This window comes from Podarcis liolepis (assembly GCF_965112155.1).
Source record: "Podarcis liolepis genome assembly, chromosome: 15".
Lineage (NCBI taxonomy): Eukaryota > Metazoa > Chordata > Lepidosauria > Squamata > Lacertidae > Podarcis > Podarcis liolepis.
Genome location: NC_139566.1, coordinates 19,720,760 through 19,862,169, shown reverse-complemented (window position 1 = coordinate 19,862,169; position 141,410 = coordinate 19,720,760). Strand labels below are relative to the sequence as shown.

General features: G+C 47.9%; 5 protein-coding genes across 7 annotated transcripts in view; 3 read left to right on the top strand and 2 right to left on the bottom strand.

The window, feature by feature from the left end:
• Positions 1-11,348, top strand: part of NCSTN (nicastrin) — a 26,522-nt gene extending 15,174 nt beyond the window's left edge. Inside the window, exons 10-17 of the mRNA XM_083478286.1 lie at positions 1-34; positions 1,105-1,280; positions 6,245-6,347; positions 6,600-6,695; positions 7,720-7,807; positions 8,388-8,533; positions 8,994-9,209; positions 10,622-11,348. The exon at positions 1-34 is cut by the window's left edge and continues 38 nt beyond it. Of these exons, the coding sequence (XP_083334412.1) occupies positions 1-34; positions 1,105-1,280; positions 6,245-6,347; positions 6,600-6,695; positions 7,720-7,807; positions 8,388-8,533; positions 8,994-9,209; positions 10,622-10,744 (982 nt within the window). The 3' untranslated portion in view covers positions 10,745-11,348. The remainder of the gene's footprint in view (positions 35-1,104; positions 1,281-6,244; positions 6,348-6,599; positions 6,696-7,719; positions 7,808-8,387; positions 8,534-8,993; positions 9,210-10,621) is intronic.
• A 30,285-nt stretch (positions 11,349-41,633) lies between these two features.
• On the top strand, positions 41,634-43,054 carry NHLH1 (nescient helix-loop-helix 1). Its single transcript, XM_083478390.1, has one exon. The coding sequence runs from the start codon at positions 41,645-41,647 to the stop codon at positions 42,050-42,052; it is 408 nt and encodes a 135-aa protein (XP_083334516.1). The 5' UTR covers positions 41,634-41,644; the 3' UTR covers positions 42,053-43,054.
• A 15,480-nt stretch (positions 43,055-58,534) lies between these two features.
• On the bottom strand, positions 58,535-67,112 carry LOC310694791 (Golgi-associated RAB2 interactor protein 4-like). The gene is made up of 7 exons (XM_083478364.1): positions 66,983-67,112; positions 66,234-66,395; positions 64,920-65,122; positions 63,379-63,625; positions 60,449-60,732; positions 59,484-59,542; positions 58,535-58,748 (listed from the first exon to the last, which is right to left on the bottom strand). The coding sequence occupies exons 2-7, from the start codon at positions 66,390-66,392 to the stop codon at positions 58,636-58,638; spliced, it is 1,065 nt and encodes a 354-aa protein (XP_083334490.1). The 5' UTR covers positions 66,393-66,395; positions 66,983-67,112; the 3' UTR covers positions 58,535-58,635.
• A 10,383-nt stretch (positions 67,113-77,495) lies between these two features.
• On the top strand, positions 77,496-121,100 carry VANGL2 (VANGL planar cell polarity protein 2). 3 transcript variants are annotated; one of them, XM_083478312.1, is made up of 9 exons: positions 77,496-77,955; positions 94,579-94,786; positions 107,721-107,996; positions 108,997-109,117; positions 111,002-111,609; positions 112,169-112,305; positions 113,584-113,719; positions 114,155-114,386; positions 116,629-121,100. In XM_083478312.1, the coding sequence occupies exons 3-9, from the start codon at positions 107,926-107,928 to the stop codon at positions 116,887-116,889; spliced, it is 1,566 nt and encodes a 521-aa protein (XP_083334438.1). In that variant the 5' UTR covers positions 77,496-77,955; positions 94,579-94,786; positions 107,721-107,925; the 3' UTR covers positions 116,890-121,100. The 3 variants fall into 3 exon arrangements, with proteins under 3 accessions (XP_083334438.1, XP_083334439.1, XP_083334440.1); XM_083478313.1 differs by lacking the exon at positions 77,496-77,955 and adding an exon at positions 86,352-86,563; XM_083478314.1 differs by lacking the exons at positions 77,496-77,955; positions 94,579-94,786 and adding an exon at positions 105,398-106,149.
• A 4,342-nt stretch (positions 121,101-125,442) lies between these two features.
• LOC310694798 (uncharacterized protein) lies at positions 125,443-134,756 on the bottom strand. Its single transcript, XM_083478380.1, has 7 exons — positions 134,566-134,756; positions 130,634-130,840; positions 129,463-129,723; positions 127,712-127,834; positions 126,580-126,618; positions 126,155-126,201; positions 125,443-125,829 (listed from the first exon to the last, which is right to left on the bottom strand). The coding sequence occupies exons 1-7, from the start codon at positions 134,615-134,617 to the stop codon at positions 125,704-125,706; spliced, it is 855 nt and encodes a 284-aa protein (XP_083334506.1). The 5' UTR covers positions 134,618-134,756; the 3' UTR covers positions 125,443-125,703.
• Between the last annotated feature and the right edge of the window lie 6,654 nt (positions 134,757-141,410).

Below are 141,410 nucleotides of genomic sequence, written 5' to 3'. Positions count from 1 at the left end.
AGATCCTGTATCGCAGAAGAACCACTCCACAGAGGTAAGGGTGCAATATGCTCTTTTTTTGGTTCTCAGGTGGCGCTGAGGGGCAATTAGGCTGTGCAGGGTGGGGTGGGGACCTGCTTTGTTCTCCTGCCAGGCCACTGCCTTCCGCAATCATCCCCAAAGCATTGCCTGCTTTGCTCTTGACGTCTGTGTCGCCATGTTGGGCAAAGGGCAAAGCTCTGCCTCATGCTCTGGTTGTCTTTCCCCTCAGCTGCAGCCGTCTCCTTTTGTCTGGCCTTCCTCTGTCTTTCCTTCATCCCCCTCATGCCTGTCCATTGGTTCACTCCTCTCCAAACACCAGTCATGCAACACCCCTCCTTTTGGCTTCCTGCCTGCGCCTGGACCCCGCACAAGCGCCTTGGTCCTTGTCTTCGGAGCCCGCTGTGGCCTTGCCCTGTCTGGCCTTTTACCCTTGGCACCCTGGATGTCCCCTGTGCCTTCAAAAGACTCCACCCTTGTTCCCATGCCTCTGAGAACAGTTGCATGGTGCCAATTCTCCCATTTCCTTGTAATCCCTTTCCCCCCTGAAGCCTTAGATTTGGTCCTCACCACGTACTGAAACAAAGTCTGTGTAATGGAACTGAATTGTGTCCCGTGTCCAAAGTTTGCATTGTAAGCCCATGCGGCAGGGACTCATCCTTTTAGACCTGCGGGACCTCCAGTCATGCTGTATAAATGACAGTTCCTGAGAGAGTGGCAGGCGAGTAGCACAAGGCCTTTAACTTTGAGTGCTTTCCGTGGGTGGGTGGGTGTGGTTCTTGGGAAGTTTCTGTGATGTTCCTGAACACCACTGGATGATGTGGCTACAGCCTGCCCCCAGCATCACGTCAACGTGTCTGGTTTTGCAGTTGCTAAATTGGGTGAGCGGAGGCCGTTCTCTAGTTCTAAGCTGCAGCAGACTGCTCGTGTTTGCTTTGCTGCTGCTGTTGTTAAGTCGGGTTTATTTATATAGCCTTTTCCCTGCAAATGCTGCACCTCAAGTGGGGTTTGCAACAAATGCATCTTCATAACCATAAGGTGGTCTCAAAAAGGAATGTCGTCACCGGCCTCCTCCTTACTTCTTAGGAAAGCGTTCAGAACATGGTGCAGACCTTGAAAAACAGCAGTGGAGATACCAGCATCACCATGCAAGTGATTGGCGCCTCCCAGCCCCTCCCTCCGTCCTCCTTCCAGCGATTCCTGCGGGCCAGGCAGATCCCTGGCGTGGTGCTGGCCGATCACCGCTCCACCTTCAGGAACCGGTAAGTGGCCCAATGAGCCCTGCCCTTCACGTTGGCTGCAAACTGTTCATGTTGGGAGGGTTGGCTAGGGGATGTCTTAAAGAGAGTTGCGGCAGTTGCTGTGCGCGAGAGCTGCTTTCCTAAAGCTCTTCCTCCTCCCACCCTGCTGCATTCCCAATAATAATAATAATAATAATAATAATAATAAATTATTATTTATACCCCGCCCATCTGGCTGGGTTTCCCCAGCCACTCTGGGCGGCTTCCAAAAGAATATTAAAATACTATGATACATCAAACATTAAAAGCTTCCCTAAACAGGGCTGCCTTCAGATGTCTTCTAAAAGTCTGGTAGTTGTTGTTCTCTTTGACATCTGGTGGGAGGGCGTTCCACAGGGAGGGCGCCACTACCAAGAAGGCCCTCTGCCTGGTTCCCTGTAACTTGGCTTCTCGCAGTGAGGGAACCGCCAGAAGGCCCTCGGTGCTGGACCTCAGTGTCCGGGTAGAACGATGGAGGTGGAGACGCTCCTTCAGGTATACTGGACCGAGGCCGTTTAGGGCTTTAAAGGTCAGCACCAACACTTTGAATTGTGCTCGGAAATGTACTGGGAGCCAATGTAGGTCTTTCAAGACCGGTGTTATATGGTCTCGGCGGCCGTTCCCAGTCACCAGTCTGGCTGCTGCATTCTGGATTAGTTGTAGTTTCCGGGTCACCTTCAAAGGTAGCCCCACGTAGAGCGCGTTGCAGTATTCCAAGCGGGAGATAACCAGAGCATGCACCACTCTGGCGAGGCAGTCCGCGGGCAGGTAGGGTCTCAGCCTACGTACAATGAGTTTTGCAGCACTTCAGTTAGAATTCTGTTCGTCCAATTCAGTTTCCAGCCCTCCAGAAACCTTTGCTGCCTACTTCCCTTCACAGGCTGCCTTGCTGAAAATCCTCGGCAGCCTGGGAAACCTTCATTTCTTAATTCGGAGGCAGGGCCGTACCTTGGCAGCACCAAGGATGTAGGCACCTCTCCACTCTGGTTCGGAGTGGCTAGGAGCCTGGCCTGCCCATCCATGTGTTCAGGTAGGTGGACCATGTGTAAGAGAAGGAAGGGAGGCAAAGCAGAACACACCCAACCCCATGGCTGCGAAGTCATCGCTGACAGAGCGCAAAAGGCAACAAAAAGCAAACTTTCTGAGTTTCCAGTCCATGGCCTCTCCGAGCTTCAGAGGCACCAACACATCTTCTTTCCAGGGGTACAAGGGACGGGGGGCACCAATACAGCTGCTTGCCAAGGGTGCAAGGGAGCCTGAATACACCTCTGTCCAGAGGCCCTGGTCATGATGCTTCACACAGACTCCTAATTCTTCCTGCAAGCCATTCGCTTTTTCCAAAGAGTGGCCCATGGGCAGCCCAAAGGGCATTTTGCCATGCACACAGAATATGAGTGTCTGTTTCTAGCTCGGGCTTGTTAGCCAGCTGCCACCTTTCATGACTTTAGCCTTGCCGCAGGAGTATATCCTCTGGCAACCTCATGCTTGCAATGTGCTCTACTTGGGGCTGCCCCTGACAGTCCTGAGGCTGCCTCTGGTGCGGAATGTGGCTGCCAGACTGTTGGCTGGTGCTGCAGAATGGGATCTTGTTCCATGGGAAGGGATGGTGCATCTCCGTGGATACCTGTGCTCTGCATGCAGAAGGCCGCAGGTTGAACCTGTGGCATCTCCATGCTGCGAATATCCTCTGAAGAGTCTGTGTCAGCTGCCAATCAGGGTGAATAACACTGAGCTAGTGGACCAGTGGTCTGTTTCAGTATAAAGCAGCTTCCTAGTTCCCAACGTTAATCACTAATACAAGCTGTACTGCTTGCCTGTTCACTACCAAACTCATTGTAAGGTGTTCACCATAGTGTATAAGACCCTAAAGGGCTTGTGAGCCAAGTGTTTGAAAAAAAAGCCTCTCCCATTCCCTGTCAACCTTGGGCCTTAAGATCAGTGTGGGAAGCCCAGCTTGTAGTTCCATTGACTGCTCTGGTTTGTGATGCAGCAACACAAGAGCAGGGCCTTTTCTGTCACAACTCCCTCAGTTCATTTCCCCCACCTCCCAATTACAAGGCTTCTAACATCACATGAAGGCATGTGCTCCCCCCCCCCCCTTCAGGCCTTGGGAGACAACTGAGCTATTGAACGGATCTTTTAAAGCCAGATTAGTTATTGGTTTTATGTTATGTTGATATGTAGCCTATAGGACCGTATGATATCTGTTTTTCAGCATCGCAATATATCACTTGTTAAACATCATGATAAATATATCACAATGTCTGATATAAGAATGAAGCTATGTAGAGGCATTGGCTGGCTTCACGGTTTCCCCTACATTGCGATTTTTGCATAGCACACACACACATGCATAATGATTCACAATATATTGCCAGATCAATAATTATAAAGCCAATATTGTGAGATGGAAATCAAACCGGTTTGGGACGATATATTGCTATATCGCTCAGCCCTCATAGCCTACTAATATCCTGTTGTGCATTGCTGTGAGAACCTTTGAGTTATAAATACAGTAAATAATAACCCACCCAGTATAAAGCGGTGGACGAACTCCAGAATAAAGTTAAAGTTATTTAGCAGGTTCTCAGGCAGAGTTGGGCCATGGTGTTCAGGATCCAAAAGAGAGATGTGATGTTAAACTGAGAGTCTCTCCTTCCCTTTCTCTCTCTTGAAACACCTCTTTTTCCCTACTAGTGAAAGTTGCAGACTTCTTTTTTAAAAAAATCCTGTGCCATAGGGCTGCATGGAAATGGGGCGAGATCTGGCCTGTTGGTCAGCTCTGTTCTGCATAGCGGACTCACCTACTGGGAAGCTGCACAGCTTCCAAACAGGTTGAAGAAGAGTCTTTGCAAAACCCTTTTCTGACAGTAGCCAGTAGAGGGGGTTATGGCCACCCCTTTGCACGAGGAGTGAGAGGGCTGGGGGTGGGCGAGGATGCTGGGAAGAGCATAGCAGTTGTGTTTTGGGGGAGGCAGAGGGAGCAGACGTGTGCTATGTAATTAAAGAGGCGCAGCGTAATTGTTCTGACAGCCACGAGAAATCCAGTTTTGTACCGCAATGTTTTCCTGCAGCTGGCTGGCAGCCAGAGGTTAGCAAACAGCAATTGAGCGTTCAGGGAGGGCCTCATCTGTTCTTCAAGGACTGCTTTAAAACAAAAACAAACATGGGAAGGAGTGTGTTTGCGGTGGCCTGGGGAAATCCAGCTGTTGCAGGCACCGGGCTCTACCCTGGGCCCTTCAGCCTGTGCCGTGCGCACCCAAACGTATGGCTGCCATGTTCTTAACCAGAGACCCCTGGGAAGGGAGGCAAAACCCTCCCCATTCGTCACAAGAATGTAAGAAGAGCCTGCTGGATCAGGCCAACTGTCCATCTAGTCCGGCATCCTGTTCTCACAGTGGCCAACTAGATGCCTGTAGGAAACGTGCAAGCAGGACCTGAGCACCAGAGCCCTCTCCCCTCCTGTGGCTTCCAGTAGCTGGTATTCAGAAGCATTGCTGCTTCCAGTGGTGGAGGCAGAGCACAGCCATTGTGGCTAGTTGTCCTCCATGAATTTGCCCAATTCTCTTTTGATGCCATCCAAGTGGGCGGCCATTGCTGCCTCCTGTGGCAGGGAGTTCCATAGCTTAACTGTGTGCTGCATGAAGTAGGACTTCCCTTTATCGGTCGTGGATCTGGCAGGCTGGTCAGCAGCTTCTGCCCAGCTGTGTGTTGAACCCGCATGCAGTTTCTGCTGTCTCCTTGCCTTCGCTTTGCCTTGACGCCCTCCCTGAATCATCCATCCACTTTGCTCTTAAAGCCATGGAAGGTTGGCTGCATCCCCATGCCCAGAACCTGCCTTTCAGCGGGCCTGGTGCCATGGCGAAGGGACAAGGCGGGCAGTCCCCTAGCTGGGAATTTGCTCACTGAGCAGAAACCACTCTCTCACAGCCTCCTTCAAAATGGGCAGAATGGTTGCAGAGAGGTGGTTCAAGGGCTTAGGCAATATGATGTGGCCTGGAGTGCTTTTGCAAGGCTTCAGTTGCTGAGCCCGTTTCTGGGGAGGCAGCAGATCTGGTCATTGTATTTCAGATTAGAATTGCAGAGATACAGAGGGGTGGGCGGGTTATTTTTTGCAGTGTGTGTGTGTGTGTGTGTGTGTGTCCCCATGAGCACCCATAGCATGCCTCTTGCTTCTCCTTTTGCCAGCTTCAGGGATCTAAGTCAAGCCAAGATCATGGACTCCTTCTCCCATCTTTTCTTTACCTCTGCTAAAGCTCATTATTTATATATTATTTGTGGCCCTCCAGCACAACCACAACCAGCTTCCTTTGCCCCACTCAGAAAGCGCCAGCCTTTCTGTTAGAACAGAGTTTCCCAAACTTGGGTCACCATCTGCTTTTGGACTACAATTCCCATCATCCCTGACCACTGCTCCTGCTAGCTAAGGATGATGGGAGTCCAAAAACAGGCCCAAGTTTGGGAAACCCTGTGCTAGAGCGTTCTGCCAGTGGCCCTGTGCCTCTTCTAGTCGGCAGCTGACTGCCCGCGTCCAGGTCTGGCCTCTTGAATTCATGCGATTTTGGGAGTGGGGATGGGTCAGAACTGTTCCTTTTGCCCCACCCCCTGTGTTTTGGCCTTCGCCCTCTCAAGGTTTGCCGGCATCCTTAAGCAGGTTGGCGGAACCTCTTCAGAAGCGTGTTCCCGGTGCGAGTTGCGTGGACTTCTCTTCTCCCTCCCACCCCTGACAATAAATGGCCTTGAGCTCATCAAACAGGCAAAGCTGCAGAAGGGCCAAGTTAATTACAAAGCCTCATTAAATGCTTTGAGGAGGAAGGGGGCAGGAGGAGGCTGGATTCCCCCCCTCTCCTCCCCCAGGAGAAGCCTCCTGGCACCTGCTCCAGACACCGCCTGCTCTCGAGGGCCCCATTGTGCCCTCGCCAACCTGCCTTCTCCTCTTCTTCCAGCTACTACCAAAGCATCTATGACACATCGGAGAACATTCAGATGAACTACCCGGAGGGACTGAGCCCAGAGGAAATGCTGAATTATGTGACGGACACGGCTAAGGTTCAGTGTGCTGTGACGTGGCTGCGGGGGGTGGGGTGGGGGGAGCGGCTTCCATCTGTCCTTCCAAAGACTTGAGAAGGGGGAGGGAGGAGAGAGTCATCGTAACTTCGTATTGTCTTGAGCTCTCGGTGGTTGTCATAGAGACATGCCAACAGCGCACAGGCAGGAGGGTGGCTGGCCTGCGCTCCATGCACTCGCCAAACTTGCCAGTCTCGTATTAACCTGGAGCCCCTTTTCTTCCCTTTCCTACAGTCCCTGGCGGATGTGGCCACTGTGGTTGCCCGCACACTCTACCAACTTGCAGGAGGAAGTGGCAACACCTCAACTGTTCGGGCAGATCCGGCAACGGTACGAGCAGACAAGGGTCCCGGGCCCTGGCACCAGGCCTGAGATCTGGCCTTTTCCCCTTCTGTCTATGTGTGTGCGCATGTGCGTGGTGCATGAGTTTTCCTCTCCTTGTTGCATCAACAGAACATGCCTTGCTTCATCTCCCTGAACCAGCCACCTTCACCACCACAATCACTTTTTTCTTTTGCGGGTGGGGGTTGTGGCCCTTTCCCCTCATCCAGATTGAAGCCGTACGCACAAATGAGTCTCATTTGGATGGAATGTGTGCTTTGTGGAATTTATGATGATGATTATTTGTACCCTGCCCATCTGACTGAGTTGCTCCAGCCACTATGGGCAGCTTCCAACGTATATAAAAATAATAATAAAACAATAGACATTAAAAGGCTATCTTCACATGTCTTCTAAAGGTTATATAGTTACTCATCTCCTTGCCATCTGACGGGAGGGTGTTCCGCAGGGCAGGTGCCACTACCGAGAAGGCCCTCTGCCTGGTTCCCTGTAGCTTCACTTCTCACAGTGAGGGAACCGCCTGCAGCCCCTCTGTGCTGGACCTCAGCGTCCGGGCTGAACAATGGGGATGGAGACGCTCCTTCAGTTAGTTAGGCAGGAAGGAAGGGGTCAGGTGCCTACATCTCCCCCTATCAATAAAGTTTCCCATCTCCATAATTTCTGAGCAGCCCCACCCTGCTGTTAGTCCATCAGGCAAGCATTGCCTTTCAAGCCTGCCTCTGCAGCCATTGGGACAGGTTGGAAACATCCCTTTTGCTTTTTTCATGGGTGGGCTTACTAAATTCCTCACTCTCTTCACCATTCTCCTCTACAAATGTGGAGTCCTGTAAGGCAGCCTCCTCCCAGTTCTGGTTAGGCAAAAGGGCAGGTCCCCAATGACCACAGGGTGAGCTTCCTGGCTGAACCCAGGTCCCCCAGTGAGCCAGCCCAGCCTTTTCTGCCTGCTTCTGAGTGGCCCCAACTCAATGTTCTGCTCTTGAGGCCCTGACTCAATGCTTTGCCCTCTTTCCAGGTCACACGCATGCTGTACGGCTTCCTGATCCAAGCAAACAACCCCTGGTTCCAGGCGATCATGAAGGCAGAGCTCAAAGCCGTTCTGGGTAAAGTTGGTCTGGGTTGCACATGAAGTGAAGAGAAAAGTTTTTCCTCCCTCGTAATACCAAAACTCGGCAGCACCCAATGAAGCTGCATGTTGGGAGGTTTAGGGTAAAATAAAGTAGTACTTCCACACAATGCGGAGTTAAAAGTGTCGCTGGTTTAGCAATGGGCTCAAAAGGGATGTAGATGTATTCTTGGAGGGTGAGGCTATCAGGGGCTGCTAGCCATGAGAACTGCGTCCTGCCCTCAGGATCTGAATACCAGCCGCTGGGAATCACAGGTTATGAGAGTACTGTCATACTCAGGTCCTACGTGCAGGCTTTCTATAGGCATGTTGGATAGTTCTGTTGGTAGAGCATGCATCTCGGTTGTGGGTTTGAGCCCCACGTTGAGCAAAAGATTCCTGAGTTGCAAGGGGTTGGGCTAGATGGCCCTTGTGGTCCCTTCCAACAGCCACAAGAATGGGATGCTGTGCTAGGTGGGCCTTTGGGGTGGGCAATGCTGACTTCAGGGCCTGGTGCCTCTACCTGCCCAGCCCCTCTTGAAACCTTTCTCTCCTCTCCTGCCCCAATTTCCTCCCAGGAAACGGACCCCTCCAGTACTACATTGCTGTGAATAACCCCGTGAACTCCACCTACATTGTCCAGTACGTCTTGGCCAACCTCACAGGCACCCGGCAGGAGAACGCGACCAAGGAGCAGTGCCAGGAGCTCAACAAGAACTCCAAGGTGAGTTTGCTCATCCCACTCTTTTTCGAGATGCAGCGAATTATTCTGCCGCCTGCAGCACTTTTGATTATATTACTTTTGCATTTGTGTCTCACCCTTGTGGTTCAAGTTAACTGTATTGTTGATCTGCCTTGGGCTCTACTAGGAGAAGTGGAATAAGAGCAATAAACACGCACATAGCAATAAACACAGGCTGCCATCCCAAATCAGTAGGTTTGTAAGAACTCCTGTAAGCGACAAGCCCAGACATCAGGTTTCAGTGAGAGCACATTTTGACCATTCCAACAACATCAAAAACCCACCTTGGGTCATAGCGAAGATGAAGTGTAGGAGGAGCTTCTTCAGAAAGTCCCAGACCCCCAGCTTCGCAGCAACACTCTTTGACAGTTTTAGGAGTCCACCTTTGGCTGGAACTTGCACCTGAGTCTCTGCTTCCATTACCCCTGTGTTCTCTCCACAGCTGTACGACTACTCTTGGGTGCAGGGTGCCCCGTACCCAAATGCCACATCCCCCCGACAGCCGTACTGTGTCATGTCAACGGTCCGCTTCAGCCAGGCTTCCTCCCCGGCATTTGAGCTCCAGCAGTGGGGCTCTACTGAGTACTCCACGTGGACAGAGAGCCGCTGGAAGGAGCTCCACGCCCGGATCTTCCTCGTGGCCAGCAAGCAGCTTGAGGTGAGTCTCTGGGCCCAGCTGAAGGGCCTGGAAGCAAAGTGGTTCTTTGCTGAAGGTGCAGAAAGCAGAGCTTGGTTCCAGACCTCTCTGGACATCTCAACAGTTTGGGGGCTCATGAGGCTTGAGCCCAGGTCCCATATCTGTGCAGAGGAGGTGGTGGCAGAGCATGCACTTCATATGCAGAACGTCAGGCTATGACTTCTCATATTAAAGGGATCTCTCAGCCAGGGAAGAGGAACTGCCAGTTAAGTAGGATGGATGGACCAAAGTGTCGTGAGTCCCAAAGAGGCAATGTGGAACGGCTGGTCAAATCAGGATGGGGTGGGCGGTGGGAGCAGCCTGTTGAAGAGGCAACTAAGGCGGTTAAGGAGTAAACCCTACACAAATCCTAAGATGGTTAGATAGCGCCTTGTACGCCTCCTTCCAGCAACTCCTGCAGCCATGCTGATGCCAAACGCATCACTCTGCTTTCCTTTGGACTACAAGAGTGAGACCTCCATACACACTCCCCAGGTTTGCACCCCAGAGAGGGCATTTCAGAACTGCAAATGCAGCAATTTGACTTCACCCCCAGAGATGCAATCCATTGGCTCTCAAGAGAGATGGATGCCCACATAAATTCCCATCTAACGGGATCCAAAGGTGTGTGCTACTTGTTGGATCATCTTTGCATTTGAACCCTTTTTACCTGTGTCCTTATTTGAGCATTAAAGTTTCCAGCAGAAACCGTACACCAAGACAGACAGCCCTTAATCCACCGGTGAGAGCCAGGACACACATGGAAGACAGTTTGCTGCAAAATCTGGAATTTTGGGTAGCAGTAGCCACCCCTATTTTGCATGCAGAAGGAGCAGGGGTCCATCCCTGGGATTTCCAGTTGGAAGCATCTGGGGCAGCATTGCTGGGCGAGGCTTCTACTTTGGAGAGCTGGTCAAGGCAGACTGAATAAGGCAGCCCAGCAGAGGTCAGAGGTCATATCTCTAGGGAGGCCAATGGACAGGGCAAGCTGGATTTCTGCCATCTGTAAAAAAATGTGCTAATAGGCAAAAGCAGGGAAAATTGTGCAGAATTCATTCTGGACTCTGCTGATGGTGGAACTGTTGTCCTGCTGCCCCTCTGGCTGCTAAGATTTCAGCAGGCATGTCCTCCTTTCAAGCCATGAAGACTAGCTCCTTCACTTTAAAAAAAATCACATCTGAGTCTTTTGGGGAATAAAATTCTGCTCCCCTGTGGAATTCCCTCTGTGAGTCCCCTCCCAATAGATTTACTCTCCTCATGTCCCAAGAGATGCACCCCCGATTTCAAAGATGCTCCACCCCCTCCAAAAATAAATAAATTCCAAGAGTTACTTTTGGGCCACAGCATTCTTTCTTCTAACAGTCGTTTGTTCTGCCTTCTCATTCTCTCCGCAGATCATCACGCTTATCGTGGGCATCGCTATTCTGATTGTTTCGTTCGTCGTCACCTACTTCATCAACGCCAAAGCAGATGTGCTTTTCACCAACCCAGGAGACTCGGGAGCCGTGGCGTATTGAACTCCTAGCACTCAAAGCCGGGCGAGACAGAGAACGAACTTTGGGCTTGCTGGTAGAACAACACTGGAGCCTTTTCTTCCCTGATTGATGTGGATTGTGGCACTGAAAGGAATCTCACTTCTCTCCCCTCCCCACCGCCACCTCCCCTAAAACAATCTTGTACTGAAAGAAGATGCTGGCGATACAGAGATAATTTTTCTTCTTCTTCCTGCAAGGGAGATATTTGGCCAGATGTCTTTAAACTTCAGAGAAGATACCTTTCCTGCGAGGGCACCTGCTACACACTTCTGTGAGAATAGGTGGTCAGATACAGGGGGAAATCTTCTCCAGGGGTCTGTGCAGACGAGAGGGTGTTCCTCAGTCTCTTTTGTTCTCCCTTTCCCTTTTTTATTATTTTAAAGATCCAGGTTACCTAAAAAGATATTCTCAAATCATTTGGTCTGTATGTGTATCAAGATGCAAATAAAAGAGGGAGATCAGGAGGCTGGAAAGGGGGAATTGGGTGTAAAATATTTCTTTTTTTTAAAAAAAAAGGATTGGAATTTTTTTGTACATATTCTATAAATAGCTTGGTTTAATTAAAAAAAAATACTTGCGAATTAAATCCATTGATCCCACTGGCTTTAATATCTTCCTTCCCTGGATAACCAAGGGAATCAAAGAGTTCGTGCAGAGCAGGGAAAACGGTGGTCATCTATTTTGTGTGGTGTCTATAGAGATCTGTTGAACTGGAGGGTGTGTGACTTATGCATAGCCACCAAGGGATATTCTGAGATGACGACACTGCCTTGCGTAGGGGAAGGAAGGCTTGACCCGGGGCTGTGTGAAAGTGAAGTGAAGAAGAAAGGAAGCTTTGGCTTCCAGAATAACTCTGGTTGGATACTCACTTCTGGCTTAAATGAGAGCCATGTCACCCAAGGTCCAGGTACATAATCTGGTTGTAGTGACATGACCATCAATGAAAATGCAAGAGTGGTTCATCATCTGCCAGAACAAATCCGTGTAAACTTGGCATTGCGCATGGATCAGCTCTGATGTCCCAAAGTTTCCCATGGTGCATGGTTGAACTTCAGGATCCTACGGATGGGAAGGGTTGCGGGGTGGGGGTTGTTTGCTTCAAAGTTGTATCTTCCACTCTGGCATGGTGATGCATCCCTGGAGTCAGTCCTGGGGTCAGGCCTTCGGCACCTGCAGCATGTAGACGGCACCTTGACATGAGAAGCAGCCACAGGGGACAAAAAGAGGTGGCTTCACTCACCTACCTGCTAGGCAGAAGCAATTATGCAGCATTTCCTGGTAGCAGGGCACGCTGGATTGTCTGGAAGTGAGGTGAGAAAGTTAAATGGCGCGACACTGCTATTCCAATAGGGAAACCGGAGCAAAAGGTGGGATGCATGGTTCTCCCTACAGCAACCCTGTGATGTAGGCTAGGCTGAGAGTGAGTGACGGGACCACTCTAACCACTACACCACGCTGGCTCTCACACCATCTCAGCGAGTGGCCCTCTCCACATGCTCTGGCAGCAGATTCAGTAAGTGACTCCTGTGCTGCAACCTTTTGGTCTTTCCTGATTCTGATGTCAGATCAGTTTCCTTGGACTGATGAAGCTCTGTTTCAAGTTTTATTGCAGTGCCATGGAGATCTCACACTCTGTTCCTCTCAGTCACTTTCTCCCCACATCCCCAACTAAGAAGCCCATTGGAAAATGCTCCAGGCCCCTGATGAATTTTGGCCATTTTTCCTCTCTGTTCTGTTGGACGAGGGGTGGAGGGAATTTTCCTCTTCTCCCCTTCTGTAATTTTCCCCTTTTGGAATGAGAGCAGCAGATCAGCTCTCCCTCCTCTCTCCCACAGCCCTTGGATCCGACGGCTGGCAAAGCGAAGGTGCAGCTGCCACGGTTGTCTCTGCCTCCCAACGCTCCACGGGTAGCCAATGGGCCTTCCTGCAGAGGACGCAAGAAGTCCTCACCCTGATGCTCTGGCTGCCGAAACCACGGCAACAGAGGGGCAAGCGGGAACCCAGCGTCAGCCAGACCTTGAAAAGGCCGAGACCCATTCCTGCAATTCCCTTGGCAAAACATCTTCTGACCGTCTTTGAAACTGAGGAAGGGCTGCAGCTCAGTAATAGAGCATCTGCTTTACATTTAGAAGGTCCTGGAACATCTCTCAGCACCCTTAACAGACTGCAGCTTCCCAAACCATTGCTATTTAGACTGGCATCATATCTCTTTAAGTGTGAATGTGGCCTACTTCCAAAGAACCACTGTTGCCAGGGGGTACCACTTGTATTTCCAGCACTAGAGATGATGCTCCTGGGGTGTCAGATGCTAGCCTTGCCTTCTCTCTGAAGGAGAGGGCTCTTGTGCTCAGCTTCTGCTTTTGGGTTTTCCTTTGGGGCATCTGGTTGGCCAATGTGAAAACAGGATGATGGAGTAGATGGGCCATTGGCTGGATCCAGCAGGCATTAGGACTCCACCTGAAGCACCAGGCGCAGCCAGGCTCTGCCCCCCACCTCTCACGCACCAGACACACCATCTCTGGCTTTGTTACCCAAACCCTTAGTTCGGGACCTCTGGCCCATCATCAAGGTCCACCAGGCCACCCATTTTGTCCCATGCAGCCACCATTGTTTAGCCATGACTTACCATGGCTCTGGTGGTTGATAAGGGCTACGGCTACAGAATTGTTAAAACTATTAATTAACATAATTAAATTAATATATTTATCTGCTGCCCTGGGCTCCTTTGGAAGGATGGAATACAGATATGATGATGATGATGTAATAAGAATAAGAAGAATATACGGCTTGTGTTTTGATGTTCATCAGGTATATAAGCTTGCTACAATTATAACAACCATGCAAAATCCAATGCCATTCCTTCTTTTGGATTTAGCTTTCAGTCGATGTCCTCAAAGACCAACATACTTTTGTGCATGTCAGGCAACCATCAAACACACAAGTGCACACACACACACACACACACAAATGCGCTCCATCCAATTTAGCTTGCTTTCTGCACAAAGCTTCTCTACCCGTCTCGCCATCTCTTACAATTCTGTGACCCGGCATTTGGACTCATGGGAGAATTCCCTTCACTGAAGCTTGCTTTGCTTTGGTAATTAGTGGTGGCAGCAGGGGAAATCACACAAAACCCGGCAGAAAGTCAACAATTTTCTTTGCGGTGGGGCTGCAGCCTCGGAAGCTGCCCTTGCAGCTTTAAAAATATGAGCCTGCTATGGTTTGGGGAGAAGAAAGAGCCAGCACCCTGCCTCCCCACGCCTCTCCTTTTCATACCGGTGGGTTTTTTTGGCAGGTGTAGTCTGCAACATGTTCTTGATGCAATCACAGTGCCTTAGTGATGGGCTGTTTGCATACACCTGTTTTATTAGTCATTCTGTGATGCTTCTCTGATGTTTCTGCAATCTGGAGGAGCTATTGCGCCAGACACCCCTACCCCTAAAAAATGTTGGTTGTATGGAAAGTTGCAGGCTTTCAACAGGAAGTTATAAGACATGCACTGATTGGAAACGAAGTGGTATGACCACCCCGGCAGAAGAGCAGTACTGAAAGCGTGATTGCGTATGACTGCCCCCACAGCATCATGAGCACAAATTGTGAACAATCCACAATAAAATGGACCTCTACGAGGGGACCCTGAAGTCATGCTGAAGTTACGCACTGCCACCACATCAGTGAAAACACCACATGATTTCCCACAAATTTTAAACTGGGGAGAGGGCCCAGTTTTTGAAAAACAGTCCTCCCCTGCTTAGATTTGCATTTCAAGGCGTTGGACCCACACACGCTTGCAAACTTTGGGAGGGGGGAGTGTTGTTTGGAATGTGTCCACAATTTTGTATCTTGTGTCTGTGTTCACTGTGTTCCATTGTGACACCACAGAAGCAACCCATGTGAGGAAAATGGTCCCAATTTTTTGGGAGGGTGTTAGCTTCCCTCGATAATTTTTTTTAAAATTTACAAACATACCATGCTTATTTGGAAGAGAATTTAGTGAACGAAATCTTTCTCTTCCATAAGAAAGCAGTGGTTTTTATGAATCATGATGGGGATGTAAAGAAAATAAATCAGCTCTTGTATGTTTAAAAAAACTCAAATTGTTTTCAGTTTAACTTTTTTTTATTTTAGACTATAACTTTGCAGAAGATGTTCCTCCTCAGCTTTATAGAATTGCAATAAATATTCCATGTAAAATACTTAACGCAGTCCATTTTCCTTCCCAGTTCAACTAAAATTCAAAGTTGCTCAATTTCTACCATTTGAAACATCTTGATCAGCTCTGTCATTGGCAGAGTTGATGCTGATCGCTAAGGCTTGGAACAATATAATCTCAATGATTTAAACCAAGTAATCTACAAATACCTTGCCTATCCTTTATCCAAATAAATCAGCAAGGTCACAAGTGCCTCTAATTTCAGCCTAACACATTAGCTGAAAGTTTAACATCTACTTTTGGAGACCAAGTCAAGAAACAATGATGTGAAACTCGAGGAGAAATTAGTGGAAAGAGGGATGGGAGAGGTGGGGACAAACCCCCCTGAGATGCTGTCTCCACAAACCTCCACCAAAGGGCATTTGGCTATGATGCAACCTTTGGCAAATGTTACCTGAAAATAAACAAGGTATGTGCTCACCTGTGGGGTCTAGGGAGAGGAGGAGGGGCTGCCTGGCCCCGAGGGGGCTATGACTATCAGGTGGCATTCCCTCCAACATGTTCTGGACAAAAATAGGGTCATGTGTTGTGCTTATTCTCAGATCACAGCCTGAGGTTGCATGGCTCCCCCCCGCCCCAGTACATTGCCCACTGCACATTGACCATTTATTTGCTATTTTAAAAGCACAGAGTGGAGACAGACATAGGAGGAACAGCAGAAATGGTGTGAACCCAATTTGGCTGCCCTGAAAATACAGCACAGTGTTCAAGCCACTTCCTGTCCGCCTGCCCCCCAAATATTAACTTGGTCTTCATGCTTTAAGAATGTTGACTGGGATGTTTAGTCTTGCTATGGATCGGATTGCAGTGAATGGTACAATATCTGCCAGACAAACACATCAAGCAACATTAAGACTCATCTCCTGAGTCTGAGCACAGGGGCAGTTTGGTAAGGGAGAAAGCATTCTTGCAGATATTTGGGTCCCAAGCCAATCGAGACCACCCTAGACCTGCAGGGCCAAAGTCAGGAACCTCACGGGCACTTCCCCCCGGGCAGCCAAATGCCTTGCCAGGAGCTGAGTAGACCAGTGACAGCTGCAAGTGCACCAGGTAGGAGGAATCTAGGGATCAGAGTGCCTGTATTCAACACGGAGGTTTGTCCCTTGTAAGGATCTACAGTTAGGTCACATGCCCAACATGCATTTAAAGCACTGTGGCACCACTTTAAAAGTTATGGCTCCCCCCCAAAGGATCTTGGGAACAGTGGTTTGTTGAAGGTGCTGAGAACTGGTAGGAGAGCTGTCACAGAGCTACAGTCCCCAGCACCGTAAACAAACTACAGTTCTCAGGATGAGGCTGTTAAAGCGGTATAAAGGTAAAGGGACCCCTGACCATTAGGTCCAGTTGTGACCGACTCTGGGGTTGCGGCGCTCATCTCGCTTTATTGGCCGAGGGAGCCGGCGTACAGCTTCCGGGTCATGTGGCCAGCATGACTAAGCCGCTTCTGGCAAACCAGAGCAGCGCACGGAAACGCCGGTTACCTTCCTGCCAGAGCGGTACCTATTTATCTATTTGCACTTTGACATGCTTTCGAACTGCTAGGTTGGCAGGAGCAGGGAGCGAGCAACGGGAGCTCACCCTGTCGCAGGGATTCGAACCGCCGACCTTCTGATCAGCAACTCCTAGGCTCTGTGGTTTAACCCACAGCACCACCCATGTCTGTTAAAGCGGTATAAGAGTGCTTTAAATGTATGTTGCACCAGCCATGACCTTACTCATAAGGGTGTGAAACCTGAGAGCAGTAGCTGTGATAGGGCTCAGTTGCTTTAAAACTTGGTCGGAGGGGGGCTGCTTGCTTGGAGCTTTCCATGGTGCTGGAACCTCTGACCAGCCTCACATCCTTCTCTGTGGGGTCCAACATCATTGCGTGGCGAGTTCCCGCCCCCCACCAAGATAAATAAACACACGAGACACCATAATTAAGGTTAATTGGGCGAATTAGGCCACAACTTTATTGAATTCAGGAATGAGAGGCATTGGCTTAGGCATTGGTCCTAACGACTATCCGGCTCCAGCCCATTTGCTGGAGACACGGTGAAGGGTTAACACTGATCGAGGGAGTCTCCCGCTGAGGCACGTCGGCTAGGAGCTCCCCCGGGTCACCGCTCTGGGGCGTGCCTTTGGCCCGCACCTCCATAGGCTTTGGACAGGGCCACGCCCCCCGGAGTCCTTTAACGGACCACCCTTCGTTCACTGGGGGGAGGTGATGGCGTTCCTCCCCCCCCCACACATCCTCTTAACCCCTTCTTCCAATGCCTACCGCCAATGCCGAAGAGTTGTGACGAGTTGCTACGAGGTAGGCGAAAAACCAAAAGGCTGGAAATTGCCGATTGGGAAAAATTCCTACCATGCCCCTTGCGGCGACAGGCCGAAGCCCATAGCAAAGTCAGACCTGCCTAAAGCCCCAACTAAAGGGAGGGAGGGTGGGGAAACGTGGATCCAGCCGGGGAAGAGAGGGCGAGCCCCCCTCCGCCCCGGCCCTAAATAGGGCAAGCCACGCCCCCTCCAGCCAGCCGATTGGCTGGCCGGGAGGCGTGGCCGGGCGGGATTCCCTAGCTCTCGCGGGGGCTGAGACCAGCCCCCGCACATGTGGGGAAGGGCGTGATGCCCGCAACCCCACCTCCTGGGGCAGGCCCGGAAGTGGCTTTGCGTGGCGAGTTCCCGCCCCCCACCAAGATAAATAAACACACGAGACACCATAATTAAGGTTAATTGGGCGAATTAGGCCACAACTTTATTGAATTCAGGAATGAGAGGCATTGGCTTAGGCATTGGTCCTAACGACTATCCGGCTCCAGCCCATTTGCTGGAGACACGGTGAAGGGTTAACACTGATCGAGGGAGTCTCCCGCTGAGGCACGTCGGCTAGGAGCTCCCCCGGGTCACCGCTCTGGGGCGTGCCTTTGGCCCGCACCTCCATAGGCTTTGGACAGGGCCACGCCCCCCGGAGTCCTTTAACGGACCACCCTTCGTTCACTGGGGGGAGGTGATGGCGTTCCTCCCCCCCACACACATCCTCTTAACCCCTTCTTCCAATGCCTACCGCCACCGAGCAGTCGCTCGCCGCCAATCCTCTCATGCCTGAATCCACCCCCTTATCCCCTTAGCAATATCCATTAGCCAAACATCGTTACCAGCATCCGAAAGATGCACGCCATCATACCGGTAGAGGGCCTCAAGGTTGAAACGAATGCCCGGGTGGCCTATGACCAACCCCCCCAGGGCCGCCACTCTACGCACCACCGCCCGATCCAAGGCTTTCCTAGCCCTATTCAAAGCTATCGGGCACCTACAATCTCTCCAAACCCGCCTCTCCATCAGCGAGGCCCAAATAATTGTGACATTCGGGTAAGCTGCCTTCAGCTCCTCGAAGTCGCTAAAAATGTGCCACTGCAAAACAACTGCCTTCCTGTAGGCTAGGTCGTTTTCCCCTAGTTGTATAAGTAAAGCGTCTGGGGGGCCCTCCACTGCTGCTCTGGCCTTGAATGCCGGAAGCATCTCGGCCCAGCGCATTCCCCTCCGGGAGACCCAGGAGATGGTGATGTTGGGTGGAAAGCCCAGGCATGGCCCGAGACCGGAATTAATGGCGCGGACCCTGGCCCAATGCACAATACTGTGCCCGATAATCCAGACGCGCGCCCCCATGTCACCTGTAGGAAATTGAGAGAAAAGGCCATTGTCAATCACCATCACAGATTCTTTCTCAAATAACGTTTGTACGCATCAGACTTCCAGCGACCCAAGTCCCTAATCCTTTCTGTTGTAAGACCCAGGTGCATTGCCGTGGTGGCTGCTCCAATCCTGAAGGAGTGTGCTGCAAAATCTGCTGCGGGGATGCCGCATGCTGCTAACGCTAGGCGCATGACCCGCGTGAACTGGTGACGCGTCAAAGGTAAACCATCTGCGTGGATCAATAGAGGCCCTGCCGAGTTGACCCTCAGGGATAAGAAGCGCCTCGTGTCTTTTACTGGACATGGGCCAGGCCTGCCAGTGGCCATCAGCTGAACCAGAGCCCCCCTCCCGTGCTGGTCTGTTTTGGAGCTGCGTATTCGTATTACCAGGTCTTCCCGTGATAGGGTAACATCACTTAAAAGCAAGCCCCGGGAGGAACCGTGCCAACCCGCTTCATAAACTACCTCACCCACGCGCAGAGCTCCAAAAAAGGCAATGGAATACGCCGCAGAAAATAGGCGGGCCTCGTACTTTGACCAGCATACTGCACGCAATTTTGTATGGATTTGGGAAAGGATGTCGAATGATATCGGCCTTCTTGTATCACAGATTGGTGGCTGTAGCCTGCGCCAACCCTCTAACGTCCTTCGTATAACAAAATCGTCACAAGGGTCAGTGGAAAATACCGCCTTGCAAAAGAATGAAATTGCTGCGGCTTGCAGGTTGAGGGTTCTGGGGGCGCGGCCCAAGCGTCTTAGGTAAACCAGGTAAGATAGCACCTCAGGCTTGACGGGAGGGGCGTTGCTCCTGACGGGTCGGGTTTTGTCACGGAATTTTAAAAAATCTGACCAAGCCTTTTTATACGATCTCAAAGTGGAAGGTGCCAATGAGGCCATTACTCCCTGAATCACTTCTGGCTCCCAGGCCTCTGGTCCCCATGCCTCCGGTCCCCGAGACTCCACAGATGTTCCGGGAACGGCTGCGGCAGAAGCTGTGCATCCGGTGCTAACGAGCGGAAGCGGTCCATCTGAAAGCGAGATAGGGCGTCCGCAATGTCATTATTTACACCAGGCACAAATTTTGCAGAGAAGTGGATGTTGAGCTCTAAACACCGGAGAACGAAGGAACGCAGGAGGACGCCTACCCTTGGTGACCGTGCGGTCTGCCTGGAAAGTACTGCCACCACGGCCTGATTGTCGGTGTGGAAGCACACCCTATGGTTACTAAAGGTTTCAGGCCACAGGTGTACCGCCACTACAATTGGAAAGAATTCCAGGAATGTTAAATCTCTGGTAATGGGGCCCCCTTGCCAGTCGGCGGGCCAGCGCTGAGCACACCATTGGCCCCTAAAGTAAACGCCAAACCCCTGAGAGCCCGACGCATCCGAATGGACCTGGAAGTCAACCTGCAGCGACAAGTTGTCCTGCCATAAAGAAATGCCGTTGTAGTTCTGCAAGAACTTCAACCAGACTTCTAGGTCGGATTTCACTTCCTTGGATAGCCGTACCCTATGGTGAGGGGAACGCAGCCCTGCTGACAACTTCGCGAGGCGGCCGCAAAATGGGCGGCCAGGGGAAACCACACGGCAAGCAAAATTTAAGTGACCTAACAGTGACTGGATTTGCCTGAGTGTAACTTTCCTTAGGGGGAGCAGCTGTCGAATCAAGTCGCCAAGCGCGATGAGTTTTTCCCTGGGAAGTTTTGAGGTCTGAGCGACAGTGTCCAGCTCGATACCTAAGTAAACCATTGTCGTAGCCGGACCCTCAGTTTTGTCGGCGGCTAAGGGAACCCCCAATTCCTCTGCTAGTGATATGAAGGCTTCAAGGAGCTCTGAGCACTTAACCCTGCTATTGGCCACGAGGATAAAGTCGTCCAGGTAGTGCGACACGCCCTCGGCGCCGGTTCTAAAGCGAAGCGCCCAGTCTAGGAAGGTGCTGAATGCCTCAAAGGCTGCGCAGGCCACAGAGCAGCCCATGGGCATTGCCTTGTCTACAAAATACGCCCCCTCAAATTTGAAGCCGAGCCACCGGAAGTCTTCCGGATGAACTGGCAGGAGTCTAAAGGCCGACTCAATGTCACATTTAGCCAGCAGCGCCCCTTTTCCGAACTTGCGTATGAGCTGTACCGCTTGGTCAAAAGTGGCATATCTAACTGTGCATAGTTCCTGTGGTATCGCATCATTGACGGACCCCCCCTTTGGGTAGGAGAGGTTGTGGATCATGCGATACTCACCGGGCGCTTTCTTGGGGACTATGCCTAACGGGGATATATGGAGGCCTTCAATTGGGGGGACTAGGAAGGGGCCGGCTACCCTTCCTGCTCTAATTTCCTTACTAATCTTCTTTTGGGCGACCTCGGGCATCTCCCTCACCGATTTTTGGTTTGGAGGATCACTTGAATTGGGGGGATAGGCTACTGGGATCCTGAAACCGATACTAAAGCCCTCCCATAGGTATTGTGCTGCTGTCTTGTTAGGGTAAAGGTCTAAGAGGTTTTTTAGCGGGGACAACTTGATGGGGGACCAGGCTAAGCCCAGGCTGAAATTATTGTCTGCCACCTTGGGGTCCAAATGGTGCCCCATGGCCACCTCTCGGTCCCTGGTTATAGGCGCCTCTCCCACCCCGAAAGGGCTGCCTCCCTTTGGTGCAGGCAGTGGCAGGGTGGTTACCGAGGCATTTTTCGCACTCGTGGCTGTACTTACAGACAGCCCGTGCACAAACCCCCTTGTTGTACTCCCAGCACAGCCGCCTCTGCTTTGGAGCGGTCTTCCAAGCTCTTGACGAATCCTGGGGCTTCTTTTCAACGAAGGGACCCACGTGTTCTGACCAGTAATTCTGGTCCCTCAGGTCCCAGCGCGTGGAAGACAACTGTGATGCATTTCTGCGGAAATCTTCATCATAATTTAGGGCAGCAACATCTCCCGCTAAATCCCTCGCCCTCCTGACATGAGCCAAGTACGAGACCAAATGCATCGCCCGCTTTGGATAAGCCGCGCTGACGACGCCCATGAACACCTGGAACCCATCCAACCAGTTGTCAAAAGTACGTTCGGGTCTGGGCGTCCTGTACCTGCGATTACCATACTTGCGTTTCTTCTCCCCTCTACCCATAAGCTTAGCTGGTGGTATCAGTCTGAAAATATCTATATATTCCCCACTGAGGATCTTATTCCTCTTTCTCGGAGATAAATGAGAGCCTACGATAAAATCAGTAGAGAGATTAGTGGACGTTTTAACATCCTGCAGCAATGCACCATCCTTCCACTCGAGGGTCCCGTTAAAGGATTTCCTGTAGGAATTGGCCCTCCTCTCATTGACCCATAAAGGAAGACCCACAACGTCCTCCCCGTGGCCCCAGTACTCCACCCTAGGAGCATCGCTGTCTGAATCGGAAGAAGAAGAGGTACCTGAATCATCTTCTGAATCCGAATGCCTGCACTTCTTCTTCTTCTTTGAGGTGTGCTTCCTCTTCTCTTTCCTCTTCCCCGAGTGGCTCTCAGGAATGGCTTGATCCGGAACGGCTACCGCCTGCGCTGCTTGCGTCCCCTGGGCTTCCTCGTCGGAAGAGGAACTCGAGGCAACTTCGGTTGGTGCTGTCTGCAGAGGTGGGTTCTGAAAGAGACTTGGAACACCTGGATCCTTTTGCAGATTAGTAGCCCCAGGACAATGAACGCAAGCCTTACCCTTTCTGCCTCCCCTCGGGGCCCCTTTTGCCTTGCCCGGGCCGGTCGATTGTGCCCGGGTATTCCTTTTGGGCCGTGGTGTTGACTCCTTGGCTGCTTTCAGCGCTGCCACCGCGGCTGCGGAAGTGCCGGGAACTTGCACCTCGTTAGGTTGTGTGTCTGGGATGAAATCCTGAGTGAACGCTCTTGGTGCCTCCATCGCAGATACCGCCACCACCGGTGCCGCTGTCAATGGTGCCCCTGGAGCCAGCCCTGGTGCCGCTGTCACTTGCGCTGCCGGTGTCGCTGCCCCTTGTCCTGAGGATCTATGCCTATAGAAATCTTGAAACGCTGTGAAAAATTCTGCTAAGGCTTGAGGGTTGCTTGGGATTACAAAAGGTTGGGGCTCCTCCTGATTCCCCTGAGGCCCCCCAGCTGCGGTGGAGTTTACTTGGTTACCTTGACCGGCCATGATGAGATCTAGATTCTTGCTTATCTTGATCAATGAAACACCAACAATGTAATATGGCTAAATGTGCGTAGCTCAGTATCGTCTGCACTGGCAAACTTTAATGGAATGATAGTTAACACACCCAGCTGCTGCTGTTCAATACTTTGCCCACCAGTAGAACAGCAGACAATCACTTTAGCTCAGTATTGTCCGCACTCAACCCAGTCGCCTAGAATTGTCCTTCCCTGGATACCCACCAAAGAGCACTTTATATACGTATATGTATTATTACTATTCCTACCGCTGTAAACTATATATTTATTTGCTTATCTATCGATTGAATTGAATGATTGCAACTATATCACTATTAAAATTGTTAAGAGCAGGTAAAGCAATGAAATGCAATGACCAATAAATGAGTTGGCCAAATGAACCAACTTCCAATTAACTTAAACGGAATAAAGCCACTTAATTAACGTGCAATTCTAATGGAGAGGAAATTAGTGAATGCGTGAGCTATCCCCAGCCTTCCCTTATATACTATAGAATGTTTCCCGGCAGTCTATAGCCAAAGGCAATAAAGTAATATCAGACAACGTAATAAAAAACAATAATGCCGTCAGCCAGATGGCTGAATTGCCCTATGCTGAACCTTGCCGTTTATCTTAGTCCCTTTTAATTTTCTATGAACCAAATTATAATTTGTTTAACTGCAACAGAGAGGCAAGGTCACTTGAAAAATAATTGCAGACAAGGAGTTTTATCAAGCAAAGCAAGGCACCCTAGGAGCCCTCTACGCTCCTGCAAATAAACCCAATGAATTTAATTGCCAGATAAACGGTCTATTTTACCTTGTATAGAAACGTCTTATTGAATTGTTTTGGCAAAGCGAGACTCCCAGGGGCACCTAAGATCTTAAGCTAAGCAGCCAATTGAAATGTTTTATCGGTTAGTATAAGTTCTATAACTAATTAGAAATCAGCCCTATAAACTATAAATTCTTCAAGCACCCTGTAAATATTCCCTGCCACCCGAGGCAGCCCCTTCCTGTGCTGCCGGTATTGTGTGAGCCGCGCTGCTAGCTAGCTCTTTAAAACCCCCCTTTCACAATGAATGAATAGGTATTACTCTATACCTCCTATATTTACTTATGGAAGGAGTGAGGTAGACAGTCTAGCCACAGGCTTAGATCCCACCCGGTCTGCCTAGCCTAAGATGGCCGCCGCCGCCAGGCCACGTGGGCAAACAAAGATGGCGGCCGAAAGCTATCCGTTGCCTAGCAACGGAGGAAACCCCCAGGCAAAGTTGTGCTACAGACAAAGACTCCCGGACAAGACGGACGTAAGCGATAGACACTAGAAGCACGTGCAAGAGAAACAAACCGCAATAGCAGGAAAGCGACCACACAGTGAGCAAAGAATCAACGCGCTCCAAGGATCAGTGCCTTAAACCACCCGCCAAATTCAATTGCATAACAAGATACAACCTGATCCGAATCTCTGCAGAGCCACGTGGGTGGAGCGAAGGTGGGAGGCTGCCGGAGGGAGGTAGTCAGCTGGCTGGCGGGACGCGCGCTGCCTTGGAGGGCTGAGAGATATCTCCCGAGCCGCTGGAAACCTACGAGCATAAGCCCCCCCAAGGAACAGAAACCAACCCCCAGCGATCTCAGCTCTTTCTGACCTCGCGGTGCAACGGAGCACGCCAAGCCGTTAAGGAGAGAAGGACTCCCCGACAGTGATTTCAGCTCAAAAGTAACGCAGCGGCAGCCACTGCGCCAAGGCTAATGGCTGCTGAAGCAAACGGTTCTCCGGTTGGTGAGCGAAGGAGCGCTGGGCGCTAAACCGATACGGTGAAAGAACTCTCCGCCAGTGAATTCAGCTCAAAAAAAAAAAAAATAAAATAAAAAATAAAAAATAAAAATAAAAGGCAAGCCGCGGTAGCCACTCCGCCAAGGCTAATTGCTGCTGAGATGGTTCTCCTGCGGTGGGCGAAGGAGCGCTCCGAAGCGCTTATGTCGATGCAGCTCCACGCGGCAGCAAGAGGACGAGTGGATTTCCGACGCGATCAGCTGGATCACCTGAAACGTGGATCCAGCCGGGGAAGAGAGGGCGAGCCCCCCTCCGCCCCGGCCCTAAATAGGGCAAGCCACGCCCCCTCCAGCCAGCCGATTGGCTGGCCGGGAGGCGTGGCCGGGCGGGATTCCCTAGCTCTCGCGGGGGCTGAGACCAGCCCCCGCACATGTGGGGAAGGGCGTGATGCCCGCAACCCCACCTCCTGGGGCAGGCCCGGAAGTGGCTTTGGACCAGAGCAGGCAGGGGTCTGTGGTGGGGAGCAAGAATAAAGGAGCGGGGGGACAACTTTGCAGCTATGCAATTTTGCAGCAGGCTGACTCAATATCTAGCAGCTTTCCATGCTCCTGTTCAAGATGCAGGCAGGAATCCTGAACTCGACTGCAGGGGTGGGCAGATTCTGGTTGGTGGATCTCAGCGATCTAGTAAAGAAACAGAACAGGGCCCTGCAAGCCTGCCCAGAAGGGCCTTTCACACCTGGCTCCCATCTTTTCAATTCTTCCTTTCTTCCCCCCCCCCCCCCACCCTGACTGGGCACAGCATGGGGCCAGGAGCACAATGGGGCTGCATCTCCCAACCTTTGAACTCGGCTGTTTCCCCTGAGTCAGAGGAAAGGTGGGGCGGGACAGAGGGGTGCGGTGGGGAGAACTGCAGCTGCCCCACCACCACCGCCCTGAGGGGAAACATATGGGAGTGAGCCGGGAAGGCAGAAATGGGAGCAGTTAATAAATGGAGCATCTTCGTATCCTGGCTTCGCAGACTGGGAACTTTCTGGCTTTGGAAGAGCTGGGAGGGAGTCAACTGAGGCTCAGCACAACGCCAGGGCTGCAGCCTCCCTTTGCGGCTGGAAGTGGCAGCGTTTTACACACACACACACACACACACACACACACACACTGCCCTCCCAAATCCAGCACGCCATCAAATTCATTATTTGCTTATTAAATTTTAAAAGCTGCTAAGCGGGAGAAGCGGGGAGACGAAGCGCCAAGCTGGGGAGCGAGTCTGGCGACAGAGCTCGGCATCAGAGCTGTCATCACCCAGTTTGGAGCTGGCTGCCTCCCATGGCATCCTTGGCTTCCGGGGAGGTGCAAAGGGCCTTCCTGGGGAGTGGGCCAGGCAAGCTAAGCTTCTGGTGGTGCCGTTCCAAAAGCTGGGGAGAAGCAAGGGAAGATCTGCTCCTTGGGGCCAAGCAAAGATCTGCTTCTTGCATGCAAACCTTTGCACACGAAAGGTTCCAGGTTCAAACCGCAATGGCATCTCTTCTGTCTGAAACCTCAGAGAGCTGCTGCCAGTCAGTGCAGTAGACCAGGGGTCTGCAAACTTTTTCGGCAGGGGGCCGGTCCCCTGTCCCTCAGACCTTGTGGGGAGCCGGACTATATTTTGGGGAAAAATAATGAACTAATTCCTATGCTCCACAAATAACCCAGAGATGCATTTTAAATAAAAGGACATATTCTGATTCCCAGAATGTCCATGGGCCAGATTGAGAAGGCAATTGGGCCTCATCCAGCCCCCGGGCCTTAGTTTGCCTACCCATGCAGTAGACAGTACTGAGCTTGATAGACCAGTGGTCTGACTTGGTATTCCTTTCCTTGTAAGTCTTTTTGGTGGAATGTCAATCTGGAAGATTGGGACTCTTCCAAACATTTTTTTTAAAAAAAGTTTTACAGAGACTTCTCATAATACAATAAAAAATTCATCTAAACAAAAATAAACACATGAAAAAGAAAAATGCAAAGTCCTCTCTCGTAGGTAGATCTTAACTCTTACCCCACCCAGAGAGAGGTGAACACCCCCAGCTCTCACCTGGGAGCTTCCCTTCCCTTTCCCAGCCTCCCACCCGGGGAGATCTTCACTTTCCTGCCTCTCACACAGGTTCCTTGGCCAACCATCCATCACCTTCACCTGCGGTTAGTTTGTTTGCTAACCCAGAGTAGGGGATTAAAAGCATAAGCAAAGCAGAAAGAGAAAAAGAAAAAGAAATCAAAAAGATAGACATAAGAGAGGGATGAAAGAGTGAAAAAAGAAAGGAAAGAGAAAGAGGGAAAGAAAACAATTTAAAGAAAAACATTAGCAGAAAATGCAAAGAGGAATTTCTGTTTTTCCGCCTGTTTACATAAAAAAAAAATTACTTTTATAAAAATTAAAGATTTTCTTGGGTTACATAAGTACGTGCATTGTCTCTATTTTCAGGTCATGGAGTCTTTTCTACAAATCAGTTATGTTCAAGGTGAGACACTGATGTTGTAGGCAGTTTAAGATTTACAGCTTTCAATCCATGTGAGCAGCCGTCTTCTCCACTTTCTGCTAAACAATCTCTCTTTTAGGCCAAACCTGTGATCCTGTATATCTGAGGCTAGAATCTGTCGGAGGGAATGCGATGAACCCGTCAGACTGGCCAGGTTAAGTGTTTCTCAAGGAGTGAGCTGTGAGGATAAAGTGGGGTGGAGAAATATGTAGGACAACACCTTGGGCTCCTTGGAGGGAAGGGGGGAAGGGGGGAAATGAATGACTACTGAGTTAGATGGGGCCCAATGGCCTGGGCTCCATGGGAGGCAGCTTCCGATACTGAGCACGGATCCCTGGAACTGTGCTGAGCAATTTACCTGTGCTTAGTTGGAGGGCTTGCACCTGGGCTTTGGGCTGCTGTGGGGCTGGGGCTGGGGCAGGTCTATCACGCCCTAGCAGCATTGCAGGGGTGAGAATCCAGTGGATGCAGGCAAAAGGAGGTGAAAAGGTGCTATGCCACCGGCCTCCCCAATGGCTTCTTGCTCCTCCGCCTCCGACCTCTCGTCTCTTCCCCCCTTCTCCGCTGGCTAGCATGGAGGCAGCTTTAACCAGAGCTGCTGGCTCTAATCAAGATGGATAGAGAGCGAGAGAAGAGAAAGAAGAGGGGCCTCCCCAAGAGGAGAGGGCCAGGGAAAAGAGGAGCAGATGGACAGGGGAGGTGGAGAGCCACGCGGCAGCAGCTAAGTGGATTGATGGAGAGGCCTTGGAGAGAGAGAAAGATGGAGCCACTGCAGGCCAATGAGAGGGAAAAAGCAGAGCTGCTGCCGGGAAGGGACCCAGGCAAAGGTGGTGGCGAAGGCCTGCAGCTGACAGATGGACGGACACAAAGGCGCGAATGGCAGAGGGTGCAGTTTAGAGGAGGGGGGGACAGATGGACAGGCAATAGAGCCCGCCGAAGAGAAGGGATCGGAGCATAATTAGCTTGGATCCGATTATGACAGACTCGATTAGGGCCATATTATGATCGGCAGCTTCTGCTACACTTTGGCTTTCGAGGGAACAAAGCCACAGAGGAGCCGGGAGCAAACGGGGACAGGAACAAGACCGTGTGTTTGTGTGTGTCCTTTTTACACAGATCTGACAGCAGGAGCAGCAACAGATTGTGGTGATATTGAGTAGCGAGGCCTTCTGTCAGGGGCTGCACGCAAACCCCAGGGAAATAAGGTGAACCAGGCAGAAGGCCTAGTGAAGGGAGCAGAGCGGGCCGGGCCAGGCAGTGGGCAGAGAGGTCTTGCTCAGGCGGCCTGGCAAGGGAGGCACAGACGGTGAGCGTGCCAGGGTGAGCCAACGCTGCGCACACAGAATAAATTGCCATGCTGCACGGAGTCAGAGGCATACACCTCTCCCTGCATGTGTGACTTTGCAGAGGCGGAGAGCACTCTCCTTGTGTTTTTGAGCCCACATGTTCCAACCCTGCATTTCGTTGTCCCCGAGAGGGGGCAATGACAATAAAGATATTATTATTATTATTATTATTATTATTATTATTATTATTATTATTATTATTATTATTATTTACTCTGCAGCATAGCTGTCAACTTTCAGATTTGAAAATAAGGGATCAGCAGCCTCGAAAATAAGGGATCAGCAGCCTCACCTGTCCCAGGGACAGTCTACGGGATATCTAACAATCCGGGATAGCAGCGGGAAACGGTGCTAGAATAAGGGAATTTCCTGCAAAAAAAGGGAAGGTTGACAGCTATGCTCTGCAGTGCACTCCCCTCTGCTCACTGCCTAGGAGTGAGTGTCTCTTGAGTGTTTGGGGAAGGGCTGTAGCTCAGCAGTAGGGCATGCACACGTTTCCTGTTTCCCCCAGTGGCATCTCCAGGTAAGGGTGAGGATGTACCCGATCTGGAATCCCAGAGAGCTGGGGCCAGGCTGTGTAGACAACACTAAGGTAGATGGATCAAACTTCTGGCCCCTTCCTAATGCTCCTGAATGGGGCACTAATGCTTCTGGAAAAGAGTCCTGCTGATCAAGCCATCAAACACAGTGAGCAACATTAACTTTCTAGACAGGCAACTGGGAGCATGAGAACATGAGAAGAGTCCTGCTGGATCAGGCCAATGACCCATCTAGTTCAGCATCCTGTTCTCACTGTGGCCACCCAGATGCCTGCAAGAAGCCCATAAGCAGGACCCCAGCACAAGAACAACTCTCCCCACTTGTGATTCCCAACAATGGGCATTCGAGGGTGCGCCATTTCATAGCATTATCCTCCACGAACATTTATGGGCAGGAGGTGCTTCCTGTGATCAGGTGCAAGTGGCAGAGTTTCCAATAGGCTCTGGGACATAGCCTAGCAAATGCTAGGCATTTCCTGGGCAGACTTCAATGGTTCGTTAGGAATTTTGACAGTTCGCTTCATCGCTCCTACATTTGAGGTGGCTTCCCAATCACCAACCATAGTGAGGATCAAATCCAGTTTTAAATACATAAATGTTCAAAGTTCTGAACTGGTTGCCAATTTGTTACTGGCCGAAGTTCAAGTTGTTACTATTAGTAAATAAAGCCCTGGACAACTTAGGACCAGTTTACTTGCAGATCGCCTGATGTGATACACGTCCACTTGACCGCTTAAATTTGCTTAAATTTGCAAAACTGACCATGTTATAGATGCCACATGATATTTGTCCTGCGTTTGTTAAGAAATTGAACTTCTAGTGTGGCAGCACCTACACTTTGGTACTCCCTGCCTATTGGCGTCAGGCAGGAGCCTTCGCTGTACAATTTCCGGTGCCTGATAAAAACGTTTTGTTCAGGCAAGGCTGTCCAGGTATGCAGAATACTGATGTATGTTTTCATATGTTAATATCACCAATTTTATTATTATTATTTGAATGTTTTAAACAGCTGTTTCTAACTTTACTGATCATTCCGCTGTTTTATTCCTTTGTAAACCGCTTTGAGGCTTGTTTACAATCAAGTAGTGTATAAATCGTAGGACGTAAACCTAAAATAGTGTTCAGATGAGCTCCCCCTCTGCCTTTTCACCCACATAATTAATGAAGATGTTGGACGGTGCTGGAACCACGACAGGCTGCTGTCAGACCCTACAGCAGGACACTGATTTATAATTCCATTTGGGGTCCTGCCTTCTAAGTCAGGGCGGATTTCTCCTATGGCAGCATCTATGGCCTCTAGCCCATGGCAGTCCTTTTACCCACCTCTTTCATTGAAGGCGTGTGTGGTGGTTTGGTTCCTAGCAATGGCTTTGCAGCAGTTGGGGATCGCCCTCGTTTCTTGTAGACAATTCCAAGCCATTTCTGTTTTCAAAGAAATTCCCAGGAGTTGAAGTTAAACCAAGAAGCCTATCAAGTTGTTGTTATTATTATTTTAATGGGAAGGAGTCCCTTCCCAGTTGCTGAAGATTTGGTGTGGGGTTTTTTTTAATATGATAGCGATAATGGCCACTATGGTTTATCTCTCAGCTGCTGATCTTCCTTCTGCTCCTCACTTTAAAATAAAGCATAGAGGGAGTCAGCAGCAGCACTCCGCCGGCCCTTCAAGGGTTAAGTCCGTCTGCTCTGCCTGACAAGAACAGGCCAGCCAAGGTCCCCCATGGGATTGTACAATATGTCGCCTTGCCTCTTGCCAAATGTTGCCTCTCTGGTGTTTTCATGGCTCCCATTTGCCTTCCCGCTCAACTCCCCCCCCCCCCGTAAAATACACACTCACAGCAGCCTCCGCTGTGCCCATAGCAACTCAGTCCAGAGCTAGGCCTGGGAACAGTCGGCCTGGATTTGCTCGGATTCTGCAAAAGGAGGTCTCTTCTTCCGGAAAGGGAACATCCGAGGAACAAAAGGGGTGTTTGCTAGGGGTTTCAGGTACAATTAATTTGCTGATGGCTGCGCCGTTTGTGCACTTGTTGGCATTTGTCGCAGAGGTGCGGCGGAGAAGCTAAAAGAAGGAAGGTCCCTGCTCCAAGGGCCTTACAATCTGAATGGAACACAAACACACCCCAGCAATGTTTGAAATGAGAGTACTCAAAAGAGGACTGTGCTGCAATTGGTGGGATTCACTCCTAGGCGGAATGTACCTTGAAGGTGGTTTTCAGCATCAGATATGAAGCGATTTTAACAGCAACCCTAACGGACGTAGACGTTTTGGACCACAACTCCTCTTAGCCCCAGCCAACATGGTCATAATGGCTGGGTCTGATGGGAGTTGGGAGTCCAAGACAGCTGACGGGCACCAGAGAAAGGGGCGGAGGAAGGGGGTGCAGTGGGGGCGGGCTGCCCTGGGTGTCACCACTGAGGGGGGGGTTGACAAAATGCTGGGCAGCACTCACTGCGGGGCCTGCAGCGTGTCAGAGCCACACGTCCCTCCTGGGAATAATGCAGTGTATTGGCTCTGCGCTGCCCCAAACGGTCCGTCCACCGCCTCCCCCTCAGCTGTAGGGCGGCTGAGTGGGAGGAGGCAGGCAGACTCCTCGGAGGCCCCACAGAGCGTCCTGCCCCGGCTCGCTCTGCCCCCGTGGGCAGCTGGTCCCGCTCCTGGGAGCAGGGCACACGCCCTACCCCAGGCGCCTGATCGACTTGCTCTGCTGCTGACCACTTGAACCTGCCCAGTCATCAAGTGGAGCTGGAAGGATGACCAGGGCTGGTTCAGATGTTTATTGACTTTATGGGTTACTTGTCATTTCTTTTTGTTTACTACCTTTATAGCCTACATTTTTCTCTAAGGAGCTCTAGGTGGCATCCATGTTTCTCCCCCTCCTCATTTAACCCCCCACAACAACCCTGAGAGGTGGGTTTGGCTGAGAGGCAGTGATCGGCCCGAGATCACCCAGTGAGGGAATCTGAGCCTTGGCCTCCCAGGTCCTAGACCCTCTAACCATGATGGATGGCTTCCTTTCCAGAACCTAATTCTAGCAGTGTGATCACACCCAGAGAGGACACTGGGGCTTGTGTGCCTTTTACAGGGAGGAACACTGTGCGGACAAGCAGGGCATTTCCCTTTCCCCTGGAGGACGAGCTGCAACTGGTCAAGCTTCCCTCTTTTATGCAACTGGCAGAGCATCCAGGCTAAAACAAGAAACTACAAATCAGGAAGTCTATGGCTCCAATTAAATGGAGGGGCAGCGGAGGAAAACCCAATTATAAAGTTGTTTTGAAAATTACATTTCCCACCCCCCACCCCTCCGAACAGAGAGAAAACATACTTAAATTGAGCTGCTGGTGGGGGAAAGGGGGGGGGATGAAAACTATACATTAAAAGAAGCAAGAAACAAAATCCACAACAGGTGTGGCAAAATCTGTGCTGTTAACGACATGCTCCATATCCCGGGGGCCGTCATCAAGATTTCTGGCATTGCTCAGTGCCTGGACCCAAGTTAAGCAGAAAGGAGTCTGGTTGTTTTTGCTCTGCCCACCACACAGACTCACACTGAACTAAACATTTTACCCATGTGCTTATTTGATGTTTGTATCTCACCACAGCTAGTATTTGGATTATTGTTGGTTTTGTATTTTATGGTTATATTACATGTGATTGTACCCAGGTTTTAATCTGCTAATCATTTGTAGCGTTAGTATTATTTCCTCTGCCATAATCTTACTCCCATTGCTACCCTCTAGTTCCTCATCCCTGCATTTTATTTAACATCTTCCTCCTTTTGTCAACCCTTTTCAGGTTGAGGAGTAAAGAAATGTTTCGGCAAATGAGGAACATGTGTATTCACTTAAATCTTTTTTTTGTTAAGTAAGGCTGGCTTCTTTGTATGGAACTGATGTGATGCTTATGCCGTGACCTGCCCGGCAACCGTTTATAGGGTGAAAGGTGAGATATAAATCCACAAAATAAAAATTAATAAATGTTCTCAGGACAGCTTACATAGTATTACAATTATACTGTAAAAACAGATGTAGAACAAAGCATTAAAATGGCAAAGGGTTGTATCCAGGTAAGCCTTACTTAGAGTAAGACACTAAACTTCATAGCCATGATTAACAGATCCATTTATTTCAATGGATCTGCCCTGAACATAAGAACTCCTATCAGCCATGGGAAGCATGGCCAATGGCCAGGAATTATGGGAGATGTAGTTCAGCAGAACCAGGTGGGCCAAAGTTTCCCCAAGTGGCAATCTGTATCTTTTCTGGATAAAGTATAAAAGCAGTAACCTGCCGCAGGTGATATAAAAGCAACTTTGCAGGGGGTTATAAGGACAAGCACAAGAGAATGCCAACAAAGCATTTTGAACACACAAAAGTATTATAAGTGGTACCTTGGGTTACAGATGCTTCAGGTTACAGACTCCGCTAACCCAGAAATAATACCTCGGGTTAAGAACTTTACTTCAGGATGAGAACAGAAATTGCGTGGCAGCGCAGCGGCAGTGGGAGGCCCCATTAGCTAAAGTGGTACCTCAGGTTAAGAACAGTTTCAGGTTAAGAACGGACCTCCGGAAAGAATTAAGTTCTTAACCTGAGGTACCACTGTATAAACTGGAAGAATCAAATACTTTAAAGCAGCTCACCCTATAAGTGTGTGCTTGCTTCATGTTGCAAGACAGGTGCCAGGAGCTGGCAGTGGCACTACCAGACGGTGGCTGAGGGCCGTCAGCGACCCAAGAACCCTCCTGTCTTTGCTACAGCTTTTTAGTTTAGAAAAAAGGCGAATATGGGGGCATATGCTAATGATTCTTTTGCACGGTGTGTGGAAAGTGGATAGAGAATAGCTTTTTCTCACAACATTAGAACTTAAGGACATCTAACGAAGCTGAATGTTGGAAGATTCAGGACAGGCAAAATAAGGTACAGTACTTCTCCACGCAGCTTTTTGTTAAAACTCTGTGGTTCGCTCCAAAACGGTGTAGAGCAAGGGCCACCAAATTGGACAGCTTAAAAAGAGAATCACGCTAATTCACGGAAGATAAGGTTATCCGTGGCTACATATAAATATGTTCTCAAACCATTGCCAGGAGCAGTGCGCCTTGGAATAGCAGTTGTTTGGGAACCACAAGAGCGCTGCTGCACTCAAGTTTCTACTCCCCAGTTTCCTGCAGGCGTCTGGTTGGCCGGCCTAATCCTGCAGCCAGCCTCTTCTGACATCTTGACGCTGCCTGCCGCACCTTCTGCTCAAACTGCATGCAAGCAGCCAGAGGAGTTGGGAGAAGGAGCTGTCACCTCCTCACGCCTCATCCTCTGGAGGTGCTGACTGGGCCCAGGGGCTAGCGAGTGGGGGGGGGTGAAGGAGGGGGACTCAGGGAGAGGCCCCCCCACTCAAAACATCTTGACCACTGGCTGCTGGCCCTTGCAAATCCACCTTTGCCCACGCAGCCTCCCATTCCACACACAGCCTAAGTGGAAAGTCCGCTGCACCAACTGTCAGAATTCAGGGTGATGCCAAGGCTGTCTTGGGGGGGGGGGATTTGTCTCTGTTAAATCAGCTTTAATGATTCCCCTCCTATGTGAAGGCGACGCGTGCCGGCTTCTGTCTCCCTTTTTCATTCTGCCTCTCCCCTTCCCTCTCTCTCTATTTCTTCTTTATGAAATATGCATGCTGAACAGATGTCTCCAACTCCCTGAGGGCCCACACCCCATTCCCCCCTCCCCCTGCCTCCCTCTCCTTTCCTCCAGGCCCCCCCTCTCCTCCTGTCCCAGGGGCTTGCCCTTCTTTTCCCAGCCAATGGCATCCTTGCTCCTGGCTTTTAATATTTATGAGGGGGGGCACTGGAGCGGCCAATGGGAAGCCCGATGATGGACACAGCATGCGGCCAGGCTGGGTATATATAGTGGTTGGGGCAGGCATCCCCAGGTGCGCCCATGGTGTCAGTGCAGAGCACCTGGGCGTGTGGCGGATCAGGGGGCCCCCATGTGGCAGCCGCACCCCTGCCAGAAGGAGGCAGGTGCTGGGAGCACAAGGATGCAAACTTTCTTGCCTGCAGATGATGGGATGCATGAGTGGATCAAGGGATGAATGGAGTGGCCCGCTCTACCTGGATTCCCACTTGGATATTGCCTCTGAAGCGGAAAAAGCGCTCCAGGAAGAAGTGGTTTGGGAAGGAAAGGGTCTCCTTTGCTCAGGGGTAAGACTTCTCATGTGTCTTGGCCTGTGTGTGTGTGTTTTTTTTTACTGTGTGCGGTTTTTTGGAAATTAAAAAAGAAGGCCTGTTTGGAAGTTGGTTTTGCACATTTGTGGTACCCGGCTGAATGCTGTTGCCACAATCAGTAGGCAGAGAAAGAAAGAAAGAAAGAAAGAAAGAAAGAAAGAAAGAAAGAAAGAAAGAAAGAAAGGAAGGACACCTGGGGAAAACTGAAGGAAGTGGGGAAGAAAGGGAACCTTCTAGAGAGGAAAGGGGTTTTTTTGTTTTATTTTAACTGAAACTATAATCCCAAATATATATCTATCTTATCTAGCTATCTATTTATCTATCTATCTGTCCAACCTCACAAAATAATAGTGTGTGAAAAATAGTCTCCATTTAACAAAACAGGAGAAGAGATCCCATGGCTTATATGAACTACATCTGTTTGCTGACCCATTTCTATCATATCAAGAGCCTTGGTCAGTCATTCATTTATAGACCATGGTTCTTCTGCCTGTTACTTCCAATATCTAGGTCAGACAGGTGGATGGATGGACGGAAGCAAACCACTTTTATATAATAAATAATAATAATAATAATAATAATAATAATAATAATAATAATAATTTATTCATACCCCGCCGATCTGGCTGGGTTTCCCCAGCTACTCTGGGCAGCGCCCAACCGAATATTAAAACACAATACATAATTAAACATTAAAAACTTCCCTAAACTTCCCTATTACTGTCTTGATTCACGAACATTTCCCTCTCCGCATTTCGTGCTGTGAAGCAAATGAATTACATCCTGTTTTGTTTCTTTCTGGAACAGGATTGCCAAGTGACCAGCCTGGTCTGGTCTTGTTATGTTTTAGAGCAACATGTTCTGTAGACATCATTCATGTTCAACTGTTCACAACACAGGAGATAAACCTTGTTACCTGCTCGTGTCAGCAGATCAGGCAAAGGAGCTGAGGCTGGTGTTTTTCTTTTTTTAAAAAAAAGTTGGCAAACCTGCCAGAAGGGCGAGGCAAGTTTGTGTCTAAGAGTGGGTTGTCTTCATTTCCATGATATCCGTAAAGAATTGCAAGCCAAAGTTTTGTTAGAGGCAGATTCAGAGGAGCCATTGGATCTGGGTGGAGCACAAATAGTAATAGTAATGCCTCCCGTTTGACTGGGTTGCAGGGTGATATCCAAGGACAGAGGGGGTGGGGATGGGAGAGGGATGGGGCTGCCGGTCCCTTTCCTTCATCCCATGGATAAAGCAGAAAGGGCACTCAGACGGAGATTACCTGTCCACTTAATTCTAACTCCTGAAAGGCAGCCCAGATAGAGACGTCTTGCAATATTTCCCAAAGATGCACAGGCACAGACTTTGACTAGCCTTCAACTGGAGGACGGGGCTTCAGCATCAAATGAAAAAGCGCTCCGTGAGAATGAGCCTCTTCGCTCCCTTGCAGCCTGAGCCCACGGCATTTCCCAACATTAACGTGGGCAGAGAAGGACCTTTCCTATCTCTTCCTTCCATCCGAGATCCTTTTAAAACTGCACATGTGGGGGATTAAATCCAGCCTCTGCATGTGCTCTGAATGATGGGCTTTCTCCAGGAAGTTTGGAAGAACCCAGTGTGGCGCAAGGCAGCCCCTAAGGTACGCCAGTCTTCCTGAGGGTGTCCCCGCAAATTCTGCTCCTGCGCTTTCCATTTTTGAAGGGTAGCGGCTCAGTGGCAGAGCATCAAATCTGTACATAAGTTCACTTCCTGGCATCTCCAGGTAAGGCTGGGGGAAAACCCTATCTAAAACCCTGGAGAGTTGCTGCTAGTCAGTGCAGACAGTACTGAGCTGGAGGGAGTAATGGGCTAAGCTCAGCAGAAGGCAGTTTCCTATGGTCCTCTGAGGTGGGAAATGCCTGGTGCCCATCTATGTTTGAGCCTTGCCCTCCAGATGTGTGAGGATCTTGCGCTGGTGTTCTCCCACCTGACTCCAACTCTGTGAGAAGTTTGGCAAAGTTTTAAGTGTTGAATTCATGTGGTTTTGGCTTAACATCATTGTACATTTTAGATGTTGTTTCTTTAAATGAAGTGTCCCTTGCTAATGTTGGTTTTATTTTCATTTTTTTAATGCTAAACGTACGATCACACACCTTAGCAATCCTGAGAATTAATAACTAGATTCATTTAAACCAGCTTGGAGAATTTATCTCCGTCTTGAATCTTCCATAAGCAGAGCAAATGCCCTTCTCCCAAAAGCTGCCATGAGAACAGGACACAGTGAGAGTCGGGGCAAATCTCACAATATTTGGCTTTGATTGCACTTAGCCCAAAAACCTTGCATATACTTCCAGGTGCCACTCAGAGGAGCAGGCAGTAATAAAAAGGGCATTTGGTGCCTCTGAGCATATGTAGAGTGCCTTTCCTCCTTCCACACCCCCAGAAGACGGGTCCTTCAGTGTCATTTGCAGGGCAGTATCTGTGCCTCAGGGTGCTGTGTATCAGAAATTAAGCATGAGACTGTTCCTTTAGCTGCATTTGCTCCCCAAATACTGTGGCATTTTTTATCCATGTTCCCTCCAGCTTCCCCTTGTTTGACAACTTCACAGGGGCTTAATTTAGCCCTGGCTCAGCCTTGAAAGCTCGGTCCTGGGAGCTTTTCATGCCACGAAGGAGACATCTCTGAACTTGTGCAGTGTGATTCTGTAACCAAACCACCGACACACAGATCTGGGATTGGGGAGGCAACATCTGCCCCACAACATTCACTGATGAAATGAGGGGTCGGCTTGCCACACTCCAGTGCCCTGCTTCCCATCATCTCACACTGAAGGCTTCTCCCTTGCACTGTCCACTGATTTTGCAACAAACGATTGGTTTTTAAAGTCAGGGATGTGTCTTGTCAGAAGCTAAAAAGGAGCCTCACTCCAGCATGTGAAATAGCAGCACCTTGTGGCACCATCATGTTCACGATGGGTGTGCAACAGAGGGAAGGCATATCTCTCTCCCTTCTAGGGGTGAGCCCTGAAGACGAGTTGCGTACTAACAAGCTATTAGGAGCTCAGCCACCCCCAGAGGAACTCAAAAACCCGTTTTCCTTTCCTTATTCAAAACATGTTTTCATACACTGGTTCAGAACTCTGCTGTAGCTTCTGATAACTGGACGAAGTTTGGATAACCCAAAGTCACTAGCAAAACAACGGTGTATTGATACCCGGGGGGTTAGGCCAGGGGGAGGCAGGGAGTGGAACAAGAATGTTTTGCGCCACATGATGCTGTGTTGAAAAGTGCCCCTTTGTCAACTTTCAAAAATCAAGAGCCCTGCCGTGCTGGATCAGTGCAGGATCGATCCAGCATCTTGTTTCCAGCAGGTTAGTCAAAATGCTTCTTCTTGGGAACCCCACAAGCAGGACATGCCTGCCTTCCCATGCTATTTGCCCCCAGCACCTGACATCAAGAAGGTAGACTGCCTCAGAACTGAAGGTTCTGCCTCTGTATCATTATGATTGATAGATAGGCTTCTTTTCCTCTGTAAGTGTACCTTTGTTTTTGTTTTTTGTTTTGTTTTTAAAAAAGCATTGAATCCTATGACTATCACCCCATCCTGTAGCAGCAAATGCATCTTGGATTAATTGTGCATAGTATGGAGAAGTAATGTTTCAAAGAAAGTTGAGCCGTTTATTTTCCTCAATCCAAAAAATGTGGATTCATTACTGCTTAGGGTCTTGCTTCTCCTCTTGATCATGCAAAGTGTCATTTGAGCACAGACAGAGTGCCATTTTCTCCTCAAAGTAACCAACCAGATGCCTCAGCAAAGAGGGCCTTAAATGCAAGAGCACTCTTCTCACCTGGAGTCCCCAGCAACTGGGATTCAGAAATATTACTGTCTCCGACTGTGAAGGAAGAGCATAGCCATCATTGCTGGCAGCCACTGAGGGCCTTATCATCCACGAGGGTGCCTTTCCCTCCTTCCTAAGGAGGCTCCCAGGATGTGTCTTCAGGCAGACTTGAGGGCTGCCAGTTCCTCCCATTTTTTAAAAATTAAGCACTGAGGACTAGCAGGCTGATGAGCCCTACTTCCTTCCCGGCCATTGGGATAAGCTGGCTTTCGCATGCCCCAGGCACCAGATTTCTGCAACAGAAGGGCTCTTTTCCAGAGACAGGCGGGCTCTTCTCCTCCCTCCCGACCCTGCAGGCCTGTCTTCCCTCCTCTCCCATTCGCCACCTGTCACCTCTCAGGAGGGAACAGAGCAGGCAAGGGGCTTCCAAAGTCTGCCCCCCTCCCCCTCCCTCGGGGTCTTGGGATGGAGAGCACGCTGGCCTTCCTTCCCCCACAGGCAGCATGTAGGAGCATCTGCCAGAGAATTCCCTCTTTTCAGACTGAAGCCGTCTGTCACTCGCAGATATTCCCCCAACCTACCACATTCAGTCGCTCTCCCCGTTTTTCCATTCCCTCCCCCCCACTTTCTCTTTCACACTGCACTTTCTTTAATCCTCCCACCTGTTTCCTTTCATTCGCAACCTTTCCCCACACTCCTGGTTTCATGTTCACCTCTTCGATTGGTTTTACACAGAACTTACTTCGTTTTCTTTTAAAAACACAAACCTGGATCTCTCCCCCCCCCCCAATGTTCCCTCTCCTTTCTTGCTTTCTTTCCTTTGCAAATGATTCTGGACCAACCCCACCCCCGTTTCCTTCAGGTATCTATTGTGGGCGGAGGGACACCTTGCTCGGTTTAGCCTGCCTTCTAGAAGCATGTCCAGCTAATACTTTACGGGTGACAGGCTGCCACAGACTCTTTATAGACTCACACTATGAAATACTTGACAAACTCAGCTAGAGTGATTAGTTTAAATGAATGTATTTATTACAACTCCCACCTTTCCTCCGAGGAACTCAAGGTGGTTTACATATTTCTCCTCCTCCCCAATTTATCCTAACAACTACCCTGTGAGGTAAGTTAAACTAAGGAGTGGCTGGCCCAAAGGCGCTCAGTGAATTTCATTGCTGAGTGGGAATATTTATTATTATTAATATTATCATCATTATTATTATAATATATGGCAAAAGCTGCTCAACAGCGGAACAGATTCCCACAAGAAGTGGTGGAATCTCTTTCCTTGGATTTGGACTCTAACCACTACACCACACTAGGCTTGCCTGACTCCTTTTGCAGCCTCTTTTTCTACAGAATCCCATCTGAATAGCAATAAAAACCACAGGCTGTCTAAGCTACTGTCCCTGCAACCGTGTTGGCCTCCATCTGTGTCAGGACACAGTGAAGCGGCATGCACTTTTGTGGGTAAAGTCAAACGGTTGGAAAGTTGCAGCGCCTTCTGTCACTGTAGAGACCGATATGGGAGAGACATGATTTGTTGCAACTAGAGAGGATGAAGGCATCCAGTTGCGCTGCAGCATGTCGTTTCTTTTCTCTGCGCTCCTCCCAGCGGTCATTCCTCCTCTGGTCAGTGCTGTGGATGCACAATTTGACTGTCTCTAGGTGCTGTACCCCTAACTTCACATTATCCACTTTTTTGGTGGGAATTTGCAGGAAAGGTCTGAAGGATTCATTGCTGCTGCTGTTATTAGCAGTTGCTATTTTGCAATTTGCTATGAATTTGACGAAACTCCGGGAGGCAGTAGAAGACAGGAGTGCTTGGTGTGCTCTGGTCCATGGGGTCACGAAGAGTCGGATACGACTAATCAACTAAACAACAACTGCACAGTTATTTTATGGCTTGCACTTTTTGAAATAATAATAATTTTTAATTGCTTTTTTAAAAAAGTACAACAAAATCAATTGCAAATCCATATATAGAGATTACTCTGAATCTCAATACTTCCTCCCATCCCTTCCATGGGTCCTAATATCAACATTTACAACTGCATATCAATCCGTTATCTACTTTTTTTATCCATCTGAGTTATCCATAGTTTTTGTTACCTTACAAATGAGGTTAAAATCCCGCTAATGTTTTTATCTGCTTACAATGGTCTTCTAAGTAAGTTATAAAATTTCTCCGTTCTTTTTTAAAGTTCTTGTCTTCACGGCTTGTGCTATTTTATGGGTTCTTTGCATCTTCATTTGACTTCCTCGCAACCCGCCCTGTGGCCTGCGCAAACGCGGAGGTGCCCTGAACGCTCCTATTGTATTTTTAAAAACTTTTAGATATATTCATTTGCTCCATTTGCCTCCTTTCAACAGGTTAAGGACTCTTCTTTCTCGCTCTCCCTCCCTCGTCGGAAATCCCTTCTCGTCGGATGACTGGCTCTCTCCACAACTCAGCCCTGGCACAGATCCAGAGGGAAGACCAGCAACCTTTCTTTCTCTCATGGCCTAAGCGGGGGCCATCGCCCTGGAGCGCCCGCCACCCAAGTGTGCCATTTTGAGGTGGCCTCCTCAGCCGGGACCCTAAGCCCCACCCGTCCACCCCTTTGCCCCCCGACCCGCTCTAATTCGCCCTCCTTTCTCCCCCTTCCCTTGCCCCGCCTTGCCTTGGGCCATGATGCTCAATTCGGACCAGACCGAGCTGGACCTCCAGCCGACGCACTCCGAGACGGAGTCGGTCTTCAGCGACTGCGGAGGCCGAGGCCTCGCGGGAGAAGAAGCCGGCGGCGGCGGCCTGGGCTTGTGCAGCCAGTCCCGGGTAGCTGAGCCTGGCGACCCTCTGAAGAAAGACCTGCAGCACCTGAGCCGCGAGGAACGGCGGCGGCGGCGGCGCGCCACGGCCAAGTACCGGACGGCCCATGCCACGCGAGAGCGCATCCGCGTGGAGGCCTTCAACATGGCCTTCGCCGAGCTCCGCAAGCTGCTGCCCACGCTGCCCCCGGACAAGAAGCTCTCCAAGATCGAGATCCTGCGGCTCGCCATCTGCTACATCTCCTACCTGAACCACGTGCTGGACGTCTGAGAAGGGCCTGGCCTGGCCGGAGGAGCCCACACTCCTCCTCCTCCTCCTCTCCAACCTGCCTCTGCTTTCCTGCTTCACCTCCTCAGGGGAAAATATATGTATAGCTCGATCTCGATCCACTGCAGATATAGATAGGGGGGCAGCTGGTGGAGCCAGTCGGATGGACCTGCTCCTCCAGCTCTCTGCCTACAGATGCTAAAATTCTCCATCCTTAAATTCTCCAGGAATCCCACACCGGGGTGGCTGACATGGTGGTTAAACTGCCTTCCAGCTGCAGGCAAGGAAATGTGGGGTGCCTCAATACTTTGTGCCTGGAACATCTCCTTGCCCAGGTCTAAACCACCCTGGGGTATTGTTTGTTTACACACTCACTCTCACTCTCTCTCTACTCTTCTCTTTACACACAAGTGGGCCCACTAGAAAAATGTTATTATCATCATCATTATTTACATTTCCATCACCCTAAGGTCCCAGGAAAGCTCACAATATTAAAACACGTTTTAAAACAATCATAGTCACAGATAAATATATAAACCATAGTAGCGTTATTAGGCCAATCAAGCAAAATGTTACAAAACAGCGTGCAAACTTTGCCAGGACTCTTCATCAGGCTAAATGTCAACAGGGCAAAGGGGGCACAGGGAGAGAGCAAAAGTTTGCTGGTGATGAAGAGCTCTGGAGAACTCAAGCTTGCACACCTTTTTACAACATTTTTATATTGGGTTGCGGTCAATTTAGTTACACCTAGAGTAGACCCATAAAAATGAATGGGCAAGTCTGAGTGGGACTAACTTTGGATTCAACCCCAACACCCTAGTATGGATTTGGATTTCATAACTCATTTGTTTGTTTAAACGCAGTCTCAGTGGGCACATGTTCACTCAGTTGGCATGCTCACATACATGTGGAAAGGGGGCAATATTCTATCCGACTTTGGAGCATTCTTCACCACCACCCTCCAGGTTGTCACAGAGGTCTGAACACAGAAGCAAACTCAGAAATACAGATCCTTCTATGGTGCCAGCTTCATCAACAGTGTGTCGATAATAGCAGAAATCTGCACCTTTTCATCTGTGTGGTGCCTTCCCCACACATCCCCTCTCCCTAGGACAAAAAAAAACCACGTAAAGAATGTTCCTTTTTGGTTTATAGTGCCACATCCCTAAAAACTGGCATGGCGGACTATGCTGCAATAGGATTGGTTGAGGGCATCCCCACCACTACAGGACTGGGCTGGATTTATTTGTTTATTACATTACCTTTCCACCAAGGAGCTCAGGGCTATGAACAAAGCACATTCTTCTCAAAGAATTCTGGATATTGTAGTTTATTAAGGGTTGCTAGGAGTTGTAACTCCTTGAGGGATAAACTACAGTGCCCAGAATTCTTTGAGGGAGAGAATGTGCTTTAAAAGTATAGTGTGTACACACTTAGGGCAGTACACACTGTTCCCCACATTTTATCCTCGCAGCAACCCTCTGAGGTAGGTTAGGCTGAGACACAGTGATTAGGCCACCCAGGGGGCTTCGTGGCTGAGTCTGAATTAGAACCCAAGTCTCTATGGTCCTAGTTGGACATTCTAACCATTCCACTCCACTGCCTCTGAATGGAAATCATGTATTTATTTATTTCTATCCTAGCCTCCCTCCCAAAGGAACCCAGAGCAGGAACAAAGCAGGAACATATACCAAACTACATTTTCCAAGGCAGCCGCTCACCACCACAGAGTGCAGATCTGATGGATTGCTTTGTATGTCATTTGTTTGTCTTTCTCAACTTCATCCTCCACCCCTGCTATGTTTTAGACTATGACTCCCATCTGCACCCACCAGATGCTGCTGGACTACAAGTCCCATAGGCCCCAGCCAATCACAACTGTAATCCAAAACATTTGGAGGTTAAGGAAAGTTGGTTTGTGGTCATCCTGCCAGAGCAAGAAGAATGTTACCACTGGGGTTGCTAGGTCAGGAGCATCCCAGGCCCTGAGACTCCAGGGGCAACCTCTGGAGACGGAGGTTAATTGGGAGCAACTGTCTTGGTGCTGGATGGATGACCTAGGAGGACCCATTCCTGATATCCAGAGTAAGGACTCATTTATACTTTTCACAATCTACTCTCCTTTTCCTACTTTTACTCTCTTTAGGGCATCCAGATGCTATAGAGGGTCAGGCTTCTATATTATTAATAATTTCATAACAGGGTTTTGTTTGTTTGTTTGTTTGTTTGTTTGTTCATCAGAGCTGCAGCTTGTCAGTCACATCTGAGAAGAGCTGAGCTTCCTATGCACCGACGAACAGCAAAGATCCCTGTTCTCCTTTGTATCAGGTCACTGCCCCTCTTTTGTTTTCCAAATCACAAGACACAACATAGTGGTACCGCTGGCGTAAGTCTAGCCCGTCCAGCTCAGAATACTGTCTTAACTAGCCTTCTCAAAACTAGTGCCCTTCCAGAGGTTTTGGACTTCTGTCTCCCATCAGTCCTGGCTGGCATGGCCAACGCCCAGGAATGATGGGCGTTGGAGTTTTGAGGCCACTACTAGGTTGGGGAAGGCTGGTTCCAAATAGTCCAACAGCAGCTTTCCAGGGTTTCAGATGAGGGTCTTTCATACCCTCCAACATTTCTCCGGTGAAAATAGGGACGTCCCATTCCATAATGATAATTTTTGCTATTTATAAATACACATATTTATATCTTACACATCTTACTAGGTCACCCCAGCCATTCTGGGCAGCTTCCAACATATATAAAAACATAATAAAACATTAAACATTTTTTAAAAAAACTTCCCTATACAGGATTGCCTTCAGGTGGCTTGGGGGTCGGAAAACTCCATACCCTCCAACATTTCTCCAATGAAAATAGGGACATCCCAAGGAAAAGCGGGACGTTCTGGGGTCAAATCAGAAACCAGGACAGTTTAAATCAAGGAAGTACCTGGGAAAATAGGGACACTTGGAGGGTCTGGTCTTTTCCTTCCCTGTGCTTGAGGGAAGGAGATGCTGGAGATTGATGCCGAGATTGTGCTTGACTCCTGAGCAGCAGCCCTTCCTCTTTGGGTGCTGCATGACCCACTTGTGTTTCTCGAACCATCACCAGAAGACCAATGATCCAGACCAGCATTGTTTCTAAGAAGGACCTGCAAATGGTCCTTCCACCACCCCACACACCAGGAAGCTTAGATGCTGGACACAGAGGTGATGGACTTCCCCTGCATCTGGTGTGACCCGGGCCCAGTCTACTGCCTCTAGAAATGGGATGTTCTGTTGAGCTGTTGTAGCCCACCCTAGTCCCTTTGCACAATACTCAGAAAAGCTTGGGAGCTTCTGACTTTTCTCAGAACGTGATTTGGCTCCTGGTTCGGAAGGAGACACGGACAAGTGCCAGGGCTGGAGAGGATGGAAGCCCCTTCTCATGTCTTGAACAACGTCTGCGTGCCACAACCAGCATTCCTTTATTATTTATTTATTTGATGTATTTATTTTTTAAGATGTTATTTATTTGCAGTGTTTATGCACTTTTTTGGAAGGGAAAGAACTTGGGAGGAGGAGGGGGGCTGGGGAAACCTTGTTTATGGTGTGTCTTTATATAAGTGTGTGTGTGTATTTATATGTGTGTCTGTTATTTGGTTTAGAACAGACAAGAGATGATGATTATTAATTATCATTATTATTGGTTTTGTAAGCAGAAGGGAAGATATTAAATTCTTCCATTCAGATAAGAATGATCTGGTGGAGAAAGGAGGGGGAAATTAATGATGTGTCCATTTCTTTCTTTAAATAAATTAAAATAAAAATCCCCGCCTCATGTGGCCTTGGGTGGCAGCTGGGTAATTTCACGAGCGGTAATTGATGGTCACGGACTCCGCCTGTTAGGATCAGCCTAATCAAATCTTACGCTCCAAAGCATGAAATGATCACAGTGGGGTGGAAGGCTGGAGGATTACTGCTGGAGGGGCCTCCCCCTTCTTAAGCCCCCCCCCCAGTCAGTGGGAAGGCTGAATGTTTGGTTCACTGCCCCAGTACATCATAGGCATTGGGTGGGCCAGTCCTACCATTAGGTGGACACACAGGTGACAGACATGGGTGGGGTGGGGGGCATAAAAAGGGCATTATTATGAACTGAGTCAGCCAGATTTTTTACTAAAGCCACAAAATGTTTGGCCATCTCAGGGATGGGTGTTCAAATTATCCCAACACACAGTGATGCACAGAAGGATCAAAGGTTGGGTCTCAGCCTCAGGCCTGTCACCAGGATGTGCATCTCAAGCAGCAAGACTGAAGCTACATCCACACCATACAATTAAAGCACTCAGATACCACTTTGAACAGTCATAGGGAGCTGTAGTTTGTTAAGGGTGCTGAGAGTTGTTAGAAGATACTGTCAGGTGTGGGTGCCAGGAGCAGGTTAGCATAACTCACATGGCATTAGTGAACTCCTTCTTCAAAGAAACAAGACTGCTCAGGAGGCCAAGCCTGGAGAGCACATCTCTTTCTGGTAGATCTTGCCCCAATGAGGCAGATGCCACCTTCCCACAGCTCCCTAAGTCTCCTCCTCCCCCGGTTCCTTCCCAAGCAATCTGAAGCTCCTGTTGTCTTGCTTGTCTTTGCTCCACACTCTTCACACCTCTTTGGGTTCTGGGAGACCAGCAGGTAGGGCACCCTCTGGCGGCTTCAGCAGCCTGCCTCCTCTCCAGCCTCCACTTCTGCCTCTGATTCTGGACTGCTCTCAGCCAGACTCTTCCTGCTCACCAAACCCTGTTACCTCTTCAGCTCCTGACACCTCTTCCCAGTCTGCTGCCTCTTCTTCCTCATCGTCATCCCACCACCAATGGTGGGATATATTTAGCTGAGGGTTGTGCTGCAAAATCCAGAGGGGCACATGACCTCAAGGATATCTGTTCCAATTCATACAGTGGTGCCCCGCAAGACGAATGCCTCGCAAGACGAAAAACTCGCTAGACGAAAGAGTTTTCCGTTTTTTGAGTCGTTCCGCAAGACGAATTTCCCTATGGGCTTGCTTCGCAAGACGAAATGTCTTGCGAGTTCTTGTGAGTTTGTTTCCTTTTTCTTAAAGCCGCTAAGCCATTAATAGCTGCTAAGCCGTTAATAGCCACTAAGCCGCTAATAGCTGCTAAGCCGCTAAGCCGCTAATAGCCGTGCTTCGCAAGACGAAAAAACCGCAAGACGAAGAGACTTGCGGAACGGATTAATTTCGTCTTGCGAGGCACCACTGTACATTAGTCTGTTGGGAAGGTGGAAATTAGGACCGTTTAAAAATGCAGATCAAATCGCCAGGCTTGCTTTCCTAAGGTGGCGCTTCTAAATTCTGGGTGCCTTCCTTAAAAATACGCCCTGCCTGTACTTCTGACAACTGGGAAACTCAGAAAGCCAGAAAAACGAAGAGGGTCTCAGGCAAATTCATATAGAAAGAGGCAATTCTTGAGATACTCTGACCTCAGGCCTTTCAAGACTGTAACAGGACAAAACTGCAGCCTTGACTTGATCCTGTAAACGATTGCCAACCGATGGTGATGGCAATATTGAAGTATTATGTTCTGTCCTGCATGCTCCAGTTTAAACCCTGGCCGTTGCATTTTGAATCAACCTGATGTTTCTGAGCTGTCTTCAAGGCCACTCCCATTTAAAGTGCACTACGGTAATCAAACCACAAAGTAAATAAGGCGTCAGCGATTGAGGCCTGGTCCCAATGCTTGAAGAAGTGCCACAGGAAAAAGATGTGGCCTGATTCCTTCCCACATAGAACACTAGGTCGTGACAACCTAGAGATGGGGTTATCTCACAACCCTGGAATCAGCCAAAGCAAGAGGGAATTAATTCCCCTTTGAGGGAAATTTACTAGACCCTGGACCTGGGACTGGCAGCTTGGGACTTTCGTAAGAGGGTTCTGAATTGCCTCACCCACTACAGTTGGTTCTCCATCCTTTGCTGGAGAAGGCAGAAGCGCACAACCCCATGCTATGGTACAGTATGGTTTCCAAGATAAAGTACCACCCCTTTAAATTCCCTGCCACTCTGCTAGGGAGTGAGACTCTGGCAGTCCTCCTCAGACCCTGCTTCTTTTAGAGGGGGTGGACGGGTAAGAAGGCTCAGTAGAGGTTAAAATTTTGCCAGGTCAGTATTTCTTATTTGTCCTGGGACTTTCCTGACCTGCAGTTGCTCAGTGGCAGAGCAGAAGGTCCTAGGCTACATCCCCCAGTAGCAACTCCAGTGTCAGGGCTGACAAAATCCCTCTGCCTATGACAGGCCTTGGATTGCTGTGGCAATTTGTCCAGAACTGGGCTGTGCAAACCAGTGGCACGACACAGTATAAATTAGATCAGACCCCTGACTTGGAAACCCTCACCCACAACCATAGAACTGTTTCCTGCTTCATACATGATCAACATTAATGTAGGTTCTCATCCTGGCCAGACCTTTATTGACACCACCATGTTAGTATGGAAAGGAGCCCCGTCATTGACCACTCTCCTCCTGGACGTTGCTGTTTAACATTTCAATTGTGCGGTAAATCAAAGCCTACAATATCCAAGTTGTCATTAATATCCCTCTTTTGCAGGGTATCTTCTTCTTTGGCGATCACTCGTAGCCGAGTAAGATTTTCTTCCATAAACACAGTTTTAAAAGTAACTGTGGAGGCCAATTCTGGATCCACACGTCCTTTCACAGTGGGGACATAGGTTTCTGGGCGGGAGTTGATCATGGTGAGGGTTTGCCAAGCGTGCCTTCCTCTTAGAGCGTTTTCCCCTTTTCTCCTGAGTTCGAGCATCTTCAAAACCCATGACACCTTTGATAAAGGCTCTTCTCCAATTGGAGCGCTCACAGGCCAGTGTTTTCCAGTTGTTGGTGTTCATACTACATTTTTTTAGATTTGCCTTGAGAGAGTCTTTAAACCTCTTTTGTTGACCACCAGCATTACGCTTGCCATTTTTAAGTTTGCAGGTTATGGGGCAGACTTAACTCAAGTCTTGCTTCCTGTTTTCAGTCTCTCTCTCTCTCTCTCTCTCTCTCTCTCCCCCCCCCCCCCCGCCTCATGTCTTCCCAAGAAAGCAGACACAGAGCCTGGCAGCAAATTCTGTTTTCCTTTCTGCCTCAGAACATGTGGGGTTCCCCAAGGAGAGGATGGGAGGCCGGTTGCAGGTGTTCACAAGTTGCTCCAAATTTCTTCGGATAATCGATTGGATTCGGCTGAATCTCTGCCCGCTGGGGACACATTTGTGGGGGGAATGGACATGCAAAGGCAACGGCAGGAGCGTGACAGTTCCATCCCTGCTGAGTCCTAATTCAGAGTAGTCTTTGACTCTTTCTTCTTCCTCAGGGTGAAGAAAATGGAGAGGCTTCGTGACTGCTTGGCCCAGGCCCCAAACGATGGAGCAAGATGCAGAATGCTGAAAGGGAGCAAATATAGGGGAGCAATTTGATTCAGTTCACATTATTATTATTATTATTATTATTATTATTATTACTTATTAATCATCTTCCAAACAACAGTCTTAAGGCGATTTATGCATAAGGTAGTTTAAAACACTGAAAAGCACAAAAACAGCAAATAGATTTAAAACAACACGAAAAACATACAAAGTAGACACTCGTGCTATTTATCCTGCAAGGAAAGCCTGTAGGAACAGAAATGTCTTCAACTGTTTCCTGAAAGTAAATATATTATTATTATTATTATTATTATTATTATTATTATTATTATTATCAATTTATATAGCTCCTTTTATCAAGAAATTTCAGGGCGGTGTACAACATTAGAAAGTGGGCGTTCATTTCTCAATTGGAATACTGTTCCACATGGGCAGCTGCACTAAAACCCTTCTCTGACTTACTGCCGAGGGGGATTTGATATCTTAGGAACTTGCAGGAGTCAGGAGAAACCTTTCCACAGATCACAGCAATGCAGTAGGTGTATAAGGGATAAGGCGGTCTCTCAAGTAACCTGGTCCTGAGCTGCTTAGGGTCTTGTATGTTAGGACTAGCACCTTAACTTGGCCCAGCAGGAAACATTTAAAGGTGAATCTAGTAAATTTGTATTTTCTGAAACATTATGAGAACTGAAACACAGCCATATTTTGCGATATACGGTAGTTATCCGACCAGCGTTTACAAAAATGCATTCTATTAGGGGAAACTGTGCATGAAAATTAATATAATAGTGAAAATAACAAGCAAAAATTTGTTACGTTGCGGGAAATTGCTTGCAAAACTGTGGCCGTTGGTCAAAAATGTGCTGTGCCAAAGACTTGAGGGAAAACGTGCATTGTGAGAAGGGATCTGAAAGAAGTGGGGAAGGTGGACCACAGAGGTATACTAGGAGGCAGTTCTGGGTCTTCTGAAGGTGTAGGAGGGCTTTAGATGAAGGATGAGGCTGTCTGGACCAATAGATAGATGGATAGATGATAGATATTTATTCTGTCCAACTGCCTGCATTTTTGGACTTCCCTTTGGATGTGGCTATGAGGACTGGTATGACAAGCTCCTCCTCCTCATAACTGATCACTACAGCCCTGCTTCTGAGCACCTTCACTCTGCGAAGATTTAGAATTAAGGATCCGGGGTCTCTCTTCCTGGCAGATGGTGGGCACTCATCTGAGCCCCAGCACCTCCTCCTGCATCACAACTAAAAATGGTGTTCTACCACTGACTAGTTCTCCCTCCCACCGCACAGTAGCACCATCTTGTTGCACCCCACCACCCCCCAACAGCCCTGACCCAGCTCCTGCCTCCGTAGGCTAAAGAGCTGTGAGGGCTTCTGATTTACGGCCGTGGAAACAGCTGCTCCCCTGTTTATTATGGATTCGTGCGCTTTTCCCCAGTGAGACCAGAGGAGAACTGAGCGAGGCTCGAGAGGACATGCCTGGACATGCTTTAATGAAGAGGAAGTGGGGGGGGGCAGCTTGTGGTTGTGGGTCACACGTGGGCAGGCAACTCTTGAGTCAGGAGGGCAAGCTTTGGAGCAGTTGGTGTCATCAACTCGTTGCGTTTTTTTTTTATTTGAAAATGGTGCTTCCCACCTTTTTTGCAGTTTTAGAGTTCATTGAGAAAGAACAAAGCATACAAGAAAAGCAACACAAAAAGAAGCAGAGCATCACGCCCTCTAAGTCACTAAGGGCTCTGCTGCACCAGGAGATTTTACAACCACATGGGAGCCTTTTTTGACCTGTATGAACACTCACATGATGAATTGCCTTGTTTTCTTTGGCCCTTTGTCTCCTTCTGGTGCCCTTCCATTTTTTTCCTCCCTTTTTTATTAGCATTAGTTGCTGGTACCCTTATAGTAGTTTTGCTTCCTAATGGTTTTGTATTATATGAGTTCATATGGGTTTGTGTGTTTTTTTGCGCTTTTTATATGTAATGTACATGTTATATGATTCTTTTTTTAAAAAAATCCCTTAAAAACTAGATAAAAGGGGGCACAGCAGGTTCATAGTGTCAGATCGATTATATCACAACGTTTTAAGATAACTAAATTTTACAGCACAGATCAGATAAAGAATTTCACACACCTGAATTGGAAATATACAAAATGAAGTCCCACCAGACTGCACCTTTGGAAACACGTAGCTTGTGTGTTATTTTTTTTCTGTGGTAGCCAAGTCTAAATGTTTTTGTACCACAAGGAAAGCTGTAGGCATACCACCTGATGTTAATTGATCACAAGACAAGTTGACACTTGCATAAAAATGCAAAGGGGAGGAAAAGCCACAATAAATTGTCAGAATACAGAGTTCAGTTAAAATCAGTCAACGTAATTCAGAGACGGAATACATGCTAGGCGCTAGGAATGCGGGAGACAACTTCAGAACGGAGGGAGAAATTTGCTTCGCTTCACATTTTGACACAACTCTACCTTATTTGCACGTCCAAAAACAATATGCAGATTAAAATGCAGCTCTCCTTTCAAATCTGCACAAATCTGATTTTCCCCAATGTGTATAACGTGCACCACAGTACACATATCTGGGGAAACTGAGCATAAAATATGAATGTCAGTGCATGATATTAGGAGAAATGGTTTGCGACATTTTTCTTTTAGGCAAAAATTTGTACAAACGTGTGTTTCGAAGAACTGCACACTAAAATATTGGTGAATTTTTGTATGGACTTCAAGAAAAATTGCAAACAGATGTAGAAATGAATTTAAGATGGGGGGGGGATTAGAAACAAACCACATTCACACCATATATTTAGAGCACAATAATACCCCTTTAAATGAGTCATAGCTTCCCTCGAAGGTTTATGGGAACTGTGGTTTGTTAAGGGTGCTGAGAGTTGTTTGGCGAAACTCGTTCCCCTGACAGAGCTACAATTCCCAGAGTTTCCTGTGAGAGTTTGACTGTTAATCCCGAGGGGAATAGGGGTCTCCTAACAACTCTCAGCACCCTGTACAAACTACAGCTCCCAGAATTCTTTGGGGGAAGCCTTGACTGTTTAAAGGGGTTTCACAGTGCTTTAAATGTAATGTGTGAATGTAGCCTGACATTATCCTCGAAGGCCAAGCCTCTCTCACACTAGGAGGACAGAAGTTTGGATCTCCAGAAGGGGGGCAAACAGGACAGGCTAAACTGCCACTGGCTCCCCTTCTTCGCTTGGGCCATGCAGCTCATGCCTGACTCATACGTCAATCAACACAAGATACTATCACCAAAGCAACTATCTGTAAACAAACACTTAAAGTCCATAAAAATGGCAAAGGTAGTTTGTTTCCCAAATAGGTTTTATCTTAAACAATAGCAAACACAGTAAATAAAGAGTCCACTTGTGATATACCAGTGGTTCAGTGCTCACACTTCGTTCTGGTAATCCGACATTTCGTTGCTAAAGAGCTTAGTCATCGAGCTTTGTAGTAAATAATATACAGTCGTACCTTGGTTGACGAATGTCTTGCGAGTCAAACGTTTTGGCTCCCAAACACCGCAAACCCAAAAGTGAGTGTTCCGGTTTGCTGACATTCTTTGGAACCCGAACGTCCGGCGCGGCTTCCGATTGGCTGCAGGAGCTTCCCGCAGCCAATCGGAAGCCACACCTTGATTTCCGAATGTTTTGCAAGTTGAACGGACTCCTGGAACAGATTTTGTTCGACTTTCAAGGAACAACTGTACAAGAGAAGACAGTATGTAAACGACTGAAAGCAGGGGTATATCTGTCCCCGTCTGCGTGTTTCCATCGGGAGGAGCATAGAAAGAGGATGATGCCCTTCAGTTTGTGAAGCAGGTTCCTAAAAACCATATTAGGGCAATATCTTTATGAGCCCAACTGAAGTGTCCTCACAAAACATTCTGGGTGACCTAATAAAAACCTTGCCCTCATACAGATTTTGATTTCTGCCCCATATAGATGTACACCATTACCTTTTATTTAAAAGCCCACTGAAATAAATAGTGTCTACTGCCCACAAAAAGGGGAGCTGTGATCAGGGCTGGGTGTAGGGATGAATCAGTCCATTTCCAGTCACACATGCCCCAAATTAGCCCATACCGTCGGCCAGGGCTCAGAGGCCTGCCTGCAGCCCCAAAGTCAAGTACAACTTAATGTCCCAAGTGCTGTTGCATTTGAACAGCAACAATCATCATCATTAATAATAATTAAATAGTTCAGTCACAGGGCCCTTTTGGAAGGCCTCAAGAGACTCGGCAGAAGGCTTAGATGAGGCTGGCCTTGTCACTATGGCCTCCTCTGCTCCCCTTGCCGCCTCTTGCGTGTGTATTTTGGGGGGTGGAGGTTGCCGAGGCAGCCTGACGGGAGCCCAGACAAATTAATCACGTTATGAAAGTGTGAACATTCTGTCGCTTTCTCCAGCCCGTCTGCAGCGCCCATTGTTACACGCCTGCCAGCCAATCCCACGACATATGGACCCCATTGTTGCCTCACACGAGGCAACAACCCGCACCGGCCTTGTGGTCCCCCTTGACAGATTGGACTTCCTTCTCCTCCTCCTCCTTTAATCTCTCTCTCACTCCTTTGTGCTCAGCTTCAGGTAGACTTAACAGACCAAGTCAGCTTCCGTAGCTTGCAAGGCCTTCTTCACAACATTTTTTTTTTTATTTTCATCACCAGAGTCCTGTCAGGAGGAGTATCCTTTTGACACAAGTGCATGTTGTTTTCTGTCTAGAAAGCAGGCCGTAATGCACGCAAGGACCCCACATGCATGCACATGTTAGGTTACTGTGACTCCTGGCAAGTTCTGAGCACATGTACAGGCGATAATAATCATCACATGCATATAGACAGGAAACAATAGCCACACAGGATTGAGGCCCTTTCTTCAAAGCACACACGGAATGGCTAACAAAGTGGCTGTAGCATCAGTTTTCAGCTTCTGTCACAATTAACCTACTAGTGCTTTAGGTGTTTCTGCACACTGGAATCTGTCTTACAGGAAGCAGATGTGGGATTTTTTTTTTAATGCATTAACAGAACCCCCAAATGAGCCTTCCTTAGTAGTATTTTGGGGAGATTGGATATTCTGGCTATACCCCCTCTTGGTAGACTGAGCCCCCTAACTGGGGCATTTCCATCATTGCATTTCTATTTCAGCCTTCCTACAGTGAACACAGGGTCCTGTCCCTCCCTCACCCATTTTATCTAGTGATGCAGCCCGAGAAAGAGAATGACTGGCTTAATATCACCCACTGAACTTGGCTTAGTGGGATCCCCACCCCCTACACTACCCTGTTCCGGTTATATTTTCTCACCTTCTTAAGAGTGCTGCCCTCACAGTATGACATTTGGGATGTGCTATGTCAATATGAAGTGATGGCCACCAACTTGCATGCCTTTAAAAGAGGACTAGACAAAATTCATGGAAAATAAGGCTAGCAACTGCCTTGCCGGGAATCACAAGTGGGGAGAATTGCTGTCGCACACAGGTCCTGCTTGCGGCCTTCCCAGAGGCATCTGTTTAACCACAGTGTGCTGGACTATATGGGCCTTTGGCCTGATCCAGCAGTGTTCTTCTTATGTTCTTCACTGCTTACCTTAATATTTTCCAAAGAAAGCCTCCATTTATTTCTGCCAGTAGCAAAATCTTGCACCCAGGGCCATGCGACCCAGTAAAGTCTATGTTCTTGCACCAACTGGTCTGTTTCTTTCTGTCTAGTGGCACTGTTCCTCTTTGGATTTTTAAAATAAGCAATTCCACCAACTTCAACGGGAGTTACTCCAGAGTAAGCTTGCATAAGTTTACAGCCACCGTAGCACTATTCTGGAGTGAAAGGGAGGCGTAAGAGATGGCACCTCCCATTTTGACCAAAGGCTGCAATTGTGTACACGCTTACCCCTGAGCAAACATGCATCTGATCAAACTGTGTGCGTTGGTTCGATTAACCGTGCTTAGGTTTTAAATGACATGGCGATGGGCAGTTTCCAAACACCCTCTTGTTTCTGAAGCCAGCAGAGGCAAGGCATCAAGGAGCTGATGAATGCAGGAAACAGGAAACAGAAAAGCACCTTCTGTGGTGGTTAAGGGGTGCTGGTGTTTAGCAGTGAGCCTCAGTGTGAGGCCAGGAATGCGAGGGGGACACCAGTGCCCTGGTTTTCATCTTAAGAATGGAACTAAGGAAGCTGACTCATACCCAGTCTGTCCATTGGTCTATCTAGCTCGGTATTATCTACACAGACTGGTAGCAGCTCACCAGGATTTCAGGCGTGAATGTGTAGGGACTCTCTGCATGCAAAGCACTTAACAATGTCCCTTCCCCTAATAGGTGACGATCATCTCCCACACTCCACTTTCGGGGGTCAGCTTTCTTTTCAGCACACCCAGGAATATATATATATATTACGATCCAGCCCTTTTCTTGATTGTGTATTGAGGTCCCATGTCCCCCCCACCCCCTTCCCTAAGGTGTAAATAACTAGACACAACACAAGATATTGGTTTGGGATCAAATAAGGCCACAACTTTATTGGTTACAGATGTGAGGTTTGACCATAGGCATTGGGGTAAGCAACTGTGCATGTCCCTCCTGCCTGCCCGCTGGGAGTGTTTCTAAGGGTGAAGCCGGTGGGGGTAGGGGTGGGGGTGATGCCCTATGACCTAAGTCAAATTGGGGTGTCCCCCAAGTGGTTCCCTTAGGAGGAGTGGTATGGACCTAGCCCCCGTCTGGCCATCGGACACGAGCCACTCCTGGATCGCTTTAACAGGATACCCTTACCTGTGGAGGGGCAGGCAGAGGTTACCACCTCCTCTCAAACAAGACTAGGCTTACCCAATGCCTATCCACCTTACAAAGTTGTGATTGTGACGAGGTAGGCGAAAACCCAAATGGCGGTGCCAATTAGCCAAGTGGGGAAAATTCCTACCCTGCCTCTGAAAATTAGGTGCCTGACATTGTCCAATAGCAAAGTCAAACAGCACCTGAACTGTTAAGTTGTGGGTGACCATATCTGACAACACAGCGATTCTTCCAAAGCAGCTCTTTATTTGTAAGCTGGAACAGAACTGAACTGAACTGAACTGAACTGAAGGGTTCAGCCAGCCTGCTTATATAGAGCTCCAGTACAACATAACTGTAACAACTTTCTGTAACTATCCAATCACTGAACGTCACTTTCAATCCCTTATTTGCATATGTGGACCTGAACTATCTACAGTATCCCCCTGCTAGCCCAGGGTGAGAACTTCAGTACATAACATGAACAAAAACCAATCCAAGAGGGGGAGGGTAGGAGAACAGGCAAGAGAAAAGCCAAAAGGCCCTGCTGGCCCGGCATTTAAACTTTCCCTGGGCGCAGGTGCCAAGGGCTGCTATTGGTCGGTTGGTCCCGTGCCCAGGGGAACGCCCATTAACTTCTGCCGCCATTGGCCAATTTGGCAGCAGGGACACGATCCGGACTCCAGTAGGATGGATTTCCAGGGAGGAAAGGAGCCGAATGGACTTAACATCCAGTGTGAGGAAGAGTTCTGGGGAACTTAAAAGCTTGCTTCTTCCTTTGTGGGGTTTGTTGATCACTTTTACAGCCCCGCTTCCTTCCACGAAGGCACACAAAGGTACCTTCAAAACGGGTCAGCCTCTCAAGCAAAGCATCGTGCGCTTTCAGACCAGGCTGTAGCTACACGGTCAAATGGCATCCTCTCCTCCATTCCCAGTCTTTTCTAGAACCATCCCAATGGATTCCATCTCAGGGGGAATCTGCTGCGATTTTCCAAGGTCCTTGCCTAACAGCTGCGGCCAGGGGCAGCTGCTCTTCCTTCTCTCCCTCCTCATCGTAGCCATGCCAGCCGAATTCATACTGCCCTCTGCCTGTTGCTCACATGACTGCAGCCTCTTGATGGGGAGATGGAAGTGGTCTTTGGTGGGGTCCAACCTTTGCAGGCTAAACCACATCCATTTAAGCCAGGTTGGGGAGAAACGAGGCTGGACATTGCTCCAGAGAGCATCTTTGGGTTCAGACTCTGAACTGCCCTGGGCATGTCCAAACCCAGCCTTCCCAGGAATAAATAAGCTTGTAATGTGAGCAGGAACTACAGTGATTTAGAAACTGTGGGATGAGTTCTGGCTGACACCAGCTAGGAAAAGAAGCTGAGAAAACCTGGCTAGTTTCTATTTTGTAAATAGTTTGGTAGCTTGTTTCTTCTAATCCAGTCGCTGCAGTCCATTCGAAACCTTGCAGATACTACAAAGTGCTCCCTTACATGAATAAACTTAGCAGAGTTATTGTAAACAGGCCTGGCCCTAGGGATAGGCATGGCCAAGAATCTGCTCAGAGCCCTGCAGCTCAGAAAGGCCTATTGTCAACTGGTCCTAGTCACTCGCTGCACCCTTACCTTGGGTATGATATACTGCTTTTAAATGGGACCTAAGCCATTTTAGGGGGGACGCAGGTGGCGCTGCGGGTAAAACCACAGAGCCTAGGGCTTGCCGATCAGAAGGTCTGCAGTTTGAATCCCTACGACAGGGTGAGCTCCCGTTGCTCGGTCCCAGCTCCTGCCAACCTAGCAGTTTGAAAGCACGTCAAAGTGCAAGTAGATAAATAGGTACCGCTCTGGTGGGAAGGTAAATGGTGTTTTCGTGTGCTGCTCTGGTTCGCCAGAAGTGGCTTAGTCATGCTGGCCACATGACCTGGAAGCTGTACGCTGGCTCCCTCAGCCAATAAAGCGAGATGAGCGCCGCAACCTCAGAGTCGGTCACGACTGGACCTAATGGTCAGCGGTCCCTTTACCTTTACCTTTAAGCCATTTTATGGCTCCAATCAAATGTCTCCATAGTACAAAGAGTTCTAGTGTTGTAAAAGAGTGAGAAAAGCTTTTTTCTCTCCATGCCAGACATACATTGATAAACTTTGATAATGTCACCTCTTACTCGCCTTTTCTCCAAACTAAGAAGTCCCAAACGCTGCAAACTTTCCTCATGGGGTGTCATGCCTTCCCCTTGGCCAGACCCCTCTTAACCCACCCCTCTCCTGCCCCCACCAGCCTCCCCTCTCCCCTGTGCCTCTTGGCCCAAGACTCACAACGGTGTGGTTTTTCTAGCCATTGTTTTTATTAAAGTCAGAGATGGTTGGAAAAGAGGGGAAAGCATCTCTGTCCCTTTGGGGCTTCTTCTGCTTCTTGGGCCACTCTCAATGCCTCCTCTCTCTGCCCTCCTTTCTGCTTCCTTTGTGGTGTTTGTGGCTGGTGCTGGAGAAGGAACCCATGAGAATAGAGGAGATCTTGCTGGGGCTCCGGCTGGCAGCTGGAGGAAAAGGAGGAGAGACCCCGAGAGGAGTCAGCGGAGCTGCTCCCACCACCTTCACCTGCTGCCCCTCCCCTCCATGAGCACAGGCATGCAGCACTGCCCCTACCCATCTTTGGCTGTGCCAGGGGTAGACAAACGTGCCCACCCCTGCTGTTGCTGGACTACAGCTCCAACATCCCCCTGACTATTGGTCATGCTGGCTGGGGATCATGAGAGTTGGGAGTCTAACCAACGTCTGGAGCCTTTGACCATTGAAGCATGCAATAACTTTATTCCTGCACTGCGGAGGGTTGGACTGGATGACCCTCAGGGTGCCTTCCTATTTGACAGTTCAATTATTCCATTGCCTTATTTTCAGATGCCAATTCTCAAATCCATTTGATTTTGGAAATGTTGATCCAATATGGCATCCCTGGATTAATGGGTGGACGGAGATTCATGGTTAAGGGCTTCTGCTTGCCCGTGCCTAGAAAGCACAGCTCCAATAGGTTTTCTGCTTGTCCAATGCTTTCTAGGCGTAGTCTGAGTAGTTTCCATTTGCGCCACCGCTTTCCTTGGCAAACCCGTCCTTTGCTGCTGAACCGCAGCAAATGCCAATCTGCAGAAAACCCAATTGATGTTTGCTGTGATTCAGTGGAGGGACAGGCAGAAGCATGGCAGATCCCTGAGATGCATGGATCTTCCGGTGTGTTTGGGGATGGGCTCTGAGAAGCTGGCCGGAGCAGCTCTTACCTCTCTTTGATGAATGGCTTCGGCGTGACTTGCTTGACCTTTTCCTTCTGCTGCTTTTTCTGAAACAGGAAGAGCACCTGTGAGAATGGCTGCCATGTCCACGTGAAACCTCCTCCATTCGCCATTCACCATGAGGACAATCAGAAAGTGGGTGTGGTTCCCCCCATCTCACAATTAGGGCTTGTCCACACTGGAGTTTACTGTGGGTTTGCCGCTTTTTGCAGCCCATTTAATTAGCACAATCCACATAATATTACCCACTAACAGCACCAATCTCAATGCTTTTCTCCTGAAAATTTGGGTTTACCAGATACAGGATGTACTTTGACAGGGGGGCACTGTTGACTCCGCCCTCCCTGAGCCTGCCCAGGCCTTTCTGCTGAACAACATCAGCCCCAAGCTGCTTTGCAAGGCTGCAATGATCCCAGCCTCACAAAGCAACACAAGGCTCATGCTACCCTCTCTGAGCAGCTTTGCAAGGCTGGAATCTGATTAAATCCCAGCCTCACGAAGCAGCACAGGGCTGGCTTGGGGAGGGCAGCATGAGCAACATCCCCTAAAAAATGTGCCTGGGACGATCGTCCTGGCAGCCCCCCACCCTACACCCCTGCCACTGTGAGAACAGAATTCTGGACAAGATGGGCCTTGGGTCTGATCCAGCAGCCAGGCTGTTCTTATACTATAGGATATTGGGAACTAGTTGTCCAAATGACCATATGGGTAGCCAACATTGGCAGAATACAACTCCCATCATCCCTGACCATTGGATATGTTGCCTGGGAGTAATGGGAGCTGGAGTTCAAAAACATCTGGTGTATGTGTGCACCACCTAGCTTGCCATAATGTCCAACTGGAGCTTTCTGTCAGCGTATGTTTGTCTGGGGTGGTATGGGTTGAACCCTTTCGCCGTCAGCCTCAAATCCCAGATCCCCGCTCTGGCTGCCAGCACAAAATTTCCCTGGTACCTGCTTCCAGACGAGCGGTCCTTATGCCTCCTGTCCTTCTTGTCGCCCTTGGAGGACCTTTGAAGGAGCTCTTTGGAACTTGGACCCTCTGAAGGTGGGAGGCTCTCTGATTCTGCTGGTATCCCTTGGCTGGGAGTTGGAGATGGGCTGCTGCTGGGTTCAAGGATGCTATACTGATTCGTCAAGGGCTCAGCTGGGTTCCTCTTGTCCTCTTCTTCTTGCAAAGTGCTTAGGACTTCTGCAAGGGTATACTCTCTGTCCGCAGGGAGCTGGGGCGCAGGATTCTGGGTGGATGGGGAACAAGGTATTTGAAACAATGGGCATAGACCTAATTTTCTTTCCTGGGGACAGAGGCAGATTTAGGGCAGCGCGACCAGTTTCCCCACATTGGGTGCCAAGCCTAGGGGGTGCTGTAAGGCGTCACAACTATGACATAGTGAATTGAGCAGAACAGAAGGTGAGATGTGGGAGGGCGCCAAATTTTCGGCTCACACAGGGTGCCACTGAAGTTTCTACAACTATTTGGCTGTAACATTATTTGTTTGAAGAAAGTTCTATTAATAAAGCTTTGGAACCATATTTTGGGTCCGGACAATATTTATTCCAAGAGGAGTCAGTTTTTATCCACCTGATTGCTTCAAGCTGTGTAGTAGTAATACCTGCAATATGTTGTAGGGATGGACAGACTTGGAGGCTTGTCAGACTGACTTTGCTTGTTGTTTGCTAGAACCGTCAGGTCACCCAACCAAAGCCAGGTGCAAAAGATAGAAATAAATAATGCATTTTGAGCACAGGCTGAGGCTAGGAAGATGTTTTCAGAACCTGAAATGAGTGGCGCTCACAGTCCTCTCACATACACACTCATGGTTACTCCAAACTTACTTTATTTTCATAGAATCATAGAATCATAGAGTTGGAAGAGACCACAAGGGCCATCGAGTCCAACCCCCTGCCAAGCAGGAAACACCATCAGAGCACTCCTGACATATGGTTGTCAAGCCTCTGCTTAAAGACCTCCAAAGAAGGACTCCACCACACTCCTTGGTAGCAAATTCCACTGTCGAACAGCTCTTACTGTCAGGAAGTTCTTCCTAATGTTTAGGTGGATCTTCTTTCTTGTAGTTTGGATCCATTGCTCCGTGTCCGCTTCTCTGGAGCAGCAGAAAACAACCTTTCTCCCTCCTCTATGTGACACATCCTTTTATATATTTGAACATGGCTATCATATCACCCCTTAACCTCCTCTTCTCCAGGCTAAACAACCTTATTTAAATGGAGAGGAAACAATGTGAACAACTACTATTCAGAAACCTTTACTAATCTACTTCAGAACACACAGAGCTCTACCAAGCACTTCTCAGTCTAACAGCACTCCACCCCAGCTCTGCTAAGTAAATTCCCTTAAAAGCTTTTTCAGCTGGGGTTCCCCAGATGCTGTTGGGCTGGGACTCCCATCATTCATCATTCATCCCAGACTAACTGCTATGCTGGATGAATTATAGTCCAACAGCATCTGAGACTCCAAGGTTGAAGTACACTGCTTTTTAAACAGCTAAGACCAGTTCAATGTACTGTTATAGATTTGAGGGGTCTAAACCATACCTGTGGGTATAATCTAGACCAGTGATCCTGTGTATGGGAGGCTAGAATCTATAGGACAAAGCTGACTGAACCAATCAGGCCAGTTCATTTGTCAAGGTAATGGCCTCAGCTGCTCAGTTAAATAAATACCTGTCATTCACATCTTAAAAGAGTGAGCTCTGTTCCCATAGAGACATGTGGGTGAGTTTATCCCCATCTGTTCTGGTTATATGCCACATCATCCGAGGATGGAGAATAATAGGCCAAGACTGTGTATGTGAAAGTTGTGAGAGAATTTTTGCTAATGCTGGCAGCTGGAGACTCAGAGGCATGTTTTGCTCAGTGCTGGACTCCAAAGCTGAGGCTTTGGGTTTCCCTGGAACTCTAACAGGGAGGCAATATCCGTTGTGGTGTTAATGCTGTGTGCCCCTCCATCCTATGCTCAGGTTGAATATATGTGTCAAGAAATCCATATATCATAAAGACGCCACAGTCTCTGTTGACCTTCATTCCAAGGAAACTGAACCCTGGGAAAAAGCAAGCACGCCTGGAGTCTCTCACCACTCAGAGATTGGGATGTGTGCAACACTGGTGTCAGAAGTGCTGGAGAAGAGCAAAGTGGGGTGTCTGTGAAGGGATGGCAGAATGCACCTCAAACAGTAGTCCTTGGTGCAAGAGCAGGGATGGTGGAAGTCTTCAAGGATTATCCTACTTCCATCTCCAAAATGGTAGAGATCATCCATCTGTGAGAATGGAGAGGGCTGGGGTCTTCTGAAGTAATCTTTGGTGTGAGAGGAGTGTGTGTTAACTATAGGTGTGTCCCTATTTTCTGTTGGGAATCTGAATATGTGCAGCTATGCACATAGAGTCAATTAAGGTTTAGCAGACAGCCAAGGCAATGTGAAGGAGTAAGTTTGCCTGGTGATACAGAGGCATGGAGACAGCTCCATGATTGGTCAAGCTCTCTCACAGGAATATTGATTAATGGCCTTCTAACTGGAATGTACAAGTGTCAGTGTAGGAGTTGTGAGTCGTATGAGAGAGCAAGTTAAAGATCCGTGTTCTGTTCTGCTCCTGTAAATAGGGACTGTATATAATAAACACCTAACCACAAGTTACTGGTTCCTGCTTCATCCATCCTGTCTGCAGCCAAGTTGCCAATTGCTTTCGTGAACTCTGTGTGTGCTCTGCTAGGTCTGGCTAAGGTCCTGCAACTAGTCAGAAAGTTGTGAAACACCAATAGGTTTTGCCAATATTTTCACCTTCTTTCCCACATCCCCCCTGCATTCCCAAGGTTCCGGGTGTCCTACTTTTAGGGGCTTCACTTCCATCACCCCAAAGGAACTCACAGCTGTAGCGTTGAGAGCAGGCTGGCCTGGCTTCCATAGGTCTTCAACAGGCTCCTTCTTCAGGCTAACGTCCGAGGGGGGTCGCAGCAGGTGGACAACCTTGACCCATGACTCAAACTCACTTTCCTGTGTATCTGGTAGTGGGCAGAGCTGGAGGTAGAAAGTGCGGCCGGTGGACATTTTGAATCGGAGCTGTTGCTTATCAAAGTCATGGATGGAGATCTTGACGAAGCACAAGGGAAGGAGCCTGCAGGGAGACGGGGAGAGAAAGGAGGAAGATCTGTATGTGTGTTTGTTGTTGGAGTGCAAAATGGGGTCTATGAACTGACTTGCCCTCACACCACAATCTGCACCCCCTTTGTTTATTAAGACTTTTTAATGCCATGCACAAGATTTAGGAACTTTCACTGAAATAGCCCAGCCATTCTTAAAAATTACTTCTGAAAGCAGCAAGAGAATTTAGAATGAAACAAAGTGAGGTCTGCTACACTCACGTCCTGCTTGTGGGCTTCCCATTGGGGTTGCCAACATTTGGGAGCCAGTGCCTACAGTTCCCAGAGCTCCCTGTAAGGTGGGATCGACTGTTAAGCCATCCTGGAAATTAGGGTCGGCCCAATATATTTTTGGTACCTGAGGTAAACCACAAAATGGCGCCCCCTTCCCCCCAGGTAAGAAGGGGTGAGTGAAAATCTACATCAGGAACAAGGGAATAAAGACCTATACAGTGGTACCTCGGGTTACATACGCTTCAGGTTACAGACTCTGTTAACCCAAAAATATTACCTCGGGTTAAGACCTTTGCTTCAGGATGAGAACTGAAATTGCGCAGTGGTGGCGCAGCGGCAGCAGGAGGCCCCATTAGCTAAAGTGGTGCTTCAGGTTAAGAACAGTTTCAGGTTAAGAACAGACCTCCAGAAAGAATTAAGTTCTTAATGAGAGGTACCACTGTATTAGGATCTGCTGTCCCTGTGGATCCTGCCACCTGAGGCAGTCACCTCACTTTGCCCCATAGGTGGGCTGGGCCTGCTGGAAATTGTTTCTCTATGGGGATAATAGGGGTCTCCTAACCACTCTCAGGGACGCGGGTGGCGCTCTGTGGGTTAAACCTCAGCGCCTAGGACTTGCTGATCGCATGGTCGGCGGTTTGAATCCCTGCGGTGGGGTGCGCTCTCGTTGCTCGGTCCCAGCGCCTGCCAACCTAGCAGTTTGAAAGCACCCCCGGGTGCAAGTAGATAAATAGGGACCGCTTACTAGCGGGAAGGTAAACGGCATTTCCGTGTGCGGCTCTGGCTCGCCAGAGCAGCTTCGTCATGCTGGCCACGTGACCCGGAAGTGACAACCCCAGAGTCTGTCAAGACTGGCCCGTACGGGCAGGGGTACCTTTACCTTTAACCACTCTCAGCACCCTTAACAAACTACAGCTCCCAGAATTCTTTGTGAGGAAGTCTTGACTGTTGTGCCATAGTGCTCTAAATCATGCAAATGTGGCCTTTTTAAGCAGGGTGCTGCCTTGGTGTGAAAATGGGCAACCTGGGCCTCACCTGGTCAGCTCAAACCTCGTATTCATCGAAGTGCGGTGTAACCGGGCGGCCTGGAGGCTTTGAGGCTGCTGTCGGGAAGGGAATATTGGCCGGGCCAGCAACAGCACGTTGGGGACCTGAAGGCCTGGGCTGGTGGCCGCAATGGCAACCCGCACCATCTGGACTTGATTGTGGACGTCCAGGGTGCCACCTCGCTTGCTGACCTGCAATGCAAAGAGAAGTTACCATGTGATGACTGTTGGATCAATCCATCAACCTCTGATGGATGATTTAGAAGGATTGGGTCCAGCATCATTTTCACTACGCGTGTGTGTGCCAGTATCCATACTCTGCAGAGTGACATCTCAAGGCAGCTCCTTCCTTGGAAGTGTCTTCAGGGTTGAAGGTACACACAGCAGCCAATGAACACTCATGGGCGCCATAAAGATTCAATCAAGTGTAGAAGCTTACTTGACAGGCATAAAAGCATATTGGTAGCAAATATATACAGACATCCACCACTGCTGTGGTCAAGGCATGCTTAGAGTCCAACAAGAGTCCAAGACTCACTCTCCCTGCTTTTCACCTCCCTTTGCGCCGGGGAGAAAAAGCTGACACTGCCTTTAGGAGATAGAGATGAACTCCTCTAACAAACCAGCCTAAGAAGATAGCTCCCCAGAAGGGGTCTGCTTCCAATGACACAGACTGAGCAAAGTCCCCCTGACAAACATCACCTCACTTCTCTGCAAACAACAGACCTCACTCCCTATGTTCCTGGAGATTTAACAGCTACGTATGTACTGAACTGTACTCAAAACTTGACAGCACAGCCTGCAATTCCATACTGCTCCAGTAGGGATAGGAAAACACTCCTGCTTTTAACTCCACAGAAAACTAACTTCAGGCTTACCAGACTTACTAGACTGCAGATGTAGGTTACCAGCTAACATCCTCACTGCATCCGTGAAACTCACTGCCACTAGAACAGAAAAACAGCAGCCTAAAGTGTTTGCTTTAGGCCCTAGACATGGCGGCATGTCTCGTATCAGCACCCCAGACTATTTGTAGGGGTGGTTACAGCAGGGAGAATTCTGCCAGGGCCAAATTTTCCAAACATGTTTCTGCAGCGACGGAGAAAGGGGAACACTCTTCGGCTGAGTATTGCCCAGTTCTTGAGAAACTCTGGATGTGAGTTGGGGAAGGATATTGACTCAGTGCTCTCTCTCTCTCTCTCTCTCCCCCCCCCCCCCACGTCTTGCATGCAAAAGGGTGTTGAGTTCAACACCCGGCATTTCCAGAGTCCCAGGAAGCAAACTGAGGAGCAGGTTCCCGTACCTGGACAAAGTCGCTTTCAAACATGGTGGCACACTTGAACAGGTTGTACTCCCCGGAGCGTAGTTGGCGCTGGAGGGGCCCCATAGCTGTATTGAAGAGGCCTTTGGTGGCGATGTGACTGGGTGGTTTAGGCGCCTCCATCGTCTTCCCTTGCTCCATGGCCTACATGGGGTGTGAGAGACTAGTGGTTAGAACAAGAGCAGAGAGGGGCGAGAGGCAGGCAAGAATTAAGGGCTGCAGCAGATAAGTATATGTGTGCATGTGTCAGGCTACTGTTATAAAGGCACAGGAGCAAAGCTGAGAGGAAAAGGTGGCAACCTTCCCTGAGTGCCTTGGTTTGTGAGTTGTTTTTGCAGGCAGGATTGCCAGGTTTCCCATTGACTGCTGCTCCTGTGCCTTTAAGGCCTCTTGATTTGCAGACCTTTTCAGGTTAGAAAGCTGTAGGTAGCTGTAGGTCAGGCATAGGCAAACTCGGCCCTCCAGATGTTTTGGGGCTACAACTCCCACCATCCCTGACCACTGGTTCTGTTAGAGAGGGATGGTGGGAGTTGTAATCCCAAAACATCGGGAGGGCTGAGTTTGCTGTAGATCTTGACCTTGTAGGTTTGGCTTCTGCAAAAGCAGATCAAGCTCTCCCCTCATCAGTTGGCAACCCAACTCATGGGGTAATGGGGCTAAGGACATGCTCTGGTGCCTGTGCTCATCGCTTGCTTCTACCACAGCTTGTTTAAAGGGTGTCAGCAACTGACCTGTGGTCTTTTTCCGGCCCCTCCTGCCAGCCCTGCTCAGTCCCTGTTTTTCCTAGGCCCCTTGGATGTCGCTCTCTGCGGGAGCAATCTTGTGATGTCATCCTTCCCTCTATGACCTCTCACTCCATTGCCATGGATCTGCCTGCAGAATCTTGAGCCAAGGCTCAAGGGTCCCTGGGACTGCCACCTTTTTGTGTTTCACAAGAGGGTTCTTGTGGATGCAACAGCCGCAATGTGGACAGCAGAAATGCAACAGATACAGAGGTTGCCGCACGGCGGTTATAAAGGCACAATAACTCCATCTAGTGGAAGAAACAAAAACACACTTTTCTGAAGTGCAAACTTTTGACCAAACGCTAATGTTTTCTCCCACACTATTGTTTATCCTTGTTAATAGACTGCCAAATCAAGTGGGCTTTTAGCAATCATGGCCATTTAATTTCAGGCCTAACTGATATTGCAGAATTAAAATGTTTAAAAAATAAATAAGAATGGCACACCTGAATAGCTCCTTTGATTAGAACACGGTGCTGATAATGCCAAGGTTGCAGGTTCAATCCCCTTATGGGACAGCTGCATATTCTGGCACTGCAAATAAGGTTAACAGATTTTTTTCAATGAATCCGGGGACACTTTTCAACTTCAATGGATTTTGTATGGGGACAGATTTGTAAATCCGGGGGCTGTTCCCGGGAAACGGGGACGTCTGGTAACCTTGACTGCAAGGGGTTGGACTACATGATCCTTAGTGTCCCTTCCAACTTTACAATGCTATGATTCTAAGAGCCTGTTGGATCAGGCCGATGGCCCATCTAGTCCAACTGGGAAACCAGCAAGCAGAACCCAAGCAGAAGAGCCGTCTTCCTTCCTGGTACAATAGTCAGAAGCATTTCTGTTTCCAACCAGAGAGGCAGAGCATTGCCACTGTAGTTCATAGCCATGGACAGCCTTATCCTTCATGAATTTATCTAATCTTTTTAAAAAGCCAACTAAGTTGGTGCCAATCACTGCCTCCTGTGGCAGCGAGTTCCATAGTTTAACTGCACTGTGTGAAGAAGTCCTTTCCTTTATCTTTAAGGTCCATATATAGCAACACCCTAGAGGTCCCGGGCCCTAAGGAAGTTAGATTAGCCTCAACCAGAGCCAGGGCCTTTTCAACACTGGCTCTGGCCTGGTGGAATGCTCTATCTCATGAGACCAGGGCCCTGTGGGATCTGATCTCTTTCGGCAGGGCCTGTAAGACAGAGTTGTTCCACCTGGCCTTTGGCTCAGAATCAGTTTGATTCCTCCCCCTCTTTCTTTTTCCTTTCTCCTCCTATGAAGAGATTGCTCCCTAATTGTTTTAATGTTGTACAGTATCTTAATCTTTTAAATTGTATTTTAATCAACTTGTTTTTATTATTGGTTGTTAGCCGCCCTGAGCCCGGTCTTGGCTGGGGAGGCCGGGGTATAAATAAATTATTATTATTATTATTATTATTATTATTATTATTATTATTATTATTATTATCTGTCCTGAATCTTCCAGCGTTCAGCTTCATTGGACGTCCACAAGTTCTGGTGTTATGAGAGAGGGAGGAACAACACCAACAACAAAATCTCTATTCACTTTATCTAGGCTGCACATACTTTGATAAACTTCTATCATGTCACCTCTTACTTGGCTTATTGCAAGTTTTCTTTCTTTCTTTTTTTAAAATGATATTTATTGAGAATTTAAAATTACAGAGAAAAAAAGAAAAAGAAAAGAAAAAAAGAAAGAAAAAAATTTAAACAATACAAGCCAATAAAAAGAAAAAAGAGAACAAAACACACAATACATCAAAACCAAAAACAAGAGCAAACAAAAAATTAAAAACAAATCCAATATTCCCAAATCTTTATCTTTCATTATCTTGTTTCATCAACCTCCTCACACCTCCCTTTTTTGTATTCTAGTTATTAATTACCTCAAGTTTTCATCACAGAGGAGCCATAAACTGAAACTGACATGGGGACAAATAGAAGAAGACGCATTTACCCCAGTATGGTTCCCCCAGCCCAACAAAACAACAACAATAATCCACCGACAGCATATGAATCAATCTGGCTAACCTGATCCAAAAACACACACATACCCCACTCACACACAAAAACAAATCTCATTACAGTGGTACCTCGGGTTACAGACGCTTCAGGTTACAGACGCTTCAGGTTACAGACTCCGCTAATCCAGAAATAGTACCTCGGGTTAAGAACTTTGCCTCAGGATGAGAACAGAAATTGCACGACGGTGGCACAGTAGCAGCTGGAGGCCCCATTAGCTAATGTGGTACCTCAGGTTAAGAACAGTTTCAGGTTTAGAACGGACCTCCAGAACGAATTAAGTTCTTAACCCGAGGTACCACTGTACAGCCAACCAAAGACAACCAACCACACCCTAGGCTGCCCCCAACCTCTCTCACCACCAAGGAAATACAAGCAAATAGTAATAGAACCCACACAAATGACGCTAACACAAAACCCCACACATACACTAAGTCGAAGAATAGAAGCATTGCCACCCAACCCCAACCCCCTCACCATGCCCCCTCCTCCTCTCTCCCCCTCTTTTCTTCTTAACCTAACACTGTATGCAACTCTAATGTCTCACAACAAATGAAACTGATCTGTAGAAAACGCAGCTTGAAAAAAGAGACAATGGACGTATTTGTAAAATCTTTAGCAAAAATATATCATAGAGGAGCCGCCCCATCCCCTTGGTGGCTGTAGCCAGAATGTTGAAAGTGCTGAAAGTGGTATAAGCAGTGCCGGATTTACGTATAAGCTAAACAAGCTATATAGCTTAGGGCCCCACTCTCTTGGGGCCCCCAAAAATTTTTAAAGGAAAAACAAATCTGGGTGTACATTTCCAAAATATGAGATAAAAAACCAAATAAAATAAAACCTACACACAGAAGCAGTGTTTTGTGTTGTGTAGTCTCCTATTTGTTATGTGCAAATGGCTTTAGATACCTATCAGGTCCATAAATTATGTTATGTGGCTGGTTGTTGGGAAGCTGTTTTAAGTGGTGGGGCACTGTTCAAATAATGGACTGCCCTCTGTAAACTAGGACATATAGCCATTCTGCTAAGTGTGCCTAGCTCAGTCTGCTCCAGCCAGGTTCTTAGGCAGGTATGAACTTTGGAAGAGACAGGTGAGAACACCGTAAGGAGGGACCCCTCTTCCAAATGGCTTCCAACACCCTGAGAAAGGAAACAAATGATTAAAGAACTAGAAGGAGTGTTGCATAGCGGTTAGTGTCGGAGCTGGGAGACTAGGGTTCAAATCACCATTTAGCTATGAATCTCACTGAGTGATGTGGGGCCAGTCACTGCCTCAACCCACTCTGCCCCACAGAGTTGCTGTGGGGATGGGGAACCATGAGGGGGTGGGGGAACCATGTGACCACCTTAAGCTCCTTGGAGAAAAAGGCAGGAGGGTAATAATAATAATAATAATAATAATAATAATAGTAATAATAATACTATTTATACCATGCCCTTCTGGCTGGATTTCCACAGCCACTCTGGGTAGCTTCCAGCACATATACAAACATAATAAAATGTCAAACATTAAAAACTTTCCAATACAGGGCTGCCTTCAGATGTCTTCTAAAAGTTGTGTACAGTAGTTCTTTATCTCCTTGATATTTGATGGGGGGGGCATTCCACAGGGCAGGTGCCACTGTAGACAAAGCCCTCTGCCTGGTTCCCAGTAACTTGCAAACTCAATAAGTGAGTTTCATTTTTTAAAAAGCTAAAACAGATGGAGCACTTGGGCAAATCCTGCCTCCTTAAAAGCACCAGATTCACCTTAAATTATCTTTCCCCAAACCTAGGACCTTCCAGAAACTTTTGACTATGCCATCGCAATAAACCATGCTGGCGGGTGCTGATGGGAGTTGTAGTCCAAAACATCTGGGTTTGGGGCAGGGAAAGCCGCCTTAGGGCAGGCATGGGCAATCTCGGCCCTCCAGATGTTTTGGGACTACAATTCCCATCATCCCTGATCACTGGTCCTGTTAGCTAGGGGTCGTGGGAGTTGTAGTCCCAAAACATCTGGAGGGCCGAGTTTCTCTATGCCTGCCTTAGGGTCTCTTAGGCTTGCAAGCCGCGCTGGCAGCGAGAAAAGAAGGGAAGCAGTAACTTATCCCCGCACCTCCCCAGTTCCCCAAATGTGCGTGACTGGCGGGACTGCGCCTCTCAGAAACCAGCAGAGGAAGCCACAGGCAAGAACCGCCTGGAGATGCAACAATGCGAATTAACTTGCTCAAGTCGGAACGAACGTTAAGCTTGGAGGCGGCGGCGACGGACGAACCCCAACAATCAGGAGGAGGCTGGCATTCCCTTCCTTGAAGCTGACAGCCCTTTGCGTCGCTCATTGGCTCTATCCACCCTCTCCGACGCCTCCTCCCCTTTAAGAAAAGAAGAAGAGACTCGCTTTGGGAAACGCCATCAATGGAGCCTGCGGAGCAGCTGGATTGGCTCGTTTGGAAAGGCTGGCTCCGCCCCCTCGCCTGGGCTGCCTTTTGAATGGAGAGGGTGAGAAGGGAGCGGAGGGCTCGCTCTAATTCAGGCTGAAGGATGAATAGGGAAGCGGGAGGAGAGCGGGGGGGGGGGGAGTCTGTTGGAAAGGGGCTCTTTTGTCAGGCCGTCTTCCCACTGAGGCTGCAAGCTGAGGCCGGGGGAACAAAGGTCTTCTAGCATCAGCCTCGGTCCCCTGCCTGCTCCCACCCCGGTCCCTCTGATGCAGTCCTTTGCCATCCCCCCACCCCCACCCCAGACAGAGCACCCGATAGATCCCCTCCGAAGGCCGGCCAGGATTAGCCTGGCTGCGCAAACCCACTGGATTCAGAGAAGTGACTTCCCCACCCCGGATGAATAAACTTTTAAAAACAAAACAAAAAAAGAAGTGACTTACCCTGACTGAATAGTTTCTAATATTATTAATTCATTCAATATTTTCATTTTGAAATCTCTTTCTGTGAAGTATCTCGAAATGATCAGATCATGCCTCGTGGCAGCTTAGTTTCTCAGGACCAAACTCCACGTGGCATTACCTGCGTGTTTGAGGCGCCATGCGCACTGTGTACAGTGGTATCTTGGTTTACAAACTTAATCCGGAAGTCCGTTCTTAAACCAAAGCGTTCTTAAACCGAGACGTGCTTTCACATAGCAGCAGGGGACTCAATTTACAAATGGAACACACTCAACATGAAGCAAAACATGTTCTTATTCCAAGGCAAAGTTCACAAACCAAAACACCTACTTCTGTGTTTGTTGTTCATAAACTAAGCTGTTCTTAAACCAACATACAGTGGTACCTCGGGTTAAGAACTTAATTCATTCTGGAGGTCCGTTCTTAACCTGAAACTGTTCTTAACCTGAAGCACCACTTTAGCTAATGGGGCCTCCTGCTTGCGCTGTGCCACTGCTGCACGATTTCTCTTCTCATCCTGAAGCAAAGTTCTTAACCTGAGGTACTATTTCTGGGTTAGCGGAGTCTGTAACGTGAAGCGTCTGTAACCTGAAGTGTCTGTAACCCGAGGTACCACTGTACCACTGTATTTTAACCAGTATCTACAGTATATATTTTAACCAGTATCATACCAAGCCAACAGTTGTGGCCAAAGAACCCTGGGAAGTGTAGGTGCTGAGAGCTGCAATTGACAACTGTTTGTTACGGTTGTTTTCATTTACTGAATTTGCCCCCAGAAAGGCTAAATACAGCCTGGCATTCTGATGCAAGCAATACAATGGGGTGGGTTCTTGTAAACTTTTGCATGCATGACATCAGCCTGAAATTGATGCTGAGAGGCAGGCCGACAGAATCAAAGTGCTGGAGCATTTTCCAGGGCATTGTTGCAGGGTGTGTTTGTGTGCGTTCTGGGTCTTTTGCACTGACCCTCTTGCCTCTTCCTCAAAAACTTGCATTCTTTTCCACTTTGTTTACAGAGGGGCTTTCCCTTTGAAAGCAGGCCTAAATTTGCATGTATAGTTTTGCAGATTTGTTTCATGGGCCCGTGGGGAGTTCAGTGAAGGACCTAGCAATGCCTCTCTCTATCAGGAAAAGTGCTTGGGTCTTCTTTGAGTATTTTGGGGTGGGATTCAGTCACATGCTGGCAAATTCAAGTGGCGCAATTGCGGCTGATTGGGAGGACTTGCGCAAGGAACCCAATTCCCCAACAGATCAGACTTGGGTGGGATAGCACTTCTTTGAAGCAATGTTATCTAACTAAAGCAAACAAATTGAAATGAATGCTCAATAAATAGCAGGCAGTCATCTCCTCTCCTTGCAAACAAAGGTTGAATGTTCAGTAAAAAAGTTGTCTTGAAGTGGCCTTGGGTTAGAAAGAAGATGGCTAAAGCAATGGAAATGTGTGAGAGGTCTGTTAAAATTCTCTGTGGTACACAAGGGAAAGTGGATTGCTTGATTCCATTCCTCACCCCTGCTCCTCAAATCAGAGTACTACGAATCAGGGTCACTGGATGAAATGGATTCACAAACAAACCAGTACAGGACAGTCCAAAGAAATACTTCACACATGAATATTACTTGTGGAACTCACTGCTGGAAGATGTAGCTTAAATGGCCCTAAAGCAGATTAATCAAAAGAAGTCTATCAATGGGTTCCTCTAGCCATGATGGCTAAATGGATCCTCCAGGCCTAGGAATTAGAAAATGGCAGCTTCCCTGGTAGGGACCGAAAAGGGTGAGCCTCCCATGCTTTTAAGGTCACACTTCACTTCGTGCTTCAAGAAATAGAATACTGTAATTTGAAGTGTACAGGTTCCTGTGTGCCTAAAAGTACCCACACAGGAGATGTATTATATCTCTGAATGAGGTGTGGCAAGATATCAGGGTGCTTTCTCCAGGACTCCCCCCCCCCTTCCAGGCCACCATGAGATCAAGGCCAGCAAAGATGTCTTCCTTGGGGTCTCTCAGACCTCCTTTTCCTTCCTCAGTTCAAGGTTCTCATTTGCTACATTTCACCCACCGTTTCCGCTCTCTTTCTGCCTAATCTCCTCGGATCCTCCCTCCTGCCCTGGCCCCTGAACAGAGTGAGGGGGTGAATGATCCGCAGGGCTCAGGGCAGGAGGGTAGGTAATGAGAGGTGGCAGTTCTAGGCCGCCCACTTGACCAGGGATGCTGTAATGACCACAAACCTGAACCTGGCAATTATCTCATTGCCCTGGTGGGTGGCATTTGTGGAACGCCAGGCGCAAAATTCAACCTCAATTAGAATAATGGGGCAAATTGCAGAGGGAGGGGGCAGGGTAAGGCAAATTCCAAACATATATAATGACTCTGTCTCGGAGATAGCTTGGGTGGTCCACTGGACAGTGGGGTGGGTTGAGGGAAAGAGCTGTGTTGCAATCCAGCATTTCACAGACCAGGAGAGGGTCATGCTCACAACACACCAATTTTCTTACCAAGAACCACTTGGGAAATGTGAACTTCCCTCAATTCCACACATTGTTGATGGCTCATTGTCACCTGTCGGCTGATGCAAAATCCAAGAGAGCTTTCAATTAAAAAAAAAAAAAATGCATTTGGAAAAGTATCATTGCCTGACAGTTCCAAATGTGAACAGTTCCAGCATCTGTGGTGCTGTGCAAAAATTGCAGGACGCACATTGCAGGAGGCTTAGTGTTCATGTGCATGCATGGCTATTATTTATCTTACTTGTTAAATTTATTTCTATACTGTCCTTCCTCAGAAGACAATAAGGCGGTTTACAACAGACAACGCAAATGCCGCAACGTAATATCTATGCAACGTTAAAAAATTAAAACAATTCTATAATGACAATACTCAGAATTACATAATAAAATGCAGGTTCTTGGAACAACATGAAAGATAATGGAGGAGAAAATCAGCAGCCGGATATCAGAACCACAAATGGACCTTGCATGGCACTGAAAGGATAGTAATGAAGGCCATCAGGTAACTGCATTTTATTTATTTAGGATTTATATTTATACTCCGCCCACTAACCAAAGTTCTCAGAGCAGCTTACAGTATATTTAAAACACAATAAAACAACCACAATAGTACCACCACCTGGTTCTCTGGTGTTCCACCAAGTGCTATTCTGCAGCTGATCCAGTCCAGGATGCCCTTGCTGGGTGGCTGCTGCTGTGTATCACACAGTCCTGGCCCTGGTGGCTGATGCAGGAGGTGCTGGGTGGATCAGAGATGTCACATGCCTTCCTAGGCTCTTAGAACTCCAAAAACCAAGCATAGGCAAACTCGGCCCGCCAGATGTTTTGGGACTACAACTCCTATGATCCCCAGCTAACAGGACCAGTGGTCAGGGATGGTGGGAATTGTTGTCCCAAAACATCTGGAGGGCCGAGTTTGCCTATGCCTGCCATAAACTGTTAGTCTGTTTAATTTACTTCTGAGTAAACATTTCTAGGCCCCGGCTACACAGCTGAACTGTAAGTCACGGGCTTGACATAGTTTAGCTTGCAGTGTGATCCTCTGCATGTTTACCCAGAAGAAAATCCCACTGTGCTCAATAGGGCTTCCTCCTGGAGAAACTGTGCATAGGATTGGCTTTCAAAGCCATCAAATTCCTGGAGGTCAGGGCTGCCCATGGCTATTAGCCATGAGAACCCAGGGGCGGACTTTGGCAATCTTTTGCAATAAAGTGCGCCATGCAAGCCCAAAAATTGGTGCCCCCAAATGGATCTTCTCGATTATGGATATTCTCAATTTAGCACTTTCTTGATTCGGCACCCTGCGTGGGGAGGGGGGACTGCCGCTCCACCCTAAATCTGGTGCTTTCTGTGGACCCCCCTTGTCAATGGCAAACAGCAGGGGAGGGCAACTGCATTCTGTGGGCTTTCTGGAGGCATCTGGTTGGTCACTGGGAAACAGGATTAGGCCCTCACTCTGATTCAGGAGAGGTGTTCCTATAGCTGTATTTATTTGGCAGTTATGTAGGTCCCACTGAACCCTGTGGGATTTACTTCTGCACAAATGACCTTTTTGGATCACATTGTTAGACTGAATTGTGATCAGGTACTAAACATTATTTCAGAGGCTTTAAAAATAATAATGATAATAAAATTAAATCTCTTTCTGCTTGTCCTCCTCTAGTGTCACCTTTCAGAAGCAAAATTGTGTGTGTGTGTGGGGGAGAGATTCTAAGAATAAAAGTTTGGATTCCCAAGCCTGCCCCCTTCAGATTCCACCCCTCACAATCCCATTCTACTCCCCCAGGAAAAACAAAACAAAACAGGTGCTGTAAAACTAGGTTAGCTAGTTATAAATTGCCAGAAAAGAGAACACGGTTCTGCATAAAAGTTGCATGTGATAAAGAGATACAGTACACATTTGGAAATCAAATATACTGTTGATGAGATTCAGCTGGGTCCTACTCGCAGTAGACCCACTGAAATGAATGAACCTGGTTGTTGTTGATTAATTCAATGTGTTTCTCTGTTAGGAAAAGAACACAAATAACAGCTTGCTGGATCAGGCCCATGGCCCATCTGGTCCAGCATCCTGTTCTCAGAGTGGCCAACCAGATGCTCCAAGGCTAAACCCACAAGCAGGATCTGAGCACCAGAGCACTCTCCTCTCCAGTGGCTTCCAGTATTCACACAAATCCTGTTGGCATATCACTGCCATTGTGGTCAATTGCCCATTGATAGCAATGGCACAGGGCACAGCCTGACTCCCTCCTTCAGCAATCTTCGCGGAGCTCTGGCACAATGGTTGCCATTGGTTTGATTTGAATTAATTTTATAATGAATGATTTTAGAGTGTTGTGTTGTGTTGTACTGTTGTACTGTTTTATTGTTGTTAGCCGCCCTGAGCCCGGCTTCGGCTGGGGAGGGTGGGATATAAATAATAATAATAATAATAATAATAATAATAATAATAATAATAATAATAACAATAACAATAATAATTCTGCACCATGAATATTTCCATCCTCTTTTTAACCAGTCCAAGTTGGTGGCCATCATTACATCTCTCTAGTGGGCTTGAGTTCCATATTTTAAATAGATGTAGAGTACAATCCATTGACACCAGGCGACAGGGGCACCTGCTCACGCTGCTGAGCAAATGCTACCAACTATTGATAGGTAATTTCAAGGCTCCTGTTCCTCTTTTAATGGTAATTTACCTTGAAGCCAGACTTGGACCCAACAGCCCCTCTGTACTAAAGGAATATATATGTGGAGCTGCCCTATGTAAAATTAAACAGGGTACAGGAGCAATTCCCTGGGTGCTTTTTAAGTTTGGCTCCTGCCTTGGTCGTCTCCAGTTTATTTCCTAGACATCTCTCTCTCTCTCTCTCTTATTTTTATTTTAAAAGCGTTTGGAAAGGGTCAAAAGTCTGGAGAAGGCGAAGTTTCGCCCCCGCCCACCCTGCTTTCTGTCTTCCTTTCCCTTTAACAGTAAACCATAAAACTAATTGGGGCGGGAGGGAGCGTGGAGGCAGTGGGAACTTCGCGGCGGAGACAATGGAAGCGCCGGAGGGAGGCGCGCGCGGGCCTGGGAACAGCCGCGGAGCGTCCACAGGTTCGAATCCTCTCCTGTTCACACGCCGGGAGACGCCGGAGAGGAGTGGATCCGGAGCTGCCAGTGTGGGCGGTGCGGCTGTTTGCAACGACTTCTCGCCTTTTCCCAAGGCGAGGGACCTCAGGCTTGTTGAATCCTTGTGCTCCCCTCTCCCCTTTCTATCTTACACATTTTCGAATTGGATTTCCTCCCCCTCTTCCTTTTTTGTAATTGCATGGAAAACGGAAGGAGACGCCCGAGAGAGAGAGAAAATTGGAATTTTGCAGGCAGTTTGGGTGGCTGGAGAGAAAGGGCCGGGAACGAACAAAAGCCGCCGAAGCAGGGAAGGAAAGGAAGCTGCTACGTCTGCCTTTGTCATACGCAAGCCGGAGAGCAGCAGGATCGGGGCCGCTGCTGGCTGGATGCAATGGTAATTCGGATCGAAAGAGCGGCTGGGTCTTCCTTTTGTTTCCTCTACCCCCACCCCCTCGAAATCAGAGTTTTGCAAGGATGGCAAAGGAAGGGGCCGTTCCGTGTCTGCGCTCTCCCCCACCCCCCGGCTTTCAGTTGTGGATGTGCGGGAGGGGACTTGAGAGGAGGGGGCACTTGGAGGGGGGTGCTGGGGAGGGCGTCTGGTACGACTGCTGAATCCTCCTGCTCCGATGGGCCTCTGTAGAGCCTGGGATTTGCCTGGGTAACCTGTCCAGGGGAAACGGGGGCATCGATCGCTTTGCAAAGGGGGTGTGGGGTGGTGGTGGGAAGCCTGGGAAATCTTTGCAATGGGGAGGAGCGCGTGGGGGAGGGAAACGGGTCTCGTACAGCGCTGGAGGGGGGTGGGCGGGTGCGAAATAGGCGTGGATGGTGGTTGCAGGATTGATTTGGCATTTCCCCCACTTCTCTCCCCCCCCCCACTCCCGCCCCAATCTCTACTAAATTGCATCCAGCACGTATCTTTAAAACTGGAGGAAGTGGCGCGCCCGGGGAGTGGGGGCGGGTTTGCTCCCCTGCGTGGGCTGGTCAGGTGAAATTTTGCAGGGCTTCCAAACAGCTGGGAGCTGTTGATTTTCCTGTATCCCCCCCCCCGCTTTTTTAATCTGAATGATTAGAGTCTTAAACACACATGGGCGTGGGGAAACGGACGTTGGGAGCCCGCGGTTGCTCCGCCAGGGCCACGCTTGGAATGGTTTCGTGTACAGCATTGTGCCTAAGGAGGGGTGTTTGGTGCAAATCGCTTGTGCAAACGGGCCCTGTTTGGCCAGGTAGCTGGAACAGTAACTGACCCAAACGCCAGAGAGCCGGCGGAGTGATCGGCTGGGCAGCTGAAGCGCAAGTCCGGCTTGTTTCTGTGCCTGCCTCCTAAGGCGTCATGGGAATGCAAGGCGGCTTCTTTGGCTTGTTGCCTGGCCGTGGCCGTTGGAGCGGCGGTGGCCTCCGAAGCCAAAGGTGTGCCTGGTTGGGAACCCGGATAGAGCGCACAAATGGACTTGGGAGACTGTAGCCAGGGTGGAACGACTGTTTTATTTAGACCCCGAAAAGCTTCTCACGTGTGTGTCTGTGTATGTTGGGTAGTTGCAAGAAAGACCCCCAAAATGGAGGAATTGCCACCTTCTGTTGGATGGAAAGATGCTACGCCCTCGCCAGGGGCATCTTCCGTTCCTCCAAACAGGCGTAAATACCCAGAAGGGAAGGTAGGGGAATTATGGGCTGTTCCAGCACCTTTTCCAAAGCTACTTGGGGGTGGGCCTGTTTAGCACGGTAGCTTGTTTGCAGTTTTGCTGGCCTTCCAGGAGTTTCACAAACAGGGTGAGAAGGTGATCTCCATCGCTGTTTGTTTTGCTATTGTAGTTAGTTGAGGCAGTTTTCTTACCGTCACCCCCACCCCCCAGTATATTTATCAAGACTCCTTTAAATAGCCATTTGTGGCAACATCCTGTGGCAATGAGTTCCAAAGATAGGCAGTGGGCCAGGAGGTACTTCCTCTTTTTGCATATATAAACATGGGAGCCTTGGAGGCCACTCCAGGCAGGATGCTTGATGAAAACTTAGTCTCCCTTTAGACCAAGACAGAGAAACTCCTGACTGCAGCCAGATACTACTAAGTCCAGGGCCACCTAGTGACCAGACTAAATAATGGCACTATCCACATATCTTTATCTCTTTGTTTTAAAGGACCAATAATGGAATAAGTCAGCATTGTTGAAACAGCAGGTCATTGATTGATGTTAGTCATTCATCACTAAAACTTAAACATTTCCAAATAACTTGACCCAAGAGAGTGATTGTCTGCAAAGTATCATTGCTGGGAGCCTTGCAAGATGGCTTGGTAGTGTCTCAGAAAAAGTGAGCTTGCATTTGGCCAATTGCATTCTCAGGGATAGATAAAAACACCAGTTTTTGTATTCCATATTCAATTTGAACATGTTGTGGGTGCTCAATTGCTCCTTGGGTAAAAGCTGGAGCCTAGCCTTGGTCTGTTCACTGAGTTTGATATAAACTCTAAATATAGTTCTTGTACCAAATTGAATCGGCCCTAGAAATACAGTTGTAACTTCTGTTAGCTTGGAAAACTGAAGAAGCAACTTTTCCCAAGGTTGGAATGGGTGTTCCGATTTGTCTTCCCGTTTGCAATATATCTGAGCGAAATCCAGTGGCATATCCAAAACCCAAGTTCTGTAGCTAAAAAGGGCAATGTTTGGGTCATGTTAAGGTTTCCTATCCTGTGTGCCAATTCTCTCTGCTTTTTCATTTCCTTGAAGGTAGCGAGGGCGGATGGTAATATGGCAAAATATATGGTAATATATCCAGCATGCCTGGAATTCTGCTGCTGTAAAATGCTTTTACTATCAGTCATCAGTTCACCTGGTAGGCCAAAAGCGAACTGGGGTGTTGTTCAGTTGTGCAACAATGTCAGAGCAACGTCAGACAAGGAGAGTATCTCGCTGTACCTGGGGTAGTGCCCCCCACAAACCAAATAGTGTCAACCTCCCAGTTCACCTAGATCAGCTGTGGACCTTTTCCAAGGTCTATCTAAAATCAGGGTGTAGAGACAAAAGGTTCCTTTCATGATGTTGATCTGTTTACAGTGGTACCTCAGGTTACATACGCTTCAGGTTACAGACTCCGCTAACCCAGAAATAGTGCTTTAGGTTAAGAACTTTGCTTCTGGATGAGAACAGAAATCTGGCTCCGGCAGCGGGAGGCCCCATTAGCTAAAGTGGTGCTTCAGGTTAAGAACAGTTTCAGGTTAAGTGCGGACCTCCGGAACGAATTAAGTGCTTAACCTGAGGTACCACTGTATTCTGTAATAGCCACAGGATAAGATTCTATTATTTCTCATGTCCTGCCCAGCTCCAGCCCTTTTCTTTCCTCATAGACAACATTATTAGCCTTATTCCCTTATTAGACTTGCCAATTCACTTGGTGGCCCATTCTCAGCAAAGTACTTAACAGTCATCTCTGAAGAATTACCAGGATATTTAGGCTGTCCTGATCTGAAATATTATTAAAAGGTTGTGGATTTCCATAAGTAGTTGTTTGGATTCACTGAAACCTGCATTTAGATGCTGCTAGGGAAGGGTTCTGGGAGAACGTAGTACCTTAGCAATCTTCTCTAACTTGTAACTCTCTGCTTGTGTTTGGGGGGGGGGTTGGCAGGTGTTGGCTATGGTATGGCCAACTTCTTTCTGTGATGTATTCAGCTACTGGGTTGAATCTTATCATTCTTGCGAGAAGACATTGGTGTCGTCATGGTCTAATTATTTTCCTTTTAATCAAGGTCACCAAGGGTTTATGGTCTGTGAGGAGCCTGGAACGAGCATCTGCAAAAGGGTTTCAGTGTTAAAATACTAGCTAGGCACTTCAGGTTTTTTTGGTTTGCTTTTTTGTAATGTTTCTCTGCTTTGAAAAGAGTTCTGGAGTAGAATGTTGCTAGCATCCATTCTGAATCATGTATTCTACCTAGCTTGCGGTTGTTTGCACAAGTGCCGTGTATGTTGGCATCATAGAACTGCAAACGTGGGGCAGTGGAGATCATGTCCTTTATCTTTGTAAAGGCAGCCTGCTAATCTGATCTCCCAAACGAAGACATGATGGATTTCAGTAATAGGTTTAGAGGATGTGCTTCTGCGGGGTCGTCTTGCACATATCAAGCAAGATAATTCACATTTCCAAAAAAAAGTGTGGTAGTTCTGCTTTTGAGCCTCTGATAGCATTTATCTTCACCTGGCATGTCTTAATTGTTGCAAGAACTTTGCCTCCGTGAAAAACGCATTTCTCCTTGTCTACCTTGAGTCCAGATTCATGGATCTAAGTCAAGACTGTCCCCTGTGTCCCCAATCTGTCTTCCAATAATGTACCTGATTGATGTCATCCATGAAGACCTCCTTTTATGCCTTGGACAAGTTCTGTCATCTTCCTTTGAAAAATCTCAGAAGCTGTTGCGATTCCAAATGGCAAGCATTGCAGAGTGTGATAGATGGCGTCGGTGTATAACTCTGGTATTTGGTGCTTGCCAGAAACTGCTTGAGGCATCCAATTTAGTAAATACTTTGGTTCCTGTCTCTTTTGGGAGAAAGTCCTCAAGTGATGGTAGCACATATTTCTCACGGGCTACAACTTCATTAAGTTTCTTCAGATATATACGGATTCATATCCTCCCCCTCCCATTATTGAAACCATCGATTCACACTATGGACCATACATAAACAATGTCCCTTCATCTTTCATTGCTCCATTTCCACCTTGTTGAGTAAGGGATGGGGAGTCTAAGGGCTGTCTTGTATGGTTTGATGTCTAAACAAAGCTGTGTGTACAGAATCTCCTCCTGTTAGCAGGCCAGTTTCTCCAGCCATACACTGTTTTCAGCAGTCCCATTCCAGCAGCTACTCTGCGACTGAGGAGGTTATGTAGTTATGATCCCATATCACATACATGGCAAACATATAACTGTTCTTCTTTGGTATCATTGTGCTTTAAATATATAGTGTGAATGTGAACCTCCCAAGGATTCCAGAACCTCCCTGCACTGGATAAGGCAGAAACCCTTTTACACATCCAAGGGGAAACCTAGACTCTTGGTTGCTCTGTTGCACAAGCAAGGACAAGGTGTGTGTCTTTAGCGAATGTGGAGCCAAAATAAAAATGGCGCTCTCCTGCTGTGGTCACTTTTTGCTTCATCTGTGTGCAATAGGAAAATGGTCTGTTTTGTGTGCACTTCCTACATGGCGCTCTTAGAACTGGACAACTCTTATTTTTCCACCCCTTACCTTTTTCTTATTGCTGTAGAGTGTTTTTTAAGAATATACTAGCCCAGTTGTTGGATCACACCAAAGGTCTATCTAGGCTAGCATTCTGTTCTCCCAGTGGTCAAGCAGATGGGAAGCCCACAAGCAGGACCTGAGTGCACTAGTGACCCCTGGCGCTGCAACTTCCCAGGGAGGAGATTGCCATCGCCTTTTCATATCCTTCTGCAAGGTTTCTTCTTGGCTGATAGTTTGCCTGGAGAAGACAATCCATGAGCCCAGCTATGGATAACACGCTAAGTCCAAACCATGGCTTAGCTTGCAGCAACACAGCAGGAACCAAGGAGGAGCAAAGTTTGCAATCTCCTTTCCGGGAGCTTGTGGGTTTGCCTGAAGCCATGGTTTGGCTTGGTGTTCCATGCGAATGGAACCATAAATCACTTGTGTTTACGTATCTCCTTCCTTTTTCCTCCCGGAGAAATATTGAATTGCTAATGGGTCCTCACACCTGGGTTGCATTTTGTTGCCCTTCTGGGTTTTTTGTTCTTCTCTGTATTCAAAGATCAGCCTTGGCTCTTTCTGCGATGGGAAAATGCTCTCCCGAGTGCACATTGGAGCTTTTTATTTGGTTCCCCCTTCAGGCGTGAACATAGTAATTGCTGAGAAGGTGCACAGGGAGAACTGCTTAATCAAGGAGCCCTGGCTGATTGCGCTGGGACTCTTTTATTTGGCTCTGGGGCTGATCCTGCTCTCGCCTGACTTGGCACCTGTGCCTGCATTGAGGATGTGTGTCAGTGTGCAGGATCCTGCTCTCTTGAGTTTTTTAATTAAGCCGTGACTTAGCTTCAGGCAGAAGACTTGCTTGAAACCCATCTGGATTTTTTAATTTAGGTGGCGATTGGGGGAGCTGTGGCTTCTCTGCCCCCTGCTGTCTGGAGTGGTGTCTTTAAGCAGGGAGAGATGTGGGGTCTCTACTTTGCCTGAAATCCCCATTTCCCAGCCCTGGAAGCGCAAAGTGGGGGCGGGGGCTCTGCTTGCTTATAGGGGATGGAATGTTGATTGAATATTCTACATGCTGCTGATCAGAATCTTGAAATTCTGAATGCTACATGAATCCACCCTGTTGGGGATTGAGCCTTGGACCTTCTGCATGCAAGGCAGGTGTACCGATCTATGGCTCTTCTCCTCTATCTAGATCAGGGTGGCCAACTCCCAAGAGACTGTGATCTGGGGAGTTCAGGTCAAAGTTGTTGAGTTTTTTTAGGGGTGTAGGGCAAACATGTTGAGCTTCTTTGGGGGGAGCCAGTGATCTACCACAGATACCCAGTGATCTACTGGTAGATCATGATCTACCTGTTGGACATGCCTGAAATAATGACTGTGGTCTCTTGGAGAGCTGGGCTGCAGAGGTGAAACTGAAGCTCCGTCATGATAAAGGCCCAGTCCCAAGGCAGCTGGCATTTCAGTGCTTCGTAGCTGAGGCTCATGAAAGATGTTGCCCATGGTAGGCACCCTGCTATAGGAGAAGGCAGCATGGCTCCCCTCCAGATGTTGTTGCACACCAAGTGCCATCAGCCCCTGCCAGCGCAGGCAAAGGCACCATGGGAGCTAATAGTTTCAGCAAGAATTGGAGGGCACCTCATTGAGCTCTTCTGTGCAGGAGCGGCACTGCAGCAGCAGCCTCGGAGAGGGAGTGTTGCCACTGCTGTGTACTGGGAAGAGGCAGGGGGGGTGAGATGAGGTCAAGGGTCGGGGTGGTGCAGGGGCCCTGCCGGTGCCCCTGCCAGCCCCAATCTTACTGCCATGGGAAGTAGCAGCAACTTCTCCCCTCAATAAGAAGATGGTTGAGTTGGAAACAGTGCAGAAAAGTGTGAACAAAATTCCAAAGAGGATGGAGCGCTACTTCCCTGTGAAGAAAGCTTGCAACGTTTGGGACTTTATAGTTTAGGGGGAAAGGCAGGTAAAAGGCAACATGATAGAAATTTATATAATTTGCATGGCACAGAGAAAGCGAATAGAGAGAAGTTTTTCCCCCCGTATCGTAACACTAGAATTTGTGGACGTTGAATGGAGCTGAATGTTGGAGGTGAACGTCAGGACAGATGAAATACTTTTCACACAGCGCATAGTTAAAACTATGGAACTCCCTCACCCAGGAGGCAATGATGGCCACCAACTTGGATAGCTTTAAAAGAGTATTGGACAGATTCATGAGGGAGAAGGCTATTGATGACTACTAGCCGTGATCACTATACTTCTGAATACCAGTTGGTGGGAATCTTGGGACCTGTGTGTGGCCTTCCTGTTGCGGCTTCTGGTTGTCCATTCTGAGAAGAGGATTCGTGACTAGAAGGGCCATGGGCATGATCCAGCAGGCTCATCTTATGCCTTCTGGGCCAGCCATACTTAGTAGGCTACAGGCTGTTTATATTTGCTCTCTAGAATACTCCGTGCTGCTTTATTGGTAAGAGTTGCCATAAGAGTGTCTAAAAGAGTCTGGGTGTTGGCTCAAGCCAACGGCCCACCGTGTCCAGCATCCTGTTCTCACAGTAGCCTGCCCCATATGTCTTTGGGGCAGTGTTTGAAATTCGGCAGGTGCATTTTGCACCTGGCTATTGGCCACTTGCGACCAAGTGAAGATGCCCAGGTGTCAGGATTGCACCTGATGTCTCCCCCTTCTGGAGGTGCGTGTCTTAGATCTTACCTGTTTTCACACAGCAACAACACATCCTGTAGAATTCTGACTGTGATATTTTATCTTCACAATCGGAATAAATTTCAAGGACCAAAAAGCTGTATCCAAAAATCTGGCCCCAAAATGGCAACTAGACATTCTGTTTTGGCAATTGTAACCCTGGTTTTAAGGAGCCATTTGGCACCTAGCTTATATATGAGTTTCTAACACTGCTTTGTGGGGAGCCCAAATGCAGGATCTGAGCACCACAGCACATTTATGCGTGACACTGTAATTTATGAGGAAATAGCAGCCACTTTGGCCTGGTTTTCATTGAGGTGGTTGACTTTTGTCTGGGCTGTACCACTAAGCTGAGGCCTCACCTCATGGAATGCCTTCCTCCCCAGGTTTGTTTTTAAAATCCCACGTGAAAGATGTCAGGGAGAAAGCTAGGCAATAACCTTCCTTCTTGATCTGCTAGTTTCCTGTGGTCAATGTTTTGTTTTTTTTAAAAAAAATAAAAAACCCAGAGTGTTGGAATTTTCATTTTATTGCAGGAAAGAACGTTCCATCATGTGAGCTGGTCCCCTTCAGTCATGAAGTGAGGCAACCACCTCTTGTGGGAGAAATGGCCCTTTGGTTTGCAGATGTTCTGTTTTCCTGCACTGGTTTCTGTGGCAGGCATTTTAGGGTGATGATATCGGTGTGAATGCAGTCTCTGTTGTCTAGCAGGGAGCCTGCCATGCCACATTTCAGGCCTTCCATTTTAAGGGTTTTGTGTGGGGTTTTTGATCTGGAGATAATGAGGTGGTTGCCGGCAGCCCCTCAGTCAAGTGTTTTCATTTGCTAGGACGGCCTGTTGGAATGAGGGCGGTTGGGGGGGGGCTGGCTCTGTGTGGGAGACCTCAGAGCTGCAGATGGTGTGTCCTGTTGTGGTGATCAGCCTGCAAATGACCGTGAGGCAGGGGAGGGGGGCAACTGATCCCCCTCGCTGCTGCTGCTGCACTGGCAAAAACTGGTCTTGTGTTTTCCTCTTGGAAATGGAGATAATGGTCGTTGGGGAGTATGGAATTCTGCCTGCGATAGGGGAGGAGGAGGAATTCCAGGACTTGACATTTCTGAATGTAAGGTACTAGCTTTTATCGCTGGATGCTGTGATGTCTGTTTTCTGGAAAACTTTTAGCTGTAATGTCCAATGCCCCCCCCCCCCCAAGAGCAATCCTGCTTAGCCTGTTTATTTTATTACACATTTAGTAAAGCTAAAAACTTTGCAGCTGCCATGCCTGCCTGATATTTTTGCAATGCGTCGTTACAGAGAAACAAAAGTAGTAGGAAATTTTCGGTCCCATGACGCCAGCTTGCTAATCTGTACGATTCTCCGTTTTAATCGCAAAACAAGAGTCTTGCGGCGCCGTTTTAAAAGACAGACAGTTTTTATTGTGGCAGAAAAACACTGGAACCAACTTGGTCACATATGCCTCCATAAAAGCTGAGGCACTGTTGAATCCCTTGGGCGTTTAGGTTCCACAATACTATTTTTCTCCCCCTGCTGCAGCAAGGCTACCCTTCTAGAACTGGCTGTAATTATAAAATTGCGGCCTTTACCTCCCCGTTGGTGTACCTGTGGGACTCGGGCCGTATCCCTCTCACCAGCCCTGCTCTGCTCTCGTGTCCAGGAGTTCTTGCTTTGGTTTTAATGCATCTTTCAGCTGTGTTTTTTGGCTGGACGGAGGACAGAGAGATGAGTGGGTTGGGGATGTATGGGGAAACTGCCTTTTGTGTGGCTGGTATGTAACTTTCTGTACAAAGGGGAAGCTCTTGCCTCTTGGTCTGGCTGTTCCCAATTTTGTCTTTCGGCCTGCCCACCAGTGGCATGTGGCCAGTGTTAGAAACTGGGATATATGTTAGGAAACAAATGCCACCTTAAACCAAGGTTACAGTCGCTAAAATGGAATGTCTAGTTGCCAATTCGGGGGCAAGACGCCGCTAAAGTCTTATTTTTCAAACGATGGACTGACTGTGATTGGTTCTCAGTTACACATCTGGCTAGTTCAGATGACTACCTTGAGCTAGGTTAAGAGCTTTGAGAGAGCTTTAAGAAGACACGTCACTTGAACCAGGGACAATCCACAAATATATTGGCCAATTCCAACCTCTTTTTCTTAACGGCGGCTGCTCCTGCTCAGGCTGCACAGAAAAAGCAATTTGGTTCCTGAACTTCATTCCGATTGTGCAGATAAAATATAACTGAGAGAATCCTACAGCGTGGGTTATTAGTCTGTGAAAACAGTCCAGACCCTCCCGGCAAGCAGTTTCTGGTCTAATTAATTTAGTTTCTAATGGAAAATTGACACCTTTCTCTCTAAAGGCTCCCATGTTGTGAGTAATACTTGAACAGAGTTGTGCCTCGCTGCACACTTGTAGGGGCAAGAAAAAGGTGAGACATTTATATGGAGAGATATTTATACACTTAAAAACATGTGGTGTCATCCTAAGGAAGAGACAAGAGGTGGCCTGTCCTTTTGGAATAACTTTGTTGTGGTTTGTGAATGTGCTGCAGAGAGACACATAGGGGAGCAGTTTGCTTTCGCCTTATCTGCAGAGGCCTGGGAGTCCTCAGACTTTCTCCTTCTCTTCCCCATCTCTCCCCCCCCCCTACTGTTCTAACAACATCTTTGCCCCTGTGGTTGGTGGCAAGGAGGGCCGGCCTGGTGTTGCACGTTCTCCACAGGGGGTGGGGCTGGTTGCAAAGTGATGGACGGGAGGCAAAGATGACCCTATTGTGCAAACCCAGCTAGGCATGATCATTTCCTTTAAGCCAGAGAAAATCCTGCTTGGGAGCGCTGTTTAGCACTCCTCCCTGATGGCTACAGATGGCGGCAAGCAGAGGATGGAGGGTGTGTGCGCATGTTTGGGGTGTAGCCATGAGCACCTCAGCTGCGGAGGCAGGTGCAGAGCTCCTGCGTTACTGCAGATTTTGTAAACGGCTCCCACCTGTTTCTCCCATCAGCAGGTGCACAGTGGACTGCCTCTCTTCTTAATGCTACAATAGACTTTTTTTAAAAAACAACAACAAACTCTTTTGCTTAACAAATAAGAACACAAAGAGACAGCTGGATCAGTCCAATGGGCCCATCCAGTCTAGTTCTTAAGTTATGTATTTTTGTATTGTAAACCGCCCTGTAGTCCTTGGGTGAATTTAATAATAATAATATAGCATCCAGTTCTCACAGAGGCCAACTCCATGTTTGTGGGAAACTAACAGGCAGGACCCCAGCACAGAAGCAACTCTTCCCCTCCTGCTGTTTCCAGCAACTGGCATTCAGAAGCATTGCTGCTTCCGGCCATGGAGGGCAGAACATAGCCATTGTGGCTAGTTAGCCCAGAAAGTCTTATAGGACCATCATGGCACCTGGCTGGGGCTGATGGGAGTCGTAGTCTAGGGTGCCTGGTGGGAGCCAGGTTGTCTAATGCTGCCCTAGAGGAATGCCTTTGTTTCACAAGGATGCAAGGAGAGGCCTTCTCAGTCATGTCTGTCTAGTCCAGCAGTGGCCTAGCAGATGCTGTCAACCAAGGCAGGCTGTGAGGGCCGCCATCTTCCCTCCTTGTTTGCCCTCTGTACCTTGTACTCAGAGCTCCCTCCAAGCATTCTGTTTAGTTAGTACACCTAATTTTCCTGGGTGGGTTCATCCTCTTTCCATGAGTTCGTCCACTCCTTTAAAAGAAAGAAATGATCAGACTTGTCGCTATATCGCGCGGTGTTGAATTCCATGAAAATTTATGCCCCAACTGTGCAATGCATACAGTCGTACCTCAAAAGTCGAATGGAATCCATTCCCAAAGTCCTTTCAACTTCCAAAACGTTCAGAAACTACGGTGTGGCTTCCGATTGGCTGCAGGCACCACAACACTCACTTCTGGGTTTGCGGCGTTCGGGAGCCAAAACGTTCGACTCGCAAGGTGTTTGACTTCCGAGGTACGACTGTACCATGGTTCCTTCTTTTGCACCTTCAGAGAAACCTCTTTCCACTGCTGAACCTAGAAAACTCCCTGATCCTTGGATGAACAGCCCACCTGCCTTGCCACTATCTACTCCCAGCAGTGTTCAAAATCCACCAGGCGCATTTTGCAACCAAGTGAAGATGCCCAGGTGCCAGGATAGCGCCAGATGTCTCCACCACCTGAAGGTGTATGCCTTGGATCTTGCCTGTTTTCACACACTAGCAACACATCCTGTAGAATTCTTTCCATTGTATTTTATTGGCGCAAGCAGAACAAATTTCAGGAACCAAAAAGCTGCCCCCCAAATGGCAACTAGGTACAGTGGTACCTCGGGTTAAGTACTTAATTCGTTCCGGAGGTCCATTCTTAACCTGAAACTGTTCTTAACCTGAAGCACCACTTTAGCTAATGGGGCCTCCTGCTGCCGCTGCGCTGCCGGAGCACGATTTCTGTTCTCATCCTGAAGCAAAGTTATTAACCTGAGGTACTATTTCTGGGTTAGCGGAGTCTGTAACCTGAAGCGTATGTAACCTGAGGTACCACTGTATTCCATTTTGGCGACTGTGTAACCCTGGTTTTAGGAGCCATTTGGTGCCTAGCTTTGATATCTGAGTTTCTAACACTGATCAACCGCTCACCTGTATTCACCATTATCTATTCCTAGCTAGCCAGGTCTTGAGCAGGAAGAAATCTTTCCCATCACTGGAGATGCTTGGGGTTGAACCTGAGGCCTTCTGCAGTCAGAGCAGACACTCTGCCACAGAGCCAAATCCTTTTGCTGGAGGACCTGCTCCCTCTGTATTGCCTTCGCAAGGCTGAATTGGTCTTGCTCAATGGGAGAAGTTGCTCAGTAGTAGTAATCCTATCCCGCTGGGGCCCACCCTCTCTCTCCCTTCTTCTGCAAAATGGGGGTTTTCAAGTGGGTTTCCTGCATTAAACCCCAAACATTTAATCAATTGCTCACATGCTGGCTCAGCTTCGGCCCTGTGGGGTTCTGAATGCAGAGGAAAGACCCCCGCAGGGGCAGCTCCTGTGTCAATACGCCCTGCTGATGTGGTTGCATTCAGGCGAGAGCCCCTGGAGCGCAGAATATCTGAAATTGTTCCCAAGAGTTGCCCTGTGTGTGCATATGCAGGAAGGGTTTGGTTCATCTGTCGTATTAATGTGGGTTTCCTAACCCGCCCACTCCCAGGAATTCTCACCCGGGGAGCTCCTCTTTGCCTTGGCTGGATCTGCACTGATTCTCGCCTTCCTGGAAGATTTGGAAGTGGGCGGAAAGGGAAGCTGTTCTGATCCGCTTCGCTTCGTAAGCTGGGGAAGAGCCCACCCGCTTCTCTCACCCCCGCCCCCAGATCTACGATAATTACGCCTCTTTGGGTAACTGTTGCACCAATAACTGTCAGCTCTTTAAATCGACGAATTAGTAGAACGGTGACGAGGCGGCTGCTAATTGCAACCAAGAAAACCCCCAAGTTAGTTAGTCTACCATTATAAAACCATGTAATTAAATTCCAAACTATTGCTTGCAATCAATTATTTACAGCCAGCCGTGTTCTGCAGACACAAACAGACGGCAACCAAGGGCGAGGGACCAGATGCTTCGTCTGAGCTTCCTGGTTCTGGAGCACCAGAGAAGAGCCCCAAAACAGTGGCAAATTACTGCTTTAAATTGAAGCAAGGAGACAAGCTCAGTGACTAAAAAACAAAACAAAAAATGGATGATTCTTAGTTTTTGAAATGCAGTCGTGGTGCCGCTACCCAGAACACCGGAAGATGCTTTGTATTCGGTTCAGCATCTCATTCATTCAGCGGAAGACTATCCGTTTCATTTGGGAGGGTCTTGGGCAGAAGGAAGTCTCCTCTGTCAACTGGCAACCTGATCCTTTAATTAGATTTAATTAGAGATTCTGGGGCTTGAACCTGGGACCTTTTGCATGCAAATCATGTATGTGCTGTGCTGCTGAGCAACAGTCTTCTTAAATGGACAGACTCCTACAGGACCAGAGAGTACCTCTCCAGCTACTGTTTGTTTTTAGATGGCACTTGAGGTGCCAATTTGAGCACTGGCAGGGAAGGGGCTGCGGCTCAGTGGCATCTCCCGATAAAGCTGGGAATGCCCCCTGCCTGAAACCCTGGAGAAACCACTGCTGGTCAGTTTAGTCAATGGTCAGACTTGGTATTTCTGGAATTCCTGTGTTCCTTAATGTCATTACCATGTTGGATCAGGTAAATGGTTTTGTTCATGGCTAGTCTGGCCCCTCTGGGATGAAGCTCCCAAGCAGGACATGGAAGATGATGGACCTTACCTGAGTGTTTGTCCTCAGCATTAGACCTTCAGGTGTACAGTACCACTGTACAAGGAGGTTCCATTTTAGTGAACTTGGGACATAGTGGTTGGATATCTTAAGCCAAGTGGCCGCCAGCTTATTGTAACGGCATAGCTGTGCAACCCCAGCAGGACATTTGCTGCCTGCCAGACGTGTGTTGCAGCCTGCCAAGTGACAGTCTTAGCAATCCCTGTGCATTAGCAATCCGGAGTATCCGGTTCATAGAGGTGTCTGGCCTTCTGAATGTGGATGTTTCACTTGACTATCATAGCAATTACCTGGTCAGTACAACTCCAAGGCTTGATGTGATAGCCTTGATGTGGTAGCACTCTGCAATATTCAGCTATAGGGCAGCTATCATCGAATGCAAGGCAGTCAATTGACAGTAATTAGCAGGTCAATAGTCCATCCTCCCAGCTCTATAGACCCTTGGGCTATCTCGCCTTTCAAGTTTACTAGCTCTGCAAGAAGAATCAAATGTGAATTTGTTAATAGTTGAGTTGTGAAACTGAGTAACAAGGTACAGTGGAATGTGCTGGTTGCCAGACTGCTGTGATAGAATCATAGAATTGGAAGGGATCCTGAGGGACATCTAGTCCAACCCCCTGCAATGCAGGAATCTCAGCTAAAACATCCTGTCCCCTAGCTACTTCATTCAAGGCACCTGTCCAACCACCCCAATAAGAAACCAGCCCCTCTCTGGCCCAAACCATCAACTCTTACTTTAGAAACCAATTTGGATGGACTCATTCCTATTTGGCAGCAGAAGGAAGCTGAGTCAAATGGGGATGACCTCTTAAGTGAGCCTTCGCCAACCTGGGGCCCTCCAGGTGTTTGGACCACACCTTCACAGTGTTTCTTAAACTTGGGTCCCCAGCTGTTAATGGACTACAACTCCCATCATCCCTGACCACTGGTTGTGATAGCTAGGGATGATGGGAGTTGTAGTCCAAAAACAGCTGGAGACCCAAGTTTGAGAAACACTGTGCTTAACCCACAATAACTTGCAAGTTTACCTGTAAGATTACCTTACCCCATATATGCCTGTTTGACTGTTTTGATTTGCAGAATGCCATGTTACAAGTGATACACAATATCCATTCTGTGTTTGTAAGAAATTGAACTTTGGAACTCCCTGCCTATTGATGTCAGGCAGGCAGCTTCACGGTTACTCTTTTCGATCCCTGTTAAAAAAAATATTTGTTGAGGCAAACCTACCCAGATATGTAGAACTCTGGCGGGTGTTTTAATCTGTGTTTTAAGCTTACCAATTTTAATTACCCTCTGAATGTTTTAAATACAGTGGTACCTTGGTTTACAAACTGTTTATAATCCGTTCCAGAAGTCCGTTCTTAAACCAAAGCATTCTTAAACCAAGGTGTGCTTTCCCATAGCAGCGGGGGACTCAAATTACAAATGGAACACACTCAACAGGAACCAGAACATATTCTGCTTCCAATGCAAAGTTCACAAACTGAAACACCTACTTCCGGGTTTGCAGCGTTCTTAATCTGAGTTGTTCATAAACTAAGCTGTTCTTAAACCAAGGTACCACTGTAGTTGTTTTCAGCTGCTGTTTACTGATAATTTCATTGTTTTGTTCTTTTTGTAAACCACTCTGAGGTTTCTTTTGCATTCATGTGTTTCATAAATTTTATGAAATGAGAAACAAAAACATCTCATTAGCCCACAGAATCACAATGAGACATATCGTCCACAGGGCTCCAGGCTCCTTTTCAGCTGAGGCGGTGGGGGGCGGGGCCTGTGGACACCCCCTGTCTTTCATATACCAGTGACTTGGAAGGACCAAAGGGCCAAAACACTTGATTCCCTGCTTTTTGGAACAGTCTGGACACGCCTTGTCTTGCAGATAAGTCCAGAGACATTGCTAGGCTATAAAGTGTCTGGAGCCCGCAACTTCCAAGGCTGGTTCTTTGTTGTTGTGCATTGATGGCCTGGAGGGGTAGAGAAGGAAGGGAGGAGGAGAAATGACTCCTCCAAGTTCACAACTATTTCTTCGGCTGGTTCCCTGGAGGGAAACCTTTATGTGCTATATTTGACTACGCCTGCCTTGCAATGAAGCCCTTGTTGCGTGTCCACTGGATAGGCAAGTTCCTCTGGAGTGTACCTAGGGTTTGCAGCCTTAGTTTCTGTGCTGTGGCATGGATGGGTTCATACCAGTGTTTCTCAAACTCTGGTCCGCAGCTGTTGGACTACAACTCCCATCATCCCTAGCCAGCAGGATCCAGTGGTCAGGGATGATGGGAGTTGTAGTCCAACAACAGCTGCAGACCAGAGTTTGAGAAACACTGGGTTATATTCTTCTGCTCCAGGCCAGGAGTGAGACTGAGCCACCCTTGTAAAGTATTAGACAAAAATGATGCTGCTTAACCCGGTGACAAAAACAGAATGCAGAGCATTCCACAAAAGGGGTGCCACTGCAGAAAAAGCCCGTTCTTTTGTTGCCACCTTCCAGACCTCTCATGGAGGAGGCACACAAAGAAGGGTGTCAGATGATGAATGCAGAGTTCAGGGTTGGTTGTTATGGGGAGAGGCGGTCCTTGAGGTACCCTGAAGTCCTGGGGTAAGCATGGTGCAGATTGAGAGTGCAGCACAATACACGAAAGGGGGCTTGTTTGTCTCCCATCTTGTGTTCCATTCCTCATGTCTAGTGTACTTACGATGGTTGTTTATGGCCAGTGGCTTGAACAGCAATAAGATGATCGCTGAATGACCCTCCTTATCCCAGGCGCAGTGGAGGTTGTTTTCTTGCTTGCTGATCTCCCATTTCGGGTTTGGTCTTTCCACAGCTCGCTTCCGGAATCCCTGCATCGCAGCCGTTGTAGATGTTGAAAGCTGGGGCTCTCCCCACGGAGTGGGACGGGGCGGGGGGTCTGACCCCAGCTGCTGAGTGTTTTGAAGGCTCCATGATGCCCAGCCACTTGCAGGACTAAGTGGATGGTGGGGGAAGGCACTGGACCGTCAGCCGTGACTGCGCCTTGGTGTGCCACCAAGTTGGTGAGTATTGCTTAATTGCTTAATGCAGGACGGGGGTTGGGGGGGGGTTGTGCATTTGGAGTGCAGACCTCATGGTCTCTGCCCTGTCCTGAATTTGTTTTTTAAGTGCATTTCTGTCTGAGAGAAGTGTCTACCTGCTGAAATCTTGAAGGTGGGGGGTTGAAGACTCACAGGCCTGGGAGCTAAATGTAGCCCTCCAGGCATCACTTTCTGGCCCTCTGATCTCTCCCCCAGGACACACCTCTCATCCTGGGCGTTTCTGGTTGATGTGAATGTGCTCTAAAACAGTGTTTCCCAACCTTTTTTGGGCAAAGGCACACTTGTTTGATGAAAAAAATCTCGCGGCACACCACCATTACAGCCCCGTGACGTCAGCGCGCAGCGTCACGCCGGGAGGGACGCACGAAAGTGAAAGTTTTCAATTTTTTCCCCTCCCCCTTGCCGGGGAACCTCCAAGCTTTGGGGGTGGGGGGGGGAGGAGGCAGCAAAGCAAGGGACTGAGGGACGGCGGCAGCTGAGGCGGCGGCGGCGGTTGTGGTGGTGGCGGCGATAGCGGGCGGAGGAGGGGGCGGCGGCGGGGCCGAGGTGGCCGGCGGCGGCGGGGGAGGCGGCGGCGGGTGGAGCAGGAGGGCGGCCGAGGCCGGTGAGGGAGTAGGGTTGCCCGGGGCTTGAGGAGCCGTTGCCGGGAGTTGCTGCTGCTGTTGTTGCTGCTGCTGCCCGGACATGCCGGCCTCCTCCTCGTCCGCTGTCTCGCGCTCCTCCCTTTTGCATGCACTGCCCCGCCGCCGCCCCATTGTCTGGGTCCTGTCAGCTGATCCTGTGTTATTTCCTGTGTGTGTGTGTGTGAGGGGAGAATGGAGAGAGAAACCTCGGCACCACCACCGCGGAGCCGCCCCCGGCTCGACGCGGATCCTCGCCGCCGCCGCCTCTCACCGCCCGACTCGCCCGCCTCCCTCCAACGGCACACCAGCCAACGTCTCACGGCACACTAGTGTGCTGCGGAACACCGGTTGGGAAACACTGCTCTAAAATGCCGATAGATAATGCTCTTGCTTGCCTGCATGGAGGATGAAGAGGCATTTGAGTGTGTTTAGAAACTAGCCTATTATACAAATATGAAATCTGCATTAGTTGCTCTGCACCACATACACCTCTGGCCTGCCCTCCACCGGCATTTTGCTCTTGGAAGGCTGTGTAGAAGGGACCGTGGATAGCTCAGGCGGTAGAGCATGTGACTCTTAATCTCAGGGTTGTGGGTTCAAGGCCCACGTTGGGCAAAAGATTCAAAAGATTCATTCATTGCAGGGATGACTCTCGTGGTCCCTTCCATTTCTGCAATTCTGTGATTCTGTGGCCCTTGGGCTGAAAAGATTATTTGCCCATCTTGGGAGGGTCTAGAAATCCTTATGGTAGGAAGATTTTTTTATTAGCAATTATTATTTATTGTTCATAGTAGTTTTGATTAAAACCAAAACCTAGAAGGATTAAAAGGAATAGTAAGGGCAGAGAAGTGTGTGTGTGATGTGCATTTTGTCTTAGCTACTGTTTTTGGATTATTATTTTTTAAGTCAATAGTGAGTTCATGAACCAGGAAGAGAGTTTGGTGTTCAGCTTGCTGTTGTTTGTCCTCCTAGTCAGGATGAACCTCGTGGCAGTCAGTGAGAGGATGTCTCTAAGACCAAATAAATCTTGATTACACGTCTCTGCCCAGAATGAGGCGATGAGCTCATGAGGCCTAAGATTGCAAGTTGTGTTCATCCTTTATCTGCTTCTTGGCTGTAGCCCTCTTCAAGCAATCTTTTGATGCTATGGACAAGAGGGGTGGTGCTGGGCTCCCTAAGCTTCACACCTTTGCATGTTGAACAGGAAAGTCTGAAGGGGATTACAGGTGGTAACTTGGTAGTTGAATGGCTTAGTTGTCGAACAAATCGTCTCCCGAATGTCGCAAACGGTTTGCGGACATTTTTTGGAAGCCAAATGTCCAGCGCGGTTTCCGCAACTTCTGATTGAGTGCAGGAAACTCCTGCAGCCAATCGGAAGCTGTGCCTTGGTTTTCGAATCGTTTTGGGAGTTGAATGGACTCCCGGAACGGATTAAATTCTAGAACCAATGTATGCCTGTATTTTCATATTCTGCCGAATGTGCTTCAAATCCTTCACTGGTTTTTCCTTGCGGGGAGACTCCTGGAGTTGCAGGAGACTCCTAGCTTCAGAGACAGTCGCTCTCCATGAGTTGAGAGGGTGATGGGCTGTGAGGGCATGAGAAAAGACGAACCTGGTGCCTGCATCAGACCAAAGGCCTGTCTAGTCCTCTGGGAAGGACAGCTCAAGCAGGGCATGAGGACCACAAGACTCTCCCCACTTGAGATTCCCAGCAACTGGTATTCAGAGGGTACCACCTCTGATACTGGAGTAATGTACAGCCATCATTAGTAAATATGTACCCTCCAGACATGACCCTCCCTCCCTTGTTTACTTAACACCCAGTGGCTTGTGTGTGCCAGGGTGTGTGTGTGTGTGTGTGTGTGTGGGCCCCCGACGAAAATGCTTGTTCTATTGCCAGCTCTAGCTCAATGTTTCCTAAACTTCCAATCTGTAATATGGTTTTAAAAAAAGAAACAAAAACTTTCCACTGTTCAAAATCAGTGGATACCTGATGGAGGTTGTTTATTTGACTTATTTTGCTTTTGTTTGCTAACATGCATTTTACTAATTTCATGTTTCATGTAAAGATTTGCAAAGTTTTTCCATTCACCCAAAGTACCTGAGATCAAATGTTTGCATGGGTTAGAGGAAAAACATAAATTTCATTTAGGCTAAAATCCTATAAATAAATAAAATAAATAATTGTCCAGTAGCACCTTAGAGACCAACTAAGTTTGTTCTGGGTATAAGTTTTTGTGTGCATGCACACTTCTTCAGATACACACGAAAACATAAACCCAGAACAAACTTAGTTGGTCTCTAAGGTGCTACTGGACACTTTTAAATTTTTTTTCTTTATTTTGACTGCGTCAGACCAACACGGCTACCTACCTGAATCTACAATCCTATAAACACTGAAGGTTACTCCCACTGAGCGTAATGGAGCTTACTTCTGAGTTGACATGTGCAGGACTGCACAGCAGGTTTTTAAACGTTACAAACATATTGAAACCCTGACTTCAAAATTATTTTTATTGCATTCCTTCTATATATTTTAAAGTGTGACCCTTAAATAGTGTATATGTTTCCTTTCATAGTTTTTAAAGTAAAAATGTCACTCAAAACTATTTAACATATTTATTTTAGCAGTTCTTAAGAGCTATGCACATAAAATATATGTACTTTCCATGGAAATTTAGCTGGAAAAACAGTTGGTTACAAATGTGATTTTAGACTTGACTAGGTTTCTCAGTTGCACTTGTTTTATGTCACTAATTCATATTTTTAAAAAACCGATGTATTTCTTAAAAGTGGGTTTTCTGCCCTAATTTTCTGCACAAGTCATGGGCATTTTTTTTCTCTCTGGATGATGCTCTGCAGAAAAGGTTCCTCCCTTCCCACTCCCCACTGCTGCTTCTGGTTGCTGAAGCATGTTTGTTTTCTGACTTCAAGGCAGAGGTATGCCAATTCATGGCTTGAAAGGTTTACTTAAAATAATCTCCTGTCCTTGGCGAAATAAAACTGGTTCTCCTCCATTTGACGGGAGACGCTGGGAATTGGAACTGGCAACTTTCTGCGTTGCAGAGCATGTGTAATTAAGTCCCCGGGCCTTGCAGGAGCTTTACACCCAGATCAGCAGCTCATGCAAAACCACAATGTGGGCTTCTCTGAGGGCAGGTAATATCTACTCTGATGCATCTGGTGAAAGTTAAGCATTGTAGGGTGAAGAACTGTGCTTCTGGATGAGTCACTGTTCCGGGCACACATCTCCTGAGGGCAAGTAATCCTGCCACATTGCTACAGAGGATTATTAGGTTGCTTCCAGTAGCGCATTGTTGAGGTCTGGTAGTATGACCCATTAATTCCTCACCCCACCTGGAGGCTGGCTGGAAGGAAATTAGGCCAGAGAATGACCCTGGAGAGAGGCAGCCTCCTCCAAGTCTGGGTAATCCTCCTTCAGGACAGACTGCACCATGCAGTCACACCCTGTGCAGCTGAAGCTGCCTGCTCCCCAGTGTCAGGAGGGGGCTGGACCAGAACAACAGCTCATTCAGAGCTGCAGTGGGAAACCTCCTCCCATGTCTAGGAAACTAGGAAGCTGCCTTGAATAAGCCATTAATAATAATAATAATAATAATAATAATAATAATAATAATAATTTATTATTATTATTTATTTATACCCCGCCCTCCCCAGCCGAAGCCGGGCTCAGAGTGGCTAACAACAGTAAAAGTAACACAGCATTCTAAAATCAATTCAGAATCAAATTAATGGTTTAGTATTGCTTATGCTGACTGGCGGTGGCATGCCAGGGCTTCACCAAGTGAGATTTTCCCAGTGACCTTCTGTACGCAGAGCGGTTACCGTGCCACTGAGCTGCATCCCAAAGTCCAGGGCCTCACAGTAATCATATTAATGTAGTCTAATTTTCCACCGCATATCCTTTGGGACTGATTCCTAATCAGAGCCCTCCCCAGTCGCAGCTGGGTGCTGAGAACAAGAGAGGGCGTCTTTGGTTTTTTATTTTTGGCTTTTCCACTGCCATGCCTTCCTCTTTTCCATAAATCTCCCCCAGAGACACCACATAACACTGTGAATAAAATTGAGAAAATGCAATGCCCGACCCCTGGTTCTTTCCAAAGAGGCCCCTCGTCCTTTGGCCTGTTCTAAATTTTTCATCCTCCTCCTCCCCGCATCTTCTGCTGCATTGTTTCTTAAGAAAACCCTCTGCCTCCCTCCAAACAAACCTTGGAAGGGGGGTGGGGAGAAGGCGGGGAGGCAAGGGAACACTCCCCCCCCCCCAGTTCCTCCCCCCCTTCTGCTTTAGTTCGCTTTGGATGCTGGCCTGCAAGCTCTCAGGCCTTGTTGCCATCGCCTAGGCAACCAGGGTGTGCATGTTTGCAGGGCGAGCTTTTGTTTCCTCTTGTGATAAATGTGCAAGAAAATCTCCTGGCATCTTGCACAAAAGGCCACTCTCTCCCTGCCGCCGCCCGTTCTTCGTCCTCTTTCTTTCCCCTCTCCCCATATTCCCCGTTTCGTCTCTTTGAGGCGAAAGAGTTTGGACAAGAGCAAAAATTCCATCTCTTCTCCTCACTAAGCACACACCCCACTTTCTTCAGTGACATGAGTCCTATTCCCTGCCTGTGCTTTGGAGGCTGCTCTGTGAAGGGGGAGGTCTGCTTATTGCACATAGGCCCTCCCCACAATTGGGAACCCCACAGCAACAGTGCGGGATAAGGCCTGCCCATGTGCCCCCACCTCCATGAAGTCAGGCCACAACCCCACCATACCATTGTTTACTGAGGGTACTGAGAGTTGTGATGAGACGCTGCACCCCCCTAATTCTTCTTCTGGAGCAACAATTCACAGAGTGGTTTATCAATTCCCTCCTCACAGGGAACCTTGCGAATTGTAGCTCTGTGAGGGGAACAGGGGTCTCCTAACAACTCCCAGCACCCTTAACAAACAATGGCTCCCCTCCCAGAATTCTTTGGGAGAAGCCATGACTTGATAGTGGTACCATAGTTCTTTAAATGCATACCCTCCAACATTTCTCTGATGAAAATAGGTTCATATTATTTAATAATAATAATAATAATATGCATGCATACATACATATATACCCACCCATCTGGCTGGGTTGTCCTAGCCACTCTGGGCAACTTCCAACATATAAAAAACATAATAAAATTATGTAGAGTTGTTTTCGGATGTCTTCTAAAGGTTGTATACAGTGGTACCTCGGGTTAAGTACTTAATTCGTTCCAGAGGTCTGTTCTTAACCTGAAACTATTCTTAACCTGAAGCACCACTTTAGCTAATGGGGCCTCCAGCTGCCACCGCACCGCCAGAGCACGATTTCTGTTCTCATCCTGAAGCAAAGTTCTTAACTCGAGGTTCTATTTCTGGGTTAGCGGAGTCTGTAACCTGAAGTGCCTGTAACCTGAGGTTCCATTGGATAGTTACTTATCTCCTTGGCTCTGGGTTGCATAGCTCCCTACTCTGCAACATTTCTCCGATGAAAATAGGGATGTCCTAAGGAAAAGCAGGACATTCTGGGATCAAATCAGAAACTGGGATGGCTTCTGTAAATCCAGGACTGTCCCTGGAAAATACATGTAAATGTGTGGTGTCTCTGGCCCATGCTGTACTCTGCCTGCTTTTACCCCTCACACTGGGAGCACCCATGACTCTGTGATCAATTACATCCATGTCTCTGTGTGCTGAAGACCCCATGTTCAACCCCTGCCATTTCCAGCTAACAGGATATCGGGGAGCAGAACTGGCTTAGTCTTTGGTGAAGCTCAGCCGCCTCTGGTCAGAGAAGACGCTCTGCATGGTTGCCAGTTAGCCTGACCTGGTTGGGAAAAGACCCTTCTCATGTAGACAGTCTTGTTTGCAGTTTAAGCCGGCCTTAGACCAAGCCAGGTGATTTGCCCACTTAGTAGCTTCCTGAGGTATCAGGCAGAAAAATGTCAGATTCCATTTAGCTGAGGAGGACCTGGGATAAGAGTCTGGGAGCTTCTGCATGCTGAGAGCAGGCCGTTATTCTCAACCAGGGAAGGAGACAACCCCTGGGGACTCTCCAGATGTTGTGGGACTACAACTCCCATTGGCCAGGCTGCCTGTGGCCGATGGGAGTCGGAGTCCCACAACATCTGGTGGTTCCTCATCCCTGCTCTGAACTGGCCTGTCCCTTTGCTGCCTTTAAGCCCAAAGCAGAAGCGCGCGGTCTTATTTCTTAGCCATACGGTTGATTGCACATTGAGGACATTTTGCCTCCTTTCATTCTCCTCTTAGCTTTCCCTTTCTTTCCACACACACACTCTCCCCCCCCCCCCGGTTTCCCATAAAACTATTGCCAAGGAAGCCTTGTAATCTGGGGAAGGGGGGGCAACTCTTCCAGCTGAAGCCTCTTGCAGTCCTGCTGTTCCAGAGGGGGGCCTCTGGCGCTTTGTGTTTGGGCTCTGTTTTGCTGAGGCGGCTCAGCATGGTCTGTTATTGCTGCTGCTGCTGTTGCTGCTGCTGTTGTGTTTTGGCCTGGTCAGACTCGGGGATGGAGGACAGAGGTCCATTTTGCGGAGGGGGAAGCTGAAGACCGTGAGGAGGAAGAGATCAATAATAAAGGGCTGGTGGTAGTCAGGAGGACTCAGCTGAGGGAATGCACGATCAGCACAGTGTCGGTTGAGCAATAGAAATTGGCTTGAGCTGTTCTGTTAGTTGCATGACTTTGCATGCAGTTAAAACAATTATTTTTGAAACAGGCAGGCGGGGAGGAGTATCCTGCTTCTGGGTGATTCGCACACGTGGCAGCACAGGACCTCTGTGAATGGGGAAAGCCTCTTCTAAGGAAAAGCCTGTTGTCTGCAGTTTTTTAAAACCAGTATTTTTAATACAAGTCATTTTTAAAAATAGTCATTTATCTTGTAAATTTATGTACCCCTCTTGATTGCAAGAAACAACCTCCAAAGTGGTTTCAAAAAAGAATAAAATATCAATGAAATCAGTTAAAAAGCAGCAGTTTAAAACATTCGAATAATGATTAAAATCAAAGGTAAAATTATAAAGGGCTGCCCAAATAATTGGGGATGCTGTTTTTGTTGATTTTTTAAAAAGCTTCTGAATCAGTGTTTGGGGTTTTTGGGTTCGCTGAGCTCTGGGCAAGCCAGGGGAAGAAGGGACTGTACCTTGGACGTAGAACTTCTGCTTTGCATGCAGAAATTCCAGGTGACATCTTCAGGGAGGCCGGGGAAAGACTCCAGGCTGAAACCCTGGACAGCTGCTGCAGTCACTGCAGAACAGCACTGAGCTAGATGGATTAATAAATCACTTTGAGGGTTTTTTCCCTACAATCAAGTGGCATATAAATTTTATGAAAGGGATAAAAAAGGCAGACTTTGTAAAAGGTAACTTCTGACATCCCTAGAGGAACATAGTCTTTGCCAACTGGTGCCTTCCAGATGTTTTGGACAACCAGATCCATCACAGAAACATAGAACTGAAGAGTTGGAAGGGGACCCTCAAGGGTCATCTAATCCAGTCTCAACTAGATCAGTCTGATAGGTGTTGTAGTCCCAAGCGACAAGGGCTGATGGGGAGTTGTGATCAAGAACATCTGGAGGGCCCCAGGCTGGGGATGGCTGCTGTAGTGTGTCTTGCATTGAGTGGCTTGCCCAAGCCTCCACCAGGAATTAGTGGCAGGGCTCTCCTCAACCCCCTGTCTCTGGCTTTCTCATTTTGATTTCCAAAGAAGCATTGGTATGCTGCCTTTATTATCTTAACTAGCCGCAGGTGCTGCTGACTTGGCATGGATCCATTCCGTAGCCGCCATCTTTAATTGGTCCATGGCCTTCCCCCTTGCCTTTGTGTGCTGGGGTGTGTTGCATGTAAAAGGGGCGTTTTTGGATCAAAACCCGGATTGGGCTGTTGACTTGCCCCGCTGCAGGTAGATCCAGTTCTCCACCTGCCACAGGCAAAGCCCTCTTTGCACTCCTCCGACAGAAAACTTATTAGGCCTTTGCTCTAACCCTCTGGCATTGCGCAGAGCACGTAATTCTCCCTTATCTTCCTTTTGAACTGGGGGACTCCTTGGCAGTGGTTTTGGGCGTGAGCTTGCAAGGTGCACTGGGGTGGTCGACCTGTGATTCAGATTCTCGGAGAACCTGGAGAGAAGTGGCTGAATCCATCTCCCTTTGGGGCCTGGCCTGCGGGGAGGGAGGGTGATGGGACACGCCTTGCTCGTTCCTGCAGTTGCTCCCCCCTTCCCTTCTCTCCCCCTCTACCATGCACACGTCTGCGCTTTTGAGTCTGGAATGGTGCAGGTAAGTCATACCTGGAGGCCCTGAGAGGAGAGAAGTGGAAGGCCTGGTAATTAAACAGCAGCTGGGCACCATCAAAGCATTGCTGGTGGAGCTGCTCCCCACCCCTGCTTTAGGGACCCGCACCCTGCACTGAGGCATGTGACCCATTTGAGGAACAACACTGAAAGCCCATGTAGGTTTCCTGCTTGTTTTGGCAGCCAGGTCCACATCTGCGCTCCTTACTCCCAAGTCCGGTAGCAGAACTAGAAACTCAAGATATATAAGCTAATTGCCAAATGGCACCTTAAATCTAAGTTACGGTCTCCACAACGGGTTGTCTAGTCACCTTTTTTAAATGATGAAACAACAACAAATTTCATTTCTATACTGCTTTATATTTTAAGGGGGGGGAATCTCAAAGCGGTTTACAACACATTAAAACATCAAATAAAACAATGCAGAAACAAATAGCAACAAGACATTTGCACAGATTAGCTGCCTTGTGCGGCGAATGAGAAATCCTCACCTTTGGCTACAGGAATGCAGCTTTTTGCATTTCCCTTTTTTAAAAACCTGCCTCTGTGCAGCTTGTTTTTGGAACAAGTCCCCCTTTTTGTGTTGATAAATTTGGTTTAAATAGGTTACAGGGTTGGTGACCAAAAATGGAGGTTGGCCAGCATCCTGTGACATCATTTGGGATATGTGTGAGGGAGTCTTTCCTAGACCAGCTACTGGTGGGGGCTGGGCTGTTTGGCTTGCGTGGAATGGAGGTGGCAGAGCCCTCCTGTTTGGCCTGCTTGCTTCCTCTTCCGAGGACTTTACTAGCTCAGGCCAGAATTAATGTCTCCCCCCCCCCAAAACGGCACATATTTGGACTGTGAAGAGCTGACAGAAGTACTTGTGATGGCCCCAGGGTGGTGAGATTGCCCACAAACTGGAATGAGGTAGAAGGAGAACAGGCTTCTCCCCCAAGACACTGGATGGATGTGGATAAGATAATAAACAGAGCACACAGGAAGGCTGCCTCAGATCCTCTTGTGTGTAATAAAGGCCAGAGTTCGTAATGACATGCTTGCATCTCGCCTCTGCCTTCCTTGGTCGTAATGGGAGCCTGTATCTCCTCCAGGATGCAAGGGCCAGCCAGGTGTTTTCCAGGACACTCCTGAGGGAGGCTGCAGGTGGAGGCAGCAACCCCCATCTGTTGATTGTCCCCAGTGTGTAGTATGCAGATATTGACTGGGTGCTATTATTATTATTATTATTATTATTATTATTATTATTATTATTATTATTATTTTATTATTAATTCCCTTCACCCTAAGGTTGCAGGGCAGGTGACAGCTATTAAAACACAATATTAAAAACAGTTTAAGACAACTTACAACCACAGAAAAAAATAAATAAATATGCATCTCAAATGTCAAAAGCCAGGGTAAAGTGATGCATTTGACAGAAGGTGAATAACGAAGGTGCTGGATGCATCGCTCTGCAGAGGGAATTCTACAACTTAGGGGCTGCCACAGAGAAGGCCCTCTCCTGAGCTGTCGCCCCCTGAGCTTCTGTGGACCCCAACCAGGAGGGCCCCCCTCTGCTGATATTAATACCCGAGGGGGTCCATAGGGAAGGGTGGCCTGAATCTAAGGCTATAAACACAAACACCTTAAATAGGGTCCAGAAATTAACCAGTGCAGGTGTTTAAAAACAGGGGTTATCTGAGAACTAAACAGAGCCCCAGTTCTGGGCAGTTGAAGTTTCTGAGTCGTCTTCAAGGGCAGTGAAAGATTCATGCATTGCTGGGGGTTGGCCAAGATAGTCCCCGCGGTTCCTTCCAGCTCCACAGTTCTATGATTGTTTTGTGGAGCCCACGACCGTCTCTTATATTTCCTCGTGAGCCCCAAAGCCCCCAGACTTTGAGGACCTCTCACCCTCACCCTGCTGACTGCAGTAGCTCTCTGAAGTCTGAGGCAGAGAAGATCGGAAAAGCTACCTTCTACCAGCTTGGACTGTTGGCTTCTCTGGCCCAGTATCGCCCACTCTGGCTGACAGCAGGGCTTCAGGCCGTGTGAGGGGCCTTGCCCCATTCCTGCCACCCTGTGGACCTTTTATCTGGAGGTGCGACTCAGAGGTGCCGACTCGACTTCTGCTGTTCTGGCCCCTCCCCTGGGAGAGGGGAAGAACCTGATCTGGCAGGTTGGGGTTTTTTTGGAAGGCCCCTTTGCCGAGCCGGCTGGGATTCCTCCCAGAGCGCCAGACTTGCCCGGACAAGAGTCCCGAAGCCCTGAGGTGGGCGCGTTTGCCTTGGATGGCTGATTCCTTGCCTTGGCTCCAACCCTGGGCTTGCTCTGAGGCAAGCGATATCTGGAGCAGAACATTAATGCGAGCATAAGTCATGTGAAACGCTCGTCATTTTGCAACATTGGTAATAATCAAGTGGCGCTGTGCATTTGTGTATGTGTGTTGACTTCTGGTTGCCTCAACCTCCCTTCCCCGGAGCTGTTGAAAATAACTGAGCAAGCACAGTAATGTCCTTTCTTGTTTGGGGTAAGATGTTCCCGCTTCCAGGAGAAGCTTCTTTGTAACCCAGACAGTCGGATTTAGAAGCCCAGGCCCATTTTAATTCTCCTAATAACCGGGTCTGTCTAATCACATGGTGCTGGCGAGGGCTTTCGGTATCAAGGAAATCTTGTTCGTGAAACTGGGATCTGGCCTACACAACTGAGCGTTTGTGTGTGTGTGTGGAGATGGGGAGAGAGCTTTTTTGAGGGGGGGATGAGAGAAAAGCCTGAATGTATTGAGGAAAATTATGGGGTGTGTCACTCTTTTTTGAATCGGGATCTCTGTGTCCACAGTTCCTATTTCTGAGACAATGGCTTCTAAAGTAAGAGTTGATGGTTTGGGCTGGGGAGGGGCCGGTTTCTTACTGGGGCGGACGTCTTGAAAGAAGTCCAGTAGCTAGTGGACAGAATGATTTAGTTGAGATTTGTACATTGCAGGGGGTTAGACTAGAATTGGTGGCAAGGAATGGCTGACCACTGTCATGGGGGGCTGTTGACCCCAATATAGTGCTGCCTTGGTTTAAGAACAGCTTAGTTTATGAACAACTTGGATTAAGAAAACTGCAAAGTAGGTGTTTTGGTTTGTGAGCTTTGCCTTGGAAGCAGAACGTGTTTCGCTTCCTGTTGAGTGTAAATTGAGTCCCCCACTGCTATGGGAAAGCACGCCTTGGTTTAAGAACACTTTGGTTTAAGAATGGACTTCTGGAACGGATTAAGTTCATAAACCCAAGGTACCACTGTAAAGCAAAATTTCCTAACCCCCCTCCAATGCCTTACACAAAAAGTTAAAGTAGACACAGCACTGGGTGCAAATCTTTCTGTTCAGCAGCACCTTGATGGGAATGCACATTGTCTCCTTCCCCAATGTTCAGATCGATAATTTCAGGGGGAAGGAGGGGGAAGCAATGATAAACTCTCCTCAGCTGATCTACACAGATTAAATACAGGGCAGGGCTGTGTGTGAATGTGGGTTCGTTACACCTACTGCTGGCATTTCGGCCCCAGAGGGCTGCCCCCAAAAGGTTAGTGGGGTGACTTCCTGCAGATCTGGAGATAAGCCTCTCCTCTCCCTGATCCTGGTGTTTTACCTGTTGGGGATGGGGGTGGAGGGGGAAGGAGGAAGGAAGCACCTGGATTTATAGTCAGTTTAGGTGTGACACAGACCTCCTGGTATATCCAGCTTCCCCGCCCTCCTCTGCACAAACACATTAAAAAACAAACAAACCCCTGCAGGTGGAATGCTAGCATATCAGGTAGAAGGGTTCTAGCTTGAAGTGCTGCTTTTCTACATGCGGGGTCCTCTTTTCTTAGTAAATATGCATTAAACATGCCACTCCTTCAGCTGCAGATCATACCATATGCTCTCTCCCGACTTGTCTCGAGGGCTGGGCGTGATGAGCATGGTTAAGCAGTTTCTGCCTCCCTCCTTCTGCAGGTGCCCCCTTTTTTTCTTCTAAGACGAGCCCAGCTAGCCGATCAAAATAGAGTCCCTCAAGGTGAAAGTTGACTTTCTGAAGGTGCCCCTCGGCCTGAAGAAACCCACTCTGAAAGAGGCAGCGGCTGCCTTGGCGGCTGTCCCGGGGCCTGGGAGACCTAAGTCCATCAACGTGGACCGCTACAAGGCGCGGCGCTCTGACAACATGGACAACGAGTCTCAGTATTCCGGGTACTCCTACAAGTCCGGGCATTCCCGCAGCTCCCGGAAGCACAGGTGAGTCTGCCGGCAGGCTGCACCCTTGGGCCTCCCGCTTTGAGCCAGGGGGAGCAGTTGGTTTAAACCAGGGTTTCCCAAACTTGGGCCTCCAGTTGTTGTTGTACTACAACTCCCATCATCGCTAGCTGGCAGGACCAGTGGTCAGGGATGATGGGAATTGTAGTCCAAAACCAGCTGGAGACCCAAGTTTCGGAAACCATGGTTTAAATTGTTGCAGTGAGCTCTCATGTGGGGCTGCCCTGGGACTCTGCATTAATGTACAAAGCTCTGAGCAACTTGGGTTCAGGGGGTTCCCTTGTCTCTGCCCACCTTGTGTCTAGGAAGAGGAACATGAAGTACTCTTGCACACAGCTCTGTTCTTCGTACACTCTGCCTTATTATTATTAAGTTTAATTTTAAAACAAGTCATAATAATAAACTCCAAACAAATTTAAAAGTTATAGTACAAATTTGTCCATTGCTGCAATGTTACAAAACGATGACAATAAGCTTTAGTTACACATTACCGTATCGAACCACTGCGCACCTCAATTTTCAAAACCTTGAAACCAAAAGCACCATCAAATCTAATGCACACCCTAGTTTTTGTGAGTGAATTTGATCAAGAAAGATGCACATTACACTCGAGTAAATAAGAACTGGAAATGTTTAATGAGCAAACATGACAACAGGGCTGGGCAGTATATTGATATATTGTCCAAAACCGGTTTGAAGCTCATATTGTGACCGGTTTTATAGTTTTTGACCTGGCAATATATTGCGAAACATTGTGTGTGTGCGTGTGTGAGCTCAGTGGGTTAAGGGCCTGATTCTGTTGAAGGCACCTTCCTGCGGGTCCAACAGCTGCAGAACTGTGGGGCTGTGTCTGTAGGCGACTGCGAAGACAAGATGGAGGACTTGGTGGGCTGTAGCTGCCCTGAGGTGCTGAGCAGGACAGTGTCCTATTTCCTTCCATGGTTCTCAGCGTGCATCTCTTCCTCCCCTCTGCCCATTGCAGAGATCGACGGGAGCGGCACCGGTCCAAGAGTCGAGATGGGAGTCGAGGGGACAAGTCGGTGACCATCCAGGCCCCTGGGGAGCCCCTGCTGGACAACGAGTCAACTCGAGGCGACGAAAGGGTGAGTGGCTTGTGGCCAAGTAAAGAGGGAAGCCCCCCTGCGGGCGCCAGTGGCCACCACCTCCTGCCCGCCTTTTCCTGGCTGGCTTTCCCAACCAGCTAACACCCAAACAGCGAGTGATTTATTCTGAGGTTGGGCTGGGCAAATGTTCCAGGGAACTTCCATGTGCTTTGTTCAGTAAAGGAGAGAAGCAGCGGCAGGCAAACCTGCACGTCAGCCTGGATAGCTCAGTTGGTTTGAGCATGGTGCTGATAACGCCAAGGTTGCTGGTTCGATCCCCGTATGGGACAGCTGCATATTCCTGCATTGCAGGGAGTCGAGCTAGATCAGGGGTCAGCAACCTTTTTCAGCCATGGGTCGGTCCACCGTCCGGACCTCAGACCATGTGGTGGGCCAGACTATATTTTGAGGGGGGGGGATAAACAAATTCCTATGCCCCACAAATAACTCAGAGATGCATTTTAAATAAAAGCACACATTCTACTCATGTAAAAACACGCTGATTCCCGGACTGCCTGTGGGCCGGATTGAGAAGGCGATTGGGCCGCATCCGGCCCCCGGGACTTAGTTTGTCTACTCCTGAGCTAGATAATCCTCAGGGTCCCTTCCAACTCTAGAATTCTGTGGAGCTCTGTATTTGGCGAGTCTCCTAATTGGATACAGGTTTCCTGCCCAAAGTGACTCCCAGGCAGGGAAATTCTATGTGCCGTGCTGCTGGTGGATCCTATAAACAAATGGAAATGTTCTTTATGTAGTCAGTCATTTATTTATTATGGCAGTTGGATATGGGCCATATTCTTGTGCTTATAAACTGAAAGACAAAGGAAGGGGAAGTGTTGGGGAAGACTTTGAGGAAGGAGATCGGTTTGACAGTGCCAGGATGAGGAGTCCCCCCCCCCATTTGCCACCCATGGATGAGGGCAGTGCATTGGGGCCACCGTTCTAGTTTAGCCCTAGTATCAATAAGATACTTTCGTCATGCTCCAACTGAAGTTAAAAGCACCTGTTAGCAAGAAATGTGTCAAAAAGCCCTTGGCAATAGGCTTATCGGGGATCAAAAATATTAGGACAGAGGTGCACATGAAACACTTAATACAGAGATAGTCCCATCTGGCCCAGCCAAAATGACCAAGGGGCTGGAGCGATGCTCCTAAGAGGCAAGGTTTTGCAGCATCCGGGACTTTAGAGGAAGTGTGAGTAAGGGGTGACACGAAAGAACTTTATGAAATTATGCATGGCATGAAGAAGATGCATAAAGAAAAGTTTTTCTCCTTCTCTCATACTAGAACTCTGGTGGAATGTTGGAAGGTTCAGGGCAGACAGAACCTTCACGTGGTGCATAAACTATTCAACTCACTCTCACGGGAGGTAGGGCTGACTTTAGAAAGAGGGATGGACAAATCTGTGGATGTTAAGGCTATCAACGGCTACTGGCCACTTTGGCTCTGCTCTGTTTGCCTCCATGGTCAGAGGAAGCAAATGCTTCTGAATCCCAGTTGCTGGAAAACTGCAGGCGTGAAGAGTTGCTCTTTTTGCTCAGGTCCCGTTTGCAGGTTTCCCATTCAGGCATCTGGTTGGCCCCTGTGAGAACAGGACGATGGACTAGATGAGTTATTGACCTGATCCTGCAGGCTCTTACAGGCGTGTGACTAGACAAGGGAGGAGCAGTACCCGTCTGCTGAAGTACACATGAAGAAGCTTTCAGGCAGAGTCAGTCCACCTGGCCTGTTCCTCTTTGCCATTACTGGCACCTATTTGTAGCAGAGGGAAGCCATGCTCAGCACCCCAAGACTTGACCCTTCTTGGTGCAAGAAGGTGTCCTACCATGAGGTGTCTGCCTGCTCCCTCACCTGCCCCTGCTTGGCTCTTTCCCTTCTTTTGCAGGACGACAACTGGGGAGAGACCACCACAGTGGTGACGGGCACGTCTGAGCACAGCATCTCCCACGATGACATCACGCGCATCACCAAGGACATGGAGGACAGCGCCCACCTGGACTGCTCCCGCCACCTGGGCGTCTCGCTGGGCGGGGCCCTGGCCCTCCTCTCCTTCCTCACGCCCTTGGCCTTCATGCTGCTGCCCCAGCTGCTGTGGGGGGAGCGGCTGGAGCCTTGTGGGACGCCTTGCGAGGGGCTCTTCATCTCGGTGGCCTTCAAGCTCCTCATCCTCCTGCTGGGCAGCTGGGCCCTCTTCTTCCGCCGCCCCAAGGCCTTCTTCCCGCGGATCTTTGTCTTCCGCGCTCTCCTCATGGTGCTCGTCTTCCTCCTGGTCGTCTCCTACTGGCTCTTCTACGGCGTCCGGATCTTGGACTCTCACGACACCAACTACCAGGGCATTGTCCAGTACGCTGTCTCCCTGGTGGATGCCCTTCTCTTCGTCCACTACCTGGCCGTGGTTCTCCTCGAGCTGCGGCAGCTCCAGCCCCATTTCACCCTCAAGGTTGTCCGCTCCACCGACGGGGCGAGCCGGTTTTATAACGTCGGCCACCTCAGGTGAGGAAGGGCTGCAGTGGAGGGTGCACAGTTGGCGGTACAGCTTGTTCTGATCATGATGATGATGATGACAACGACCTGCCCTTTGCCAGCACGTCCTAGGACGGGTTACAACAATTTAAATTTTTTTTTAAAAAAAAGGTTCAGACATGTTACATTCACAAGAGTAGAGTGCAGCATGAAAACACACATCTTGGGGTGCTGAAGGCCAGGATTGATTTGTTTGATTGACTTCAGTAAGATTTTTTTTAAAAAATACATCTCCCATCTGACAGGTAAACAACTATTTGTTGTTGACATCCCCTTTCCAGGGGAGTTTTTAATGGCTGATGTTTTATTGTGCTTTAAATACTTTGTTCGGAGCCGCCCAGAGCAGCTCTGGGGCAACCCAGCCAGATGGGTGGCATATAAATAATGAAACCATTGCTATTGTTGTATTATTAAAATGAATGAAATAAGTAACAGGCTGCGGGCACTGGAGACTCCATTAATCAACCAGTCAATCAATTATGCTTCCCTTCATCTGAGGACCCCCTTTTCTTTCTCTGCCTCCTTGCAGCATCCAGCGAGTTGCTGTGTGGATCCTGGAGAACTACTACCACGACTTCCCGGTCTACAACCCGGCCCTCCTCAACCTCCCAAAGTCCGTTCTCTCCAAGAAGATGTCTGGCTTCAAGGTGTACTCCCTTGGCGAGGGTGAGTGATCCTGGCTCCCTGAATCATAACACCGTAGACTTGGAAAGGGACCCTGAGGCTCATCTAGTCCGGTGTTTCCCAACGTTGTGTCTTCAGCTGTTTTTGGACTACAACTCCCATCATCTTTAACTAGCAAGACCAGTGGTCAGGGATAATGGGAATTGTAGTCTGAAAACAGCTGGAGAATCAAGTTTGGGAAACACTGAGCTGGTCCAGCCCCTTGCAATGCAGGAGTAGGCAGCTTTCCCATATGGGGATTGAATCTGCCACCTGGGCATTATCAGCACGGTGCTCTAACCAGCTGAGCTAGGTGTACATGTGAAGCAGTCTTGCAAATTGTCAGACCGTTGACCCACTCAGCCTGCCAGCCTCTTTCCTAGGGCTCTAACCTGTTCCCTTCGGTCTTCTGAATGGGAGGGCTGGGGTTTGAACCCAGCATCATAGGAGCCAACTCCTAGGGGCTGAGGTCCCTTCTCTCTCTCTCTCTCTCTCTCTCTCTCTCTCTCTCTCTCTCTCTCTTTCACACGCACACACACACTCAAATGGTGTGTGCATCATGTCGTGTCATTTACAGTGGTACCTCGGGTTAAGTAATTAATTCGTTCCGGAGGTCCGTACTTAACCTGAAACTGTTCTTAACCTGAAGCACCACTTTAGCTAAAGGGGCCTCCTGCTGCTGCCACGCCGCTGTTCTCATCCTGAAGCAAAGTTCTTAACCTGAAGCACTATTTCTGGGTTAGCGGAGTCTGTAACCTGAAGCATATGTAACATGTGGTACCACTGAATTATGTGAGGTGGGGGTTACCTGTCCCCCCCATATTTTATTCAAGTTGGTACCCCAGCTGAGCATGCAGTGGCTGCTCTTCCATTGAATTATGCTCCCTCCTCTGGTCCCTGTCCCCCCCCCCCACCATCCTGCACAGGCCTGCCTCTTCACTGCTGTTTCCTCTCTCCTCTTTGGCCACATTCACACCATACATTTAAAGCACTATGATACAACTTTCAACTGTCATGGCTTCCCCCAAAGAATCCTGGGAGCTGTAGTTTGTTAAGATTACTGAGAGTTATTAGGACCCACCCCCCACCCCCATTACGCTCCCAGAGTAATATTTCCCAAAGTTTCCTGGAAAAAGAAGAATGATTGTTAAGCCACTCCGGGAATTGTAGGAGGGGAATTGGGATCTCCTAACAAACTCTCAGCGCTCTATGTGTGATTGCAAAAGGTGGTGGCCAGAATTTCAAGCCTTCTTGATTCCCTTCTCTGTTCCCGTCCTCCAGAAAACACAACCAACAACTCAACAAGCCAGTCGCGGGCTGTCATTGCTGCAGCGGCACGACGGAGGGACAACAGCCACAATGAGTATTACTACGAGGAGGCTGAGCATGAGCGCAGGGTGCGCAAGAGACGCGCAAGGTATGCACAAAAGGGGGTGGCTGTGTGTTCCTGTTCGTCCCACAGCAGAGAAGAAACTGAGCTTGGCTTGCCAAGTCCTTACAGTTGACATTATGCACTGTAAACTCCTCGAGGCAGAGTTGTGAAATTTATGGAAATTCTGGGAAATCGGGCAGTGCTGACTTCCCTAGCGAACCTAAACTTGTTTCATCGGTTTAACAACTTAAAATGCATTCATTTTATACAGTAATGGCTTGTGAAATTGTGTTGTTTTTGCACATTTATGAAATTCACACTGCAACCTTTCCTTCCTTCTGCAAACGTTCTGATACCTTTTGCTCCTTTTCCTTCCCTCCACTCCCTCCTCTCCCCTCGCTGTGGCTTTGAGAGGTGAGCATGCGATGGGTTCCGCAGTCCATGGCTTACTATATCACAGGACCCCTCTTGTCCCGACAGGCTGGTGGTGGCTGTGGAGGAGGCCTTCACTCATATCAAACGGCTCCAGGAGGAGGACCAGAAAAACCCGCGGGAGATCATGGACCCGCGAGAGGCGGCGCAGGCCATCTTTGCCTCCATGGCCCGGGCCATGCAAAAGTACCTGAGGACCACGAAGCAGCAGCCGTACCACACGATGGAGAGCATCCTGCAGCACCTGGAGTTCTGCATCACACACGACATGACGCCTAAGGTAGCCAAGGGAGAGGGCCAGCCGAGATAAATGGCTGTCCTGTTAATGTTATATAGGATTCTTCTACAGAAATGCATCATATCCCACTAAATTATATGTGGGGCAGACCTACTGAAATTAATGGGCCCAAGAGAGTCATGCCCATTAATTTTAATGGCCCTTGATTAGGATTAATAATGGTGTGCAACCTAGAATATTTGGGTGTGGGTATGTGTCCGAGAGGGACGCGGGTGACATTGTGGGTTAAACCACAGAGCCTAGGACTTGCCGATCAGAAGGTTGGCAGTTCGAATCCTGTGATGGGGTGAGCTCCCGTTGCTCTGTCCCAGCTCCTGCCAATGTAGCAGTTCGAAAGCACATCAAAGTGCAAGTAGATAAATAGATACCACTCCAGTGGGAAGGTAAACGGCGTTTCTGTGCGCTGCTCTGGTTCACCAGAAGCGGCTTAGTCCTGCTGGCCACATGACCCGGAAGCTGTACTCTGGCTCCCTTGGCCAATAAAGCGAGATGAACGCTGCAACCCCAGAGTCGGTCACGACTGGACCTAATGGTCAGGGGTCTCTTTACCTTTACCTATGTGTCCAAGAGTCACTGTTGTTGCTATGCCATTTTGGCATAGTTAAGTAGAGCTCTTCTGGATCATAACAAGGCTTGGACCTGGTCCGTTGTCCTGACGGCAGCAGCCCATCCCATAGTTGCGTATCCCCATCAGCCAGCATTCAGAGATAGATTGCCTCTGAACTTGAAGGTTCAAATTTAGCTCTTAAAAAAATGGCTTTTCTTCTGTTTAAATAATAACACTCAGCAATTTTCCAAAGTGACCTTCAACACTGAGGAAACCCAGACCCTAGGCATACAGGCTTTAAAGCCCAAGAGCAGAGGCAACCTCCCCCAACTTATGGGGCCTTCAAATGTCTGTTTGGACTCTTATCTCTCATCATCCCTGACCACTGGCTGTTGCTGGCTGGGACAGATGGCTTGGGGAAAGGCTGGGTTTATCTTTTGATTTTTATTCTTCGTTAATTAATGTGGTAGCCACCTTTTTGAAGTGCAACAGAACGGTGGGATATAAATATTTTTAGTCATTCCAGGCTCTTGTGTATGTGTGTGGAACCTGACTTCAGGTGTCTGAGCTATAGAGGAGCCAAAAGCGCTTTGCCCTCATTCAGATGGCCTGCCTAACAGGGGTGTTGTCATGGGGCCAAGTCTCAGTGAGGACAGTAGCTTCCTGCTTGCCCTAGCACTACCACCATTCAAATATATGGTAAAGGGTCAATAAACAGGTTCCCAAATGCTTGTTTCGGCTGTAAGTCTGAAAGTGCTAAAGATACCTGCTCCAGAGAATGTTGGGTTAAAAAAAACAAAAACACACCAATGGCGCCCCCTAGCAGCGTGAAGCATGATTGCAAGTACTGTTAAAGTTGGCCTACGCTGCTTCTTGGTGACGCCTCCCCAGCTTTTGCAGCCTGCAAACAAGTGCTAAGCTCTTTCAAGCAGTATTTTAGTTTTTGCCATGTGTTAGGCAGTGCAGTTGAATTGGAGTTGGAAGGTGGGGATTACATATTTCAACTTCAAGTAGAGCTTCATTCATTGGATATTGGATTGTAGGATATTGCCCTCGCATTCAGAGCCAGATTACAGATTCCTTGACATGATAGAAGTCTATTAATGACATGATGGAAGTTTGCAAAATTATGCAGGGCATATAAAGAGAGGACAGAGGAAACATATTTCTCCCCTCTCTTGCAACACATGTGGACCCTCAGTGAAGCTGAAGATAGTAGTAATAATAATAATTTTATTATTTATACCCTGCTCATCTGGCTGGGTTTCCCCAGCCGCTCTGGGCAGTTCCAGCACATGTAAAAACATAACGTCAAACGTTTTAAAAGTACTTATTCATGGAGTGCACAGTTAAACTGTGGAACTCTCTCCCACAAGAGGCATTGGTGGCCACCAACTTCAATGGCTTTAAAAGAGGGTTGGACAAGATTCATGGGGGGAGAGGGCTATCGATGGCTATGAGCCATGATGGCTGTGCTTTGCCTCCACGGTTGGAGGCAGCAATTCTGCTGGATTCTGGTTGCTGGAAACCAGAGTGCTGTTGTGCTCGGATCCTGCTCGGGGGCTTCTGTTTGGCCACTGGGATAACAGGATCTGGACTCGGCAGGCCATTGGCCGGATCCAGCTGGGCTCTTCCTCTGTTCTTAAGGCTTGTCCCTTCTCTCTTTTCCCCCGGCAGGCCTTCCTCGAGCGATACCTGACGGCTGGGCCCACCATCCAGTACCACAAGGACCGCTGGCTGGCTAAGCAGTGGACTCTCGTCAGCGAGGAGCCAGTGACCAACGGCTTGAAGGACGGCGTGGTCTTTGTCCTGAAGCGCCAGGACTTCAGTCTGGTGGTGAGCACGAAAAAGATCCCCTTCTTCAAGCTCTCGGAGGAGTTTGTGGACCCCAAGTCACACAAGTTTGTGATGCGGCTTCAGTCAGAGACCTCTGTGTGAACTGAATCTGGGGTTTAGGGGCTTGGATGCCAGAGGAGCGATTTGCGACGGGGAGCAGCCCTGGTGCACAACACCTGCCTCGTAGGAATTTAGAGGAGATTTCCAAGCTCGGGGTTTGGAAAGAGGCATTTCCACCAAGTTTTCCTTCCTGGAGTTGGGAGTTTGCACCTACGACCTTACATCTTCTGATGCCGCCATCAATGGACCTTTCTTCACAATGCCAACGGAGGGGTGGGGTGGGTGGATGTGCCCCCTTTTTTCTTGTACCTTCTTTTTCATATTTCTTTGGTAGCAAAATTCCCAGGAGCCCAGAAGGTGTGCAAGTGGAAAGGATGGTATCTTCCCCACCCTCCCCCAACCCCTGGCCTGGTCCCGAGTGAAGTGATTGAAATTTATGGTGCCAAATTTTAAGGGCTAATTCCGTTCACTGTCTTCACCAGCATCGCCAAACACAGTTGTGGATCTGAGGAACCTTCTTGAATGTTTGTTTGGTTGTTGTTTTTTTTAAAAAGAACACAAACCGACTCTAACCTCACAGTTCTGGCCTTGGAAATATCACCTGATGCTGTTGTAGTGGTTGCCGTCCATCTTCTCTCGTTCTCTGTGCTTGCACAAGACTTTTGCGGAGTCCCACAAAAGCAAATGCCTATGGATGGTAGGCTTGTGTGGCTGCTATTTTTTGTAATCTTCCATCATTCCGTGGCACATGCAAAAAAAAACCCCAACCCAGCCAGCTCTCCCGAATTTTTGCAAGTCCGATCTAAAACCATCCTGTTTCAGCTTCCTCTGGGGTATTTCTCTGACACAAGTTTTTAAACACACAAGGACACATTTTGGGGGGGAGATGGGGTGAGGTTTTTAAAATGGTGACTTTTTTTTTTATAAAGATGCTGTTCTCTTTTAAAGGACATCCTGTGTGTTGTAAATAGTTGACTTCTCTAGGGTGACCCAAACGTGTCTCCTGGCTGGGTCTTGTCTCCTTGACTCTTCCCTGTGGTTTGACCCTTGGTTTGACTTGAAAGAAGGCTGTTACATTCTGTAGTACTTGGGTATAAGCTGAGAAACTGACCCCCTCCCTTCCCTTTCTGGAGTGTGAGAGGCTGCTTCTTTTGCACAAGCCCCTTTGAAATGAACGGCAGCCCCCACGAGCGGGTGAGCGTTCCTGTTCATTTTGACAAGGCTTCTGCAGGGAAACTGCCCAGTGGACCCTGCCCTCGTTGAAAACCACAGCAAAATGCCATGAATTTCAGAGTTCTGGAGCAACCTTGCTCCCTCCACGTTGATTCTTTCTCTCCAGATCCTCACTATTACATTTTTTTATTTTTTATTTTTTAAAAAGCAGGTTCTCCCCTTATAACAGCTGCACTGAAGAAAATGATCCAGTGTGAGAAATGGGAAATTTGCAGCTTTGCTCTTCAAGCAGGCCAGCTTTCTGTCTGTGTTGTGGGGTGGTTTGCCTCCACTCCACCTTGAACAGCTTTGGTGGAGAGACAGAACATCTGGGTGAAGCTGCTATCTTACCATCCCAGAAAGGAGCCCCCTCCTCCCCTGTTAGTTCTCCCAGGCAACCATCCACCCTGCCTTGAGCTTTCATGCAGCTCTGCCAGCCGCCTCAATGCCTTTTGGGAAATCCAAGAACAAAGATGCTGATTGGCTGCCCCCCCCCCCCCGGACAGAGCCTGATGAGGTCACACTGGGCCGTAACTCCCAGCGTCCTCTTTGTACTTTAAATGTTTATTGTTCTGTCTGGCTATTTCTTCTGGAAGAAATTCCTCCCCGCCCCCCCTTTGCTACAAGGAATATACCTCAGGAGTTTTTCTGCCGAGGTTCTTTCCATAGCTGCGCTGCAGTTTCAACTTACCTAGGGTTGTTTTTTTAAAAAATAAAATTAATTATTATTAAAAGTAGGTGTCGGGTTGCTCTCAGACTAATTGCAGTGTGAGAGCCGCTCAAGCGTTCTCTCTTTGTGGGTGGTTCTTCTTGGGGGGCGTTTGGTAAGGATGTTGGGGTAAGAAATCTCAAATGGCATCTTTGGCCAGGCTCCTCCCCTCCAGCCATTTTAGACTACAACTCCCATCAGCCTCAGCCCATGCAGTTATGCTAGATGTGGATGATGGGCGTTGTAGTCCAAAACAACTGGAGGGTCACAGCCTGGCTAGAGCTGTCAGATTGTATCACTGTGATGTTTAAATTTTATTTCACTGTGATTTTTTTTATTGTTTCATTTTTTATATATATTTGGAGCACGATCCAGCCAGAAGGTGAAGCACTTTCTCAATTATAATTCCCTTTGAGTACAGCATCTCTCCTGTTGAAACCAATGTGCAACGCTATGGCTGGATTCTGCTTTTTTAAATTTTAATTATTAAAGGAGGACTTTGAAAAGATGTTTCCTTAAGTTGGATCTGTCCGGTTTCGGGTGGGGCGGGAGGTGAGGGCAGTAAGCATTCTAGAACCTTCTTTCCCAGCTGTGGAATCCCACATGACGAAACAGGAGACTTCCTGATGGAGGCCGCTTAGGACCTCTTCGGCACATCTTGGTTTAAAGGGCACACCTGAAAATGTGAAGTGCAAACGTGATCTGTTTGCTACAGTCGTGACCTCGGGGGGGGGGGGTCAGCTGTAACTCGCTGTCCATTGGGAAGCCCAGTCTTGCTGGTTGTGAAATGGCTTTCAGAAACTTGAAAATGGGGCCTACCTGCATCAGTGCGACATTTCTTCCCCTCCCATGCTGCATTGGTGAATATTTGCCCCCCTTTTCTCTGCCAGGTGGCGCCTCCTGTTGCGCCATCTCCTGCCCTTTTTTTGGGGGGGTCTTCATTTTTCTACCTATGATGTCTGCTTCACTTCTGCCATAAACCTGCTTTAAACTAATGGCAACATCTTTCCCCCCTCCCCGTGTGGCTTAGCCTACGATACATGCAGATCTCCTTGATCTGGCACTGGTGGGTGCTAACACCTCTACCAGAGCAGCCGAAAGGTGACCCGAGAGCCACGTAGCAGCCCCTTGAACCCCAACTGCAGCCTTCACCAATCTGATGCCCTTCAGATGGTTTGGACTGGGGCTGATGGGAGTTGTAGTCCTAAACGTTTGGCAGGCACTGGATTGGTAAAGTCTGGTGGGTTCTCTGTAGCCTCTGGCTGGGTTGCGTCCTGCACCTGTTTAATGAGTTCAGGAAGTCTTAGTTTACTCTTAGAGCAGTGGTTACCAAACTTGGGTCTCCAACTCCCACCATCCCTAACTAGCAAGACAGGGATGATGGGAACTGTAGTCTAACAACAGCTGAAGATCCAAGTTTGGGAAACACTGTCTTAGAGGAAGCAAGAGCTGGTTCTGTATGTACAAGTGTGCAGGTGAGTCCATTTCTTAAGAGGCTTCAGGCATGTTATGTAGTGATCCATTTGTGTAGTAATAATTCTCTTGTCTTGGGCGATGTGCTTTCTCTGGCTAGTGGCTGGTCGCATTCTCCTAGGGGTGGTTGCTACATCGTGGCAAAAGCTCAAAGCGAGCCAGAAGTCACAAAATGCTTACAAGCCCAGGCAAGCTCCAAGTTTGTGGCAACACATCTTCGGTGGAGAGATCTTGAATATACGGTGGTCTTTCCAACCTGGTGCTCCCTTGCTGGGTTGGCCTGCCATTCCTGTCACCCCCAGGCTGCCGTTCTGTGGTCCTGCTCACATTGCACAGCTGTGATGGCTGGGGCTGATGGGAATTGTAGTCCAGAGCAGCTGGCAGAGCTGGGGAAAGCGGATTTAACCTGTCCCTGCTTGTATCTCTGATCTTGGCCTTCCAGGTGTGACTTCACTGCCATTTCACATTGTCACAGACGAAACCCTTCCGGCTTGATCGCAAGTAGTGGTTTGGCAAGAGGACAAAGTTTCAGTGGCAGAAATACCACCAACTCCCCCTCTCGTATTGAAAATGTAAAATAGAAACTTCTTCTCCCCTGCCTCAAACACACACTGAATTTAGGAAAATACTTTTTTGTTTCTTTTTTTAAAGACAGAGTTGGAAAAACCTTGTGCATGCGTGTAGAAAATTGTAAAATGTAAAATTGTTTTTTAATATATAAAATTTTGTTTTTACAGTTTGCAGTGGTACTAAGCATTATTGCAATGTTAGTAAGGTTTTTTTTCATAAATCTAGGAAGTAAAACTGTACAATTTTTTTTTAAAAAAAATAAAATAAACACCTTTTGGAACTTTTGAAATTCCTTTTTCCCCACCCCCTCTTTCCAATATTTACAGGAGAGGTGTGAGATTGAAATGTGTTTCTAGCTCAGCCGAAGTCCCCTTTGCAAGTTAAATGTGGAAACTCCAATCTGACCCCTGATAAATATCAAGGACTGTTCTGCTGAGAAATGTGAGGCAGAGTGGATGATAACAGAAGCACTGCAAATCAACTTTCACAGATAAGAGGCTGGCAGGTGATAACCTGCCTAGAGCCATCCAAAGAGTTTAGTTGTGGAACTGGCATTTCAGGTTCCCCATTCACAACACATACTGGCGTCTCTGATTGATTCGTTCATCATTAAAATCACTGTGATAGAAATGGGGTTCTGAGTGGGCCTGAATCTTAGGTAGCAAGTGGCTGGGAGTGGAAGTCTCTTTTGCCATTTTGCCCTTGTTTGATTCTGTTACAGCTGTGCTTCTTAAAATCCACAACAGCAAACTACGACTCTTTCCCCCAAGCCGCAGGCTGCTCTGAATGCTTCTGCTGACTGCTCTTGTTGCCGTCACTCAGGGCAAAATGCAGCACATTAATGGCTTAATTAAATGCCATTATGGGCAGAGTGCATCTCTCTGGGATGAGGTGGTGGAGCAGGAAAGCAATTGACTGGAAGGTCGCTTCGCTGAGCACAGTGGCTGCACTGCAATTGTTGCTGTCAGAGTACGCTGTTCAGTCCGCTTTCTCTTTGCTATCTGAGACAGAATGCTGGGTGAATTCCCTTTTTTTAAAAAAGGGATGTTTTATTTTATAAAATGGATATACTGCTGGCTTGCAAAAAAAGAAAGAAAGAAAGACAAACCTCAAAGCGGTATAAAAGAGGAAGAAAACAATAAAATTATCAGTGAAAACAACTGCATAAAACAGTCAAGTACTAATTAAAAACAGATTGAAGCTCCTGTAAACGTTCTGTGTATCTGGGTTGGCTTGTCTAAACAAAAGTGTGTTTTGCAAGCCCTGAAAAGAGCACAGTAAAAGGATCCGCCTGATGTCAAAAGGCAGGGCGTTCCAAAGTTGAGGATTTCTATAACAAGATTCATATAAATGTGGAATGAGCACCCGCGGCACCCGTATCAGTTCCCGTTTCACAGATTAAAGCTGTCAAGTGTGCATATGTTAAGGTAATCTGGGTAAAACTGGTCCCTAAGTGTTGGCATTTGCCTGTCTCTTCTTCCAGCAGTTGGAAGCCAAGCACATGGGTACATCAACTTTTGCCGACCTGGAGTCCTGCAGATAGTCTGGACTCGCAACTCCCGTCTGCCCCAGCAGTTAGTACAAACTGGCCGTCATGCCAGGGAGTTCTGGGAGCTGGGAGTCTAAAACATCTTGGAGGGCTGACAAAAACTGCGTACTGAAAATGTGGCAATTGAGGGTGTTGTGCACTGCGTACTAGTAGCGTGCAAGCCAGTGCTACTCTGCCCTGTGCTCTGAAAGATGAGTGCTCAGTTGTGGGGTTTTTGCCTAATACTTAACGGGGGTGTTTTGCCCCGCAGAAAGGAATTAATTTTCAGCTAAATAAACTGTAATTTTGGTGATAATATCAGCAATAAAGGGTTTATAATACAAAACCCAAAAGCACGAGGGGAGGAGTTGAAAAAGAAAAGAGCTCTCATCCATGCTGGCAGATTTACTGAAGCTGGGAAAAAGATATCCCCAGAGGAATTTAGGATCAGCCTTAAAAGGCTGTTGTCAAAGTAGTCTTTTTATCTATTGCTTATCACACGAAACAATGGAGATTCAATTAATTCCTGCTTCTACACATCTTTACACCCTCCAGTGACTGTGCTTATAATAGCTGGATTGCAATTGCAAGGATCTCCGAGCAGCCTTGAATGCCATGTTACTGAACTCACTGGTTTGCTTGCTCTGCAAGAGCATGTCCCATACAGATTTTTTTTAAAATCCAAGAGGGCGTCTATTCTGTTGGCTAAATATTTGAAGAACCTTAAGAGGAGCCTTGCTGGATCTGATCAATGGCCCTTCTAGGCCTGCAGCCTGTTCTCCCAGGGGCCAGCCACGTGCCTCTGGGAAGCTTTGCAAGCAGGACCTGAGCCCAAGAACACTCCTGTGGTTTCCAGCAGTTGGGATTCAGAGGCATACTGTGCCCTGAAGGCTGGCTTGGGGCTTGTTTCTGATGCCCAGGACTGCACCAGCCCTGCGCTCAGCAAGTGGGAGAAGGGGGCCCTACATGAGGATGGATTTTGAAAACCCACATGTATATCTAATATACATATCTAAGTAATAGTGCCACTGTATTCTGCTCTGGTCAGACCTCACCTGGAGTACTGTGTCCAGTTCTGGGCACCACAGTTCAAGAAGGACACTGACAAACTGGAACGTGTCCAGAGGAGGGCAACCAAAATGGTCACAGTCCTGGAAACGATGCCTTATGAGGAACGGCTAAGGGAGCTGGGCATGTTTAGCCTGGAGAAGAGGAAGTTAAGGGGTGATATGATAGCCATGTTCAAATATATAAAAGGATGTCACATAGAGGAGGGAGAAAGGTTGTTTTCTGCTGCTCCAGAGAAGCAGACACGGAGCAATGGATCCAAACTACAAGAAAGAAGATTCCACCTAAACATTAGGAAGAACTTCCTGACAGTAAGAGCTGTTTGACAGTGGAATTTGCTGCCAAGGAGTGTGGTGGAGTCTCCTCCTTTGGAGGTCTTTAAGCAGAGGCTTGACAACCATATGTCAGGAGTGCTCTGATGGTGTTTCCTGCTTGGCAGGGGGTGGGACTCGATGGCCCTTGTGGTCTCTTCCAACTCTATGATTCTATGATCTATATGCATATAGAACCCCTTCTCAAGTGTGCCAAATGTGGCCGGTGGGGGGCTGGCTACCAGGTGCAGTGGGAGTTGGGGCTGGCTGCAGATTCCTCACAAATAGTTTTAAGGTGTTTATGGGATTTATGGATTATCTGAACCCCACTTACCTGCAGCTCATAGTGAGCATGTGGAATGTCAAGCTCATATATATGCATTTATGTACATGTCCGTTGCACAGGGGGAAAACATCTTTATATTGACATCAATGTTTGGACACTCTTATACAAACTTTACTATTATTGTTTAGGTCCAAACTATGCACTTAGGTTGGGTAGAAGGGGTGGATGAAGATGTTTAGTTTGTCCCCTTTCTCTCTTCCATATGCAACTCAAAAGTTTTTGCAAATATCAACACAATAAGAAAAATCACTAAACATATATGTACAGAGGGGCACCATCCCATCCCTAATTCTTATTACCAAAGTATAGAATCAGAGTTGGAAGGGACCCTGAGAATCATCTATCCCTGCAAAGCGGTATTTAATAAATTTAATACAGTGGTACCTTGCTTCTCGAACTTAATCCGGTTCAGAAGTCGTTCGACTCCCAAAATGTTTGAAAACCAAGTTGCGGCTTCCAATTGATGCAGGTGCCCCGGAAACAATAGCTGACAGCCACACTAGATGTTCAGCTTCCGAAAAACGTTCAAAAACTGGAACACTTCTGGGTTTTTGGAGTTCGGGAGCCAATTTGTTCGTTAACTAAGCCATTCGAGAACCAAGGTGCCACTGTATTTAAATTTTTATTTTAATATTGCCACCCCAGTGATGTTGTTACACTTGCGTTTGTTTAGTTTTTGTTCGTGTATAATAAAAATGCAACAATAAAAAAGACACCGGCTATCTGCAGACCTAACTGCCAGGTAAGGGAGTACAATCATCGAGACCAATGACAACTCCCACAAGCCAACCTTTTCTGAGCCAAGGCAAAAGCAGGGCTGCGTCTCCTCAGGAAGAAGTGGAGAAGGTGGAATGCAGAAGAATATTCAGTAGCTGGGGGAAATAAATTAGTGTTTTTGTCCCTGAAGAAAGAGCACTCATTGGAAAATGTGGGCACACTGGCTAGTTTATAAATATCTGGCTCCCAGTACGTTTCCGAGCACAATTCAAAGTGCTGGTGTTGACCTTTAAAGCCCTAAACGGCCTCGGCCCAGTATACCTGAAGGAGCGTCTCCACCCCCATCGTTCTGCCCGGACGCTGAGGTCCAGCGCTGAGGGCCTTCTGGCGGTTCCCTCACTGCGAGAAGCAAAGCTACAGGGAACCAGGCAGAGGGCCTTCTCGGTAGTGGCACCCGTCCTGTGGAACGCTCTCCCATCAGATGTCAAAGCGATAAATAACTACCTGACATTTAGAAGACATCTTAAGGCAGCCCTGTTCAGGGAAGTTTTTAATCTGTGATATTTTACTGTATTTTTGGTTTCTATGGAAGCCGCCCAGAGTGGCTGGGGAAACCCAGCCAGATGGGCGGTGTACAAATAATAAATTATTATTATTATTATTATTATTTTAAAAATCATTCTAAAGTTCAATAAATGCTTCCTCTTGCACTCATAGATTGACCCCCCAATCGTGTGTGTGATGTCTCAAGCGGGGCTCCAATCCTACTTGAAGCTAAACACATGCCATAATTAAAATCAATAGTATGAATTGTATGAATAGTATGCAACTGCTTCAAGACTCCCATATGTTGGTAAGATGTGTTGGAAAGAAGAGCTTTTCAGCTGCCCTGTATAAAAGGAACTTGGATGGGCCTCCTGGGTTAGGGAAGTCCACATTTTGCCTGCGCATCTGGCTGGCGACCCTGTGTGCTTGAAGCCTCTTCGTTATCATTTATAGTTGGTACTTGCACCATTTCCAGAGGCTCCTCAGGAATTGGCTTGAAGGCCTGTGGGGGGGAGGAGAACAAAGGAATGCAAAAGCATAAACGATAAAAATTTCCCTTCCTAGAAACATGGGGGGGCACTTGTGGCTATGTTGAAACACAAATGGTCCATAAATATATAATTATTGATTTGAATCCCTTCATGAGGCAGTCTTGCTTGAAAATTGGAACAGAAGGGTTTTGAAAATGAACAAACACCCCTCGTGTCGTTACTCCTTTTCTACATGGGTCTTTTTCACAAAGTTCCAGGATGCCTTCCTACCATATTTTGAAAGGAAGCAGTGGTTGGGTCCCTCCTTGCCAGGGGGGTAATATAAAGCCAAATTACCTCAGGATTCAGCTGCTTTGCCTCTTCTGCAGTAGGAAAGTCAGAATCTGCAAATCAAAAGATCAAAATCAGCAATGATCTACAACAGCTGTGGGTAAGTTTTGGCCTTCAGGTGTCACTGAACTACAACGCCCATCAGCCCCAGCAAGTACGGCCAAGGGCCTGGGATGATGGGAGCTGTAGTTCAGTGGCACTTGAAAGCCCAAAGCTTCCACACACCTGATATGCAGCCAGCCCTCAGCTCTGAGCATCTCCCATCTCCAGTGAAGGGATACAAATACTGGCTGCCTTTGGAGGCTGTTGTCAAGGTTGTTGAGGTAATGTAGGCAGAACAAATTTCAAGGTGCTCTGTAGAGGCTTAGCAATGTAATAAAACATGGCTCTACTGGACTTGTTAAAAAAGCTCTGCATGGATGTTTTCGTACCTGATGATTCAATGATAGATACTGTCCTGCTATGGCTTCCTATGGAGAGAGAGAGAGAGAGAGTATATTCATTTAGTAATACTGAGAATAAATCTTGTGTGTGTGCACAGCAGTATTTTCTGCACAGGGAAGATGAAGTGCAAGATCTAAAAATAGACTGTATCTATTTTTAAATCCTTGAAGAATTTAAGAGAATCAATTTAGTTATTCACCTGCCAGAAAGTTTCATAGCGCGGTGGGCAGAATATTCCTTGAGTGATCACACCAAGGCATTGTGAATTTGCAATGAAGGATGAACTCTCTGACACCAGGTGGCACAGCACAGCATATCTGTCAACCTGATGCCCGCCAGATATTTTTGCTGGCAACTGTTGGCTTCACCCAGTGTGGTTCTTGTGCTAGTTGGGACTAATGGAAGTTGTAGCGTCGAGGAAGCAGAGTTGTAGCACACGCTCATGTCCACCCACCAGGGGGCTTTGTAACTCAAAGGCTCTCCTTCCACCTCCACCCTTCCTAAGGATGGCCATTTTGGCCACAATCACACCAAGAATTCTGGGAGCTGTAGTTTGCTAAGGGCAATGAGAGTTGTTAGGAGACCCCTAGAAGAGGCGGACTTAGGGCAGAGCTTTCGGGGCACCATGAGGGGCTCCACAGCTATGAGCTAGAATGGAAGATGAGAGGCGGAGGGGGGCACCAAATTGTTATGTTGAAGAGCGTGTTGCTGAAATTTCAGACCTGCCCCCCAGGTCCGCTACTGCCCCATGTCCCCTTGTGGAGCTACAATTCCCAGAGTGGTTTAACAACCAATCCCTCTTCTCAGGGAACTCTGAGAACTGCAGATCTGGGAAGAAAATAAGAGGCCTCCTAATGACTCAGCATTTCCGTGCGCTGCTCTGGTTCGCCAGAAGCAGCTTAGTCATGCTGGCCACATGACCCGGAAGCTGTACGCCGGCTCCCTCGGCCAATAAAGCAAGATGAGCGCCGCAACCCCAGAGTCGGCCACGACTGGACCTAATGGTCAGGGGTCCCTTTACCTTTACCTTTTAACTAACGACTCTCAGGGCCCTTAACAAACAAATTGACAGGAAGCCATGAAGTTTCTTTGCTAAGCAAATGAAGCACCAAGTCTCACCTCTTCCTCTCTTCCTTCTGTACATGAGGAACAGGATCAGCAATAGGACCAGAACGAGCAAAAGTGGAATTAAGTACTTAGCGTACAAGAATGTTGATGCTCCTTGATTGAGAGTTGAAGGATCTGGAGTAACAGAGTGAATAAGAGTGAATTTCAGATTACATATGGCAACCAAAATTTGCTGGGTGTTGTAAATATCTCCTGATGGACACTGCAACGCCCATCAGCCCCCACCAGAATGTCCATATCGCCATGCTGGCTGGGGCTGATGGGAGCTGTGGTCTAAAATGGCCAGCGGGCACCAAGTTGGTGAAGGTATCCCTAAGGTATCCTGGCCACAAACCACTCAAGCTCTTTAAGGAGGGTTTAAGCAGTGGGAGACCACAAGTACCAAGGAATTTCTCCTGTGCATGGCTCATTTAAATGCACGGCTGTTGTACCAATAATGGTCCATCAGATATTGCAGCTAAGCTGGTTTCTTTTGGACTCTGAACTCTCCCACTTCCTTTGCTCGTAGGCTGTGGCTCAAATGATGCATTTCATGGGATTCCATTACAGTGGTATCTCGGGTTAAGTACTTAATTCGTTCTGGAGGTCCGTTCTTAACCTGAAGCTGTTCTCAACCTGAAGCACCACTTTAGCTAATGGGGCCTCCTGCTGCTGCCACGCTGCCACCACACGATTTCTGTTCTCATCCTGAAGTAAAGTTCTTAACCCGAGGTACTATTTCTGGGTTAGCGGAGTCTGTAACCTGAAGCGTATGTAACCCGAGGTACCACTGTATTATTTCCTTTTAGACTTTTCTTTAAAGCCGAAGCAGTCCTGAGCAATCGGGGTCTCAGGGCACTTCCAGACTGTCGCTGTTTTGGGATGGGAATTCAATCATATACAGTGGAACCTCGGTTTTCGAACGTAATCCGTCCTGGAAGACTGTTCAACTTCTGAAGCATTCGAAAACTGAAAACTCAATACGGAAGCCTCAATACAATAAAGAAACTCAAAACAGAAGCCACCTTGGAAGTTTGACTTCTGAGGCGCATTCGAAAATGGAAGCATTTACTTCTGGGTTTATGGTATTTGGGTTCCAAATGGTTTGTTGACGGAGACGTTCGAAAACCAAGGCTCCACTGTAATGGCAAATTCTGGTTGCACATTTATCGGGAGGCAGAAGAAACCCTTCCCAGCGGAGGAAGGCTGGGTGGATGGATGGATGGATGGATGGAAGAGACTGCTTAACCTCATCCCTGCTGGTTATTTCCCAGGTCAGAATTGCCTCCCCAATCCACTTTTTCATCCATAGATGAAATACATGAGGAAGCTACAGAAACCCAGAATTGTCGCCTCCACATTGGGAAGGGCCATTTTGAGCTGGAAAAGAAGCAGTGCGAAAGCAGTCTCTATACTTTCTGGTAGCCTGAGCTTGTCTAGGATAATTTTAGGATTTTTAAAATACCACCCCGCTACCCAGAAACAAAATATGGGTTTGTGTTTTGGGGCAAGTGGGGTGGGTTTTTGGGGTGCCTGATGTCACTCAGGTGTGAACATTCCATGACATCATGCCCACTAAGCCAATAGTAAGAGATGCAGAGAAGAGTGTCCTTCCCTGTAGCCAGGCAAGATATAACCACTAACAGTCACATTTTAAGTCTCTTGGGAATAGACTGCCACCCCCACCCTGTTTTACAAGGCAGTGTTGATGTGGACTTCTGTGCTTCTCCCTTGTGGAAATTCAATATGGCAGCTTGCCTCACCATGGCAGTGATCTCTCAGGGAAACGGTGCTGGAGTTTTGACTCTGCTTGTTGCGCACAGTGCAGGTGTAATCCCAGGTTTGATCTGGGGGCTTCTGAGTGATGTGTAGAGATGGCTCCTCAGAGAGAACCGTCCCCATTTCAGAAGTCGACCAGGCGTAAGTCACGTCCTCTTCTTCCCCTCCAGTTACCACACAGTTCAAGGTGACATTGCAGGTCGCATTCACTGAGTGGATGGTGATGGTTGGCTTCAGCAGCCTTCCTTCAGGAGAGAAAATTAAGGAGATTCAGTCACTTTATGTGCTGGACAAAATCATACGAGCTGTTTTTGAATAACGAATCCATTTCATACTTGGGGCATTGTGGTAAAACTGATATGCTGGAGCAGGGCCTTTGCTGGAGCAGACCAAATGTCAACATAGGACAGTGGGCAGACAAGAGACTTCATGAAATCCTCTAAACAGCCCATGCCCAATGTATGCTTGGGGCATTGTGGTAAAATTGATATGATGTGTGGGGTATAAATAATAAATTATTGTTATTATGCCCTCAGCACCTGGTAGGCAGGGCTATACTGTCTCCGAAAATGGAGGTTCTGTTTAGCTATCATGCCTAATATTTAGTGACTGATAAGACTCTCCTGTATGATGAGATAGATTATTAGCTTTGTGCTCATCAATTTATAGGCCACATTCACATCATACATTTAAAACACTATGGTAAAGGTAAAGGGACCCCTGACTGTTAGGTCTAGTCACGAACGACTCTGGGGTTGCGGCGCTCATGTCGCTTTATTGGCCAGGGGAGCCGGCATACAGCTTCCAAGTCATGTGGCCAGCATGACTAAGCTGCTTCTGGCGAACCAGAGCAGCGCACGGAAACGCCATTTATCTTCCCGCCGGAGTGGTACCTATTTATCTACTTGCACTTTGATGTGCTTTCGAACTGCTATGGTACCACTCTATAAACAGTCAGAGCTTCCCCCAAATAATTATGGCAACTGTTGTTAAGGGCACTGAGAGTTGTTAGGTGGCCCCTATAAACCTCACGGAGTGACAGTTCCCCCAAGTTCCCTGTGAAGAGGGATTGACTGTGAAACCACTCTGCGAATTGTAGCTCTTGGAGGGGAATCGGGGGTCTCCAACACACACATAATCACATCTGGCACTTACTGCCTTGATATTTTGTTTCGCTCTTTACAGTGGGGTCAGGCAGCGTCGTGATGATACCCAAGACTCCTTTGGAGGGGTCTGTTCTATTATACGTTGGCCACAACGTGAAGGACTCGTTTTGTTGTTGTGTCGCATTGACAAACTCAGCTTGGAGATGTTTTGTTTGGCCATCTTTGGAGGGATGTTCTGATTCCTCTGCTTGATGAGCTAGATTAAGAAAGGAAGGAATGTTAACGACAGTGATGTCTCAAATATGCCTTCTGATGAAGCAGAATGTTTGTTTGTTTGTTTGTTTCATAAAAATAGAACATTGCTTGATTGCAAACAGACCCAAAACTCTCAGAGTGGTTTACAACAATAATAAAACAAATAAAATTATCAGAAAAAAACTGTCCAAAACAACAATAAACACAGAAAAACCAGCAATAAACTAGAAACAGATATAATAATAATAATAATAATAATAATAATAATAATAATAATAATAATTATTCATACCCCTGCCCATCTGGCTGGGTTTTCCCAGCCACTCTGGGTGGCTTCCAATAAAATATCAAAAATACATTAAAACATCAGTCATTAAAAACTTCCCTAAACAGTTCCCTAAAAGTCAGGTAGTTGTTTATTTTCTTGACATCTGATGGGAGGGCGTTTCACAGAGCGGGCGCCACTACTGAGAAGGCCCTCTGCCTGGTTCCCTGTAACCTCACATCTCACAGTGGGAGAACCACCAGAAGGCCCTCGGAGCTGGACCTCAGTGTCTGGGCTGAACAATGGGGGTGGAGACACTCCTTCAGGTATACTGGGCCAAAGACATTCAGGGTCAGCACCAACACTTTGAATCGTGCTTGGAAACGTACTGGGAACCAATGTAGGAGTGTGAGCTCCGACAGTCCAAAGTTAATTGGAAAGCTTTTCCCATTTCCTTCCTCCTTGCAGAGAAATATTTGAGGTCAATTTGGGAGAGTCAAAAAGGTTTCAGGATTGCTCTCCTGTACTATTTCAGACATGTGGTTTATGAACATTTATTCCATGTTTGAGATCTTAGAATTCCTATAACTGGATCCATAACAACACACAGCATTCCCAAGATGCATTTGGGCAGCGCCCCATGTGTTAAACTTCAGCCATGTTTTGAAAGCTGAGAATATGGGAGAGTTTCCATCCGAGTTTATACCAGTGGTAGAAACCAGTCAATCCACCAACCAAACGGCCAGCCGATCATTAAACGAAGTACAAAATATAAAGTAACACAACCTTGGGAGAACCAAATATTAATTATTAAACATGACAAGCTAGAAACTAATAGTCATAGCAGATCTGAGAGCTGTGACAACGTTCAGATATGTTACTGCCTGTTTGGTAATAAATTAATTAGAGTCCTCAAGGAAGATGATCAAAAGGTTCTCTAAGGATTGACCATACTGGATGTGCAGCAAAAATTCTCCTCACCACATGGAGGGATGATACTATCCACTTCAGCTATCCCAGAATGAGGGAGCTGGTTGGCAGTTTGGCCAGCTGCATGGGCTGAGTAGGGATCTAACAAGGGGACTGCCTCCCCCTCCAGAGATGCCAGTTTGCCCCCAAGATTGACGGGGCCGGGCGCATGTTGTGTGCATGAGACGCCACTCACATCACACATCGTGCACGCGTTACCTCATGTACATTGCGTGTGTGCAAAGCGCCTGTGATTCTGGAGGAGCGGGACACTGGAGCTGCAACACTCAACGTGTGTTGAGGGCTGCCTCAAGATTGGGCCCCCCCTTAAAACAAATGTTGAGGGGGCCAAGGTGTCTTTGACCCCCTAGAGTTAGCGCACCGGTCCCCCTCTTTTTCAGGCAAGGAATACCATCCCCCTCTGGCTGCCCATCCTTGTACAATTCAAGGGGGTGAAGTGACCATTTTCCTTAAGCAACAGTCCCTGCAAAAGTGGAATGGCAAGATCCTTCTCCTGGGTATGCAAGTGGGCTGGATCTCTTTGGTACCCAATACTCTTTTGTTGCAAGAACGCAAGTCAGCTATTTCTGAAAACACTGAGTGCTGGGGAGCCCCTGGAACATTAGCTGTGTGAATATTCTCACCTCAATTAAAACTATCTTAATGCAAGGAGGTGGGATTGGCGGGGATTTGCAGAGCGAAAGCTGGCAGCTTTGCCAGCTGGCTCATTAACTTCTCTTTAATGTTCCTGCTTTGAGCAGCACCCCTGGGATCCTGAGGCCACTCGGGGGCCCACATTTCCTTACTTGGAGGGCAACTCTTGTTCTTTGCAAAGCCTCGCCTCTTCCCCATATGCAAAGCAGAGATAACTCAGTACTCCTAAGAGGGCTCCACGGAGAGCATGCAGCTTTCTAAAGCTTCTTTGTTTGAAATTTGTTTGAAATTTCCCTGGAACAAATGCACACACAGAGACCTAAAAGCAGGACATTGTCCTCAGCACTAATACTACAGCGGTCCATTGACCCCATTGCTCTTGAGAAGTTCTTGAGAAGTTCGGATTTGAAAAAAGGAAAAACCAGCAGATTTCTACACATTAGGGTTTGAATGAAGATATGTTTGCAAGTTTGTGAGCCGTATAAGGGTGTTAGAAGATGGCTGGATCAGACCCATCTAGTCCGGCATCCTGTTCTCACAATGGCCTTCCAAATGCCTCTACTGGGAGGTCTGCAAGCAGGATCTGAGCACAAGACCACTTTCTTCTCCCCACTTGCCAATTTCTAGCAAGTGCTTGTTAAGTGTGTGGGGAAGGGGGTCATACTGGAAAACTCAAAATTTGAAGGCAGCTCCCATTTGGCTCCATCTGTATGTCATGAACCAGCGACAGAGGAGCAATGGGGCTTTGGGTTGCTTTCTTTATTCTTGCACAGATCTCCTCTGGCCTGCATGCCTGGGCTTCTTGCAGTTTGTTGCCATGACAAAACAGCAGTCCCACAAAACCACAAACGTTTCTTGTTGGGATTGTTTGCTGCCTCATTCTAGGCATATGGAAGAGGCTGATAAGAGGGCATGTTGAAAAACCGCCATCTTAAGTCTTCGGGAAGAGCTACACCTTACATTTAAAGCACGACCAGTGTTTAAAGCACATGGTGTCCACCAAAGAACGTTGGGAACTGTAGATTGCCGGGAATTATAGTTCTGTGAGAAGAGAAACTACAGTTCCCATAATTGTTTGGTAGAAGTCATGTGCTTTAGATGTGCATTGTTAAATGTGCATTAAATGTAACCCTATTTTACCCCCTCCTTTCTTAAATTGTAGCTTATGGCTGAAATGGAATTTAAACAAACAAACAAACAAACAAACAATAAAAAAATCTGTGCTTGTAGTTGTAACAACCTTAGGTAAACCACTTTGTGAGGTCTGCCTGAAAAGCACCATATAAACATTGTAAGTAAATAATAGGACATATAATCTCTGTGTATGCAAGTCAGGAAGGATGCTCAGATACATAACCTCCCCACCAACCCCAGAATGAGTGCTCATGAGAAAACAGGCCTTTTCTATCCTTCGTTGAAAGCAAATCAGGATGCATGCTCAGTGAACAGGTCATCACACCGCCCGCCTGTCCCATGACTGCGTTTTCTGGACCTTCTGATTGGACAGCTCCCTCCCTTTGAGAGTCAGTGAACCCAAAGTTCCTCCATTGCCTCAGCCCAGCTGCCTCCACTTCCCCTCTGATGTGTGGGTGTTGAACCACTGCGCAGCGTACCTCCCAGGATTCTTTGGGGAAAGTGGTATAAAACCCCAAAGTGCTGATCCATGCTAGAAGTCCTCCTGCCGGTCAGATGTTCTTAAACCACCACGACTGTCCCTGTCTCTTCCTGTTCTGCAGCTGAGTGTGGAGACAGCTCAGCCAGATAAAAGAATTGGGCTGGTCGCCTTTTGGAAAGCACATGTCCTACAATCCTGTGAAGTTTCTGACTTCGGAACTCACCTGTCAGGGGAAATAGCAGCACAATCCAAAGCCATCCTCCATGGGTCTGCATTGGAGTCTGTTTTCTGCCGCTGATTCTAGAGCAAAACCTTGTGAACAATTTAGAAAGCAGCAGGTTCCTCCTTTTCTATCTCCGCTTCCTCTTAACTAGAGAGTTAAAAGAAGAAATGCTGTAGAAATACTACAGATGATGAAGGCAGGCCAGGGATTCGCAGGGTGTGGACATTTGTTTTCTTGAACTTTTTTTAAAAAACACACACATGCCAAAAACAGCCTCCAGGAAGTTCCAATGGCCATGTGAACACCCGAAGCTGCTAACGGGTAATGAGTCAAATAACCAGTCCCTCTGTATTGAGAGCCAGTGTGGTGTGATGGTTAGAGTGTCGGACTAGGACTTGGGAGACCAGGGTTCAAATCCCCCACTCCACCACGAAGTTGGGAAGCCAGTCACTGCCTCCCAGCCTTTCTTACCTTATAGGTCCAGTTACAGATAGGTAGCCGTGTTGGTCTGCCATAGTCAAAATAAAAAAGTTCCTTCCAGTAGCACCTTAAAGACCAACTAAGTTAGTTCTTGGTATGAGCTTACACTGTATCTGAAGAAGTGTGCATGCACACGAAAGCTCATACCAAGAACTAACTTAGTTGGTCTTTAGGGTGCTACTGGAAGGAACTTTTTTATTTTTACCTTATAGGGTTGCTGTAGGGATTAAATGAGGAGAGACCCATCTGTGCCACCTTGAGTTCCTTGGATGAAAGAAGCTAGGATATAAATTCAATCCATTATTCTACAAGTGGTTAATTGATTGAATTCCTTGTAATTTAATGGTGAATTTTGGATATAACAGAGATGCAAAATATTTGGATTATTATAAAAGATGCAAAAGGAAATGATTAAAAATAGGTGTGATTAACAATGTGTGTTTCTTTGTGGCTGATTAGCTGCTCTCCCTGTGCAAAGGTCAGAGGGGGCAGGGTTTCTGCTGAGGCAGGTGATTAGCTGTGGGAGGAGCTTATCAGAGCTTGCAGGGGAGCGGCGCGCGCCTAGCGGCGCGTGCAGTTTGATCCATCCTTTAGATTTAGGGGAGCTAGTCTCAAATGTTTGTTGGGGGAGACCTAGGTTTTTTTTGGGGGGGGAGTTATTTGTCCTGTCTTCACACTTTTTATGATGGAGGACCGCTGTATCCACCTCCAACAACACGTTCTCAAGATGGAGGGGGAGGGAACAGCTGCAGTCGCCTGCGGTTCCTGCACAATGTTTGCCATCTTGCCAAAGGTTGCAGGCAGCTTTACCTGCAGCAATTGCATGTTGATTGCCCTCTTAGAAGACAAAGTCCAGCAACTGGAGGAACGTATAGCTACGCTCCAAAGAATTAGAGAGCTGGAGCTCTTCTGGGAAGCAACAGAGCACACCGTCTCCACCAAGGAGGAGACAGGGGACTCCCCTGAGAAGGAGGCTAGTTCACCAACACAGGAGCCTGATATATGGAGAAACGTGACTCAAAGAAGTAGGAGGCCCAGGGTTTGCTCTGATTGTTTAGAAATACACAATCGCTTTGAGGTCCTCTCCCCTAGCATGGAAGACGAAGAGCAGACTCCATTTGAGGATCTCTCCCTCATTACAGTCGATCAGGTATATGAAGATGAGCAGCAAAGTCAGTCCTCAGGGAATGTGCAGGCAACCCTGGAATGGACAGCTCACAGAAGAACCCTGACCAAACCTAAGAGGAGGCGTGTAGTGGTGATAGCGGATTCCCTACTGAGGGGAACAGAAGCAGTGATCTGTGGGCCTGACAAGATGTCTCGGGAAGTGTGCTGTCTCCCCGGGGCTAAGATCCAAGATGTAACTGAACGACTGCAAGGAATCATAAAACCCACTGACAAATACCCCTTCCTCTTGGTTCATGTGGGAACCAATGACACTGCAAGCAATAGCCTCCAGAAGATCAAAAGAGACTACGAGGCTCTGGGCAGGAAATTGAAGCAATTAAATGCACAAATTGTCATCTCATCTGTCCTTCCAGTTGAATGATGTGGCCCAGGGAGAGAGGGAAAATTAGTGGAAGTGAACAGCTGGCTTCGCAAATGGTGTAAACAGGAACGGTTTGGATTTTTAGATCACGGACTGCAGTTTCTTGAAGACGGACTTCTGGCAAGCGATGGGCTGCACCTCACAACGGTTGGGAGGAATGTTTTTGCCAAAAATCTCAGAAACCTCATCAGGAGGGCTTTAAACTGACTAATGTGGGGGAGGGAGACAGTGCTCCTGAAGGTAGGAGTCTATCAATTGATGAAGATGATCATCCAAATGTCATAGACCAAATGGAGCAAACAGCACGCAGACCTAGTGGTGGGAGGAAAAAATCCTTAAATAAGAGACACGGGGGAATGATTAATGGACTTCAATGTCTGTACACTAATGCGCAAAGCATGGGAAATAAACAAGATGAGCTTGAGCTCTTGGTACAGCAAACTAAATATGACATAATAGGCATCACTGAAGCCTGGTGGGATAAGTCCCACGATTGGAATGTAATAATGGAGGGATACAATCTATTTCAGAGAAACAGACCAGACAAGAAAGGAGGAGGAGTGGCGTTATTGTTGGGATACTGCCAGGGAGACAAAGTCCATCATGACTCCACGTCGCCTCCGGCCGTCCATCAATCTCCCGTAGATACAGTATCAGCAATTAGTGACACGAGCTCCAGAAATAACTTGCCACATTCCAGAGCTGATGCACGCTCTATCAGCAGATAATGCACAGCGAAAGATGCACTCAGGAGACCATTATTTACAAGTTTATTCAACGTTGGTCAGAACAAAGAAAACATGACTGCCTGCTTCGATGTCTCAGGCACAGAGAGAGAAACGAAAGCAATAGACAAAACATAAACTTCCTGTGAACAGGAAATACGCAGACTCTGTGACTCACAAAGCCTGCTCCCTTTTAAGGTGGAACGGAAATATCCTAACAGTTATATGTCAGGGATGTGTATACCTGTGAAGAGATCCAAGATTTAGAACCTCAAAGCCAAAGTGAGAGCATTTGGGTCAAAATTAAGGGAGAGAAGAATAACAGTGACCTCATTGTGGGAGTTTACTATAGATCCCCAAGCCAAACAGAGGACATAGATGATGCCTTCCTGGAACAGATGGCCAAGCATGCAAAAGGAAGGGAGATAGTAGTAATGGGGGACTTCAATTACCCGGATATTTGTTGGATGTCAAACTCAGCCAAGAGCATAAGGTCAAACAGATTCCTCACTGGCCTTGCAGACCTTCATTGTCCAGAAAGTGGGAGAAGCAACAAGAGGAACAGACATTTTAGATCTGGTCCTAACCAATGTTGATGACCTGGTTAGTGGGGTAGAAGTGGAAGGAACATTAGGCGCGAGTGATCATGCTCTTCTGAAGTTTACTATACAGCGGAAAGGAGCAGCCAAGCATACTAGGACTCAATTTCTTGACTTTAAGAAAGCCGACTTCATAAAACTTAGGGAAGTGCTGGGTGAGATCCCATGGACAGTAATACTAAAAGGAAAGGAAGTTCATGATGGCTGGGAGTTTGTTAAGAGGGAGATAGTAAAAGCACAACTTCAGGCAATACCAATGAGACGGAAACATGGAAGGTGCCTAAAGAAGCCAGGGTGGCTAGCTAAAGAACTTTTAACTGAGTTAAGATTAAAAAAGGATGTGTACAAAAAATGGAAAAGGGGGGAAACCACCAAAGAGGAATTCAAACAAATAGCCAGCATGTGTAGACACAAAGTCAGAAAGGCTAAAGCACAGAATGAACTCAGGCTTGCTAGAGAGGTTAAAAGCAACAAAAAAAGGCTTTTATGGGTATGTTCGTAGCAAAAGGAAGAACAAAGAAGCAGTGGGGTCACTCAGAGGAGAAGATGGTGAAATGCAAACAGGGGACACAGAAAGGGCTGAACTCCTCAATGCCTTCTTTGCCTCAGTCTTCTCCGATAAAGAAAACAATGCCCGACCTGAAGAATTTGGAGCAAATGATTCAGCAAAGGAAACACAGCCCAGAATAACTAAGGAGATAGTACAAGAATACTTGGCTAGTTTAGATGTATTCAAGTCTCCAGGACCAGATGAACTGCATCCAAGAGTATTAAAAGAACTGGCAGATGTGATCTCAGAACCACTGGCAGTCATCTTTGAGAATTCCTGGAGAACAGGCGAAGTCCCAGCAGACTGGAGGAGGGCAAATGTTGTCCCTATTTTCAAAAAGGGGAAAAGAGAGGACCCAAATAATTACCGCCCAGTCAGTCTGACATCAATACCAGGGAAGATTCTGGAGCAGATCATTAAGCAAACAGTCTGTGAGCACCTAGAAAGGAATGCTGTGATCACCAATAGTCAGCATGGATTTCTGAAAAATAAGTCATGTCAGACTAACCTACCTGATCTCGTTTTTTGACAGAATTACAAGCCTGGTAGATGAAGGGAACGCAGTGGATGTAGCCTACCTTGATTTCAGCAAGGCATTTGACAAGGTGCCCCATGATATTCTTGTAAAAAAAGCTGGTAAAATGCGGTCTTGACTATGCTACCACTCAGTGGATTTGTAACTGGCTGACTGACCGAACCCAAAGGGTGCTCATCAATGGTTCCTCTTCATCCTGGAGAAGAGTGACTAGTGGGGTGCCACAGGGTTCTGTCTTGGGCCCGGTCTTATTCAACATCTTTATCAATGACTTGGATGATGGACTCAAGGGCATCCTGATCAAATTTGCAGATAAAACCAAACTGGGAGGGGTGGCTAACACCCCAGAGGACAGGATCACACTTCAAAACGACCTTGACAGATTAGAGAACTGGGCAAAAACAAACAAGATGAATTTTAACAGGGAGAAATGTAAAGTATTGCACTTGGGCAAAAAAAATGAGAGGCACAAATACAAGATGGGGGACACCTGGCTTGAGAGCAGTACATGTGAAAAGGATCTAGGAGTCTTGGTTGACCACAAACTTGACATGAGTCAACAGTGTGACGCGGCAGCTAAAAAAGCCAATGCAATTCTGGGCTGCATCAATAGGAGTATAGCATCTAGATCAAGGGAAGTAATAGTGCCACTGTATTCTGCTCTGGTCAGACCTCACCTGGAGTACTGTGTCCAGTTCTGGGCACCACAGTTCAAGAAGGACACTGACAAACTGGAATGTGTCCAGAGGAGGGCAACCAAAATGGTCAAAGGCCTGGAAACGATGCCTTATGAGGAACGGCTAAGGGAGCTGGGCATGTTTAGCCTGGAGAAGAGGAGGTTAAGGGGTGATATGATAGCCATGATCAAATATATAAAAGAATGTCACATCGAGGAGGGAGAAAGGTTGTTTTCTGCTGCTCCAGAGAAGCAGACACGGAGCAATGGATCCAAACTACAAGAAAGATTCCACCTAAACATTAGGAAGAACTTCCTGACAGTAAGAGCTGTCTGACAGTGGAATTTGCTGCCAAGGAGTGTGGTGGAGTCTCCTACTTTGGAGGTCTTTAAGCAGAGGCTTGACAACCATATGTCAGGAGTGCTCTGATGGTGTTTCCTGCTTGGCAGGGGGTTGGACTCGATGGCCCTTGTGGTCTCTTCCAACTCTATGATTCTATGATTCTAGGACCCACAAAGGGGAGGAGGGAAGTCCAGGAGATTCTATGAAGTGTTGTCTTTATGTTGTATGTTGGATATGTATCAGGTGGAGGGAAAGGGTGAAGTTGTCCGTCTCTCATTGGTGGAGGCTGCTTGGAGGAGGAGGAACAGAAAGAGAAACAAGAAGAGGAGGAGGAAGAGATACTGTACACATGGCTGCATGTAAAGTGAATTCTGGCTTCAGCTGCCTCAACGGAGATCAGTTTTGTTTACCTTTTGTTTTTTGCCTTAACACAGAACAGGGTCAGGGTTGAAAGCACTGCTGGCAAACTCCACATTAATTTTAATGCTTGGATTTGGTGGGGTCTGCAAAAAAGAAGCAGCAAGGTACAGCCCCCTTGGAGGTGCTAAGTGTCCTTTACCTTATACGATCAAAATGTGGGTTAAAATGTGGGTGAGCCCTTAACCGGGCTCTGGCAAGACAAAAAAACACGCAAATACACCTGACCAGCATCTTTCGGAGCCAGCTGTGTACCCAAAAGGAATATCAGGGGAGAGCTGGACCATCCTTGCCGAGCTGGGCAAGTCCGTTGATTTCAGTCCCCCCTCTGTTTCTCATTTTTCCAGTTTTAAGTTAAGCTCTTCACATTTTCACATCAGTTTATGATTTTTTGAAAATCCACCAACATTTCAGTACAAAGTTCTGTTAATATTCTTTTTTTCTATAATGCATTATTGTATGTTATTTTCACTTTAATATTTCCATTTCTACGAACACTTTACCCTGGCATATACAATTTTTTGAAAGCAAATGGAATAAAATTTCTTCTCAATCTGTCCCTCGACATTTGATTGGTAGGCATGGAATGTGAGCAGAGAGCGAAGGAACTAAGAAGGCAGAGATGACTGAACCAGGGAAGGGTGGACAGAGCAGCTGAAGAAGAATGGACAGGAAGCGAGGGAGAAAAGTTATTTATTTTTAAAAGTGGCATTTGTTGAAGATCTCAAAGTCCTTACAAACCAAAGCATTCCAGACATTCATTCAACAAGGTAATGTGCATGCACACAACATTTGAAATTACCCTAAAGTGCCAAACAAAAATGCACATACTTACAAGAAAATCAATCAAATGTTGTGATACAGCACTAATGATTCAGCCTGCTGATCAACCAATTATTCTGGAAGGGGAGACAAGTGAGTGAGTTCTGTGGATGCCATTGCAGAAGAGGGGTCCTTTCTCATGAAGCTAA

What these genes read in the sequence shown, in the direction of transcription:
- NHLH1 (XM_083478390.1), top strand. Translation starts at nt 41,645, where the DNA reads ATGATGCTCAATTCGGACCAGACCGAGCTGGACCTCCAGCCGACGCAC.
- LOC310694798 (XM_083478380.1), bottom strand. Translation starts at nt 134,617, where the DNA reads ATGCAGACCCATGGAGGATGGCTTTGGATTGTGCTGCTATTTCCCCTG. An exon ending in GCTGCTATTTCCCCTGACAG is followed by an intron (nt 130,841 to 134,565) that starts GTGAGTTCCGAA and finishes TTCTTAATCTAG; the next exon opens with CTCATCAAGCAGAGGAATCA. An exon ending in CCTGAGAGATCACTGCCATG is followed by an intron (nt 127,835 to 129,462) that starts GTGAGGCAAGCT and finishes CTGTTACTCCAG; the next exon opens with ATCCTTCAACTCTCAATCAA.
- LOC310694791 (XM_083478364.1), bottom strand. Translation starts at nt 66,392, where the DNA reads ATGGAGCAAGGGAAGACGATGGAGGCGCCTAAACCACCCAGTCACATC. An exon ending in CTGCTCTCAACGCTACAGCT is followed by an intron (nt 60,733 to 63,378) that starts GTGAGTTCCTTT and finishes CCATCCACCCAG; the next exon opens with AATCCTGCGCCCCAGCTCCC. An exon ending in AAGCCATTCATCAAAGAGAG is followed by an intron (nt 58,749 to 59,483) that starts GTAAGAGCTGCT and finishes CTTTTCCTCCAG; the next exon opens with CTGCCAGCCGGAGCCCCAGC.
- VANGL2 (XM_083478312.1), top strand. Translation starts at nt 107,926, where the DNA reads ATGGACAACGAGTCTCAGTATTCCGGGTACTCCTACAAGTCCGGGCAT. An exon ending in GGTGTACTCCCTTGGCGAGG is followed by an intron (nt 112,306 to 113,583) that starts GTGAGTGATCCT and finishes CCCGTCCTCCAG; the next exon opens with AAAACACAACCAACAACTCA. An exon ending in CACACGACATGACGCCTAAG is followed by an intron (nt 114,387 to 116,628) that starts GTAGCCAAGGGA and finishes TTCCCCCGGCAG; the next exon opens with GCCTTCCTCGAGCGATACCT.